At 49.2% G+C, this 142132-nt stretch overlaps 3 protein-coding genes and 1 pseudogene across 6 annotated transcripts; 3 read left to right on the plus strand and 1 right to left on the minus strand.

Annotated features, from left to right (window-relative positions):
• Positions 1 to 21563: 21563 nt before the first annotated feature.
• Positions 21564 to 64845, minus strand: ALDH7A1 (aldehyde dehydrogenase 7 family member A1). 4 transcript variants are annotated; one of them, XM_070076068.2, is made up of 20 exons: positions 64771 to 64797; positions 64282 to 64449; positions 62108 to 62214; positions 58696 to 58749; positions 58182 to 58247; positions 48855 to 48935; positions 48399 to 48522; positions 43081 to 43213; positions 42903 to 42947; positions 38942 to 39019; positions 36160 to 36257; positions 33149 to 33190; positions 30678 to 30772; positions 28345 to 28429; positions 27159 to 27265; positions 25831 to 25947; positions 23972 to 24069; positions 23741 to 23814; positions 23455 to 23530; positions 21564 to 21795 (listed from the first exon to the last, which is right to left on the minus strand). In XM_070076068.2, exons 3-20 carry the CDS (start codon positions 62204 to 62206, stop codon positions 21741 to 21743), a joined length of 1527 nt encoding a protein of 508 aa, XP_069932169.1. In that variant the 5' UTR covers positions 62207 to 62214; positions 64282 to 64449; positions 64771 to 64797; the 3' UTR covers positions 21564 to 21740. The 4 variants fall into 4 exon arrangements, with proteins under 4 accessions (XP_069932169.1, XP_069932168.1, XP_051700120.1 ...); XM_070076067.1 differs by lacking the exon at positions 64282 to 64449 and having other exon boundaries at positions 64729 to 64845; XM_051844160.2 differs by lacking the exon at positions 64282 to 64449 and having other exon boundaries at positions 64771 to 64819.
• Positions 54416 to 55652, plus strand: LOC108176457 (dnaJ homolog subfamily A member 1 pseudogene; annotated as a pseudogene).
• A 223-nt stretch (positions 64846 to 65068) lies between the features above and the next one.
• On the plus strand, positions 65069 to 78062 carry PHAX (phosphorylated adaptor for RNA export). Its single transcript, XM_008254963.5, has 5 exons — positions 65069 to 65179; positions 67064 to 67677; positions 71206 to 71326; positions 74763 to 74846; positions 76801 to 78062. The coding sequence occupies exons 1-5, from the start codon at positions 65084 to 65086 to the stop codon at positions 77068 to 77070; spliced, it is 1185 nt and encodes a 394-aa protein (XP_008253185.1). The 5' UTR covers positions 65069 to 65083; the 3' UTR covers positions 77071 to 78062.
• A 3502-nt stretch (positions 78063 to 81564) lies between these two features.
• SPMIP10 (sperm microtubule inner protein 10) lies at positions 81565 to 87308 on the plus strand. The gene is made up of 3 exons (XM_002710173.6): positions 81565 to 81779; positions 82251 to 82359; positions 87066 to 87308. The coding sequence occupies exons 1-3, from the start codon at positions 81694 to 81696 to the stop codon at positions 87273 to 87275; spliced, it is 405 nt and encodes a 134-aa protein (XP_002710219.1). The 5' UTR covers positions 81565 to 81693; the 3' UTR covers positions 87276 to 87308.
• The last annotated feature ends 54824 nt before the right edge of the window (positions 87309 to 142132 follow it).

Genomic DNA, 142132 nt, shown 5'->3' on the forward strand with positions numbered 1-142132 from the left:
GGTGCATGTTGTCTCTCTCCTCCTTTATAGTCCTCTTCCACCAATCCCAACTCTGCTACCCACACGCTGAGTATGCTGCTCTCCTCCAATCAGGAGCAGGTCCTGCTGTTTATTGGTTGAACCGGAGGCAGCTGTGTAGAAGCTGTTTCCTCCTCTCCCAGCGCCATATTGTGGGAGAGCAGATGCATAGAATAAGTCTTAATTCCAGTAACAGTATAGTCCGAGTTGCTCCCCACAAGGGCCCAAGCACTTGAACTGTCTCCCACTGCTTTTCTGCAGTGCATTAGTGGGGAGCTGGACCTGAACTGCAGCATCCGGGACTGGCACTGGCATGTGTATTGCTTGCTGGGGCTGCTGGTGCAGCTTAACCCACCATACCACAGTGCCAGCCCCATATATAAATCTTTCCTAAGAAATAAAAACGGTGTCCACTGTGCTATTTTACTTCACCAAGCTGAAAACGGAGCTGTCTTTGACTTTCTAAGAAACCATAGTTTGGCAGATAATGACCAAATTTAATCGGCATCATAATGGAGCCTCCTGCGTCTCTGACCCCAGCGTATTTTACTCTAATCCTTACAAAGCCAACTTGAAGTAATCTGATGTTAACCCACCTGTTATTTTTCAATTGTTCTTTGAAATGACTGATCTGCCTTTCTTTTTATCACTGTTAGCTTCTTCGGCCTTTCTCTGTCTATAAAACCACCTCCCCTCTGGCATAGCAGGGCCAAGCTGCCTGCTACAATGCTGCCATCCAAGATTCAAGAGTTGGCTCAAGTCCCAACTGCTCTGTTTCTGATCCAACTTCCTGCAACTGTGCCTGGGAAAGCAGCGCATGCCCCAAGTACTTGGCTTCTGGTCTCAGTCAAAATAATGAATTAGCAGACAGCAGATCCATTTCTCTTTGTCACTCTACCTTTCAAACAAGCAAACAAAATAAATAAATTTAAAAATATTAAAAAAAAAAAAAAAGACTCCCAGGGTAGACATTTGGCCTAGTGGTTATCCCACTTCACAGTACCAAAGTGTAATTCCCACTCAAACTCCCAATCTGAGCTTCCTACAAATGAACGTCCTGGGAGGTGACCAGCAAGTCCCTGCTATCCACACGGGACACCTGCACTGCATTTCTAGCTCCTGGCTTTGGCTTCGCCCAACGCTGGCTGCTCCAACAGTTAAGTAGTGAACCAGTGGATTTGAACTTTGATTCTGTCTCTGAACTAAACAAACCAAGAAACCAAGCCCACCTCATCAGAGCACTCATTCTAAGTGTGGTATAAAGTGTTTCTTGATTCCAGGATAAAAAATAAAGCTAATTAAGATTGTTAAACTAAATTGCTGGGCCGGTATGGTGGCATAGCAAGTTAAGCCACTGCCTGTAATGCCAGCATCCCTTATGGGCGCCAGTTCAAGTCCCAGCTGCTCTACTTCAGATCCAGAACCCTGCTGATATGCCTGGAAAAGCAGCAGAGAATGACCCAAGTGCCTGGGCCCCTGCACCCACGTGAGAGAACCAGAAGCTGCTCCTGGCTTTGGCCTGGCCCAGCCTTGGTCATTGTGGCCATCTGGGAAATGAACCAGCAGATCGAAGACCTCTAACTGTGCCTTTCAAACAAACATAAATCTTTTTTAAAAATGAACTGAAATATTGTTTTGATATTGGTAATATTCATGATTATTTGAAGAACTCTTTTTTAAAAAAATATTTATTTGAAAACCTGAAATAGAGTGAGCAGAGAGGGATCTTCCATTCTCTGGTTCACTCCCTGAATGGCCTCAACAGTAGGGTCTGCGCCAGACTGAAGCCAGGAGCCAGGAGCTTCCTCCAAGTCCCCCATGTAGGTTCAGAGCCCAAGTACTTGGGCCATCTTGCACTGCCTCCCCAGGCTTACTAGCAGGGAGCAGGATCCAAAGTGGAGCAGCCAGGGCTCGAACTGGTGTCCATAGGAGATGCTAGCACTGCAGAGGCTTAACCTTCTGTGCCACAGTGTCAGCCCCTACAGAACTCTTCATCAAGGAAGCACAAACACCGAAACCTCTCCTGCCAGCCACCCGTATCTGATCATGTTCCTTCAATTTGGATTTACTGAGAGGCAGACACACATCTCCCATCCACTGGTTCACTGTTCCAGTACTCCAACACCCAGGGTTGGGCCAGGCTAAAGCCAGGAGCCTGAAACTTAACCCAGATCCCCTGCATGGGTGCCAGAAGCCTAGTATTTCACTTGCTCCTTCCCAGGACGCTCAGTATCCAGAAGTTGCAATTAGGAGCCAAAGTCAGGAGCTGAACCAGCTACTCCAAAGTGGAATGTGAGCATCCTATTGAGTTACTTTTAAAAAAAAAAATTTATTATGTATTCGAGAGGTAGAGTTGCAGATAGAGAGGGAGAGACAGAGAGAAAGGTCTTCCATCTGCTGGTTCACTCCCCAGATGCCCACAACTGCTAGGGCTGAGCTGATCGGAAGCCATAGCTCCTTCCAGGTATCCAACGCAGGTGCAGGGGCCCAAGGATTTGGCCATCTTTCACTGCTTTCCCAGGCCATAGCAGAGAGCTGGATATGAAGAGGGGCAGCCAGGACATGAACCAGCACCCATATGGGGTGGCAGTTTTACCCTCTACGCCACAGCACTGGCCCCTAATGAGTTACCTCCATCACTAGGCTGAAATGCTGTCCCTGGGAAGGTGATTTTACAGGAAAAGAAAAGCTGAAGAATGAACCAACGGGGGTGGGGGGTGGGGGGGACTGCTCATTTAAAAGTTACTGAAGGGAACCAAGTTTCGTAGGTGGCAGGAGGCAATTATTTAAGCTATCACCAGCGCCTCCCAGTGTCTGGAGTGAGGAGGAGACCAGGAATCAAACCCAAGTAATTCCGTGTAGGACGCAGGCATCTTCACCACCAGGCTAAACACCCACTGCCCTGATCATTCCTAACAACAGAAAGACAACTGGATACAGCTGAACAGCATCCAGGCATCTGACCAAAGGGGTCAGAGGGAGCGCCCTCTGCAGACAGCCCAGCCAATGTCCAAACCCACGTGGGTTCCCCAAACGGGAGCCTCTGCTCTTTGTCTGCAGCAGCTCCGGGTCCAAGAGCATCAGGAGAAAATGCTTGTCATTCAACATCCCCCGACTCCAGTCGGGTCGACTAAGCTCCCAATCCCATCGCTGCGTGCACTCAGCGGGAACTTCTAACGGAAAGAAGCCTCATTGACCTAACGATGAAGCACATGCTTCCCCCAGAGCCGCGGCTCGCCGACCTGCTCATCTCCAAGGCTATCTCACGGCCCGCCCGTGCACTGGCCACACGTCACTTGCAGCCGACACCCCTTGGACCAAGGCAGCATCTCCTTGTTCCTTCCCGATTCAGACAGTAAGGGACGCAGAGGAAAGCACCCGTGTAAGAAACAGGAACATTCTTCTCTCCAGGAAGCTGTCATTTATGTGACCTCGGTGAAGCAATAATGAAACTTAAATCCTTTACAGGAAATCAGGAAAAAGAAACTGACCTCTGGAACATAAAAATAGTCCGATAGAATCTTTCATGAAGGAGGGTGTGCAGTTGGGCGGCCTTTTACGGCCAGGAATGACGCTGTCTGGACAGGCATTGGGAGCTTCCTGCTTGAATGCCAACTGCTCTTGCAGATATTTTGGGTCCAGAGCGATGCATCTGATCTATCAACAGTTTAACATGCGATAGAAGAAGTTAAAGGAGAAAAGCCCTACAAGTAGTATAGTTTAGCAGTAAGTTAGCCAAGAAAATAACTTCAGCTGAGGCTCTCCTAAGATTCGGAACACCTCCAGCTGGCGTGGTTTTCCACAGCCATCTAGCTCTATCTAGATTTTGTTGTCTGACTGCTCCTTGAATAAGAAACACAAGACACTTGCATCCACTATAAATGCCCTTGATGCCCAGGGCTGGACTGGGGCCGCAGCCAGGAGCCCAGAATGCAATTGAGGTCTCCCCTGTAGGTAGTGGGAACCCAGCTAGGTGAGCCATCTACCTCTGCCTCCTAGGGCTCACACTGCCTGGAAACTGGAGTTAGGAGCCAGATTCAGGCAATGAACACAGGAACACGAGTGTGGGCCCAAGGCTGTCTCAACAGCAACTTTAACTGCTGGACCAAATTAAATTCAGATTTTTGTTGTTGTTGTTTGGCTCTATCTTTTTAAAAATATTTATTTATTTGAAAGACAGAGTTACAGAGAGGCAGAGGCAGAGGCAGAGAGAGATATAGAGAGAGGTCTTCTATCTGCTTCTTCATTCACAAAATGGCCACAATGGCCAGAGCTGAGCAAATTCAAAGTCAGGAACCAGGAGCCTCCTTTGGGTCTCCCACACAGGTGCAGGGGCCCAAGGACTTGGGCCATCTTCTACTGCCTTCCCAGGCCATAGCAGGGAGCTGGATAAGAAGCAGAGCAGCTGGGACTCAAACCAGCACCCACATGGGATGCCGGCACTGCAAGTGGTGGCCTTACCCCCATGCCACAGTATCTGCCCAAGATCTAAATTTTTAATCCCAATCTCTCCCTGCTCTTCATGAACATAAACATTAAATATAGCACATCTGTTCTCATTAGGTGAGGTGGTTAGCAGTAAGAAACACAACACCACAATTACAACAGTGTCAACAAGATACAAGATTCTCCGTGCATCTCTCAAAGAACTGAGGGTAGGCAGTCCAGGGCTGGTCTATCATGCCTGGAAGCCCAGCCCTCTGGTCTGTCCACAAGGAGCGACTCTCCTGCGGGCAGTGAGGCGCCCACTGTAACATGGAGATGGATGCGGGGGTGGAAAATGGGCCCTCTCGACCACAACCCAAGGCTACTCATTGCATGAACAGAAGCCCCAACTCTACAAATCATCCACTTATTTGTTGATTCAACAAATGTAAACAGATACCTTACCATATCAAGCAACAACAATACGGGAGACTCAGACTGAGTTCCAGGTATCTGCGTTTGGCCTGGTCCACACCTGCCTAGTTCAGGCACTAGGGGAGTTAGCCAAGGCATAGATAAATCTTTGTCTTCTTTCAAATAACATGAAAAAAGTTTTAAAGTATTTTTCAAGATTTATTTATTTGAATGGTAGAGCAACAGAGGGGACAGAGGGGACAGTGGCAGGGGGAGCCAGAGACATAAGCATCTTCCATGCGTAAGTTAATTCCCCAAATGTCCTGAACAGCCAGGCCTGGGCCAGGTTGAAGGCAAGAGCCAAGAACTCAATCCAGGTCTCCCACATGGGTGGCAGGTGCCGGAGCACTTGAACCATCACCTGCTGCTTTCCCAGGTGCAATAGCAAGGAGCTGGATCAGAGGTGGAGCAGCCAGGATCAGACCAGCATTCCGATATGACATGTGACAGCACAAACAGTAGTTTAACCCACTGCACCGCAACACTGGATGTCAAACAAGAAATTCTTAAAAGTAGTAACTGGAGGTAGACCTTCTAACTGCACGAACAACCTGGAATGCATGTTCTTCAGTTATTACGCACCCATGAGCCACCGCACGACTTGTACTATACTGACTGACATGGGAAGAGAGGTCAGCCAAGGGTGCTGCACAGCAAGGGAGTCCGTCCAGTTGCCAGTCTCCTTCAGTTCTAGAAACCTGCTCAAAACCCAAGCCCTCCAAGTCACTCAAACAACTGAGGGAACAATTATCCCTGCACAGACCTCGAAGAGAGCATGTCACAGAGAGATCCCGTTGGGGACGGAGCACACGGCACACCACCCAGCTTACTTGCCAAGATGCAAGCCTAGGCTGATGGCACTGCAGTCATTCGTGCCAGGAGGCATGGAGGCTGTGCGATCACAGGAAGGCAGCTCCCTGTGGTGAGCAGAGCTTCGGGAGCGCACAGCTGTCTCAGCTGCAGCAGCCAGCACAGCCCTGTGCTTCCAGTGAGCAAGGTACAGTGAAGTCCATCCAACAGGAAAGGCGGCCATGCCCTTGTGAGAGGTCAACGTACAGGTCAGAAGTACAAGCAGGACCAAGCCCAAAGCGGTCACAGGACCCACGGCAGTGAGGCACACTTGACCTGCAGCTCAGATGGCTGCGGAGGGAGGGAGGGAGGGGCGGGTGAGGGGCCTGGCCAACCTCCTTGCATAGCACAACGTGTCTGCAACAACTCACTGCATTAGTGCCTCCAGTTCTGCAGCCTGGAAGCCAGAGCTTCCCTCATACTTATTCAGAAGCTTCTTCCACTTCAAGAGGCCACAATCATGTGAGCACTCTGCTTTGGACATCTGGAGCGTGGGTTTAGAGCACTAGGGAAACATTCCAGGCATCATGTATTTTTTTCCCCCAGAGTTGGAACGTATCATTGCTTGAAGGAAGCAAACAAAAATCTTCAGTGCATCTGGGGCAGGTGTTGTGGTATGGCGGGTTAACCCCTGCTTGGGATGCCTACATACTGGGGTTCCCAGGATCAAGCCCCACCTGTGCTTCTAGTCCTGTTTCCTGCGCATGTGCTTAGGAGGGAGTGGTTGATGTTTCCAATACATGCATTCCTGCTACACATGTGGGACACTGGAATTGAGTTCCTAGTCCCAGCTTCAGCCTGGCCCAACCCTGGCTGTCGTGGGTATTTGGTGAGTGAACCAACAAACAGAAGAGCTCTGTGTGTGTGTGTGCTCACACGTCCATGTATGTGTGTGTACACCAAAAGAGCTATGTGTGTCCCTGTCACTTTCAAATAAATCAATGTTAAAAAGAAAACTGCAGAGTAAAACTCACAACTGGTTCTCCAAGTGTGCAGCACACAGTAAGAGCGAGAAGCAGCCCTAAAATGCTGTTAATCCATAGAGAGGCGAGGCAATGAGTCATTAAGGTCCCCAAAAAGGTCCACAGGTGCATTCTGAGACAGAGCAGAGCTCACAGCCGAGCACCCTCCTGGTGCTAGAAGCCCAAATAACCCACAAAACAGAGCACATCCCTCATTCTGTTCAGGGCATTGTCCCTGATCAAAGCCCTACAGTCTGGATACTCAGAGAACCTTTTGAAGACACCCACTCAAACCACACTGAGATTCCTAGTCCATTATAGGAATCTCCACTGATTACTTAGGAACTTGGAGGAGGGGCTGGCATTGTGGTACAGCAGGTTAAGCAACAGCCTGCAATGCTAACATCCCATATGGGTGTCCAAGTCGCTCCATTTCCGACCCACCTCCCTTCCTATGTGCCTGGGAAAGCAGCAGCAGGTGGCCCAGGTACTTCAGCCCCTGCATCCACCTGGGAGACCTTGCTCAATCTCTTGACTTTAGCCTGGCCGTAGAGGCCATGTGAGGAGTGAACCAAAGGATAGAAGATCTTTCCTGCTCATTCACTCTGCCTTTCAAAGAAATAAATCCTGAAGACCTAGATGGAAAACAGCATGAAAAGTTCAGTTCATTTTGGCACAGTTTTGCACCAGTATCTTAGAGCAGTCATTGCGATCGAAGATCAAACCAGTTCTAATCAAAGTTCCCTATCTACCTCCCTAAGCACACCACTCTTAAAACTTTTCCCAAAGACAGTCTTTTATTTAACGAATACCAACTTCCTTCATTTCGTAAGTGCAACTTTAGATATGCAGTCATTCTTCCCACCATCCCCACCCTCCCACCCGTAGTCTCACCCTTCCTCCTCCCCCCTCCCATTCCCAGTCCTATTCTCTACTAAGACCTATCTTCAACTAACTTTATACACAGAAGACCAACTCTATACTAAGTAAAAAAGTTCAACAATTTGCATAAAAAACTGTTCAACAGTTGAGACAAGGGCTGTTCAAAGTCACTACATGTTCAATTTCACTTTAAAAAAAAACTTAATTAACTTTAAAGAAGCACCCAAGAACAATACATCATTTGTGAGCACTTAGGCATAACTAAAACTTATGATACATAAGGATATCCTGGACTTAATACACTAAAACAAAACAAACCATTGAGAGTAAGTTTTACTGTTAACTCTCATAATACAGTTCTTTGAAGACAGAAGTCCTGCACAGGAAGTAAGTGCACGGTGATTCCTGTTGTTAATTTAACAATGCCCTTATGTATGATCACCTGAGGCTCTTGATATGAGCTCCCCAGGCTATGGAAGCCTTCTGAGTCTACAGTCTCTGTCAGTATTTACACGGCCATAAGCAGAGTGGAAGTTCTCTCCTCCCTTCAGAGGAAGGTACCTCCTTCTTTGATGACTGCTGCTTCCCACTGGGGTCACACCCACCAAGGTCCTTCATGTAGGATATTTTTTTTGCCACAGTGTCTTGGCGTTCCCTGCCTGAAATGCCCTTGCGGGCCTTGCATTCAGACCAGGATGCTGTAAAGGCCAATTCTTTTTTTTTTTTTTTTTGACAGGCAGAGTGGACAGTGAGAGAGAGAGACAGAGAGAAAAGTCTTCCTTTGCTGTTGGTTCACCCTCCAATGGCCGCCGTGGCCAGTGCACTGCGGCCGGTGCATCATGCTGATCCGAAGCCAGGAGCCAGGTACTTCTCCTGGTCTCCCATGGGGTGCAGGGCCCAAGCACTTGGGCCATCCTCCACTGCACTCCCTGGCCATAGCAGAGAGCTGGACTGGAAGAGGGGCAACCAGGACAGAATCTGGTGCCCCGACTGGGACTAGAACCTGGTGTGCTGGCGCCACAAGGTGGAGGATTAGCCTAGTGAGCCGCGGCGCCGGCCAAGGCCAATTCTGAGGTCAGATAAACACATCACTTAGATGTAAGAACCATCTTGAGCTTAGGGCATCTGAGAACAAGAAAATACAACAAAAGCTCTTGACCACCCCTGTCTTTGCCTAACAGCAGGGCACCAACTAACAACAACAAACAAAAAAACCCTCTTCCCACACCATCAAAAAGGACCAAACTTTGTACATGACCAGCCCGGAGACAGCACCCAAGGAGTGTGTATAACAAACTTTACTCTTCCCCTTCATCCACCCTTAGCTTCCCCTCTCTGATGGTTCTTCCAAACGCCTCCGGAAAGCATGTACTGTAAGTCACTATACATACACTTTAGGTTTTATTTTTTGCATCAGAATAAACTTCGTTTTTCCACAAACTCTTATTCACATGTTGCTGCCCCTAGAAATTTGAGGTCCTTTCTCCCGCATCACTTTTTTTTTAAATTTATTTATTTGAAAAGGAGAGTTAGAAAGGCAGAGAGAGAGGTCTTCTGTCTGCTGGTTCACTCCCCAGGTGGCCACAACAGCCAGAGCTGCGCAGATCCAAAGCCAGGAGCTTCTTCCAGGTCTCCCACTTGGGTGCAGGGGCCCAAGGACCTTGGCCATCCCTACTGCTGTCCCAGGCCATAACAGAGAGCTGGATCGGAAGTGGAGCAGCCAGGTCTCGAACTGGCACCCACATGGGATGCCAGCACTGTAGGCAGCAGCTTTACCCACTATACCACAATGCTGGCCCCAAGCATCACTTTTTTAAAACTTTTTTTTCAGTGACTTTTAAGATTTATTTTATTGGAAAGGCAAAGCTATAGAGGGTGAGACAGGCAGATCTTCCATCTGCTGGTTCACTCCCAAATGCCAGCAACAACCAGCTAGTGCCAGGCCAGATGGAAGCCAGGAGCCTCATCTGGGTCTGCCCACGTCGGGGATACAGGATCCAAGCACTTCGGCCTCTTCCGCTGCTTTCCCAGGCCATGAGCAGGGAGTGGGATCAGCAGTGGAGCCGAGGGGACTTCAACTGGTGGCCACGTGTAAGCAGGCTTTGCCTGCCATGCCACCACACCGGCTCCCCTTTTGGTCACTTCTTTGAAAACTCCTTGCTCCTTTGCTAAGTTCTATAAGCTCCTGTTCTAACTGTTAGTTAGAAGATAATAGCAGATGTGTGTGAGAGGGGCCAGAGGAGGAGAGGAAAAAAAACCAGGAAGTTGAAGTCATTGATGAGGTAAGAGTCATAGGAACGTGCCTTGGAAGCCGCTGGTATTTATACATCAGAATTCCTGCCACGTACCCTAACCCTGTAGGTGGTCCCCAGCCCTCGCCTAAGGACACCACGGGGGGGAAGCTTCCCAAACCTGCTCTGGGTGGGCCGCTGGGTCCATCAACATCACACTGATGAAGCCCAGCACAGAAGTATCTCGGAACAGAGACTGGGGAGGAGAAACACTGGGCCGTACCCATAGAAACTCGAAGCTGAGTGCACACAAGGCCTCCGTTCTTTGCTGAGACGCCCGCCAGGCCTGCCAGGTGCGTTCCCTGCAGTACACCTCGCCACCTCGCTTCCCGCCCATCTCTGCCGCATGTCTGAAGTCCCTTTCCAATGGATAAGCACCTGTGACAGAGCCGCTGCAAGCACAGCCAGGCCTGCGCGTTCCCCGCCTCCTCGGAGGTCTCCTCCTGCAGTCACGCGGCACCTGCTGACAGACTCTCGTGCTACTGCAGCCAGAGGTCCAAAAAGGCTCAGGCACGATGCTCATTAATTCCAAAGAAACCACTGCGAAGTTGGGTTGGGAGAGGCACACACGCTAGTTACCAGGAGGAGGGAGGGCGCCTGGGAGATCGGCCGCAGTGTCCGGCATTAAATAGGAAAAAAGCACCATTGGCTTGTGGGCGTGTCTCCTGGAGCTTCAACAAGCCCCAGCTGTATTAGGCTTGCTCTGGCGCTCACACCTGATTCTTCTTATTTATTTATCTATTTTTAAAGTCAGAGTTGCAGAGCGGGAGGGAAAGACAGAGAGAGGGAAAGAGAAAGAGAGGTCTTCCATCCACTGGATCACTCCTCAAACGGCCACCAAAGCTAGGAGTCAGGAGCTTCATCCGGGTCTCCCACATGGGCCCAGGAGCCCAAGCACTTGGGCCATCTGCTGCTGCTTTCCCAGGCACATTAGCAGAGAGCTGGATCCAAAGTAGAGCAGCCGGGACTCAAACGGGTGCCCCTATGGGCCACTGGCGTCCCAGGTGGCAGCTTAACCTTGTGGTGCAGCACAATGCCGGCCCCCATCTGGTTCTTCTTAAGCTTTAGGAACCTTCCTTGTGGACCCCCACCAGCACACACAGGGAGGTCATCAGAAAGAGCTTTCCTCCCCTCCAAGTCCCTCTCAAGTCCTGGGATCCTGCTGTCAGTCAGAGGCGGCTGCTCCAGAGCTCCCACTGCACCTGCACTTGGCCCGTTCCTTCCTCTCCGCTGATCCAGGCAAATGTCTGCTCCGAGGGCCCACGCCCTGCCTGCCCCACAGCATCCTAACCCCTGGGCTTTATGGTGTCCTCCAGACCCTGTCTGCCACAGAGATGAACGTGGACCCGGGGGTGACCCTAATCAGGCCAGACCACTGAGCCTCTTCCAATTACCAGGGTGCCTCCCGGGTGGGCCAGGCCTGCACCAGCTGCACACAGGAGGCAGGGAGCCCTTGGCACAGCCCTCAGCAATGCCACCTGCCCAGGGCCCAGAGTTGGGAATGGAACCCAGGGGTCCTGACAGCCCTGACTCCATACACTAACTACGCACTTTGGGAAGAGGCGTGTGGCCCAGCAGGTGACATGCCTGCAGCCCACAGCAGAATGCCTGAATGTCATACCCTGTTCTGCTCCTGATCCAGAGTTCTGCTAAAGCAGACCCTGGGAGGCAGCAGTGACAGCTCAAGTAACTGGGTTCCTGCAACAGGTAGGAGACCTGGATTGACTCCCTAGCCCCTGGCTCACTACAGCATTTGGGAAACAGATCAGCACATGGGCAGGTTCTTCCCACCCCCACTTAGTGTCTCTCTACTTTCAGGTAAATTAATTTTTGAAAGCAAGAAAACCGGGCCGGTGCCGCGGCTCACTAGGCTAATCCTCCGCCTTGCGGCACCAGCACACCGGGTTCTAGTCCCGGTTGGGGAGCCGGATTCTGTCCCGGTTGCCCCTCTTCCAGGCCAGCTCTCTGCTGTGGCCCAGGAGTGCAGTGGAGGATGGCCCAAGTCCTTGGGCCCTGTACCCGCATGGGAGACCAGGAGAAGCACCTGGCTCCTGGCTCCTGCCATCGGATCAGTGCGGTGCGCCGGCCGCAGCGGCCATTGGAGGGTGAACCAACGGCAAAGGAAGACCTTTCTCTCTGTCTCTCTCTCTCACTGTCCACTCTGCCTGTCAAAAAAAAAAAAAGAAAAAGAAAAAGAAAAAAAAAAAGAAAAGTGCCTGGGACGTAAGCATGGAAAGTATGGAAGACACCTGAATCCCAGCTCTCAATGTCTCTCAATGTCTCAATGTCAAAGATGCCACGTGCAGTCCCAGGCAAGCACTGCGTCTCCGAGATCGGGGGGCTTCTGGTCTACCCAAGAGAGCTCTGTGCAGGTAACCACGGTGCAGCAGGAAACGCGGGACCCTGTGAAACATTCCCCTTAGCCCCCTCAGTGCCGCGGGGCCGCCACCACACTGCGATGATGGCAGAACACCATGCAGCCACTACAGAAGTTACACCTGATGGGGCTGAGGTTATAGAGAAAGGAACAAAACCACTGGCATTAGCTACCAGGGACTAGCAAGGAGGCAGTGACCAAACAGGTGCCCTGACCTCACCCTCCCGAGCCGCTTGCCCTGGGCCAACAGTGACACCTACAGGTCAACACCTCAAAGACAGCGCAGAACACCTCGGTCTTGGCCAGTTCCAGGCTACCCACCCACAACAGAGCAAACAGCCAAGGCTGGGCTTGTGGAACCCGTGCGGCTCTTTCACGCATTTATCTACTTTGGAAAGCAAATGGCCTCTGCCACGACCCACACTAAGCGGGGGAATCCCATGTACAACAACGAGAGCACGAAACGCAAGCGCTCCTCAAACTGGCCCTGGAAAATGTGCGTTGTGGAAAAAACCACACCTGGATTTCACAACTGTGTGCAACAAAATAAACTGTTAATTCAATTTTTATTTTTTTTAAAAAAATATTTATTTACACATTTCAAAAACAGAGCCAGAAAGAAAGAGATCCTCCTTGCACTGGTTAACTCCCCAAATGGCCACAACAGCCAGGGCTGGGCCAGGCCAGAGCCAGGAGCCAGGAGTGTCTTCCTGGTCTCCCAGGTGGGTCCAGGGGCCCTCTGTGGCTTTCCCAGGTGCACTAGCAGGGAGCTGGATCGGAAGTGTAGCAGCCAGAATTCGAATCAGTGCCCATACAGGATGCTGGGCTACACAGGATACACAGCTTCAAGTGCCGTGCCACAGTGCCAGCCCTTAATTCTATTTTTCTACAAGTTGGTTTTTTTTGTTTTTGTTTGTGAAAGAGAAACAGCGACAGCTCCTATCTGTTGGTTTTCTCCAAAGCCAGAAGCCACTCAATCCTGATCTCGCATGTGCGTGGCAGGGACCCAGTACTTGAGCCATCACCACGGGCTCCCAGGGTCTGCAGTTGGCAGGAGGCTGGGATCAGGAGCTGAAGCCATGGAACCGAGGTGCTAGTGTGGGTGTCTGAACCAGTTGGCCAAACGTCCAGCCCTCTACAGACTTTTTGAAGTACTCTTGTGTATAGGGTAGTTTTAAAAATTGTTAAGAAAATGAGTGAAATAAATTACAGAACTGTGCTAAGAACCATAAAAAATTTTCAAAAATCAGGATGAATACCAAATGTAACTTTTGTAAAGTTTGAATATTATAAATTACTTCTCCATTTGTAAATTTAGTGTGATTCCAATTAAAAAAGGAAAATCTGAAGAACTTCCTTATCAAAAACCAGAAAGCTATTTCTGAAGTTTGTCCAGGAAAATAAGTAGCTATTTAAAACTCCAAAATTAATATGGAAAACATTCTAATCCCAATAGCCAATATTTATTGAGTCCCAAGAATTATGTTGCTTTTATTAACTTTTAAAATTCTTTATTATTATTATTATTATTATTTGAAAAGCAGAGAGACAGAAAAAGAGGGAGGCAGGCAGATCTTCCATCTGCTAGTTCACTCCCCAAATGTGGCCAAGGCTGGACCAGGCCAAAGCTAGGAACTTCATCTGGGCCTCCTATGTGAGTCGCATGAACCCAGGCACTTGAACCACCATCTGCTGCCTCCCAGGGGCGTTAACGGGACGCTGGATCGGAAGCAGAGGTGGGACTTGATCCCACGCACTTCCATAGGAGGTGCATCCCAAGCGGTGCCACAGCACCTCCCCCACTCCTACCTCATTTCTCTTCCATCTTTGCAAGTGAGTGGGACAGGTGTTATCACGCCCCCATTTAGTGGAAATGCATTTCGCTGAGCACATCTATGTTTCTTATCTATGCTAACATCATTCCAACTTCCCTTAGGGGAATCATCCCCTAGATTTGAGCAGAACTATTCATCCAGGCGCTCTGCTTTCTCCTGGCCAAGGGCAGGTAAATTACCACGCCAGCTACATGATCCATGCGAGGCCAGCCTGCTCCTTCCCTGGATTTCTGAATAGAGAAACAGAAAGCTTAAAACTGTTTTCATTCATTCTTTGCAGCACTGGTATTCTGACCACAAAGTTGACCGTTACCTGCTAGGTAAGGACATGACCCAGGAAGCAGCAGAAGACCCACTTCCACACTGCAGTTACGGCAGGACGCTACGTGGCCACTACAGAAGGGACACCTGATGGGACCGAGGTCAAAGAAGAAGGAATAAAACCACCGGCAAGAGCTACCAGGGACAGCCAGCGCCGCGGCTCACTAGGCTAATCCTCCACCTAGCGGCGCCGGCACACCGGGTTCTAGTCCCGGTCAGGGCGCCGGATTCTGTCCCAGTTGCCCCTCTTCCAGGCCAGCTCTCTGCTGTGGCCAGGGAGTGCAGTGGAGGATGGCCCAGGTGCTTGGGCCCTGCACCCCATGGGAGACCAGGAGAAGCACCTGGCTCCTGCCATCGGATCAGCGCAGTGTACCGGCCGCAGCGCGCCAGCCGTGGCAGCCATTGGAGGGTGAACCAACGGCAAAGGAAGACCTTTTCTCTGTCTCTCTCTCTCACTGTCCACTCTGCCTGTCAAAAAAAAAAAAAAAAAAAAAAAGAGCTACCAGGGACTAGCAAGGAGGGAGTGGCAAAACAGGTGCCCTGGCCTTTCTCTGCTGCTCCAATCTCCTCCCACTGCCCAAACACAGCTGAAATCCACACAGCTGAAATCCAGAGGACAAGGCCAGCCCACAGGAAGCCACCCGTGGAGGTCAGCCACAGCAGAAAACCTGCAGGAGACAGTGCCTTGCAGAATGGATCTGGAAGGGCCAACTGAGTCCAGCCAGCCGGTTTTCCAAGGCCCATTTTGGCTGCAGACAGAATTGGTTCCTGTGGCAGCAAAGCAGCCAAACCGGTACACCCCACACCTATAGGAAAACGTGCCAAGAATGCGTCACTGCCTCAGAATCACATGGAAAACACAGGTAGGTCTCTGAAGTAACTTCAAGTTAACAAAAGAAATACAAGTGTTTATTTTTAGTTGTTTGCAACATAGAGAGAGTAAGAGAGGGATCTTCCATCCTTTGCCAGTACATACAGCCAGGTCTGGACCAGCCCAGAGCCAGGAGCCAGCAACTCCACCCAGGCCTCTCCCACGTGGGTAGTGGAGGCCCAAGTACTTGAACCACCATCTGCCACCCGCTAGAGACCACATTAGCAAGAATCTCAACTGCAAGGAAGGGCACAACTCGAACGCAACACTCCAACATGGAATGTGAACGTCCCATGGAGCGATGTGGCCTGCTGTGCCACGATGCTCAGCCAATAAAGTAGTTCAGATGGCCACAGGCATTTAATCCATACACACACACACACACACGCCACTTAGTGAATCAATACACAGCCTAAAATAAATCCTCGTGTACGTAAGTACACAGCTTCGTATGAAAGAACCATCAAGGAGGCTGGCGCCGCGGCTCACTAGGCTAATCCTCCACCTAGCGGCGCCGGCACACCGGGTTCTAGTCCCGGTCGGGGCGCCGGATTCTGTCCTGGTTGCCCCTCTTCCAGGCCAGCTCTCTGCTGTGGCCCGGGAGGGCAGTGGAGGATGGCCCAAGTGCTTGGGCCCTGCACCCCATGGGAGACCAGGAGAAGCACCTAGCTCCTGCCATCGGATCAGCGCGGTGCACCGGCCGCAGCGGCCATTGGAGGGTGAACCAATGGCAAAAGGAAGACCTTTCTCTGTCTCTCTCTCTCACTGTCCACTCTGTCAAAAAAAAAAAAAAAAAAGAACCATCAAGGAACAGAGGTGGGGCAGAGGGTGCGGGGAGGAAAATTCATTCAGTAGATTAGGGATGGAGGAATTTTGTAGATATTGGAACTAGAAGTCAATTTGGATAAATAACATGCCCAAAGTCCAAATGGATTAAAGTCTAAAACATCAAAACCACAAAGTATTTGAAGACCTTGCCAATAAAAAAAAAAAAAAAAAACTAAACTAGGGTCAGCGCTGTAGCGTAGCAAGTAAAGCCGCTGTCTACAATGCTGGCATCCCTCATGGGCACTGGTTTGAATCCCAGCTGCTCCAGTTCTATGAAGCTCTCTGTTGTGGCCTGGGAAAGCAGTAGAAGATGGCCCAAGTACTTGGGCCCCTGCACACACATGGGAAACCCGAAAGAAGCTTCAGGCTCTTGGCTACACTGCAGCCCAGCTCTGGCCATTGCAGCCATCTGGGGAGTGAACCAGCAGATGGAAGTCCTCTCTGTCTGCCTCTGCCTCTCTGTAACTCTGCCTTTCAAATAAATAAATAAATAAATAAATATTTTAAAAAAAAGAACCACCTCAACATTTGAGTTCTCTATGCAACCAATGTGAGAATGAGAATAAAGTCTTTGCCTTTAGATAGGAGTTTTTTTTTAATTACCCTAAAACATTCATTGTCAGGACACACTCCAGCAAACGAAGAGTATCAAGCAATGAAGAGGAAAACAGCATGCAGGAACAAGATGCCGTAACACCACAGAGCAAGGGGAAACCTAGGGCAGCTCTCGTGCAGGGACCCTAGAGAGCAGCCAAACCGGAGCACCAGGACCAAGGCATGAGGACAGCTGATGCCAGGAAAAACAAAACCTGAAACTGGCACGAGCAACTGGCAAATATGATTGGTCGACATGTTCCAGGCAATTCGAGCGTTTGGAAAACTGGCAATGCAGACTGTTTATATGAAGTGGCCAGAACAGGCAAAGCCACAGAGCAGAGGGCAGATTGCTGGCTGCCTGGGATTGGAGGTGGCACAAGGTGAACGCTTAAAGGGCACAGGGTTTCCTCCAGGGAGATAACATTCTGGAACTAAACGGTGGCACTGGTGGCACAACTTTCGCGAAAGTACTAAATGCTTGTTGCCGGTGTTGTGGTGTAGCAGGCTAAGCCTCTGCCCATGTGGGAGCCAGTTTGTGTTCTGGCTACTCCCATTCCAGTCCAGCCCTATGCTACGGCCTGGGAAAGCAGTAGAAGATGGACCAAATGCTTGGGCCGCTGCACCTGCATGGGAGACCTGGAAGAGGCTCCTGGCTCCTGGCTTCAGATGGGCCCAGCTACAGCCAATACGGCCATCTGGGGAGTAAACCAGAGGATGGAAGATCTTTCTCTGTCTCTCTCTATCTCTGTAACTCTACCTCTCAAAAAAAAAAAAAAAAAAAAAAAGTACGCAATGCTGTTGAATTGCATCTTTAAAATGGTAAGTTGTTTTCTTTTTTTTTTTTTTTTTTTTGGGGGGGGGGGGGGAGATTTTATTTATTTGGAAGGCAGAGTGACAGAGAGAGTGAGAGATTTTCCATCCATGGGTTCACTCCCCAAACAGCCGAGACAGTCAGGGCTGAAGCCAGCAGCCAGGAACTCATTCGGGTCTCCCATGTGTGTGCAGGGACCCACTGCTTTCCCAAGGACACACATTCCAAGCCAGCCTCCCAGTTTCTCACCTCCGTCAGAGCGAAGGCGACAGGGGAATGGGCTGAGGGTGTCAGGGACATGGAGCAGAGCAAGGATGCAGAGCCCTCTTTGCCCATCCGCGTCCCCAGGAGACAGTGCCAGCGAATGCCGTGTGCTGGCAGAGCAGGGGACCCGCAGTCCTGAGAGACTCCCCGAGAGAGCAGAGGGCAGGGAAGGCATTCCGACCTCTTTGGGGAAACGGCCTCGCCTCCATCACATGAAGGCTGCGTGCTGCGTGGCTCCCCAAGGCAGAAGCCAGAAGCCAGCTCCTCCCACCGCCTTCCTATGGCACCCCAGAGCCTGTGCAGCAGGTTCAGCCAATTGCATGCTCTCTCCAGGGACTGCGGAAGTGACACAATCCTGAGCGAGAAGGGCTGGTTGCACACTAACCTCAATTCCTCGTGTCCTCAGGAGTGGCTGGAACACAGGAGCAAAGTCACACGTGCTCAGTGGAACAGGGAACCCGCACCCAAGACCCCCAGCCTCTGCGATGCATGGCAGGTGACAATGCATACAGATGTTCACTGTCACTTCTGTGCTTTAAAAACAGGCATAGGGGCCGGCGCCGCGGCTCACTAGGCTAATCCTCCGTCTAGCGGCGCCGGCACACCGGGTTCTAGTCACGGTCGGGGCGCCGGATCCTGTCCCGGTTGCCCCTCTTCCAGGCCAGCTCTCTGCTGTGGCCAGGGAGTGCAGTGGAGGATGGCCCAAGTGCTTGGGCCCTGCACCCCATGGGAGACCAGGAAAAGCACCTGGCTCCTGGATCCTGCCATCAGATCGGCGCGGTGCGCCGGCTGCAGCGCGCCGGCCGCAGCGGCCATTGGAGGGTGAACCAATGGCAAAGGAAGATCTTTCTCTCTGTCTCTCTCTCTCACTGTCCACTCTGCCTGTCAAAAAAAAAAAACAAAAAAAAAAACAAAACAAAAAAACAAACAAACAAACAAACAAAAAAAAACAGGCATAGGAACTCTGAGGTCAATGAACAACAAGCAAAACGCTTCAGTGAACACTGTAACAAAGAACCAGAGTTCTTACTGCCATAGGAAATTGCAATAATTACGAATTTGTTTCAAAGAAATCTTTCAGAATCACTTTTATCCAGCTTCGACACTGAAGATTCCAGCTCCCAGTTACTCCCGCTGCCCAGTGCGCTAGAAACGTGACTGCAATCTGTCCACAATGTCACAGCTTCTGCAGACACACACAACCTAATCAGATTACACATGCAAAAATATAGAAAATAAGGTAAATACTGGGAGCCGGTGCATTGGTGTAGCAGGTGAAGCCGCTGCCTGTGGTGCTAGCATCCCACATGGGTGCCAGTTCAAGTCCCAGCTGCTCCTCTTCCAATCCAGCTCTCTGCTGTGGCCTGAGAAAGCAGTAGAAGATGGCCCAAGTCCTTGGGCCCCTGCACTTGCCTGGGAGACCTAGAAGAAGCTCCTGGCTCCTGGCTTCAGATCAGCCCAGCTCCAGCCATTGCAGCCAATTGGGGAGTGAACCAGCAGATGGAAGACCTCTCTCTCTCTCTCTCTGTGTCTCTCCTTCTCTCTCTGTGTAACTCTTCCAAATAAATAAGTAAATGTTCTAAAGAAAAAAAGATAAATACTGATACAGCTGACATTTTGGAGTACTTTATAACACGATGCTGTGAAAACAGGACATAAGAACATATTTCAATATAAAATAATTTTGCACAGCTTCACAAACTGGAAACGGCCTGCCCTAATCACTCAGTACCGTCTTCCGCACAGACTTCTGCCGTGACTCAGGCTGGTGGGAGCTGAGGGCCGGGTGGCTGCCACGTGGAGGGACAGCACAGAGCACCAGGTCGACAGGTGGCCAGGGCCCCTGCACCGGGCAGCTTGCCCAAGAGGAGGCTCAGGCTCGAGGCACAGAGGCGGCCGCCTGCCCCCAGCAAACACTGCCAGGCCCGACGAGGAGTCGGGGTGAGGACCGAGCCCGGGGAACCACAGGAGCGGAGCAGCTGAACAGAATGGTCTCGGGCGGCCGGAGATGCCAGGAGCGCTTTCACCAGGAGTCTGCCGCGTATGTTCTGCCTCCGAGTGCCCGAGGTGGCAGGGCCCAGGCAAGCAGTGAACTCCATGTCTGTCCTGCACATCTGCCACGGAACACAGCCGTCAGGAGCAAGAGCCACAACTGGGGGCTTTGGATTGTTTTGTTGTTTCTGTTGTTGCTGAAAGGCGGAGTTAGAGACAGAGGGGGAGAGACACACGGATTGATCTGTGGCTGGTTCACTCCCCAAACGGCTGCCATGGCTGGAGCTGGGCTGGGTGGAAGCCAGGAGCATGGAACACCCTCTGGGGCTCCCACGGGGGTGGCAGGGACCCAAGCACTTGGGCCACCTTCTGCTGCTTTCCAAGGGGCATCAGCAGGGAGCTGGATCAGAAGTGGAGCAGCTGGGACTTGAACCAGTGCACAAAAGGGATGCAGGCGTCACAGGCGGTGGCTTCACGTGCTACGTCACAATGCTGGCCCCGCCCTACCTCAGCTTGAACACCCCAAGTCCTTCCAAACTATAGTCCTCAGCAAGTAAGGGACACACCCACTTCCCTCTCTCTTACACACCGGCCAGAGGTGGGTAACGCCAGTCAGCTCACCGCGAAGGTTCCTTGGGACATCCTGCGTTTCCTGCTAAGTTTACTTTCTCTCCTCCAATCTGTTCTGCACTCCCTGATTAACGCCGTGGCGTGGCCCATTTTGTCCAGCCCCATGAAATGCTCCACAAAACCTGGATGGAGTTCCACGCTCCTGGTGTTGGCCCGACCAAGCCCCAGCTGCTGTGGGCACCTGAGGAGTGAACCTGCAGATGAAGGTTCTCCTCTCTCCGTCTGCCTTTCAAGTAGATGAAGATAAATAAACAAACATAAAACAACAGGTCGACCAGAAGAAAAACACTAGTGGAGTTTGTGTCCCTGTGCATTGACACAGCCTTTTCACTTTTTCATCTCCCATGACTGTGGGTCTTGGAGACACAGCCCAGCAGGAACCCAGTGAAGCTAAGACCTCCCCAGAGAGAGGGCCTGTGCTCCCGTGAGGAGCCTGCCGTCACCTCCAGCCCTGCTCAGAGACCACCACGTGCCTCTGGCAGCGCTGCCTTCAGCTTCCCCATCTCACACAGGGGAAAATCTACTATGCATTACCCTCGGCCACTCACACTAAGCAGCAAGTCTGAGCAGAGGCCAGGAACTCAGGGCCACGGCCGTGGTGCAGTGGGTTAAGCCGCCGCATGTGACACCGGCATGCCACAGCAGTGCCGGTTCGAGTTCTCCGGCAGTTCTACCTCCAATCCAGCTCCCGGCTAATGTGCTCGGGAAAGCAGAGGAACATGGTCTAAGAACTCGGGGTCCTGCAACCCACATGGGAGACCCAGATGCAGTTCTGGGCTCCTGGGTTCAGCCTGGCCCAGAGGCTAGAACTCTGCCTTTCAGACAACAGCAACAACAAAGAATCTCAGAAAGAAAAAGCAGCTAAGGAAAGCACACCAAGTCTGCTCAGAGGGCCCTCTGGATCCTGCCATCGGAACCCTCCCCTCTGCAGAGACGGCGTACGTGACCAGGGTACGTAACCCCGTGTGACCGAGCCCGCCCTGCCCGAGGGCAGGCAGGACTCTCAGCTGTGGCGGCCCGAGTCAGCCTGCGGCCTTGCGCCCACGGCCTCAGCAAGTGCTTCTGAGAAGACAGCAGACGACTGAGAACTACTAAAAATACTCACTTTCTGAAACACATGTACGTGAGCAGTGACCTAAGCTGTGAAAAATTTATTTGGGCTTTTTTAAAAACAGTGGCGAGTGAGGGCTGTGAGGTCCCGGGGGAGGAGTCCCCCCACATTCTAAGGCACGTTCGGGGCATCTCTTGGTTCCGTGTTCCTCAGACACAGCCACAGGAATGCCGGCCCGCGCTGCCGAGGCTCGGGAACGCCTTTACTGGAACTTGATTCCTTGAGCCAGAGGAAGGTCTTTACTGTAGTTGATGGTACTGCGGGCAGAAACCAAATACAAATCAATGAGTACCAGCACATACACAATAAACGGTATTTTCATGCCATCAAAATTAGGGGCCAGCGCTGTGGCATAGTGGGTAACGCTGTGGCCTGCAGCGTCGGCATCCCATATGGGCATCGGTTGGAGTCCTGGCTGCTTCAGTTCCAACCCAGCGCCCTGCTAATGTGCCTGGGAGAGCAGCAGAAGATGGCCCAAGTCTTTGGGCCCCTGTACCCTCATGGGAGACCCAGAAGAAACTCCTGGCTCCTGCCTTTGGATTGGCGCAGCTCTGCTGTTGTGGCTTTCTAGGGAGTGAACCAGTGGATGGAAGAGCTACCTCGTTCTCTGCCTCTGCCTCTCTGTAACGCTGCCTTTCAAATAAATAAATAAATATTTACAAAAAAAAGAATGTAGCAGTTCCGCTTATATTGAAGGTAACATGTCTAAGTTATTAAGTGACAGGAAAAACTTAGGATATAAAGCAATGCTAGTGTGGATCCTGCCCTAGAGAGACCCACACAACGGTCTGATAGACACAGCACACACATGTTATTTACGGTTTTCTTTTGGGCAGAGCATGAAAACATGGCAGCTACAACTATGACCTCCTTGTTCCATAATGTGCACTGAATTAACAGGGCCAACACTGATACTCTTATTTTGATAGAAATAAAATGAAGGGAAACTATACCCCTTAAATGGTTGCAGAAAAACCACGACCCACAAGGTTGCCCTCTCCACCTGTCTGGGCCCCAGAAAGGAACGGGAAGTTGTCTGGGGTGAAGAAGCCGCACTGGGAAGGCTGTCAGAACTGCCCGACGGGAACACGGAGGCCGGGGCCCAGGGGAGTGAGGCTGAAAAGCCCCCAAGGCTGCCGACCTCGGCAGAAGTCGGGGTGGGACGAGGATGGGTCTCCCGGTTCCCATGCGGTGCTCTTGCCAACAGAACCCAAAACTATGAGATTCCAAAGGCTCTGAAATCTGAAATTTTTTGAGCATCGACAAAAAGTTTCGACCAAAGTTTCAGATTTTGGACTTCTGATTTTCAAATCCAGGACGCTCACTCGACCGATAAAATCTGTACAAATATTTCAAAAAACTGTAAACTCTGAAAGCTCAAACACTAAGGGCAACACAACGTGCCTGCCATGGACCTGACACTCATGCTGCTTTATGCACATGCGTGAAACCTGCTCTACCCAAGGCAAATGGGGAATGAAAGCACAAAAGGAGGTCTCGGTCAGACCCGCCCAGCCTCGGGCTCCCCAGCACCGCGCCTGTGCTAGGTAGGTGACCTAAGCCACTCTCGAGGGTCCTGCTCTCTGGGGCCCCGCCTGCTGGCCAGGCCTCTGGGCCTCTCTGTCTTCTGCTGTTCTTGCCATGTGGGTGTGGTAGCTGCATCCAAGGAGGAAATGCGAAGGGAAGGCCTGCAGGGTCCTGACTGTCTCCTGCCGAGAGACCACCAGCAAGACAGCATCACAGCTGGGTGCTGGGCACCGCTGCGGCTGCACAGGAAGAACAACACACGCAAGACCTCCGAGAGGAGACAGCTGGTGGGCGCTAGGTGTTCCGGAGCCCAAACAGAGAGAAGAGTGTAGAAGCATGGAGCCAGCCCGGTGACCGGCTCCACCCGCCTTCCCACAGCCTGGTCCTACCAGGTGGATCTCCTCATGTACTGCTTCCAGGCATCGCTGCCGGACTCCCGGCCGCCTCCGGTGTGCTTTTCTCCTCCTAGGGAAACACAGGGCAATCACGTATCATCTGAGCAATTCCGATCTGCGCACATGAAATGAGATACCTGAAGGAGACCAGAGGCGCAGGCGCCGTGGCACGGTGGATCAGGCCTCCACTGGGACACGCACATCCCATAATGGAGGGCTGGGACTGAGTCTTGCCTCTGCCCCCCGACCCATGGACGGGGAGAAATGACGCTCCACCTACCGAATGCACCTCCGATCTCGGCCCCGCTCGTTGGAATATTGACGTTTACGATGCCGCAGTCCGAGCCTCGAGGCCTGTGCGTGACGGCGGAGCCACGGTGAGAAACAAAACAAATAAAAACAGAGAAGCACACGGCCCCAGCAATCAAAGACTCTCAATCCCCCCAAAAAATCGATTTTCAGCTATGATTTTTTTATGTACTGTCTACAAATGTTCAGAGCGAAGTTCTACCCAAGCCAGCGGAAGATTCTGCCCAAGTCTTTGGTGAAGATGCTACTGGAAAGGCCCTGTTTGACTTCGTTATTCCAGGCAAAGACCTCGTCTTCATCCTGAAAGGGCAGACGTGAGAAGCCGTCAGATGGTGCGGTGTTCGGGTCACAGGTTACTGACATCAAACTCATTTCATTTCAAGAGGTATGTTAGTATAACTTCAGTGTACTAAAGAAAACCAGCCGCAAGCCCTATCAGAATCCTGCATCCCGCTGTTGGTTCAAGCCCCAGCTGCTGCAGTTCCAATCCAGCTCCCTAACACTCCCGAGAAGCCGCAGACAATGGCTCAAGTAGCCGAGTTCCTGCCACCCAAGTGGGAGAAGAGGACGGAGCTCCTGGTTCCTGATCTCAAGCGGACCAGCCCTGGTTGTTGTGGGTATCTGGGGAATGAACCAGCGGACAGAAGATCTCTCTCCCTCTCTCTCTGTTGCTCTGCCTTGCAAATAAATAAATAAATCTTAAAACAAAAAAAAAAAAGAAATAAGAGGAAAGCAAAGAGTAAGTAAACATTTTACTAATTCTATGTTTCTCCTATAAAGTGGATTATTTTTAATAAATAGAATTTTGGGCGGTTTCCTCCTAATTATACTTTCAGAAACAAAGATTAGTACATTCTTCTATTCAAGCCACTATATGTAACAGCTATAGTTATTAAGCTCTTGTTATGTGAAACACAGTGATCTAACCACTTAACACACATCTAGTTTTTTAACCTTACCCTATGACACAGATTTTACACTGGCCCCAATTTACAGATGAGGCAGCTGAGGCCAAGGGCACGAAATAATCTCACCAGTGCTCACAGTCAAACACACACACATTATGAAACATCAGATTGTACTCTGGTCAACCAATGCTCACAGTCAAACACACACACATTATGAGACATCAGATTGTACTCTCTGGTCAACACATGTGAAACACTGATAGACAATTTAAAGGAAGATTTAAAGAAATGAAATTACATAATTGCAATAAGGTACAATTCTCACCACCCTCTGTTAATAACAGCACATTCAAAAAAAATTTTTTTTAAGATTTATTTATTTAGTGTGAAGGCAGAGTTACAGAGATAGAGAGTGAGACAGTGAGATTTTCCAACTGTTGGTTCACTTTCCAAACAGCTACAACAACCCCAGGGCTGGACCAGGGAAAGGTCAATAGTATGAAGCTTCTTTCGAGTCTCCCACGTGGGTGCAGGGGTCCAAGCACTTGGGTCATCCTCCACTGTCCTCCCAGGTGCATTAGCACTGAGCAGGATGGGAAGTGGAGCAACCAGGACTCAAACTGGCACCCACATGGGACGTCAGCACCGCAAGCAGCTTTACCCGCTATGCCACAGCGCCGGCCCCACATTCAAACCATGATTCAGTCTCTGCCACCCCAACCCTGAATATTTCTGACAAGACTAGGGCCTAGCTCATGAGTACCTTCACCTGTTACAAGTTCCCTCCGCTGCCCTCCAACGCACTACTGAAACTGTGTCTTCACACTGTCTCCGCATCTCCTTCTTGGGCCTACTGACATACACACAGCACTCTGTTTAACTGAACTATCCAGTCCCAAGTTCAGGAGAAACGGCCTCCATGGCCCACACAGGTAAGAACCGTGAGACACAGGAGACAAGGGCCACTTGTTGCATCCACACCAGCACTGGTCCACACATGTTTCATAGCCAATGTGTTCATCCCATTATATTTTACCCTGACTCTGCAGATTTCGTGGCTTTACACACCCTTCTCAAGGCTGATCATTCCCCCTTAGTCTCATCATTTGCTTCAACCTTGGACTAGAAGAAGAGACAGTGAATTCAGGCTTACCTTGAATTTAAAGACATACAGAATTGGAGCGAAAGTCTCTGTGTGGGCGATGGCTGCGTCGTGGGCAAGACCTGTCACGATTGTGGGTTCCACATAGTTTCCAGGGCGATCCATAACCTGCAGCAGAGAAAGGAAATTAGGAGAGAAAGCTCTAGGTCTCCCGGAGGACACAATCTTTGACTACACTTGGGAGAAGAAAACAAACAGCATTTCTGGATGAATGATTTCTCCAAAGCAATCTCTGCTCACAAAGAAAATGATCTCTCCTCCTGTGTTCACTTGGTGGTAACTCAGACGCTCAGAGAAACACATGAACAGTGACATGGGTGAGAACCACGTTACACTGGAAAAACACTGCTGCAACTGGTTATGTTAAAATTCATGTAATCTCAAAACAGGCAACCTATGTCCACTGTGTCGCCTACTGCGACCTCCCAAAATGCATGTGGTGAAGCACCACACTCAATGTGATTACATGTGAAATAGGATTTTAAAGGAGGTAATCAAGAGGTCATAATAAATGAGTCCTTAGGATGGGGCCCTAATCCACCAGGATCAGTGTTCTTTTAAGAACAGGAAGAGAGGCAGGTGATGGTACCATGGCTAAGACTCCACGTGAGACAGCCCCATCTCATCTGAGAGGCCAGGGTCAGTGACCAGCTCTGCTTCTGATTCAGTTTCATGCCACTGTGCACCCGAAGGAGGCAACAGAAGATGACCCCAGTACTTGGGTCCCTGCCACCCAACATGGGAGACCCAGATTGAGTTCCGCGCTCCTGGCTTCGACCTGACCCAGCCCTGGCTGTCGAAGGCGTGTGAGGAGTAAACCAGCGGGTGGAAGATTTCTCTCTCTCCCTCACTCTCTGCCTTTCAAACACATTTTAAAAGCAAAAACAAAATAAAGTAAGTAAACTTTAAAAACTTGTGGGTCAAGCTTTTGCAAAGATGAAGACAACAAAGCCCAACAATCCATACAGAAAATACCCCAGCTGGACATCAACGGCATCACAAACACCCGCAGTCACGTGGCTAAAATAACACGCGTGTGGTCTGCACTTCTGAGCACAAACTCTTCTACTAGATCATGCAAATGAGGTCTCCTTTCTACACAAACTCCCAGCAGCACTAGCACCCGAACTTCTGGAGCGTCCCCCCAGAAAAGTCCCATGCATTTATGGGTCTTTCTGTATAACATGTACTTCTCCCTTAGAAACCAGCTGGGGAGAGGGATGCCAAAGTGGGGACCCGCCCCCAGTTTGCCCAGAGCCCCAGGTGCCTGGGGAGAGAGAGAGAAGCGCCACCACGGCCAAGGTCAGTGCTGGCCTTACCTTGCCCCCGTAGACCACGGTGCCTCCCTCTTTCTTCGCTTCTTCCACTGCTCCAAGAAACATGCTCACTGCTTGCTTGGTGTGGAGTGGCCCGTAGAGAACATTGGCTGGAGACAGAAAAGGAATGCTTCTCATCCCGCCCTAAATAGCATCCTGTTGGTATTGTAACAGCTTTCCCAAAGAACAGGCCAATCTCTTCCTGCATCCTCCAGCTGAGGGCAGGAATCGGCAACCTTTTACCATAGAGGCCCAGACAGCAAACATTTCACGCTTTGCACCCCATTCCTGGTCTCCATCACAGTCATTCACCTCTACCAGCGCAGTGCAACCTACAGACGAGTGGGCGTGGCTGTGTGTGATAAACTTCCTTCACAGAAACAAGCAGCAGGCCCCATCTGTTTGCCAACCCCTGGTTTATGGACAGCTATCACGTAATCAGAGCACTGCATTAAAAATACAGGGTCAGCTTACTCATTACAGTGTGACCATTCTCCAAGACGTCACAGGCGTACTGCCAGGTGTGCAATTCGACATGGGAGACAGATACTACTCCGGGTCAAGGCTACTGGAAACAGGCGCACGGAAGGAGGAAGATTCAGTAAGGCCCTGGGAGGAGGTGGCCCTGTAGCACAGCCAGCCACAGGAAGGGCATGTCCAGCCAAGAGCCAAGAGTGTGACAAGACAGAGCCGAGAAGCCTATGGCACTGAATGAAGGCTGGTGAGGCCAGAGATCACTCAGAGAGCCAGGACAAAGAAACACGGGAGGCCCGGCCGGACGACAGGACAGGAGGCAGAGGTCAGGCCACACAAGAAGGAATCAGAAGGAAATGAGGTTTTCATCTAAGAGCAAAGAGAAATCATGGGGGTATTTTTAAACAGGAAAATGAATTATCTGATTCTATCTTTAAAAAATCACTTTCCGCTATAGCAAGAAACTCAGCTAAGGGATTCCGGCAGCAGGAGAGAAAAGTCCCACAAATCTCATCCATCTAAACAGCACCTCCCAGGCCCCCCCCAGCCCAGGTCCTGCACCCAGGAAGCTAACCAAGCAGCAAAGGGTCCCCCAGATGTCCAAAACCTGCTCTGCAAGCCCCCAGGCCTCTCAGGAAAGTGGGGAAAGCTTGAGGATCAGAAATGCTCGTAACCCCAGCTGACAGAAGAGGAGGACCTTTGGCCAGATACTCACAGTCCCAGGGGTTCCCGACACGGATCTGTGCGTAGGCCTTGGTAAGTCTGTTCACGACTTCATCATGGATGCTTTCATGCAAAAACTAAGTGAAAAGAGAAACACTCCAGGGAACAGTAGCAGACATACACACATTTTCCAATAACAAATAATTTCCTTAGTAGTACTTATTAACAGCAAGGTGAGATATTGTAATCTCTGAAAATTTAATCAAATAAAAGCTGATGTCTATGTTAAAGTGATACAACTTCTAAGATTAACTACATGAAGATATTTTCCTCTAGGCAGATGGCAGAATAAAGTCCTAAGCCAGGTCTTCATCAGGTTCCTACAGATCTGTCTGGTGAAGCTCCACAAACCCATGATCCCTGCTCTTGTTCATCTACCTTGGCGCAGGGCCCCAAGCACAGAAGTCCTTACCTAACCACAGCTTCATTTACAGTCCTTCAACCTACTCGGACCCACAACGGGTTTACCAGAAGATAAGTTCATGAGAGCCGAGGAACGTACACCTGTCCCACATGGCAGCCACGCCTCTGGGTGAGCACAGGGCACCGAGGGCTGGCCAAGCAACCACTGCTGGGTACCTAGGTCACATGAAGACAAACCTCACTCTCACCGAGGGCAGGATGTGAGCTCTCCGCTCTGTTCTCAGTGTTGGAGGTGACCCTGCCAAACCACCCATCCTCTGGGTTGGTCTCCAGGTGGCGAATGGGCTGACACAACAAATGTAGTCAAAGACAGGTCCACTGTACTGGGATTTTTTTTCCTATATGTTGCTACTGTCTCCATGGACTTAATATAACTTTATTATAAAATAATATAACTTTAAATATAAAGCACAGGAAAAATAAAAGTTGGCTCAAAGAAAAATGCTTGGTGTTCACTCATTTCACACTTTATCATCTAATTAAGGGTATAATCACTTGTGTCCTTCTCAGTGTTAATGTAATAAATGTTTAAATGAACACATTTCATAAAAATTTTTAACATTTTACAAATATTGTGTCCTAGATTTTTTTTTTTTGAGAACATCAGCTAAGTAATGCGAAAATAAACAACAACTTTCCTTTGTTGGGGAACACAGGACAAAACAAACAGGAAAAGTGCAAACAGACAAGGCTAACTTTTTCTATACATTGTATATTACAGTAATTGGTTTAGATGAATCAATATTCTAGGAGGCCAGTGCTGTGGCATAGTGGGTAAAGCCACCACCTGGAGTGCCAGCATCCCACATAGGCGCCGGTTCACATCTCGGCTACTCTACTTCCGATCCAGTATGGCCTAGGAAAGTAGTAGAGATGGCCCAACTGCTTGGGCCCCTGTACCCACGTGGGAGACCCCGAAGAAGCTCCTGGCTCCTGGCTTCAGATCAGCACAGCTCTGGCTGTTGTGGCCATGTGGGGAGTGAACCAGTGGATGGAAGATCTCTTTTTTTCTCTCTCTCTGCCTCTGCCTCTCTGTATCTCTGCCTTTCAAATAAATCTTTAAAAGAAAAATATTCTAAAGAATTTTTCTTCTCTCATAAAACCTAAAGCTAATTCCTCTGAAATTCAGCCACTGTTTTACTTACAAAAGCCAAATTCAACAACCATTCAAAAAGGGCAAATGTAGCCAAATTTGTACCTATTAAAACTTGCTGCAGTGACATTTTTAGTGTTATAAAAGCCATGAAAATTAGGGCCAGTGCTGTGGCGTAGTAGGCTAAGCCTTTGCCTATGGCGCCAACTTCCCATGTGGGCAGCAGTTCACGTCCTAGTTGCTCTTCTTCTGGTCCAGCTCCCTGCTGTGGCCTGGGAAAGCAGTGGAAGATGGCCCAAGTGCTTGGGCCCCTGCACCGGCATGGGAGACCAAGAAGCAGCTCCTGGCTCTTAGCTTCAGATCAGCTGCTGCGCCCACTTGGGGAGTGAACCAGTGTATAGACCTTTCTCTCTCTCTCTCTCTCTGTAACTCTACCTCTTAAATAAATAAATAAAATCTCTAAAGAAAAATTTTACATTTAATGTGTTTTACCACTCAAACATTTTTATGAAAGAACAAAGCTCTCTTTTAGTTTGTCCTACTTTGTCCATTTGGTTCTCGGAGTGCAGGTGAAAGCGGGCCTCATGTCCCAGGCTAGCCCAGGGTTGGCAGGGAGACCATGTTAGCTCAGGGTGGGAGAAAGGCAGAGCCCCTGGCTGAGCAACAGCTCGTGGAGAACACAGGGCTGGACATTTGTGAAGCGGCCTAAGGAGCCCATTTCTCAGGCCATGCTTCTGTGACGTGGACCACACAGAAACAGTTAAACGTGAGGGTCACAGCCAGGCTCAGGTGCCTGCGCGGACACTCACCAGTCGCCTCGCAGTGGTACACCTCTGGCCAGCTGTCCCCACGGCGGCAAACAGGGCTGATGGGACAACCAGGCTCAGGTCGGCGTCCTCGAAAGCTGAGAGAAGCAGACATACGGCCGTGAGCGAGACAAGACAGGAGCCGCGGGCCGCGCCACACAGGACACAACGAGGCCCGGGGGAAGCGCAGCAGGAGAGCGTGCACAGCCCGGCTGCAGGGCCACGCACGCTCACGAGGGGCAGGCCGCAGAGAACCCAGCCTCGCGCTCCACCGCCCTGCTCAGACTCCGGCCTCCTGCCCCGCCTCTCTGCTTCTGACCCTGACTCTGCCTCCTCTGTGTTCTCCCGGACATGCCCTCTGGAAGCTTCCAGGTCCCAGTCTCAATTCCCGGCCTATTCTGCCGCCAGCTTCTCCGGGCCTCGGGGCAATGGGAACACCCGGCGCTCAGTCAGCGTGTCCCTGCTGGCACCCCACGCAAGTCTTGCCGAATCTCTGGAACCCATCTGCGCTGTCCTCCTGCCCCAGGGGAGCTCACCCTTGTCTTCATGGGGAACCGCAAAGCGCTCAGGCACAAGGCCGTCGGCCGCTTCCTCCGTCCCTCCAGAGGACCAGCGCACCACACTTCCACCTTCCTCTCCACTCCATGTTCCTTCCTCAGCCGCCCACAGAAACATCAGCACTCTCGCACTCACACTACCTGCAACTCCGTCCTCCCTGCACCCTCCGGCCCAGTTCCCTCCACCAGCTTCAACTGTGCCTTCTCCATCCCAGCAGCGGGCTCAGACCAGGACGAGGATTAAGGAGATGCTCTGTGCAGACAGACCAGAGCTCTTGCCCTCTCCACCACCCTTCAGTCGTGTTACTTTAACCTTTCTAAGCCTCGGTTTCTTCATCTGTGAAATGGGGCGATCGTGTCTGGGGCAATAGCGGAAGGCGGTAAGGCGCTGGCAAAGAGCTGTGCTCTGATTGCCGGGATACACCTGCCAGCATTTGTCACTTACAGCCTGTCACTGCAGGCACACAATCATTTCGGGTCTCAGAGGCTAAGCTTTCAACAAGATTGAAAACGGGGCTGTTGTGGGGATTCAGTGAAATCACGCACATGAATCAGCACTGGCTGGAACTCAGTGCTCAGCAGGTGGTGACTACACCTGCCAGTGAAGTCTCTAACGAGATTAGAACTTCCATCAGGAATCAAAGTCGCCGTGTACTTCTGAGACCTCTGCTGTCTGCCACAGACATGCACGTATTTACACGTGATGATGATGGCAACACAGAGATTAGCAACTCTTCCTTTGCATCACAAAAGCTGTCCTTAAGCCTCAACCTACTGCTTTTCAGTAAGGTAAGCTGCTACACGCTTTCCTTTAGTGCCAGACTCAAACATTTGAAAAAGAGATTAAGGAACCACTAAGCCTCCCAAAATAAAAGCACTAAAGGGGTGGGGGTGGGGGGGGGCATTTTGCCCAATGGTTAAGATGTCAATTGACGGGGCCGGTGCTGTGGCACAGCAGGTTAACACCCTGGCCTGAAGTGCCAGCATCCCATGCGGGCACTGGTTCGAGACCCGGCTGCTCCAATTCTGATCCAGCTCTCTTCTATGGCCTGGGACAGCAGCAGAATGGCCCAAGTCCTTGGGCCCCTGCACCCGCATGGGAGACCCAGAGGAAGCTCCTGGTTCCTGGCTTCGGATCGGCACAGCTCCAGCCATTGCGGCCAGTTGGGGAATGAGCCATCGGATGGAAGACACCTCTCTCTCTCTCTCTCTCTCTCTCTCTCTGTGTGTGTGTGTAACTCTGACTTTTGAATAAATAAATAAATCTTTAAAAAAAAAAAAAGATGTCAACTGAGTGCCCATGTCCCAGATCAGAGCACCTGGCTCCCAACTCCAGCTCCCTGCTAACGCACATCCTGAGAGGCAGTAGATGACGGCTCAAGGCTGGGGTCCCTGACACCCAAGCAGACTTGGACTGGGTTTCTCGGTTCCTGACTCCAACCTGGCCCAGCCTTGGTCAGTGCAGGCATTTGCACAGCAAACCAGCAGATGGGAGCTCTCTCTGTGTTTGTCTTTCTACCTCTCAAATAAGTAAATTAAATGAAAGCACTCGATACTTCATGGAAGAGAACTAATATTCCTGAAACCTAAAGGAATCATCAAGTCACCTAAGAGTTACTTATTCTAGAGAAACGTGTGACTTGCTTTCAGACAGCAAGAAAAACACAAGACATCAAAACACACAACAGAGATCACACACGGGTTCTAGGGCCCAGGTAACATTTTCCCAACAAAAATACGTTGTACCCTTCCTTCTTTAAAGAAAGCCTATGAACTGTGTCTGACAAAAATAAATCCTAAACATGGGAATTGGGGTCTAGAGACACAAAACACAGAACGGATGAGTTCGAAAATAAGTCCCACGTATTCAGGATGGCTCCTGAGGATTTTCTGAAACGACAAGAAGGGCAGTCTTACCAATAATGGCATTGTTTCCTCCAAGTTCTAATAAACTTCTCCCTTTAAAAAAACCACAAACACAAGTTAATTACTATTTTAGTATTTCTTGTACATTGCCATACAGCCTCAAATTGTAACCTATGCCAATTATTTTTTAATTTACTTTCCGCCTGATTTTGATAACTACACCACGGTTATGGGAGAGAATGTTTGTGTTCTTAAGAAATACACTGAAACATTTACTGGTAAAGAACAAATGTCTTCAGCTCACTCCAAACAACTCAACAGTAATGTGCACCCACAACACACGTGTACACATACATGTTGCTAGAGAGACAGAGAGCTGATAAAGCAAACAGGGCAAAATGCAAGCAGTTGGTGAATTTGGCAAAAAGGTATATTTCAATACGTTATGTCTTGTTACTGTTATCTCAGTCTGAAATTACATAAGAAAGGAAAAACCAGTTCAGTGTAACATGGAGCAGCCACTATTGAAACACCATGGTGATGCCTCCCTAATTAAACACAGAATTACCATATGATCTAACAACAGAAATTGGTGGCTCCAAAGACACCTGTACGTTCAATGATTTGCAACAGCCAACATGTGGAAGCAACCCAAGTATCCATCAACAAGCGAACTGGTAAAGGAGATGTGATAAACCCACCCGTGGAAGGCTATGCAGCCTTAACCAGGAAGGAAACCCTGGGCCAGTTAACCCATCATCTTCCATCTCTTATCTGGCCACCAGTTTGAGTCCCAGCTCCTGCACTTCCAATCCAGATTCTTGATAACGTACCTGGGAAGGCCGTGGAAGATGGTCCAAGTACTCGGGCCTCTGCCGCCCATAGCAGAGACTGGCACGAAGCTCCGGGCTTCACCTTGGCCTAGCCCAGTCACAGCCATTTGGGGAGTGAACCAGATCAAAGATCTCTCTCTATGTCTGTCTGTCTCTCTCTCTTGTTCTCTATCACTTTACCTCTCAAATAAATGAATCTTGCATTTAAAAAAAATTTATTTCCATATAAGAAAAATTTTTAAGATCTCTTTTTAATTTATTTATTTGGCAGGTGTAGGATTATAGGCAGTGAGAAGGAAAGACAGAGAGAAAGGTCTTTCATCCACTGGTTCACTCCCCAAATGGCTGCAATGGCTGGAGCTGGGCTGATCCAAAGCCAGGAGCCAGGAGCTTCTTCCAGGTCTCCCACACGGGTGCAGGGGCCCAAGCACTTGGGCCATCTTCCACTGCTTTCCTAGGCCACAGCAGAGAGCTGGATTGGAAGAGGAGCAGCCAGGACTAGAACCAGTGCCCATATGGGATGCCAGTGCCACAGGCAGAGGATTAGCCTACTGTACCACAGTGCCTGCCGGCCCCATATAAAAAAATTTGAAATCTATGCATAGTTTTTTCACAATACACATTTTTCATGAACTTAATTTTTTTTTTATTTGAGAGGAGAAAGATAAAGAGAGAAAGTGATATTCCAATGCCGGGAATATCCAGGGATGGACCTGGGCCAAAGCCCAGAGTCAGTAACTCAAAAAAAAAAAACACCTCCCATGTGGGAAGCAGGAACCCAGTCACTTCAACCGTCACCACTGCCTCCCAGGGTCTGCATGAGCCAGAAGCTGGAATCCAGAGCGGGAGACTGGTCTCAAATCCCGGTACTTCATTTATGGGACATGGGTGTCTTACCCACAAACCCAGACACTTCATTAGGGGACATGGGTGTCTTATCCACAAACCCAGACACTTCATTTAGGGAACATGGGTGTCTTATCCACAAACCCAGACACTTCATTTAGAGGACATGGGTGTCTTATCCACAAACCCAGACACTTCATTAGGGGACATGGGTGTCTTACCCACTAGGCTAAACACCTGCCCCTCTGGGATCTTTCTGGGGACTCTCCATAAACTGATCTTTTTAATATCTATCTTATATCCTGTAAGCTTTCTGGCCCTGCTTACTAACTATAATGGCTGTTTATAAACTCGCTTTTTAAAGGAAATGCCTATCTAACAAAATGACAGGCATATTATCTAGTGAAGATCCATTTTTCACCAAGGTTAGAGCTTAAATTTAATCTAACAGCCAAAAACCAGTCACCGTTTTCCCTGAGAACTGCTTGAACCAGCCGTAAAGTGGAACACAAGAAGCTATGTCTGTAAGCTCTTTTCAACCGTACAAGCATACTTCCGAAGTTCATGGAAAATTAAAAGATATGTTCATTCTGGTGTGAAATAATTTTGAATTTCATACATACTCACATATACATGAAACATACAAGAGAAAAGAGCAAATTCAAACCCTCTATCCCACAATCACTCCAAGTCCTGTGTTCACCCATCCTGTTGAAACTGTTATTTTTTTCTTTTTAATTTGCCAACGAGGTATGCTAGAGGTGCAGTAGAATGTGAAAAATATTTTTTAAATCACTCTACTAGTCATTTAGTGAGAACGTCACATCCTTTCTAAATTATGCCGTTCAAACTGGGAACTTCCCTAATGTTCAGCTGTATCCTTGTCTTTCATTTGGACACTCAGGTAAACATAGCCAACGTCTCCTTGGAAAGCATCTAGAGAAAGGAAAAACACCCAGCTTTGAATTTCACATACATAATCCTAACGAAAGCCAAGTCCTAATTAGAAGGTTGTATTTAGGGGCAGGTGTATGGCACAGCAGTAAAGACCCTGCCGGAGAAGCCCACATCCAACATCAGAGTGCATACGTTCAAGTCACGGCTCCGTCCCTGAATCCAGCTTCCTGCTAATAATGTGCATCCGAGGAGGTATCGGGTGACGCCTCAAGTACCTGGGTCCCTGCCACCCACGTGGGCGACTGAGACTGAGTTCTGGGTTCCTGTGTAGCCTGGCCCAGCCTGGCTGGCTGTTGCAGACATTTAGGGAATGAGCCAGCAAATGGAAGACCTCTGTCTGTCACTGTCTCTCTCTCTTTCTGCCTTTCAAATAAAATGGAATCAAATAAGCAAACTTTAAAAAGAAAAAAGCAAGCCAGCACTCACCAAACCTCTCCTGCACCATCAGGGCCACCTGTTTGCCCACCTGTGTGCTCCCAGTGAAGGAGAGCAGGTTCACCCGCTCGTCTTTGGCCATTGCCGTGCTGCAGAGAAATAGAAACGGTCACCCAGGCTAAGAAACCAGGAACAGCAGCGCCCAAGGGCACCCAGCAAGAGAACATCGCCCTGGGCCTCTACTACAGCATCCCACGCAAGGGAGAGGACACAGATCCCAGGGGAGCAAGGCAAGGTCCCTGGGAAAACCCAATAGACGCTTCAGAGCACAGCCACACACACGCCAGGCGAACCTGCTCTGGGAGCCCCTGCGAACGGAAGCCTCCCAGAGGAAGAGGCGGGTCACGGGGGAAGCCCTTTCTGCACCCTGTGCGACCCCTTTCAGAATGAATAACCTAGGAGATCACGAGGAAACGCGAAGCAGCCCTGTTGGAAGCTGACAATAGCTGTGCTAGGACTTCCAGGGGCTTCCAGGGAACGTAGCTTAGATCCTCTGATGTGAACACCTTCATTCATCCAGGGCGTCAGAGGGTTCGGTGTGAGCCTAGCAGGGCAGCCACGGCGACTACTGGGAGGCTGGAGAGCCCGAGTCCCCCATGCAGCCTTCCCCAAGGTCGACTCGGCCAACATGAGCACAGAGGTACCCAAGGCAGCCACCGCACTTCTGCAGACAGTACTAGAACAGGGTACTTCAAAAAGTTCGTGGAAAATACAATTAAAAGATGTGCTTTGGAGTGGGCACTGTGGCACAGCAACGTAAGCCACCACCTGTTACACACATATCCCACATCAAAGTGCCACTTTGAGTCCCAGCTGCTCTGCTTCTGATCCAACTCCCTGCTAATGTGCCTGCGAAGCAGCAGAGGATGCCACACCCACATGGAGACCCAGATGGAGCCCCTGCCTCCTGCTCCAGCCTGGTCCAGTCTCCGCTGTTAGAGGCATGTGGGAAGTCAAACAGAGGATGGGAGAACTTTCTCTCTGCCACTCTGCCTTTCAAACACGTAAAATAAATTTAAATCTCATTTTTTAAAAAGAGATTTTATTTTATTTACTTGAAAGGCAGAGTGGTGACAGAGAGAAGTAAAGAGAGAGATCTTCCATCCACTGGTTTACTCCCCAAATGGCCACAATGGCTGCAGCTGAGCCAAGGCGAAGCCCGAAGCTCCATCCAGGTGTCCCGTGTGGGTGGCAGCGGCCCGAGTCCTCCACTGCTTTCCCAGGCGCACTAGCAGGGAGCTGGATCAGAAGTGGAGCAGCCGGAACGCGAACTGGTGGTACCCATATGGGGTGCTTGTGATGCAGGAGGTAGCCTAACTTGCTGTACCCCAACACTAGTCCCAATAAATAAATTTTTTAAAAAGTCATTTATTTTGGTGCAAAAAGATTTTGAAATTCATGCTGTTTTTTCATGCATTCATTTTTCATGAACTGTCTAAAAACCCCTCATGTGCAGATTTCAAAAAAATTTTTGCACCAAATTTTTTTTAAATTTTATGTGTTTTATTTTTATTTACTTGAGAGACAGAGAGGGAAAGAGAGGCCAAGACAGTTGGGCAGAAACCTTCCATACACTGGTTCACTCCCCAAAAGCCTGCAAGAGGCAGGGGTGAACCAGGCCAAAGCCAGCAGCTGGGGACTCAACCTAGGACTCCCCTGTGAGGAGCAGCGCCCCAAGTCCTGTGTCACCGCCTACTGCCTCCCAGGGTACACACTAGCAGGAGCTGGAATCAGAGTACAGCCTGGAGCCGAACCCCGGCACTCCAACACGGAATGCAGGCATCCTTAGCAGTGTCTTCACCACTGTGCCACATGCCAGCCCCATAAATGCACTGTTTAACTCTGTCTGCATGAACATTCTGAAGTACCCTCATCATCATCTGCACTAGTCCAAGAACACAAGAACAGAGGTCAAAGGATACCATATCTGTGTTACAAGTAACATTTAAACTTCACTGGGCACTATGGATGGGAGAGCTGCATTTTCTAACATTTTCTCATCCTGATGAACACAGGAGTAGCCTCCTGCCTCTGACTTCACTGCGGCAGCTCAGGAAAGACAGGAATACACTGACAGCACTGGAGTAAGATAATGTTTTCATCACAGCAGTATTAGAAGGCCACGTACTCTCTGATCCACTTGTAAGCAGTGCCCTGAACAGGCAGGTGTGCAGAGACACCACACATTAGTGTTTGCCAGGAGCGAGGGGCCAGGGGAATGGGAAGAGACTTGGAAGAGTTATAGGGTTTTCTCCTGTGGTGACCAAAATATTCAGAAATAAGACACCGAACTGCACATTTTAAAATGGAGGACTTGGTGGCATGTGAACCATACAGGAATTTAACAAAAAAGCAATTTGAAAAAAAAACCATGTTCCCGGGTTCCTTTATTTGATCAGCTGCAGAACTCACACAATCAGCTCGGTCCTTCACGGGCAGCGAGGCCATGGGCTGCAACTCCATAGCTTAGCTGTGTAAGTCAAGAGCTTTGGACCTGAAGCTGCAGGAAGCCACGGACTGCCAGCCACCACAGCATCTGCTGTTTCAGGATGCAAACGCCTTTCAGGGTGGCTCTCGGCCCCTAAAGGGGACTTCATATTCATCCTCCCAATAGGTCACTCATTAATAAAGAGAGAGCCCTGAAAGGTCCCAACGATAACACTAATTTCTAAGCACCACGGCTGTACTGGCTTTGTTATTCTATTCTAGAACGGAGGATCCCCAGAGAGCGACCTGGGTCCTCCCGCCAGGGTGCTCCCGGCCGGGCACCTACCCGATATCCGCCCCGCCACAGGTCAGGGAGCAAATCGCACCAGGCAGCCTGTTGTCCTCCAGAACCTTGGCGATTATCCTGCAAGGAGAAGCGACCACTAAGTAGGGCAGTAATTTCACTTCTGGAGACTTTTTTTTTTAAAATGAGTAAAATCCAACCAGTTGACTCTCCTTTCCCCACTCTCTCTCCCACCACTCAGTCAGGCATGGACTTCTCTCATGTTACAAACAACATTTGCTTTGCTTTGCTTTTTTTTTTAATATTTATTCATCTGAAAGGCACAGTATCATGGAAAGAGACACACACAGAGAGAAGGAAATCTGCCGTCCACTGCTTCTCTCCTCAGGTGGCCTTAACGGCCAGGGCCGGGCCAGGAGCCAGGACCTCCATCCTAGCCTCCCACGCATGTGGCAGGGGCCCACGTACTGGGACCCATCATCCACTGCTTGCCAGGTGCATTTGCAAGGAGCTGGACTGGAAGGAAGCAGAGAAGCCAGGACTGGAATATGCACGCAGTGTCTTAAGCTGCTGCTCCACGAAGCCAGGCCAGAGGAGAGCTATGCAAACATTTAGCAGTAGAGCTTTTTTCTCCCTAAGAGAATCTCAAGAAGGAAAAAGAAAACCAACACAGAGTATAAGTGGGAAACATGAAGCATTGGTCAGGCTGTTCGCACGATCGTTGTTTTCAGGAATTTTCTGCCACACTAGGAGGGTACCCCTGGTTCAGCTTGGCTGGGAGGGAGGGGCTCCCCCATCACAAATCCACCAATCAGTAGAAAGCAGCAAGATCTTAGAAAGATGAAGGGAATCAGAGGCAGTCGAATGAGACTGGAGCACGCCTCTGCAAACAGCTCAGTGAGAGCAGTGGTCAAGAATGAGAGATGAAGAGCATGTGGTCCCGGCAACCCAGCGGAGATGCCGCAGGAGCACGGGAGAGGGAGCCGGGCCCGCCCTGCAGAGCCCTGCCGCAGCTGTGCCCACGGCTTCACACCCAACGCTCTCCTCAGGATCCCCAAGCTCCTCCAGCCAAAGCACTGTGGACAACGCTTTTCTCTGACCGCCGACACTACTCCTGTTACACTCAGAAACACAGATCAAGCCTACTCAAGTCTGAGTGTGAGCTGTGGGACTGGCGCAAGGAGCTGCTTTTGCTGAAACAGGACCTTCTCATTCTGCGTTTCCAGAGGGGCAATAAAGCAGCGAACAGTTGTTTTCACAAACCGTCCAAACGTGGTATCCCCAACTGTTTACATTTCAAAAAGATCCAAATCCCGCTCCCACCCCAGGGAAAAGACACCCTCCTGGCTATTTTTTCTCCCTCCAAAGGACAGTACAGTCGAGGGTCATGTACTGCCCCTGTCACGGCTGGGACGGGGCTGCGGGCTGAACACTTCCTTCCAGGGACATAGGGCGTGTGTTCCATCTGCACTCGATGCACTGTTTTTAAGGAAAGGGACTCTGCTTTGTGCCTGGGGTAAAGGTTAACAAAGCCCTCTCCTCTCAAGCATGCGAATCCAGCTTCAGCTTCACCTCTGTCTCTGCTCCCTGGGTTGCGGGTTAAGTGTCAAGACTGCCAACAGTGTTACGTAGACAACAGGCTTATAATGACCACTGATTGGCCCACTGTGTCTGGGCTGGGATAAGCGGTCTATGAACAATCAATGGGGCCGCTATGCTTTTTCCTCCCCTGAGAGCAGTGATCCTTGTAACCGCACATCCTCTGTGGGCACCTGAAAGCTGTACCTACAGAACTGTTACAAGAGAGTCTGGTTCCTGCGGGGACCCAGGCTTTGAAGCCGAGGTAACACTGACGCCTGTGCAATGTGGATCTCACCACCTGCTCACACCTCCATGATGGACACAAAGACAAGGCCAGAGAGGAAGCCCTGATGCTGTCCTCGGGGCAACCACACTGCTGTCCTGTGTCCTCCCAGGCACACTGGCCCACAGGGGCCTGAGGCCATCTGACCACCTCAGCAGTCAGCTGAGTGTAAGAAGGCTGCCCAGAGGCATTGCCAAGCTTGGCTAATTCCAGAAGAAAAAAAAAATTAAGATTTATTTATTTATTTGAAAGTCAGAGTTACCAGCGGTCAGGGAGAGATAGAGAGAGCTTCCATTCTCTGGTTCACTCCCCAGATGACCACAGTAGTCAGGGCTGTGCCAGGCCAAAGCCAGGAGCCAGGAACTTTCTATGGGCCTCCCACAAGGGTGGCAGGGGCCCAAGCACTTGAGCCATCTTCTGTTGCTTTTCCCAAGCCATCAGCAGGGAACTGGATTGGAAGTAGAGCAGCCAGGACAAGAATCAATGACCATACAGGATGCTGGCGAGGCAGGCAGTCTCGTTACCCACTACACCACAATGCCTGCCCCATTGCAGCCAAACTCGTAATTCTATTTATTGCACTCTGTTAAAAATAGGGAATATTTTCAATTCTCCTGCAAAAATTAACCAGCACACGGACGGGCCCAAGGACTTGGGCCACTCTCTGCTGTTTTCCAAGGTACATTAGCAGCGAGCTGGATAGGAAGTGGAGCAGGCAGGACTCCAACCGATACCAACACAGAATGCTTATGCTGCTGGCTGGGGCTTTAATCCACTGTGCCACAGCATCAGTCCCCCAGCTTCCTGTTAATGTGCATCTTTGGAGGCAGTAGGTAATGGCTCCAGTCCTTGAGTCTCTGTCACTCATATGGAAGACCCAGAATGAGTTCTGGGCTCCTGGCTTCTGCCTGACCCAGCTCTAATAGTTTTGGTCATTTGGGAAGTGAACCAGAGGATGGACGATCTCTATTACCTCTGTTCCTGCCTTTTAGAAAGAGAGAGAGAGGAGGAAGGAGGAGAAGTAGTACAGAGGGAAGAAGTAAATTAAAAGCATCAGTTTTTTAAATAAAAAAAAATACAATACCAGTGCCAGCAGTATAACATAACAAATACATCTACCACCTGCGATGCCAGCATCACATCTGGGTGCCAGTTCGTGTCCCAGCTGCTCTACTGATCCAGCTCCCTAACAGCCTGGGAAAATGATGAAAGATGACCCAAGTGCTTAGGTCCCTGTACCCACATGGGAGACCCAGAAGAAGCTCTTGGCTCCTGGCTTCAGAATGGTGCTGTGCCAGTCACCACAGGCATCTGGAGAGTGAACTAGCAGGTAGAAGATTTCTGTCTCTCTCTCTTTCAAATAAATAAATATTTTTTGTTCTGTTTTGTTTTATATTTGAGATTTTCCAACTGCTTGTTCACTCCCCTAATGGCTGCCACAGCTGGAGCTGGGCCAATCCAAAGCAAGGAGCCAGGAGCTTCTTCCAGGTCTCCCATGTGGTTACAGAGACCCAAGCACTTATGCCATCTTCCACTGCTTTCCCAGGCACATTAGTAGGGAGCTGGATTGGAAGTGGAGCAGCCAGGACTTGAACCGGAGCCCACATGAGATGCCAGCACCACAGTTGGCAGCTTTACCCACCATGCCCCAGAGCTGGCCCCATAAATCTTTAAAAAAACAATGCAATGCCTTTAAAAAGTATTAGACCAACCAGTGGATTATACTAACACCTAATTTTTTTCTGTTTCTTGTCTTTTTAAAAACAGCCTATTAAAGAAAAGCAATAAAAATATTAGCCGGGTTAAAGTCTCTTCTCAAAACCATTAACTTGTTGGCAAGTTCTAAAATACAGCCCCCACACTGCAAGCATATTTCTTCTCCACTGGAGATGTTTTTATTTTCCGGGTGACCAAGAATGTCTATGAAGAGTTCAACAGTATGTCAGTAACTGACAAGTCACCAAAGGCGTGAATTCAATGATATAACTCACAAAGTGCACAATGTAACTGCAATCAAAGAAGCCAGAGGTTATCCAAAGTCATGCTTTAACGAATACGACACCATCAGATTTATGGTCCAGGGTCTGTCAGGCACCCTTTCAGAAGCTTCCCATATTCAGGATAGACACGTATACTTACTTTGTGACAGCTACGCTAATGAGGGAAGTTGTTGGAGCTCCCTTCCTGAAGAAAAGAGAAAGGAAACATTCAGTTTGATACAAAGCATGAATACTTTCACTAATCAAGCAGAAGCAAAGGTGTATCCCTGGGTGCTCTCACTGCCGTCTGCAAGGACGGGCAAACAAGTAGGGCTCACCAAAGGCAGACGTTCCCACAGATCATGGCAATGGCGTTGTTCCAGCCGTACACCGCCACGGGGAAGTTGAACGCGGTGATGATGCCAACCAGGCCCACGGGATTCCACTGCTCAATGAGCGCATGGCCGGGTCCTGAGGACGAGGGGAGGCATGCGTTAGGCTGCACCTGAAGTCAATGGGAACACAGGCTAAAATCGCTCCATTCAGAACAAAGGCACGTCAGGCCAGAATTCCGGAGGGAATTCCAGTTGCCTGGTAGTGGATCATCTTCCTGGTAGCGTGTCCACGGGGCAGCAGCACACCGATTCGTGTGCAACAAGGGCGGTTACGACCACACCGCCTTGTGAGCCGTGATGACATCCGCGGTTCCTCTACTCAGAACTCTGCAGAGACTGTCGGTCCCATCTGGGGGACAAGGACACTTGAGAGAGGTGTTAAGGGGATCACACAGCGTAGAACACGACCTGAACACAGGAGTCTTGATTTTCAGGCTACTTTCTTTTGGTGCCTGATGAAGCCCGGGGTCAACCTCTCCAATTCAAGACAAGGAGGAATATGCTGAATGAACTATCTATACATTCACCGTAAGAAAACTGCAAACACAAATACTTCTATTATAAATGCAAAGTTTGAAGTCATTTATAATGCCACAGGGGTTTATTCTAATCAAAGGCAGCTGGAACAGTGAAGAACAAAAATAAGGGAATCTGAGGGGCTGGCGCTGTGGCACAGTAGGTAAATCCTCCATCTGCAGTGCCGGCATCCCATATGGGTGCTGGTTCTAGGCCCAGCTGCTCCTCTTCCGATCCAGCTCTCTGCTGTGGCCTGGGAAAGCAGCAGAAGACGGCCCAAGTGCTTGGGCCCCTGCACCCACATGGGAGACCCAGAAGAAGCTCCTGGCTCCTGGCTTCAGATAAGTGCAGCTCTGGCCGTTGCGGCCATCTAGGGAGTGAACCAGTGGATGGAAGACCTTTCTCTCTGTCTCTCCCTCTGTCTATAACTCTACCTCTCAAATAAGTAAATAAAATCTTTTAAAAAATAAATAAGGGATAAATAAAATAAGGGAGTGTGATGATTCAGACTCTTTGCAAGTTCTAAAATACAGCCCCCACACTGCAAGTGTATTTCTTCTCCACTGGAGATGTTTTTATTTTCCAGGTGACCAAGCAAAGGCAGGGTGCTTCCAGCTTCCATCTGGCCACACCCACACCGCAGGCAGGACTGGGCAACCCCAGACTCGGCATGGCATGCTCAGGCCCTCCTAGCAGTGGCTTCCTCCTCCTCTCCTGCCCTCCGCTCCCCTCTCCCACCCTGATGTCATCCTTTGTTGATGACCCTCGGTGTCAGGATGGCCATGCAGCTACGCTGGGAATGAAGTCCAAACCCGCTCACAGGACAGCTCCCCTCCCAGTGTCCTCTCCATCCCACCTGTCCCCTCTCCTCTCACGCCACCCCCTCCAGCTATGCAGAAGCAAGGCAGCTGGCCAGCCAAGCCCCCCCCCCCCCCCCCCGCCGTTTCTCCCCTGTATTAAACAGGTCTCAGACCAACACTCCACCTCCGCTTCCTCGAGGCTTCAACTTGCATGACCTTGTCTGGGAAGCCTATCCTGACTGCACCCACAAAGCCGGGTGGGGAACCCCCTCTTACATCCTCAGCACCCTACCCCTCACTGCCTACAGCACTCACCGTGCTCTACTGCAACTGTTTACTTATCTCCCACTCTAACACGAGCACAGGGACCATGCCGTCCTGGGCAAGCACCGCCAACGACACTGCTTGGCTCCTGGCAGACACTTAACAAGCTCTTCTTGAATTAATGAAGCCAAAGTCAACTCAGAGCCTCTGCAAGGGTGAGTAATGAATGACCTTCTTCAAAAATGTGTAGGGGTGCACATTTGGCCTAGTGATCAGGACACCTGCACCTCACAGTGTCTGGGTTCGAGTCCTGGCTCCACTCTTGTTAATGTGCACCTAGGAGCACAGGTGATGGCTCAAGTGGTTAGATAACTGCTAACCAAGTGGGACACTTATACTGAGTTCCTGGCTTCTGGCTTCAACCTCACCCACTGGCTACTTGAGCATCTAGGGAGACAGTCAGCAGGTTGGATAGCCCTGTCTCCTTCCTCTCTTTCTCTCCCCCCACCACCACCTGTCAAGTAAATAAATAAATAAATTGTAAATATGTAGCCCGCGCTGTGGCACAGTAGGCTAAGCTTCTGCTTGAGGCATCAGCATCCCATATGGGCACTGGTTTGTGTCCTGGCTACTTATCTTCCAATCCAGCTCCCTGCTATGGCTTGGGAAAGCAGTGGAAGATGGCCCAAGTGCTTGCTTGGGTCCCTGCACCCATGTGGGTGACCCAGAAGCAGCTCCTGGCTCCTGGCTTTGGATTGGCTCAGCTCCAGCTGTTGCAGCCATTTGGGGAGTGAACCACTGTATTGAAGACCTTTCCCTCTGTCTGTCCCTCCATCTATAACTCTACTTCTCAAATAAATCTTTTTAAATTTTGTATGTGTAAACAACACAAAATATTTAAATTGGCAAGGCAAACAAAGTTACAGAGAGAGGTAGAAACATAGAGACAGAGAGAGAGAGATGGGTCTTTCATCCACTGGTTCACTCCCCAAATGGTCGCAATGGTTGGAGCTGAGCCAATCTGAAGCCAGCAGCCAGGAGTTTCTTCTGGGTCTCCCACATGAATGCAGGGGCCCAAGGATTTGAGCCATCCTCTGTTGCTTTCCCAGGGCCATTAGCAGGGAACTGGATTGGAAGTGGAGCAGCCAGGACTCAACCTGGCACCCATATGGGATCCCATATGGGATGCCAGCACTGCAGGCTGGGGATTTAACCTGCTGCACCACAGCACCAACCCTGACATGTCACTTTTTTAACTGAAAAAAACCTCTTGAAAGTATTCAGCAACATAAAATTAATTTTGAATAATGAGGATCACTGTTATAACCTAATTAAGGACATTAACTGTACATTTAAGGCTGGCGCCGCAGCTCACTAGACTAATCCTCTGCCTTGCGGCGCCGGCATACCGGGTTCTAGTCCCGGTCGGGGCACCGGATTCTGTCCCGGTTGCCCCTCTTCCAGGCCAGCTCTCTGCTGTGGCCAGGGAGTGCAGTGGAGGATGGCCCAAGTGCTTGGGCCCTGCACCCCATGGGAGACCAGGAGAAGTACCTGGCTCCTGCCATCGGATCAGCGCGGTGCGCCGGCCGTGGCGGCCATTGGAGGGTGAACCAATGGCAAAGGAAGACCTTTCTCTCTGTCTCTCTCACTGTCCACTCTGCCTGTCAAAAAAAAAAAAAAAACTGTACATTTAAGACTCCCTCTAGTTCCTCTGCAGGTAAGGAATTTGCTCAACATTACAAGAAGAACAGAAAAGAAAAAAATTTTTTAATGATAAAAAATAAAATATTATCAATTCTTGGTGGTAAATGTGTCATAATTCCCCTCATGGAAATTTTAGAAAATACAGAAAAATAGAAGAGAGCAACCACTACCAATAATTCTACCACACAATAATCACTGTTGTCACTCGGCACACCTCCTTCCCTCCCCTATGCAAGGGTGCTCCCCAAAGTTCACGGAAAAATCGAATTTTAAGATCACTTTATTTTGGGGCAGAACATTCTGAAATCCATGCATATCCGTATGGTCAGTGCACAAAGTCTCCTGTTTCACTCCATCAACAATGCAAACATTACCTGTCACTTACCTCATCAAAGAAATCTACTCAGAACATAGGACTTGTCGTTTGTAATAGCAAAAAGGTTAAAAAACCTTAAAAGCCCACTGTTTAGAGCTGGTTAAACACATTATGACATCCTTAGAACAAAATAGCCAGCTCTAAACAAAGATGAAGGAATACTGTTTGAACTAATATGAAATAATTGCAAGATGTATTAAGCAGGAAAAAAGTGGCAGCCAGTGTTGTGGCACAGTGGGTAAACTACTACTTTCAACACTGGCAGCCTGTGCCAGTTTGAGTCCCGGCTACTTCACTGCAATCCAGTTCCCTACTAACGTGCCTGGGAAGATAGCAGAAGATGGCCCAAACACCTGGACTCCTGCCACCCATGTGGGAGACTCACATGGATTTCTATGCTCCTAGCCTAGCACTGGCTGTCGCACTTATTTGTGGAGTAAACCAGTAGACCTCTGTCATCTGCATTTCAAAGAAACAACAAATTTTAAAAATAACAAAAGCTAAAACAAAAGTAGGTAATAAAGGGACAGGCGCTGTGGTGCAGTGGGTAAAGCCACCGTCTACAATGCCAGCATCCCATATGGGCGCCAGTTTGAGACTCAGCTGCTCCACTTCCGATCCAGCTCTCTGCTCTGACCTGGGAAAGCAGTAGAGGATGGCTCAGGCCCTTGGGCCCCTGTACCCGGGTGGCAGACCCAGAAGAAGCTCCTGGCTTCTGGCTTCAGACTGACCCAGCTCTGGCCGTTGCAGCCATTTGGGGAGTGAACAAGCAGATAGAAGACTTCCTTTTCTCTCTCTCTCTCTCTCTCTCTCTCTCTCTCTCTCTCTGCCTCTCTCTATAATTCTGACTTTCAAATAAATAAATAAATCTTTTTTAAAAAGTAGGAAATTAAGTACAGAATAGAATGTGTAGTTTTCTACTATTTGTGTTCCAAAAAGATACATATTTGCCTGTTTGTGAACAAAAGCTCTGAAAGACACACAGGAAATCAGAAACATCCAGGACACCTGTGGAATATTATGGAATAGCTGGGAGGTACCCTTTTATTCCTTTCTAATTTGTTGATATGAATATATATCATCTTCAAAAAATCCATGATAATATAATTTTAAAGTAACTACAAGCTTCCCACAGAAGTGTCCCTAGGGAAAGACAATCTTTATAAACATTATCCTCAGTGCATCCTGCTAGCACACCAAAACTAGCTTAACTTTTCCCTTATGACTTCACATTTAAGTCATTCCTGGTGTTTTTTAATGGTTACCACAATAAATATCTTTACACATACACTTTTGCCATATTTCAGATGATTTATAAATTAGATTCTTAAAACTAGTCTTAAATGTTAGGGTATATTTAAAATAGTTTTCCAGAGGGGTTAAGCCAGTGTTCTCACCTGTGGACTCGCCAGCACTGTTTTACCTTTAAAACAAAAGGTTCTCAGTTTAAATATTCACACCTGTTTTAACTTGCATTCCTTAGCAAAGTTAAAGATGCGTTCACACACTCGCAACCCCTCTTCCGCACACGGTTCCCAGCCAGAGCGGTTTTGGAGCTGCCCCATCAGCGAACAACTTTCGGCTTCTCTGACCACGCTTACTTTCAGAAGGCAGGACGGGTCCCCCGATCATGCGTGACAAGCCCACGGCGTAGTCACAAATGTCCACGTACTCCTGAACTTCGCCCACGCCTTCCACCAAGATTTTCCCCATCTCCAATGACACCTAAAAATAAATAAATAGCCAAGCAGAATTTTTCCACCAGAATTCAGGTTGAGAGACAAGACTCAGGAATGGGAAGGCGGGACATACTGTGTGCCTAGTTTTCGGAGGTAACGAGCTGAAGGAGGTGTATTCTTATTTTTCCGAAGAATTTTAAAACCTGATAATTACTTTGCTTTTTTCCGTCCAACGTGTTCACCTTTCTTCTACAGAAAGGATCATTTTTTAACTTATGAATTGCTTTTCTCAACAGACACAGCCTTACGTGTAAAATGTGTGACCGCTTTTCTCTACTCACAGGGGAGTGTGCGTGCAACACCACAAAAACACTTTACCAAGCTGCCCAGGACTTGAATCTTCTCCCGCAAGGCATCGCCGATCTGTCTCACTATTTCTCCTCGCTTTGGAGCAGGAATCTAAGAAAAGAAGGGAATTTCAGTGTCTGATTCCAAGTGTGAATTTGTGTCTGTTACACAGTATTAGGTGTGTGCTATAAAAGAACAAGTACAGTTACACCAAAGATCCACTGGGGGCCGGCATACCACAGGAGCGCCGGTGTGAATCCCGGCTGCTCCGCTTCCTATGCAGCCCCCTGCTAGTGCACCTGGGAAGGCGGTGAAAGATGACCCAAATGCCTGGGTACCTGCAACCCACACGGGAGCCCCGATGGAGCTCCGGGTTCCTGGCTTTGGCCTGGCCCAGCCCGTCTATTGTAGTCATTTGGGGAATGAATCAGTGGACACAAGTTCTCTTCCTCTGTTTCTCACTCTCTTTATCAGTTTGCCTTTCAAATAAATCACGCGCAGCTTTAAAAAAAAAAAAAGACCCTGATACAGCTGGACAAGGAGGCCACCACAGGAGCTGAGGCATTTATGAGCTACTATCTCCTGAGACAAGATAACAAATAATCACACACTGTCATCAGTGCCGTGAGGATGGGAAATAGAGGGGTAACTGGGGCAGAGAAAACAGCAAGGTTAGAGGGCAAATGGATAAATTAATTTACCAAAAAAAATCTCTATGGAGGACAGATTGAAGTCGAAACCTAAAAAGCAGGAAAAGTCAGCCACGAGAATATTCTTCTCGGGGAAAATAACAACCCTGTAGGTGGGATCCCTGTAACAATCAAAGGGGCCAACTGGGAAGGCCGGTCCACCCAGCTGGAATCTACCCCACGTAAGGGGAGAGGTCTTCCATCTGCTGGTTCACTCCCCAGGTACTCAGGGACAGGTTGAAGGGGGAACTCCATCCAGGTCTACCGCATGGACAGCAGGATCCCTCTCACTTGAGCTGACACCACTGGCCCCCAGGATGGCACTGATGGCAAGCTGGAATCTGGAGCCAGAGCAGGGAGCGGAACTCAAGTACCCCGATGCACAACCTCGGTGTCCTAACCATAGGCCAAATTCCCACTCCCGCTTCAGGGGATTTAAGGCACAGCATTAGCTGGTTTGCTGTATCTTTAACAACACTGATGGGTACAGAATTAAAGGGGAAAGAGAAGAAGCAGAAAGGTCAACTAAAAACACATTATGGTAGCCTAGCAAAAGATTACAGGGACTTCTAATTGCAGTTATAACAAGGAAGACAAAAAATGGATTCCAGATCTGCTCTGACGTAGAGTTCACTGGGGGAACCACTGACAGAACAGATGAGGGACACGGAAGAACTGAGGACAGCTCCAGGGTCCCGGGCCTGGGCAGCTGGGAATACAAGTACTGGATAAAAATGCCCTGGGGAGGGGCACAGAAGCACTGGGGCTTGGGGGACGAAGAGTACAGGCTGCGCTGTATTAAGTAAGAGATGCAGGTGCCGGCACTGCGGCACAGATAGGTAAGCCGCCACCTGCAATGCTGACGTCCCACAGGAGGGCTGGTTCAAGTCCCAGCTGGTCCACTTCCTATCCAGCTCCCTGCTAATGCACCCGGGCAAGCAGCAGTTGGTGGGCCTAGTGCCTGGGCCCCTGACATCCACATGGGAAACCGGGTTGGAGTTCCAGGTTCCAGGCTTCAGGCTGGACCAGCCCCAGCCATTGTGATCAGTTGGGGATGAACCAGTGGATGAAGTTCTCTTTCTCTGTGTTTCTCCTTTGCTCTCTATCACTCTGCTTTTCAAATTAGTAAATTCTTAAAAATAAAGACAGTATAAGTACAGCAATGCCCTTACAGTACAGTTGTTGGTAGAAAAAAACAAAAACTATCTAGAGCCCCATCAGCATAAGATTGCATAATTATGGAAAAGCCATAAAACACAATCTTCCCTAAAAAGAATGAACTAGATTAAGGAAAAACATTTAAAAGTTGGAAAAGGATAAAGAAAGTTTGAAAAATCATGCATATGGTAAGTAAACTTTCAGTTAAATTTTGAACAATATATACCAAGTTGTTAACAGCAATAATATCCAGGGAGTAGAAATTCAACAGAATTCAATTCTTCACATTTTGTGTCTGCAGAGTCTGACATTTTTATGATACATATGCTCTCTTGGAAAGAAAAAACAAAAACTGCTTATGATAACTGAATCAGCACAAATCCTGTATCCTCCTAGCACACAACAAGACACATTCCCTTCCCCCCCACCAGGACACACACACACACACTCCACCCACCACCTCCCAACCCCCAGAGAGGCCAACAGGAGTCCTTAACCCAGCACACTTCATCTAGGAAGTCACACTCAGAGCAGACATTAAAGGCAGCCACTGCAGAGCGAGCTACAAGCACCAAGGGCAGTAGACACAGTCTGAAAAATTCATGGAAAGGGGCCAGCGTGGTGACACAGCAGGTAAAACCGTCACCTACAACGCCAGTATCCTGTATAGGCGCTGGTTCAAGTCCTAGCTGTTCCACTTCCAAGCCAGCTTCCTGCTAATGTGCCTGAGAAAGCAGCAAAAGACGGCCCAACCGTTTGGGCCCCTGCACCCATGTGGGAGACCTGGCCGACATTCTTGGCTCCTGGCTTTGGATTGGCTCAGCCATTTGGTCATTTGGAGAATGAATCAGCAGATGGAAAATCAATTTCTGTCTCTTCCTCTTTCTCTCTCGCTCTTCTCTCTCTGCAACTTTGCCTTTCAAATAACTAAATCTTTAAAAAAAAAAAAGTTCATGAAAAATAGATATTGTTATAAACAAACTATGCATGGATTTCTAAAAAATTTCAAACCCAAATGAACTTACCTTTCAATCCTATTTTTCCACAAACTTGGTGAAGTGTCCTCATATTAGCCAAGTTTTGGAAAAAAAATACTGAGACACAGGGGTTAGAGCTACCAGTTAGCTGCTGTTTGTTTCTGCACTTGGTGATGGCCCCCCTCTGACCTCGAGAGAGGGAGCAGTGAGCGCAGCCGTCTCTCACCAAAGAGGACACACAGCACCAGCCTAGGCTGAAGCAGGCCCGTGCAGGAAAGCTGCAAGTCCCAGTGTTCCCGCCAAGGTTCTCCAGGGTCAATAAAGAACTCGGGTTTATAAATGACTTTTCCATATGCTTATATCTTCATTCCACTTTTCTTAAAATAAATGTTGCCTTTGAGGAGTTGGTAATGTTGTGGTATAATGGGTAAAGCCACCACCTACAACCCCAGAATTCCACGAGGGTGCTGGTTCGTGTTCCAGCTGCTCCTCTGCCAACCCAGCTCCCTGCTAACGCACCTGGGAAAGCAGCAGAAGACGGCCCCAGTGTTTGGGCTCCTGCACCCACGTGGGAGACCCAGATCAACTGCTGGTTCTCAGCTTCAGCGTGGCCTAGCCCCAGCCATTGTGGCTATTTGGGGAGTGAACCAGCAGATGGAAGAGCCCCCTGTCTATCCCTCTCTCTCTTTCTTTGTAACTCCACCTTTCAAATAAATAAATAAATAAATACTTTCAAAAAGTAAAAGCACAAAAGTAAATGCTCTTGAAAAAATCTAGACTTAACTCAGATGAACTACACAGAAGAGTGGTTTGTCCTAACACAGGCAAGTACACAAGCAGAAGCAGCCCCACCTCAGGTAGGGGGATCCAACAGGGATCCTAGCCCAGGACGGGAGCTGGCACCACTGTGCAGTAGAGCCCACTGCCAAGTGAGATCCTGAATGCGAAAATCCTGGCAACCAAAACAGCAGAGCACACTGCCAGCTACAGCCTCCAGGGCAAGACAAAGACAGGCTAATGAGCCAGTTCAGCAAAAGACCAAATTCTGAACTCCAACAGGCTTCTGATTCTTGTTGTTTGTATCTGCCCTACAAAGGTGTTTCTGGTCAACAATCACTACGAAACTGCATTACCGCTCAGAGAGTATGGAAAGAGCAGACCTACACAAATTATGTGCCTTAGTTCAGAATAATGAATCTGTGCTGACTCATCAACTGGAACAAAGGTACCTGTTAATGATAACAGGGGGGCCGGTGCTGTGGGGTAGCGGGTAAAGCTATCCCATATGGGTGCCGGTTCGAGTCCCGGCTGCTCCACTTCTGATTCGGCTCTCTGCTGTGGCCTGGGAAAGCAGTAGAAAATGGCCCAAGTCCTTGGGCCAATGCACCCACATGGGAGACCAGGAAGAGGCTCCTGGCTTCGGATCGGCACAGCTCTGGCCATTGCAACCAACTGGAGAGTGAACCAGCGGATGGAGGACCTCTCTCTCTCTACCTCTCCTTCTCTCTCTGTGTAACTCTTTCAAATAAATAAAAAAAAAATCTTGAAAAAAAAATGATGACGGGGAAAAGTTGTAGAGGAGGTGGGGGACTGGAGATTTGGAAACTCTACTTTCTGCTCACTTTTCAGAAACTCTAAAATTGCTCTAAAAATAAGTTCTCTAATTCAAAAAACCAGTATATGGACAAGAAAACTGATTATAAAAATTATGGAGTAGCTTTGTAGTATGGTATAGAATGCAATCACTGATTACAAAATTTTACACACACCATATAGATGTTTGTGTAATAATCACAGCTATGGGGACAGGTTTCGTGGTACAGTGGGATAAGCTGCTGCTTGGGACTCCCTCTTTCCATATCACAGTGCTGGTTTAAGTCCCAACACCTCCACTCCTGATCAGCTCTCCACTAATGCACAACCCAGTGGGTGGCAGGTGGTGGTTAAAGTGCTTGTAACCAGGGGCCGGCAGTGTGGCCTGAAGCGCTGGCATCCCATATGGACGGCGGTTCTAGTCCCGGCTGCTCCTCTTCCTATCCAGCTCTCTGCTATGGCCTGGGAAAGCAGTAGAAGATGGCCCAAGTCCTTGGGCCCCTGCACCCACGTGGGAGACCCAGAAGAAGCTCCTGGCTCCTGGCTTGGGATCGGTGCAACTCCAGCTGTTGCGGCCATCTAGGGAGTGAACCATCGGATGAAAGACCTCTCTCTCTCTCTGCCTATCCTCTGTCTGTGTAACTCTGACTTTCAAATAAATAAATAAATCTTTAAAAAAAAAAAAAAGTGCTTGTAACCACTGCCACCCAGGTGGGAAATCCAGATGTAGTTCCAGGTTCCTGGCTTCAACCTGGCCCTGATCTGGCTGCTGTGGCATCTAGGGAGTGAACCACAGATGGAAGCGTTCTCCTTCCCTGTCTCTGTTGCTCCTTCAAGTAGATGAAAATAAGTAGAGATCTGTAAAATAATAATAGGGGCCAGTGCTATGGCATAGCAGGTGAAGCCACCCCCTGTACTGCCAGGATCCCATATGGGTGCCGGTTCGAGTCCTGGCTGCTCCACTTGCAATCCAGCTCTCTGCTGTGGCCTGGGGAAACAAGATGGCCTAAGTCCTTGGGCCCCTGCACCTGTGTAGGAGACCCGGAAGAAGCTCCTGGCTCCTGGCTTTGGATCAGTGCAGTTCTGGCCAGCTGGGGAGTGACCCCTCTCTCTCTTTCTCTCTCTCTCTTTGCTTCTCGTTCTCTCTGTGTAACTCTGACTTTCAAATAAATAAATTTTTAAAAAAATAACGGAACTTTCCAGAACACTCGGTGAGAAGCGGAGGAGCAGCAACTGCCCAAGCTGCGCACAGTCCGCGCTCCTTCCCGCTCCCCCACACCGGCCTCAGCCCGCTCGCGCCGGCTGCAGTAGAAAATGGTGAAAGAAACCACTTACTATGATGTTTTGGGGTCAAACCCAATGCCACCCAGGAAGAACTGAAAATGGCTTACAGGAAATTGGCCTTAAAGTACCACCCTGATAAGAATCCAAATGAAGGAGAGAAGGTCAAATAGATTTCTCAAGTTCTTTCTGATGCAAAGAAAGGGGAATTATATGACAAAGGAGGAGAACAACCAATTAAGGAGGGTGGAGCAGGTGGTGGTTTGGCGCCCCTGTGGGATAAGTTTTTTGGAGGAGGAGGAAGGATGCAGAGAGAACAGAGAGGTAAAAATGTGGTTCATCAACCATCGACTTATATAGTGGTGCAACAAGGAAACTAGCTCTACAGAAGACTGTGATTTGTGACAAAAGTGAAGGCCGAGGTGGGAAGAAAGGAGCAGTAGAGTGCTGTCCCAATTGCCGAGGTACTGGAATGCAAATAAGGATTCATCAGATAGGACCTGGAATGGTGCAGCAGATTCAGTCTGTATGCACGGAGTGCCAGGGCCATGGGGAACGCATCTGACCTAAAGATAGATGTAAAAGCTGCAATGGGAAGGAAAACAGTTCGAGAGAAGAAAATTCTAGAAGTTCATATTGACAAAGGCATGAAAGATGGCCAGAAGATAACATTCCATGGTGAAGGAGACCAAGAACCACGACTGCAGCCAGGAGATATTATCATTGTGTTAGATCAGAAGGACCATGCTGTTTTTACTAGGCAATCAGAAGACCTTTTTATGTGTATGGACATACAACTGGTCGAAGCATTACGTGGTTTCCAAAAGCCAATATCCACTCTTGTCAGCCGAACCACAGTCATCACCTTTCATCCAGGTCAGATTGCCAAGCACGGAGATATCAAGTGTGTGCTAAATGAAGGCATGCCAATTTATCGTAGACCTTATGAAAAGGGTCGCCTAATCATTGAATTCAAGGTAAACTTCCCTGAAAATGGCTTTCTCTCTCCTGATAAACTCTCTTTGCTGGAAAAACTTCTCCCTGAGAAGAAGGAAGTAGAAGACTGATGAAATGGATCCAAATCCATTATAATGGAGCAGCACAGGAGGAGGATGAACATCATCCCAGAGGGCGTGCGGCCAGTGAAGAAGGCACTGCTGGCATTTTGTATGCAGCACTGGATGGATGAGTGAAGGACTATAACCGTAATAGCTCACTACTTGCTATTGTTTTTAATATTCAACTATAGTAGTGTTTTAAAAGTTAAGTGAAGAATAAACGCAAATATAAAAGCTCTGACTTTGCCCTGTATGTATGACGACTTCAGTGTGCAAGATGAAATACTTGTAAAAACCTAATTTTAAAAAAGTTCCCCTAGCATTTGTTAGCCATACATTGTAATTAATTTCAGCTGTCTACATGGACAAGCTTAGACTGAAATGCTAGGTGTATGTGTTGGCTTCAGTGTCTGACCCTTCACTGTTAAGCTTATGGAATTAAAACTATTTAACTGGCAATCAGAAATTAATTTGCAGAGAAGTGTTGGTCTGTCTAGTTATTTGTATTAAATGGGATTCATTGTGATGCCAATTCTGCATTTATACTATTGCCTCAACTGTTAAAGATGGCATAATACATAATTTAGCCTGTGATATCAGGGACAGAAATCACTTTCTAAGAAGGGGTTTGTAATATGCTGCTTCTTAAGGGCTTGTACTTCTAGAATTGCATTCCCTTCTATGCCATCTTTTTAAGTATACATATATATATAAATATATATAAAAACATATATATAAAGTATGTTGACCAGTCCCCTTTTTGGACCATGATAAGCCCCTGAGTAGTGACTTCTAGAGCTGGATAATTTAGAAATTAAAGAGACCTTTATGTGGAGAAAATAATTTGCATGTATAATATAGGAAGGTATTCCTTAGGTGTTACAGGCTTACTTTAAACCATTTGACTTATGCTCCAAAGTAACTGTCATTTAATGCTGGTAGTATAGCAAATTATGAATAGCTTTAATTGTATGTTTAAAAGTCATGTTCACCTGCTTAAAATCTGGGTATCAGAATTTAAGCAATTCTTGAAATGTATGAATGTCTCCTTAATATACTGATTAACAAAGAAAAAAAAACAATATTCATGAGGCCAGCACTGTAACACAGAGGATTAAGCCATCGCCTGCAATGCCAGCATTCCATATGAGCATCAGTCCAAGTCCCAGCTGCTCCACTTCCTACCCAGCTCCGTGCTAATGCGCTTGGGAAAGCAGCAGAAGATAACCAAACTATGGGGACTCCTGTCACCCAAGTGGGAGGCCTGGATGGAATTCCTGGTTCCTGGCTTTGGCCACTTGGGAAGTGAACTAGCAGATGGAAGATCTGTCTGTCTCTCCCTAACTCTGCCTTTCAAAAAAAATAAAAATAATTTTAACAAATAATCACACTTATGTAACATACCCCTGAGACTGGAAGGAAAGGCACCCAATCTTAATTCTAATAACCAACTGGTGTTGAGGAGGCTGCGGTAAGGAGACTAAACCTGATTTACTAATTTACTGAACCTGCTTTATTGCAATCAGCTTTTTTTTCCCTTAACAAGGAATACGGACTGCTTTCACCACCAGAAAGGGAATTTAAAACAGCAAATGACACTGCTTTGGACACTCCTGTCCACCCAGGCAGGGTGACGTGTACTTAGCACACTGCTTGGAAATGTTATTTTTCTACTCAAGGATACAGTTTATGTTTCCTGTGTAACAGAACCCTGAAGCTAGCACATTCAGAATTAAAGCAGAGGAAAGATGTTCTCCCCACAAAGATGGCCTCTTGGGTAAAGACAAAACTACAGCCCCCCAGGGCTCTCCCGGAGATTTTTCAGCCCCTCTCCAACCACCCCAGCCAGTCCCTCCAATCACTGACTCAGCAGAGCCAAACCCAGCAGCAAGCGGGTTTGTAACCCCTTGGATGCACTCAGACTTGCCATGTGCTGGGCTCACCTCCAAGCACTTTAAATGATTAACTCATGTAACCACAGAAGGAAGGCACTCCGAGGATGGAGGGAGCAAAGGGGATTGGGAAATCGAGGCCATCCCTGTTGGTGGCCACTACCTCACAACTGGCCAGTGTGGCCCAGCCCAGCACCTGCCCACTGTCACACTTGCTCAGTTAACGGCCTGGTGCAGACTCTGTCTCAACAAAGCCTGAACAGGCAATCAAGGAATGTGGACGCCCAGCCCCGAGCAAGAAAGCGCCCCCGCTGCTGCTCTCAGCACCAGGAATGCTGATCCACTGTGAGACACTCCTCCCAGGTCTAGCTGGCAGAAGGAACAGACAGGTATGTTTAGCACAGCTCTTCCAATCTTTTTCTAGTTGTTCAGATACAGATTCAAGAAACTTCTGTGCAGAAAAAAAAAAGTTTCCATATCCTGAGTTTGTACTACAACAGTTCAGAGCTCTAATCCACTTAAAATCACCTGTTCACTGAACGCCACGTAAGGGAAAGACAAAGACAGGAATCCAGCAGAGGAGTGGACCACAGCCCCCAAGGGCCCACACTGCAGCAGCAGCACAGACCTGGGCTCCCTGGACATGTGTCTTATCACAACCATGACAGCTGACCTCTGCTAGGCTTCAGTTAACCAAGTCCATACTTACATCCGCCCAGACTCTCCAGGCTTCTCTCGCTTTCTTTACGGTTTCTTCGTAGTCTGCCACACTGGCCTGAATCAAGAAGCAGGGAGAGAGAATGGAAATAGGAAAAGGCAGTGATATTTTTTAGAACACACAGGATTTTTTTTAAGAGACCCAGATAAATTTCTGGGTGTCCCTAAGATTTATAGCTGAAAATGATTTCCATAGTCTATGTTTCCCAAAACCTGCCTGGAATCCAGTGATAAATGCAGAGCTAGACTTGAGGGATCAGAACCTCCACTCCAGCAAAACCCTCAGCGATGCTGAACAGTGCCCTCCCTGGACCCTGCCATCGTCCCCTGGGAGGTCCCCTTTTCCTAGGGCCCACCACCCCAGCCGGAAGAGTGGAGTCTCTCCCAGACATCCATGGATGCCCAATGAAAGACAAACATATTGTTCTCCGCATTCCTACTGCGGTACTGCCCCTAAGGAAATCCAGCCAAGGGTCCTGGCAGCGGCTTGAACCCTAAAAGCTTACCTGTCGGACTCGTGCAATTGGCTCGTTGTTAGCAGGACAGTAGGTGGTAATAACCTTGAAATGAGAAGACGGCCATCACATATGGGAAAACGTAACTGGTAAGGGCTGCCCACCCTCCGGTCAGAAGGTAAGTTAACACGCAGACAGCCACGGGAAAGGCGGGTTTGCACACAAACAGGGCAGTCTCGGGTCAGGGAAGACTCAAGCGCAAGCAAAAAGGACTCCAGAAGCCGGCATTGTATCCAAGAAGACAAAACCCCAGCCACACGGGCGTTTGGGAGAGCAAACTCCATCTCCCACAGCCTAGGACCAGCACCAGCAAGACTCGTCCGTCCATGGACAACAAGGTTTGGTGAATGTCACAGCACACTTTCTTAGGGGATGTGCGGCTGTCCTTTAGAACTCCGGGCTGTGATAACCGGGCCTTCACATTGCCTCGGGCTCCGGGACGTTTTACTGAGCAGGAACCGGGCGCCAGGCACGACGCTCCGCTCCGGGCTACACCGCACGGCGGAGCACGCCGCCCCCAAGGGCTTGCTGCAAGGTGCAGCGAGTCTGAGCTCGCCAAGCCGTAGCCTGAGCGAGGAGGCCAACATCACCCTGGCTGCGGCGGGGCTGCAGGCGGGCTCACCGGAGACCGATGCGCCCCGCAGAGCCCGAGCCTCTGCCATACGGCGCGGGGCGGAGCCCGCCGCCAGCTCCCAGGCACCCAGGGTTTGCCGCGGGGCGTCAAACCTCCCGAGTCGGTCCCAGCGGCAGCAGCGCGGCGAGGGTCCGCGAGGGCCCCGGCTGAGATGGCCCCGGCGGCCGCCTACCTCTCCCCGGCCGCCCCAGCTTCCATTATACACGCCCTCGTTGTCCTCGCGGAGCCCCAGCTCTTTGAGCCAAGCGTACTGCGGCTGCTGGATCAACAGGGTGGACATGAAGGCGGCGGGCCTCTTGCAGGGTCCGGGGAGCTGGCCGGTCTTGGCAGCGCGCACGCACAGCGCTCGGGACAGACGCCACATACTGAGCGCTCGCGGTGCGGCCGCGCCTGCGCCGCGGGGAGCGGCTGAAGTAGGAACCCGCCCCCCCGGCCGGGAGCGCCGATTGGACGGGACCGGCCACGCCCCCCGCCGGCGCCCCGCCCACCCTCCCGGGTCTTCGGGCGGAGTTTGGGGCTGGATTCCGGCCTGGAACAATGGCCGCGCGGCGGGCGGGCGGGAAGCGCGGGGAATGCCGCGCTCTGGGGAGGGACGCCAGGAGCGGGTGGGCGCCGGCGTGGCTGCCGGGCCTGTGTGGCCGGGGTCCGCTCTGATAGGGCGGGCCGGCATGAGGGAAACCCGAACGTGCCGAAGGATGGGCTTGTGCGTAGAAAATACGCATGCGCTCTCAAATAAATCAGTGGGCGCCTCAAGCCGCTAATCTGATTAACTCCCAAAGCACTTTTCCAAAATCTTACTTCGCGGCCCGGCCAAGGGGTCTGGGCCTGCTGTTGGCTCCTCCCGCACAGCCCTTCCTGGCCTGGGCCTTCAAGCAGGAGCTTCATGGGTTCCCTCAGAGAGCCGGGGTCTCCTCTGCACTCGGCGTCGTCCCCGCGAACGCTACAGAGACTGATGCTTCCTCTCCTTCTTTAATTTTTATTTTAAAATAGAGGCAACCATAGGGAACTCAATACATAAAAGGATTTTTCTTCTCAGTACTGGCACACAGTTGAAAATACTGCTAAATTACCTCAAATATTTAAAAAATTTTAGATCATTTTCCATAAAAATAGAAAGCCTCGTAGTGTAGAAAAGTATTCATTTACACTAAGTATCACAGTGTTAAAATACAACAGAAGGTATAAACCAGGCAAAAATGATCTGATTCACTTTGACTTAGCCTCGCTGCAGGCTAACTAGATAACCTTGTAGACGTTAAAAATAGCTGTATTCCAAAGGAAAACCAAAGTTGTCTGCAGTGCCTCTCTGCCTAATCAAAGAGCACCTAGTGAACGATGCCTCCTTTGCAGGGCATTTCTTCTCCCTGTTTTGGCAAGTGTCGTCTCGGACTCACCGCTGTCCCGCAGTGCCTAGCGCTGTGCCAGGCTCAGGTCCATTCACAGGAATAACCCACCCCGCGCACCCACGCTGTCTGACCTCACTGATCTCCGTGGATGACCACCTACGACCCAAGGACTGGCACACTAGGTTTCCTCATTTTCACTCTCAGATGGCTTAACCAACTGTTCGTGATATTCGGCCAGCCAGCAAGACTCCTTGTAAACATATCAGACACCACACCCTTCCTGCTCTCTTCCACTCGACTCCACAAAACAAAGAGACATTTTCAGAGGCACTAAATTTTAGGAGCAACGTGTGATACCTTCCAGGGATGGCCACTTCCTTTTCCTCACGAAGTCAGAAGAGACTCTCGTGGCCACCTTCCCAAAGCAGTTCTGGGAAGACCAGCACCAGCAGCTGTCCACACTGAAAACAGGGACTGCAGCTCTCCACTACCTCCGTTGTTGAACACTCACTTAGCCCTGCCCAAAGGGAGTCCAGGAAAAATCGGAAATGATGGATTCTGATGGGGCAGAGCAGGAGGGGATGGAATTTAAAAAATCATATATGAAAGCACTTTGAAAACTGCAAGGCCCTCTATGAATGTAAACTTTCTGAACTCAGGGCACTTAGTGTCAGCCCTGTATGAAAAGTGGCAGAGTGGGGGCCAGCGCTATGACCTAGTGGGTAAAGCTACCATCTGCAGTGCTGACATCCCATATGGGTGCCGGTTCGAGTCCCAGCTGCTCCACTTCCGATTCACCTCCCTGTTAATATGCCTGGGAAAGCAGCGGAAAATGGCCCAAGTCCTTGGACCTTCGCACTCGCGTGGGAGACCTGAAAAAAGTTCATGTCGCCTGGCTTCGTATAGGCCCAGCTCTGGCAGTTGGGGCCATTTGGGGAGTGAACCAGCAGATGGAAGAGCTTTCTCTCTCTCTGCCTCTGCCTCTTTCTCTCTGTAACTCTGCCTTTCAAATAAATAAATCTTAAAAAAAAAAAAAAAGACTTAATAAAAACAGTGGCAGAGTTTGCAAATAGCCAGTCGTGCTTTTCTAATGATTTGTGCATCATGGGTGGTGGCTGAAGGACTCTGAAGTCACAGCACAGGCACAAAGGCCTGAGCTCAGGCCATCCTCCCTGAAGGCTAGCAGCCTTCATGTTCCAAGAGAGTTGGCCAGGAGGCAGAGGAATATGACCGACCCGGTCTGTTTGCCCCAAAGAAACATGAAATTAGTGAAACAGCCAGCACCCAGGACTGCATTTCAACTGCAAAATTCAGAATCTGGTTTGTCAGAGCAGGGGTGAGTGTATTAGCTGGTTTTGTATTGCTGTATGGAAATACCTACGACAGACTAACTTTATAAAGAACAGAGATCTCTTTAACTTACAGTTCTGTGTGTCCAGACTTCAAGGTCAGAGTCCCATTGATATGGCCTCCAGGGGAAGATTAAAGGCGTCACAACGGCATGAGTGTAACTGGGAAGCATGGATCACACTGCAAAACACAAAGCCACAGATTCAAGCGTCAGGCTCAGGCTTTTTTTTTTTTTTTCCTCTCTAGCTTATTTTTTATTTCATTTTCATTTTAATTAACTTAATTTTATTTTATATGAAAGGCAGAGATGAGAAAGGCAGAAGCAGAGAGAGAGAGAGAAAGAGCACCAAGAACAAGAGAGGGAAGAGGAGAGGAGAGGTGTCTTCTAACCACTGGTTCACTCCCCAGTTGGTGTTAACGGTCATAGCTGGGCCGATCCAAAGCCAGGAGCCAGGATCTTCTTCCCGGTCTCCCCATGTGGGTGCAGAGGCCCAAGGACTTGGGCCATCTTCTACTGCTGTCCCAGCCACACCAGAGAGCTGGATTGGAAGTGGAGCACCAAGTGTGGCAGAGGCCTCTGTGCTTTAATGAGACTTGTTTCTAACATGATCAAAGTCGCGGTAGAGGCCTTCCCAAGGCTAGAAGAAAAAGGGAGCCATCTGTCCTGGGGATGAAATGTAGTTGTTATCTGCTTGCCTGTGACTTTGAACTGTGGTCCCTCTCTGCTCATATGTAACCATTTTAGGTTCTGCTTGTTAGTACAGAGCAATGATGGTTAACCCTTGCCAGACAGCTTACAGCTCAGTGTGGGTGTGGGAAAAACAAATCTTCAGTAACTACATTCCCATGGGCAATACTGTATCAATCTCGTGGCTGCCACGTAATATTAAACTATCCAATCAAATGTATGTAGGTGACCTTATAAGGGAGACAACAAGGCTAAAACCATTTATAAGAGAAAACTTTGTTCAAGGCTTTTGGATAAGAAATTCCACTCGGGCCTTATGCCAGCATAATAAAAGACTACTTTCCCATTAAGAGCCCTTGGTGTCTTGTCTTGGTACACGAATCCTACTACATCAGGACGGAACCAGCGCCCATACGGGATGCCAGTAATTCAGACAGCAGCTTTATCTGCTACGCCACAGCACTGGGCTCAATTTTAATTGATTTTCAACTGATTCCATATGATTTATATATACAAGTCTAAGAACATACCGATATTCCCTCCTGAGAGCCACACCCCCATGACCCAAGGATCTCCCCAGTAAGCCACTGCCTCCCATATTGCCACACTAGGACCATGCCTCCAACCCACAAACATCTGGAGGGAAAATTCACACCACATCAGTCAATGACACTATTGTCCTGGGAAAACTTGTACTACCAGGCTCACAAAAAATGATTCTACAGCAGAAGGCTGGGCTCCTGTTTCACAGGGAAATTACCTGCAGAGACGGCCTCCCAAGTCATCCTGCAAACTGCTGGACTCTGGCCAAGACACCAACTGCCCATCTGGTTGTCAAGGAGCCCAGCATCATGAGAACTGCTCCTTGACAATGTGTGATGCCTGGGGCCGGCACTGTCACACAGTGGGTTAAATCGCTGCCCAATGCCAGACCCCTCACGGGCACCACTTCCAATCGAGCTCCCTGCTAATCCGCTGGGGAAGGCAGCAGAAGATGGCCCAAGTGCTTGGGCTCTTGCCACTCATCTGGTAGACCCGTAAGAAGCTCCTGGCTCCTGGCTTCCTGGCCTGGACCCGCCCCAGCCACTGCAGCCATTTGGAGAGTGAGCCAGTGGATGGAAGACCTCTTTGTCTCTCCCTTCTTCCATCCCTCTGCCTCCGTAAAATGAACACACACATAAATATTTTTTAAAAAAAAGAAGAAAGAAAGAAAAGAAAAAAAAAGGGCCAGCATTGTGGTGCACCAGGTTAGAAATTTAAAAAGGAATTGCAAAGAATCTGGAATAGCTAAGATATTTTTTCCAAAAAAACCCGTATAACTTTAACATTATTTTAAATCTACAGTAATCAAGCATCACATTGGTTGGTGTAAAACAGGCATAAAGATCAGCGGAGCAGAATAGAGAGCACAGGAAATTCAAAGAGGAAAAAGTAGTCTTTTCAACAAACAGTGGTCTACTAATTGGACAGTTACACATACACACACACGCACACAAATCCAGATTCTTGACTCTTATTGCAAGCCGTATATAGTAATTAACTCAAAACAGACCACAGACCCAAAAACGTGAAAACTTCGAGAGAAAACACAGGAGAGCATCTTCGTTGCGGGGCGCTGTTGTGTGCATTATAGGATGCTGAGGTGCAACCCTGGCCTGGCCCCCCGTGTCAGCATCACCCCCAACGCACAGCAACTGAAAAGATCTCCAGACGACGCCAGACGTCCCCTGCAGAAGGAAACAGCCCCAGGTTGAAAAGCACTGGGCTATTCTGTGCCCCTGGGACACAAAACGCACACAAGGAAACCACCCATAAAGGAGACTTTGCATCATGGCTCCTCAAAGGACACTGATCAGATGTGAGAGCGAGCCACAGACACGGAGGGAGCAGGGTACAACTCCAATCAGATCAGATGTTCAACAAGGGGTCTCCAGAGCAGGGATGCCATGCTTATAATTCAGTGAAAAGGGAAAAATTCCGACGTTCAACACGAAGGACACACGCACATGCCAAACAGCGGGTAGAAGATACTCAGCAGCACCGCTCACCAGGGAGGTGCGGCGGTGCGCGGGCACCCGGGCCTCGAGGGGCGACGCCTCCTTCCGGGTGCACCTGCCCGGGGCAGCCGCACCCGGGCCTCGAGGGGCGACGCCTCCTTCCGGGTGCACCTGCCCGGGGCAGCCAGGCCACGCCGGGACCCCCGGGCCGCCGCCCCCGCACACACGGCGAGGACGGGCTCGCAGGCGGGAGCCCCGCGCCCCGGCCTTCACGCCAGCTGCCGCGCCGCCGGCTCCCGCGCGGGGGCGCCCGAGCGGCCGCCGCGCCGCCGGAAGTGCTCTCCCGAGCGCGCGCCGCGGGAAGATGGCGCTGGACGCGGGCGACATGGAAGATGGGCAGCTCTCCGACTCGGACTCCGACATGATGGTCGCGCCCAGCGACAGGCCGCTGCCAGTGCCGGTGAGTGCGGAGGGCGGCCGGGGGGCGCGCGGAGCCCGGGCCGCCAGCCTGGAGGCGGGCGTGCAGCGGCGGCGACTCCGCCTGCCAGGCCGCTGGTCGTGGTGTAAAAACCCAGCGGCGTCCCCGGCCTGGCGTCGCTCCGTTGTCCCGGAAGGGCCGAGACCCGGGGCCGTCGGCCTGGAGCAGCCCGCGCTGCTCATCCGGGCCCCGCGGGGTGAGGGGACCGTGGCCCGCAGAGCCCGCCCGCCCGCCCGGCTTTGTCTTGCGGGGCCGCCGGGGTCCCCCGCCGTCCGGCCCGCCTGCGTCCCCCGGGCGTCGCGCCGCGGACGCGGTGGTCGTGCGGGGCGGGGGCGCGGCCCGCACGCAGCGACTCGGCCGACGTCGCCCTAGACGCGGGGACGGACTCCTGCGGGACTCGGCCGCCGCCGGCCCGGCTGCTGGCGCTCGCGGGAGCCCGGCGCACGCGGAGTTCGTGTCGAGTCCCGGGTGCCGAGGGAGCGTGAGTTCTGGAGCTCCGTGCATTGTGTGCTTCCAAGCAGCTGGAGACGGGGTGTGCGGTGTTTCACCGCGCACAGAAGTTTGAGGTGCTGGATCTGCTCAGAGCTCTGATTCGCAGCTCACTCGGTGTAGACTACACTGCAGAACCCCACCTTGGACGCCAGGGGGTTGTGAAGTTGTTATGTGGCGGTAGTTATTTTTTTTTTTTTTAAAGCACAGGTGACTCCTTTTGCATATAAATGCCCTGGGAGTTAATTCCGACACAATTTGTTCTCAGTGGTTTTACCTAAATTGCTCCGTGACTTGGTAAACTGGCGTCATGAACTCTGCAGTTTTAGGATTGTTAGGGGGACAAGGTACTGGGTAAACTCCCTGCCTGCCACGCGGGCATCCTGTATTGGCGTCAGTTTGAGTCCTGCCTGCTCCACTTCGGATCCAGCTCCCTGCTAAGGCACCTGGGAAAACAGCAGAAGACGGCCCAGGTGCTTGAGCCCTGCACGTATGTGGGAGACCCGGATGAAGCTCCTGCTTGGAAGATCTCTCTCAATACGTCTGGCTTTCAATAAATAAATCTTAAAAAAAAAAAAAAAAGTGATATCACGGGTTCCTCCCGGTAGGAGTTTGCCTTCTAATCCAAAGGGAAACAATCATTGAACCTTATGGAGGAAGTTGGTGTGTGTACAGCAAGGCGGGTATCTGTGGAAAGAAAGAAAACAGTTCTAACTGCCAGTAGCAAATTGCGTGTGACATTCCCAGGCATTCTGACAATAATGGAAAAGACGAAATCTTCTGAAAGTGAGAACTGAGAGCTCTGCTAATTTCTTAAGAGACCTTAGAATTAAATGCTGCATTAGCTGTAGAAATAAGAATGCGTAGCCTTTTTTCTTCCAAGATTCATTTATTTATTTAAAAAGCAGAGAGACACATCTTTGATCTACTGGTTCACTCCTCAAATGCCCCCAATAACCAGGGTGGGGCCAGGCTGATGGCAGGAGCCCAGAATCCCACCCAGGTCACCCACATGGGTAGGAGGGGCCCGAGGACTTCGGCCATCTTCTGCTGTCCTTCCAGTATATTAGCGGGGACCTGGATCAGAAGTGGAGCAGCCAAGACTCAAAGTAGGCACTCAGATACGGGATGTGAGGTGTCCAAGATAACAGCTTAATCATTGCACTTCACAACGCCCATGCCAGGTTTTTTAGCTTTATATTTGGCAAATTCCATAAGCATTGGTTTCAGAGATGTTTTTGAAGACAATTTTGTTCTAGAATAGTCCAGTTGAGTCTCTCTCTCCCTCGCTCTTTATTTTTTTAAGCAGCACATGGCGGGTGGAATACATGGCGGAATGTGTTTTGTGGAACTGACCGTGTCTCCTCTTGCTTGCAGAAAGTTCTAGTAGGGGGCAGTGCCGCGAGGGGCTTGCAGAGTCCCACAGCAGCGGGTGCACCCGCGTCACATTACCGGACTGTTAAAAGTGTGGATTCAAGTGAAGAGAGCTTTTCTGATTCAGATGATGAGAGCTCTCTTTGGAAGCGCAAGCGACAGAAGTGTTTGAGCCTGCCTCCCAAGCCAGAGCCCTTCCAGTTTGACCAGAGTAGTCAGAAGCCCCCCGCCGCCGGAGGAAAGAAGGTTAACAACATCTGGGGCGCCGTGCTGCAGGAGCAGAACCAGGACGCCGTGGCCACTGAACTGGGCATCTTGGGAATGGAGGGCACGATTGACAGAAGCAGGCAGTCAGAGACCTACAATTACCTGCTGGCTAAGAAACTCAGGAGGGAATCTCAGGAGCACGCAAAAGATGTAGACAAGGAGCTAGACGACTACATGCATGGTGGCACAAAGGGGGGGTCGAAGGACGAGGAAAACGGGCAAGGGCATCTCAAGCGGAAGCGGCCCGTCAGAGACAGAGTGGGAGCCAGGCTGGAGATGAACTACAAAGGCCGGTACGAGATCACGGAGGAGGATTCTCAGGAGAAGGTGGCCGATGAAATCGCTTACAGGTGAGCAGCTAACTCGGGCCTACCAATGCACGCTCGACCCAGCTCTGTTCTGTTGTTGGAAACTCAGTGTGCATTCATGATGGCAAACGCATTAGCAATGTTGCCTTGAATTTTAATTACTTGGTTATTTTGCTTAAAGAACTCTGTGATTATTTGGTTATGTCAGTACATTTGTGTTTTAAATTTGAACAAGACTGAGAGGATAATCTTGCAGACTTCTAAAACTTTAAGTAACTCTTTGCATTTTGTGCCATAAAGCTCTTATATGGCACTTTTTTTGAATTCTGTGTATTGACTTGTTGTTATTTTCTGGAGCAGGCCAAAGCCAGGAGCCTAGCACTCCGTCCAGGTTTGCGACATGGTGCCTTCTGTCTGCCATGGTGCACGGTCACAAGAAGCTGGATCAGATGCAGAGCCAAGGCCTGAATGCGCGCGCTGATACGGGATGCACACATCCCAAGCAGCATGTGCACGCGCACACGAAGTGCCTGCCCCCAGGGCATCTTTTTAAATTATGTCTCTCTCTAGAGTTTTCAAGCACTTGTGACTTTGTAAACTAGCTCTTGAGGATTATTTTACGTATACTATTCACTCATCTCAAGTGTTGGGCTTTTTCAGCAAATTTATCAAGCTGTACAACCATCACCAACACTTTTTTTTTTCTTTTTGGGTTTATTTGTTTATTTGAAAGAGAGAGACAGATATTGCTGGGTCACTCCATAATGATCTTTAACAGCCAGGACAGGGTCAGGCCAAAGCCAGAACCCAGGGACTCCATGCTGGTCTCCTATATGGACAGCATGGATCCAAGCACTTGAAACATCGTCTGCTTCCTTCCCAGGGTGCACATAAGTGGGAAACTGGATCGGAAGCTGAGGCAGGACACAATCCCAGGCACTCCAGTGCAGGTGTACTGAGCGTGGCTTAACCTCCTGGGCCACTACACCAGCCACTCGTTGTGTCCATGTGCCCGTGCACAGTTGTGAACCCCTGTCCTTATTCCTACGTGACTCCTCATCTATACCTCATATAAACGTGCCTTTTCTGGGCATTTCATAGTATGTGAAATTTCACAGACTATGGTCACATGCCTGGCTTATTTCACTGAGTGTAATGTTTCTGAGATTGAGTCATGTAGCAGACATCAGTCCCTAATTGCTTGTGTATGTGCGTGTGTGTTCCTCCCTTCTGTATGGATATTCTACTTCTGTTTCGAATCTTCACATGCAGATATTAGAACATATATTTTCGGCCGGCGCCGCGGCTCACTAGGCTAATCCTCTGCCTTGCGGCGCCGGCACACCGGGTTCTAGTCCTGGTCGGGGCGCCGGATTCTGTCCCGGTTGCCCCTCTTCCAGGCCAGCTCTCTGCTGTGGCCAGGAAGTGCAGTGGAGGATGGCCCAGGTGCTTGGGCCCTGCACCCCATGGGAGACCAGGAGAAGTACCTGGCTCCTGCCATCGGATCAGCGCGGTGCGCCGGCCACAGCACACCAGCCACGGTGGCCATTGGAGGGTGAACCAACGGCAAAGGAAGACCTTTCTCTCTGTCTCTCTCTCTCACTGTCCACTCTGCCTGTCAAAAAAAAATTTTTTTTTGTTTTCATTTCTTTTGGGTAAATACTTGGGAGTAGAATAGCTTTGTGAATGATAAATTTATAATTCATGTATTTTTAAGAAGCTCACATTTTGATTCATTTTCCATTATCTCCAGCTTACTAATATACAGTGTCACACATTTGAAAATAGATACGGCTCAGGAGTAGTATGTGGGCAGGCATTTGTACAGCACTTAAGATGTCACTTGGAACACCCACACCCATGTTGGAGTGGCAGGTTCAAGTCCTGGCTCCACTTTGAGCTTCCTGCTGATTTGCTCTCTAGGAGGCTTCAGATGGCGTCTCGAGTCAATGGGTTCCTGCCACCCGTGTGGGAACCTGACTTGAGTTCATAGCTCCCAGCCTCGGCCTGACCCAGCCCTGGTTTTTGCAGCCCTTGTGGGGAAAGAATCAGTGGATGAAATCTTTCTCCCCAGCTCCCCTCCCCTGTGTGTGTGTGTGTGTGTGTGTATGTGTGTACCTCTGCCTTTCAAATAAATAAAAGTAAAAATGTAAAGAGGAGGGGTAGACGTTGAGGCACAGTGAGTTAACCACCGCAGTGGACACCTGCATGCCATGTTACAGTACCCGGTTTGCATCTCAGCTACTCCATGCTTGTGGTCCAGTGTCCTGCTAATGTGCCAGGTAGGCGGCAGATGATGACCCAAGTGACTGGGTTCCTGTCACCCACACGGGAGGCCCAGGTGGGCTTCCTGGCTTTGGCCTGGCCTCACCCCGGCTGGTGAAGGAGTGAACTAGCAGTTGGAAAACATCCTTCTCTTCCCCTCTTCCCCCATGTTTCCCTCTGTCTCTGTCACTCTTTCATACAGCTATGAAACAAGTATTGGCTTTCCAGGCAAATCTACCTCAACACTAGTATGGGTTTTAATGTACTGAGAAGTTTGGGATTTGAGTGCTGGAGTGAGATTTTGCAAACTTGATAGATAAGAGGAGTCAGACCCCGTCAGTGGGAACGTGGCATGCCCAAGGTTACAGATGTATTTTCGGACCAGGGGCTAGGCCCTGGTCCCTTTGCTCCTAGCCCGGTGCCCTTTGTACAGATGCGCGCCACCTTCTGCTGAGAGCCAAAGGGTGCCAGGTCTGACGAGCAGGTCAGCCTTCTGTGCTGTTATTCTCCCTCCCCTTCGTGAAGTGGTGGCTCTGACAGTAGAATTTCTTGGGCTCCCTGTGTTTTAAGTGGACACTGTAGTGTTGACATCATAACGTTGCAGAGAGAACTATCTGAGTGGTGCATAAAAGTTTTTGGTAGGTTTCAGCTGCTTCTTTGTTGTTCCGGGGCAGCCTGTGAGGGAAAGGGTGCATGCATTTTAGAGCTCCCAGGTGTCTTTGGGGTTGGGAAAGCCAGCGTTAGGCGTACTTGAAAGCATAGTACAGTACGTGTTTGTTGTGACAGGAGTGGAGTGGGTTTATCTTCTTTTGCATTTGGGTTTCTGTTCATACCTTGCTATCGGTGCCTATCTGTTTTGAAATCTGCCATAATCCACCTGCAAGTGACAAGGCCAAATAACCTTGAGGTTATAATGTCCCTGTGTGGCCTAAGATTACGATGGTTGGTGCCAGTGATTCCAAGGTTAAATATTGAATATTTAGAAAAGCAGAAGTTAGGGGCCAGGACTGTGGCGCTGTGGCATAGGGTAAAGCCTCTGCCTGAGGCACCAGCATCCCATGTGGGCACTGGTTCGAGTCCCGGCTGTTCCTCGTCCGATCAGGCTCTCTGCTATGGCCTGGGAAAGCAGCAGAAGATGGCCCAAGTGCTACGTCTCTCAAGTAAATAAATAAAATCTTTAAAAAAAAAAAAAAGGCAGATGTTATTACAATGGGATTTTCATTATAGTTAAGGAGTAAACTATCAATTTCTTCAACTCTTTACACAAAGAAAGAGGTTAATTTTGCTTTATTTGTTCTTTATCAGGTTACAGGAACCAAAGAAAGATCTGATAGCCCGAGTAGTGAGGATAATTGGAAACAAAAAGGCGATTGAACTGCTGATGGAAACTGCTGAAGTTGAACAAAATGGTGGCCTTTTTATAGTGGTAAGACTGCTCTACTGTTTAGTATTTTTTAACATGATTTTTTCTTTAAGAAAGCAATATTGCCTCTTTTGCATCTCTTATTTATCATCCTTTATGATGTTTTTCATATTTTTAAAAACTATATCAGCAATGAATAGTGAATTTAGAAATTCTGAACTTTTGGCAATTAATACTTACATTTATCTACCCAAAAAGCTAGATAAATTTTAGTATCTTAGTGTGTTGCAGTTAAGAGTGTATCTCTCTTGATTCATTAAAGGTCGGGAGTGCAGTTTTAACAGCTTCGTGGGGAAGCTTGAGAGCCCACATTGGGTGGGTTCGGGGGTCTGGGGTCTGTGCTGTCCCGAGGCTGTGCTTTCTGAGCTTCGGAGGGCTTGTTCGGCTCCTGGGCACCTCCGTCTGCTCAGCCCTGATGAGCATTAGTCGGCTTGATGCAGGTGAAGTCCTTCCCACAGTGCCCACGACTAGAAATGTTACTTTGGGTTCATTTAATTTCATGCTCTTTTCTTGAAAAGAGGAGCAGAAAGTGTTTCTTCGTGTATGAAGCACAGGTAGGTGCACACCATACCCATTGTCTTAAAATTTCATAGGTGGTAGGGATGAAAGAGAAAAAAACCTCTCTGAAAAATGCCGGTGTGGGGGATGATGATGGAACAAGGGTCGCGAGCCTCTGCTGGCTGTTTGAGAATGACAGAGCACTTCTCAGCTGGGCCACACTGGGCTCCGGCAGCCACCTCACCCTGCACAACGGCTGCACAGATCTCGGGCTGGGCCAGACTGGGCTCCGGCAGCCACCTCACCCTGCACAACGGCTGCACAGATCTCCTTTAACGTAGCCCTCAGCCCAGGGTGTGGATGGATGGATCAGTACGCTGTGCAAACAGAGAAAAGGAGCCACTTAGCATCCACTGTGGAAACAGCTTGTGAGCATAAATTGCAGACATTAAAATGGAATTTAGCAGCAAAGCAAGTAATAATCAGGACTGCACTGTGTCCCTGTTACTCTACTTAGAGTCTCATTCAGTTTTATGCAGATTTAGATTCATCGGTATTTTACTACTGTGGTAATAAAATTTTAGATTCCAGTGAGCTAATGCAGGCTAGAAGTTGGGAAGATGGAAGTCCAGGTTCATTTTCTTCAGCTATATTCTTTTCCTTAAACAATTATTTCCTGAGTAACTCCCGTGTGCCAAGTACTCTTCTAGAACAAAGAGTTTACCTTAGGGTTGGAGGTGAGAGGGAGACAGTCCATAAGTGGTCAAGTTCAATAACTGTAGGTGCATCAGGAAGTGATACATCCTGTGGGGAGAGACGATCAAATGGAGGTGGAGGGAGCGGAGGAGAGAAGGAGGTGGCAGTAAATGAGCGATCAGGGCAGAGCTGTATTACAGGAAGGTGCCTGTTGAACTGACATGAAGGGGCAGTGCCTGCAGGACTAGAACTAGGCTGAGTGGGACTCGACTTGCCTTAGGTGCAGAATTGAGGGACTGCTGAAAAAGCTCAGTAATCAAGATAGATAATTCTTTAATGCAGCATTTTCAAAAATCAAAATTAATGCAAAAAATCGGTAATGGGCAAACATTTTTTTTTCCATTTTCGTCTTATTTGAAAGAGGCAGAGAATGATAGAGAAGGGTCTTCCATCTACTAGTTCACTCCCTAAAGGCCTGCAACAGGCCGGCGCCGCAGCTCACTAGGCTAATCCTCCGCCTTGCGGCGCCGGCACACCGGGTTCTAGTCCCGGTCGGGGAGCCGGATTCTGTCCCGGTTGCCCCTCTTCCAGGCCAGCTCTCTGCTGTGGCCAGGGAGTGCAGTGGAGGATGGCCCAAGTGCTTGGGCCCTGCACCCCATGGGAGACCAGGAGAAGTACCTGGCTTCTGCCATCGGATCAGCGCGGTGTGCTGGCCGCAGTGGGCCAGCCATGGCGGCCATTGGAGGGTGAACCAATGGTAAAGGAAGACCTTTCTATCTGTCTTTCTCTCTCACTGTCCACTCTGCCTGTCCAAAAAAAAAGGCCTGCAACAACTAGGACTGGGCTAAGCCAAAGCCAGGAACTCAGAACTCAGTCCACGTCCCAACCTGGGTGGCAGGGATTCAAGTACTGGGGCCATTACCTGCTGCCTCCAGTGTACACATAAGGTGGAAGCTGGAATCAAAGGCAGAGCCCAGACACAGACTTAGGCACTGTCATAAGAGATGCCAGCATCTGTAACACCATCTTTACTGCGACAAAGCTAGTATTTAGTTTTTAATTATTTATTTGAAAGGCAGAGCAACTGAAGGATCTTCCATCCATTGGTGTACTCCCTACATGACCACAACACCTAGGTCTATGCCTAGCCAAAGCCAGGAACCAGGAACTCCATCTTGGTCTCCCTCATGGGTGGCAGGGGTCCAAGTACAGGAGCCAGCTGCTGCTGCTTTCCCAAGTTCATCAGCAGGAAGCTGGATCAGAAGCAGAGTAGGTGTGACTTGAGGTGGTACTCAGATCCACACTTCATTATGGGCTGCTGGCCTCGCACACAGCAGTGGGACAAGTGGTCAGACTTTGGGAGTATGTGGAAGGTGGAACCAACAGAATTTTCTGATGGTTTCTATAGAAGAAATAAGAACAGTTAGGGTGGGCGATGTGGTGCCCTGGGTTAAGCGGCTGCCTGGAAACACCCACATCCCCTATCAATGCCTGGGTTGAGTTCTGTGTTGCACGTGTTTTGGGAGAGAACAGCTGATAGAACCTCTTGCACTTGTTCTCTCACTCTGCTGTTCAAATAAATAAATAAGCATTTTTTTAAAAAAAAAAGAAAAGAAAAAGGGGCGTGGGTGTTGTGCAACACGTTAGCTACCGCCTGGGACTCATCCCATATCCAAGTATCCGCTCTGCTTCCTATCCAGCTCCCTGCTAATGTGTCCGGGAAACAATGGATGATGGCTAAGTGTTTAAAAAAAAGAGAGAGAAAGGAATGTCCATTATACTCCATTCTAGTTTTATTTTAGTACTACACTGTTTTAAAGTTGACTTTTATATTGATTTTTGTTGTATTCATTCTTTTTTATTAGAAAGACAGAGTTAGATAGAAAGAAAGAGATCTTCCATCCAGTCTTCACTCCTCAAGTGCCCACAGTGGCCAGGGCTGCAGCCAGACCGAAGGCAGGAGCACAGAACTCAATCCCAGTCTTGTACACACCACACTGTTTCAGTTAATGAGTGTGATCTTTTGGCCAGATGGCACAGAGAAGCATAAAGTTTAGTCATTTGAGCTGATGGCCATTGTCACCACGTAGATTTTATGATTCGGAGAATTTTGGGGTTGAGTCAGAATCAGGGCTGGACTTCAGAGCTGGTCGTCCTTTCATTTCTTTAGGTGTGCCTGTTAATAGATGCTGCAGCCACTCATGGGAAGAGTCCACACACTTTAATTGTTTGGTTCCTTTTGCAGAATGGGAGTCGAAGGAGGACACCAGGTGGAGTTTTTCTGAACCTCCTGAAAAATACTCCGAGTATCAGCGAGGAGCAAATCAAGGTAGTGATGTTGCCCTTGGCCTTTAGGCTGTCATGGTGCATCTTCCCTGCAGCCTGTAGTCTCATCTCCTGCTCATCTCCCCGGCCTGCTTGCCTTTCATTAACCAGCTTTGTCGCGGTCTCATTTCGGGTAAAACTCGTGCCTTTTGTAAGCTCTTGCCTCATTTTTTTCTTCCCTTTCAGGGCCAAGATCAGTTTTTTTTTAATACAGTACTTTTTCCTGGTGTCTTACACATAATTAGTTTTTCTATTCCCCTAAAACTTTTCATTTTATTTTGAGATACAGTGAGAGAGACGGAGTCCTGTGATCCTCTGATTCACTCTCTACATGTCCTTGATAGTCAGGGCAGAACCAGAGACTCAGTCTGGATCTCCCAAGCTGGTAGCAAGGACCCACCTGCTGCCTCCCAGGGTCTGTATTTGCAGGAAGCTGGAATAGGAAACAGAACCTGGACTCTAACCCAGGCAATCCAGTGTGGGGTGCAGGTATCCCAGTTGGTAGCTTAACTGCTAAGCCAAACACCTGCTCCTGTAACTTTTTATTAGTGAAATTTTCAAACTTAAATAATAGAAGGAAGAAAGATGTGGATACCCATACTCCTCCTGGACTCAGAGGTTGTTTGTATTTTAGCATTCTTACTTTACCTACACAATTTTTTTTAAAGATTGATTTTATTTGAAAGGCAGATTTACAGAGAGAGACAGACAGAGATCTTCCATTCCACTGGTTCACTCTCAAAATGGCCAAAGCTGGGCCAGACCAAAGCTGGGAGCTTCTTCCAGGTCTCCCACGTGAGTGCAGGGGTCCTAGCACTTAGGCTATTTTCTGCTGCTTTCCCAGGCACATAGCGGGGAGCTGGATTGGAAGTGGAGCAGCTGGGACTTGAACCAGTGCCCATATGGGGTGCCGCCGTTGGGCAGCGGCTTAACCTGCTACACTACAGCGCTGGCCCCTACCTACACAATTTTAATTCTCCTTTAAGATTTTGAGATGGTTATTTTATAGCGTCAAGTTATCTTAATTATGGTTCTGGTGACCACCTCCTCATTACTTTTTTTCATGAATTCCTCCACTTGCAAATTTTTTTTTTTAAAGAAGTATTTAGTTGAGAGACATAATGACAGGGAGAGGGTAATAGAGAGAGAGGAGGGGTGAATTCACTCCTGCAATCAGGGATCCATTCCTGAAGTGGAGCTTTCGTGATCAAAATACTTTGTTTTTTTTATGATTTATTTGAAAGGCATAGTGAGAGGGAGAGACAGAGAAGAGAGAGATCATCTGTCTGCTGGTTCATTCCCCAGATCGACACAGGCCAGGAGTCGGGAACTCTCTCTGCGTCTCCCAAGTGGAGGCAGAGACCCAAGTACTTGGGCCATCATGTGCTGCCTCCCACACAGTAGCAGGGAGCTGTATCGGAAGCTGAGACATCAGATCTGGAACTGGCATCTGATGTGGGGAGCCTCTGTCACCAGCAGTGGCTTAACTGCTCCTCAATGCCCGTCCCCTCCAAGATTTCTTACAAACTAGAAAGGAGGTACTAGAAACTAGAAAGAATTATTTGTCATCATTTTTCTGTTATTCAGAATGTCCTCTATGGGGATTCTTCTACAGTGTGGTTTTTAACAACTCCAAGTTTGATACTGCGCCAGCTTTGTGATGCAGTGGGTTATGCTGCTGTTGGGACACCCACATCCCGTATCAGAGTGCCAGCCCTAGTCCTAGCTACTTGGGGTTTCAGATCCAGCTTCCTGCTGACACCCACCAGGAGGCAGCAGATGACAGCTCCAGTCCTTGTGTCCTGCCGCCCTTGTGGGAGACGCCCTAGCCTGGCCATGGACTCTGTGATTCACAATGAGCCTGTGTTTGTTTATTTTGTGTGGGAAAAGGAGATGACTACAGAATCTGTGGCAATAAATGATAGTTCTTACTAACTAAAGTTGTTCTTTTGTTACAGGACATTTTCTACATTGAAAATCAAAAGGAATATGAAAATAAAAAAGCTGCTAGGAAAAGGAGAACACAGATACTGGGGAAGAAGATGAAACAGGCCATCAAAAGTCTGAATTTCCAGGAGGAAGATGATACATCACGAGAAACTTTTGCAAGTGACACAAATGAGGCCCTGGCCTCCCTTGACGAGTCCCAGGAAGGACACGGAGAAGCCAAGCTGGACCCCGAGGAAGCCATCGAGGTTGACCACTCTCACGACCTGGACATCTTTTAAGTACATTTTGGACATTTGGGGGATTAAGCCTTTCTAAAGTATCATTGTAATAATTTCTACTGAGATTGCTTTGTTGTACTTTGCACTGATTAACATGAGAAGACAAAACTGTTTCTTGTTTTAAATAAAAAATAAATGAGGGGAGACAGAAGCGATTGACAGAAACATTTACAAATGGCTCGTGCCTGACAAAACTTTATATAGCACAAGATCTAATTTCTCAGTCTGTTGCATGTGCTAACTACTACGAGTAGTACTCATTGATAATCGGTCTGGGCGGAGGTCATTATAACATGCCATTCAAATGTTTGTTTTCTTTTTCTGATTTCTCTTTCTGGTGAATTATGTTTTGATTTTAACATTCCATTAAAAATGCAGATGGGATACACACATTGGTAAGCTGTTCCTAATGCATTCAAAAAAATTTTTTTTTGTTTTCTCAGAACTCTTAGGCAGTTTGAAGAATAGAGACTAAAAATAGGTTTAGACTGATGGATCCACTCACATATTTGTTTATCCAGAAGTAAATAAATGTCAGAAACTTTTCAAAGAAGCATTGACTCTTTGTTTTTGACTTCTTACTAATTACCAATGTGATTCATACCTTTGTATTACTATGGATATTTTTAAATTTCCCACTGGTGGCCTGCCTAAGTCTTAGCTTGTGTTCAGGAACGTAGGTATTTAAAATGTCACATCTGCATGAAGTTTCAAATTTTCAATTTTATTTTAAAAAGACAGTAAAGATAGTTTACATAGTATGTTCCAAGAGGTAGCTAGTTTATAAAGTATCTCAAACAAAAATATGTATAATATATGCAGCAAAAATGTATATAATTCAGCAGTTATAGACTGTTCTTTATAGAGTGTGTACTTGAAATTTTTCAGTAGTTCCTGAAAATTTGGTCATGGAAGTTGAATGTAAGGGAAATATGCTTATTGGTTGCTTTTTATTTATACAGAATGGAAAATAAAGTGGGTTTTTGACAGTCCTTAATGAGCTTCAGGTGACTTCATTTTTAATTTTCAAACTCAACTCTTCTTTCATAAAACTGCTATTACCAGGGCAGGCCTTGTGGCATGCGGTGCTAAGCCACTGCCTGGAGCACCTGCCTCCCATATGAGTGCCAGTTCAAGCCCCAGCTGGTTTTTTTGTTTCCCATCCAGCTCCCCGCTAATGTGCCGGGAAGACAGCAGAAGATGACCCAGTGCCTGGGCCCCTGCCACTCACATGGAAGACCAGGATGGAGTTCTGGCTCTAGGCTTTGGCCTAGCCCAGTTCCCAGTTGTGCTGTTTGGGGAGTGAACCAGTGAACAGAAATTTCTGTCTCCTTTCTGTAGCTCTGCCCTTAGAGTAAAATTACATGAATATTGCTACTACTGAAATAATGTTGTAAGTAGGTAACTGTGTATTGTATCTGAGATTGCTTATGAGAGGGATTTTAAAGACAGTACATACAGCTGGTTAAGCTGCAGCTCGGGCTGCCTGCATCCCCTGTCAGGGTGCTGGTTTGAGTCCTGGCGACTTGGCTTCCAATCCAGCTTCCTGCTGATGCGGGTAGGAGGCAGAAGAGGACCCAGGTGCTTGGGTTCCCGTCAGCCACAGGGCAGTTGCAGGTGGAGTTCCTGGCTCCTGGCTTCAGCCTGGCCCAACCTGAGCTGCTGTGGGCTTTTGGGGAGTGAACTAGCAGATGGAAGATCATTTCTCCTCTGTCCTGCCTTTCAAATAAATAAATCTTTCTAAATAAATAGCTAACACATTATAAAAGATATAATCATCATTCAGAATATTTAAATGCTACATATTGATACAAATATTACTAATTTTACTACTGAAAGTTATGGGGTTTTTAATTTTTTTCAATGTATTTGAGAGACCTCCCATCTGCTGCTTCATTCCCCCAAATGGCCTCCAAAGCCAGGACTGGAGTGGGCCAGGGCCAGGGCCAAGGCCAGGGGCCAAGAGCAAAATCCAGGTCTTCCACGTGGGTGACAGAGATCCAACGACCTGAGGCATCATCTCTGCCCGCCCAGAGCGCATTCTCAGGAAGCTGGAATCAGGAGCTGGATGGAGGTGTCACACCCAGGCGCCTGTGATAACCAGCGTCTTAGCCACCAGGCCAAATACTTGCCCCAGAAGTTACAATTTCTGAAAGGTACCAATGCTTGAGGCTGCTTTATCCTTTTTTTTTTTTTTAAACATTTATTTGTTTGAAAGAGTTAGAGAGAGAGGGAGAGAGAGAGGTCTTTCATCTGCTGGTTCACTCCTCAATTGGCCACAATGACTGGAGCTGAGCTGATCCAAAGCCAGGAGCTTCTTCCATGTCTCCCATGTGGGTGTAAGAGCCCAAGGACTTGAGCCATCTTGTACTGCTTTCCCAGGCCATAGCAGAGCTGGACTGGAAGTGGAGCAGCCGGGACGCGAACTGGCGCCCATATGGGATCCCGGCACTGCAGAAGGCAGCTTTACCCACTATACCACGGTGCCGGCCCTGAGGCTTCTTTGTCTTAAGACTCCTTTTGCCCACCTTCGTGGTTCATTTTCATCAACAGCTGTTTCTTTACTGTTAGGAAACCACACGGATTCTGTCTTGGATCACGTCCAACTGTCATACAGAAACAACACTTTGGTGTTTATTTCTTTAAAAAGGTCGCCCATTAATGTCACACTATATTCTGGTTATCCAAGTCTAGGAAGTGTCCAGCTCTCTCCTGAGAGGTGTTGCTGGTAGTACTCTGCACACCAGTGTATTTTACAGTAGTTCTTTCTGCCCACCTAGCAGGATTCCTCCTGACGACCAGATTTACAGCTGTCATCCTCCGTCTTCCCTCAGAAGTGCTCATCGTCACCAGTGATCTTTCTTTGCTAAAAGGAGTTTGAGGGGCCAGTGCTGTGGCTCCTGGCTTCGGATTGACCCAGCTCCGGCCACTGTAGCCATCTGGAGAGAGAAACAGTGGATGGAAGCCCTCTTTTTCGGCTTCTGTTGCAGTGGATTCGTTTCTGAGAGGAGCAGCGTGGTGGGGGCAAGAGGCGCGGAGTCACCACACAGACCCCAGGAGTCGGGTGAAAGCAGGCCTGAGGCCAGCAGCCCGCAGACTCATTTATTTCAGTTGACCACATCTTATATAGCCAAGACCAGCCAATCTGGTCAAGGGGCGGTCTATGCCCCAACCAATCACATCCTGTTGCCAGGCAGTTTCCAAAGCCATCCAATCACAGCCTGTTGCCAGGCAGTTTCAAAGCCATCCCTGAGTAACTGACGCTCGCTTGCCAGTGGCCACCTTGGCATGGCCTTCTCATTCTACCACATGCTTCTCCTTCTCTCTCTCTCGAACTCTTTCCGATAAATAAATAATTCTTTAAAAAAATAAAAAAAAAGTTTGAGGGCTGGCGTTGTGGCACAGTGGGTGAAGCGGCTGCTTGAGATGCTACATTCCATCCTGGAATCCCAGCCCCTTCACTTCTGATCCAGCTTCCCCCCAACAACACCCTGGGAGACGGCAGGTGATGGCTCACGTGCTTGAGCCCTGCCCCCCCCCCGGGGGGGGGAGAACAGATGGAATTCCTGGCTCCTGCGTGGCCTGGCCTACCCCTGGCTATTGTGGGCTTTGGGAGAATGAACTAGCAAATGGAAGTGCCCTGTGTGGGTGTGTGTATCACTCTGCCTTTCAAATAAGTAGAAATAAAAACATTTTTGAGTTGTAATCTAAAAAAGTGTAATAAGCCTAAGGTAATAAAATAGCTTATGTTTTAGCAAATTTGGTTTATACTTTCTTTTTAAAAGAATATTTGAAACACAGTTACCGAGAGGGAGAGACGGAAAGAGCCACAACATCCCAGGCTGGGCCAGGCCAAAGCCAGGAGCCTGGAGCTCCATCCAGGTCTCCCACATGGGTGGCAGCAGCCCAAATATGTATGGTTTCACCCATGGCCTCTCAGGATAGGTTGGCAGGAAGCTGGGTTAGAAGCAGAGTAGCCAGGACTGGAACCATGATTCGTGGGATTAAAGATGCCAGTCTCAGAAGTGCTGACACGCTACTGCACCACTATTCCCACCCATAACTCAATTTTTAAATGGCTTATGATAATGCTTTTCTCAAGAAAGGAAATTTTTGAGCCGGCGCCGCGGCTCACTAGGCTAATCCTCCGCCTTGCGGCACCAGCACACCAGGTTCTAGTCCCGGTCGGGGCGCCGGATTCTGTCCCGGTTGCCCCTCTTCCAGGCCAGCTCTCTGCTGTGGCCAGGGAGTGCAGTGGAGGATGGCCCAAGTGCTTGGGCCCTGCACCCCATGGGAGACCAGGAAAAGCACCTGGCTCCTGCCATCGGATCAGCACGGTGCGCCGGCTGCAGCGCGCCGGCCGCAGCGGGCATTGGAGAGTGAACCAACGGCAAAGGAAGACCTTTCTCTCTGTCTCTCTCTCTCACTGTCCACTCTGCCTGTCCAAAAAAAAAAAAAAGGAAATTTTTTAAAAAGTAACTCTCAGCTGGAAACTTCATTGCTAATACATCTGTCAGAGGTTGCTAAGGAGTCCGCGAAGCATTGTTTGGTCACAAGCAGTGCATCGTGGTCACAGAGTGAGTGAGTGTCGTCCTAGGTGAGAATTCTGCCATTGCCAGCAGGATGGCTTCAGGAAAAGACACTTGTCCTCTGTTTCCAAAACTCACCAACAACTGCTCTGATGAGAGTTTGAACAGGCCTCTTAACAGGTGAGGGCTTACGGGATCTGGAGACTTGTTGCATTCTCTCGGAGCTACATAGATGCAGGGTTCTCAGCATCTCTGTAGACGTCTTTCTGTTCCAGAGGGAGGCGCCGGACATGTGCAGGGAGAACGCGACACTGCACGTGCGTGAGTTCAGAAACCGAGTTAGTGACTGGGTTTTGTAACTGGCCGGAGACTGCCTTTGCCAAGTGTGCTGCCTTCTTCCTTCCAGTCGAGTTAAGATGGACATGAGGGGCAAAGAGGGAAGGAGCATGTGTCTGGAGGTACCCAGCATGGACTCCTGGTCCTTGGGGTACTTGGTCATCTCGTTGATGAGCCTGAGGGGCACAGCTGTGCTGCCTGCCCTTGGGGTGGTCAAGTGTCCTGGACCCACAACCGCCTCTGTTCCCGAGAATGGCGCTGAAGGGGCTGACTTTAACTCACCGCATCCCTTCTTGTTGCTTTCCTGATCTTCAGGTACGAGGAGATTCATTTGCCACGGTTTTCGGTGAAGCAAGGGCTGATCCCAAGACGTTACGTTATGCCTTGGAAACAAAATATGAAATTCAGGAACCTGAATCTGAAGGTATATTTCCACGAGTATTCCTAATTTTTAAGCCTATACTGTTTAGTATATCTGAACAGACACACAGAATTATACAGAAACTGGAGGCAAATGCAAGCCGTCTCTGTTCAAATATCCCTGTAGAACCTCTAGGCATCACGGAGACCTGATTGTACAGCCTATGAGTAGACGCCGTTAGCATGAAAGCGACGGGTGGGCTAGGGACCCTTGGTTCCCGTATGAGATGCCTGGATCAAGTCCTGGCTACCGCACAGGCTGCTCGCACGTTCATGCTAATATGCTTGGGAGACAGCGGATGATGGCCTAAGAGCTCGAGTCCCTGCCACCCACGTGGCAGACCCAGACAGAGAGCCTGGCTCCTGGCTATCACCTGGCCCGTGTTGAGGCACTGGGGAAGTGAAGCACTCTGTCTCGCTTTCTTCCTGTCTTTGTCTCTCTCTGTCAGTCTACTTTTCAAAGAAGTCTTTTAAAAATATGTATTAAAGCTACAGTACAGAGGAGGTGCTTCCATGGTGTGTATTCAGCTAGAGAACCATGGGAACAGCTTGGCCACATTTATAGGTAAGACTCACCTACGCAATGCTCCTTTTCACCCAACAGTTTCAAAACATTTTCTAGATTTAGACTGACTTGTGAAAAGTAAGCTGTTTCTTTAGAGGAGAATAGAATATAACGTAATCATCGGGGGCCGGAGTTGTGGCATAGCAGGTAAAGCTGCCGCCTGCATCTCATGATGGCAGCATCTCACGGGCACCGGTTTGTGTCCCTGCTGCTCCACTTCCAGTCCAGTCCCTTAATGACCTGGGAAAGCCCTGGAAGATGGCCCAAGACCTTGGGCCCCTGCACCCACATGGGAGACCTGAAGAAGCTCCTGGCTCCAGGCTTCAAGCTGGCTCAGCCTTGGCCTTTGTGGCCAACTGGAGAGTGAACCAGCAGATGGAAGATCTCTCTCTCCTCCTTTTTCTAACTCTGACTTTCAAGTACATAAATAAATCTTTTTTAAAAAAGGATATGTTGTAATAGACTATGAAAGGAAATTTCAGGTTAAAATTCTGAGAAACATGAATTTTTATAACTGATTAGGAGATATCAAGTGGATAAGCAGTTAATATAGAATAAAAATACTTTATTTCAAAATGTGTCATATATGTAGAAAATAAATTATTAAAATATGGCTCAATTGTTTTCTTGTAAAATGTACATATACTAAAAATAAACTGCATTTGACTGGCTAGGAGCCCAGAACCCCATCTGGGTCTCCTATGCCATGCATGGCAGACCCTTACACATCTGAGCCATCATTCACTGCTTCCCAGGGTACAGTAGCAGGATGCTGGGTTGCAAGTGAAGTAGCCAAGGGGTTGAATCAGCACTTTTCTATGGGGTACCAGGATCCCAAGTGGCAGCTTAATCCGCTGTGCCACAAGATCCACCCTCATCTGATATTCTGAAAACAAAGCCAAAACAGGAAATCAAGACTCCAGTGTTAAGCATCAGATTTATATACGCTTATTAGTAAGACTTACTGGAATCTTAGCATTGAACAATATATTGTGCAGTTCAGTGGCTCATTTTCAGTGTCCTAAATAGCTTTAACATGGTGACAGTATCAGCACTTTTTCATTTACTAAAACTGAACATGTAAACTATGATTTGAAATCAGTAAAGGAAAACTTTGCTTTGAATGCAGTAAAACATACAATTGTTTAACCTTACTCTTTCAATGCTACAATGCAGCATAACCGTTCAGAGCTGTTTTGCTGTTGCAGTGCAGTTGGTAGGGTCCCTAACACTTTTTTTGGAAGTCAGAGTCACACAGAGAGAGGAGAGGCAGATAGGTCTTCCATCTGATGGTTCGCTCCCCGGTTGGTCACAACAGCTGGAGATCCGGAAACCAGGAGCCTCTTCTGAGTCTCCCACATGGGTGCAGCGGCCCAAGGACTTGGGCCATCCTCCGCTGCTTTCCCAGGCCATGGCAGAGAGCTGGATCGGAAGTGGCGCAGCCGGGACTCTAACCGGCACCCATATGGGATGCCAGCGCTTCAGGCCAGATTAACCTGCTGCACCACAGCACCGGCCCCCTAACAAGTTTTAAAATGCAATTAGTGACTAGTGTGTAGACCACCATGAGAATCAAATAAGAGAATTGCATGAAGAGACCATGCCCATGCTGGGGAAATGCTGCCAGGGCTTCTTCTTTCTTCTGTTTATCCTCCTCCGTTTTCCAGCAAGAGGTGAAAAAATACTGCATTTAACAGCATCAGAATGACAACACGGTATTCTAGCAATGAGGCTGTGCCCTGGGCCAGGCCAGAACGCGGCTTGAAAGGACTGAAGAGTCAGCAGTAGCACCCCAGTGTGTGGTGCAGTGGCTAACCCTCCACCTGAGACGCTGGCATCCCATGAGTGCTGGTTCAAGTCCCGGCTACTCCATTTCTGATCCAGCTCCCTGCTACTGCTCCTGGGAGGGCAGTGGAAGATGGAACAAGTGCTTGCCCCTGCAACCCATGCGGGAGACCAGGATGATCCAGGCTCTTGGCTTCTTCCTAGCCCAGCCCTGGACATTGTAGACATCTGGGGAATGAACCAAAGGATAGAGGATCTCTCTCTGTCTCTCTCTCTCTCTCTGTAACTCTGCGCTTCAGATAAGTAAAGCTTTAAGAAACAGAAAGAATTAGAAGTAGGCATATGCTTAAGAACCCCAAATAGCTGTTTAGCAGTCATTGTAGTAGCATCATATTTCCTACCAGTTTAGGACCTAGGATTTGGCAACAGTTTTTTCATTCACATGTGTTATTCAATATTCCAACATTGTTTACTATCCCCATTTTATGTATCAGCAAACCGAGTCTCATGGACCCAACGCCCATAGTCACCTTTATTTGTGGACACACAGCTGTTATTAGGAGTCAGGCAGCACTGAGCATCACAGAACTGGTTTTGTTTTTTTTTTAAGATTTTTTATTTATTTGAAAGACAGACATAAAGGGACATCTTCTATCTGCTGGTTCATTCCCCAAATGGCCACAATGACCAAGACTGGGCCAAGCTGAAGCCAGCAGGCTGGAACGCCATCCCATGTGTGGCACAGACCCAAGCACTTGGGCCATCCTTCGCTGCTTTCCAAGGCCATCAGCAGGAGCTGGATCAGAAGTGGAGCAGCTGGGACTCGATCCAGCGCCCATATGCGATGCCAGCACTGCAGGCGGCAGCTTTTCCCGCTATGCCACAGCGCCATCCTCCCAGCAGTTTTTAGAAAAGGAATGCTACTGTGCCCCCAGGCCTTCCCCCTCATCAGGGAGAGCTGGAAGAAGTACTGAGTGCAGTTCAGTTCACAACAGCTAAGATACAGACTCAATCCAGAGTCTGTCAGCTGAGGACCGGATAAAGAAATTAGGGGATATGTGCACCGTGGAATACTACACAGCGTTGAAAAAATCAATCAATGCTGTCATGAGCAACCAAGTGAAGGGAACTGGAGAAGGTCATCTTTAGTGAAAGAAGCAGTCCCCAAAGGACACACACCACGCGTTCCCTCGGATCTGTGAGAGCCCAGAGCACCTGCAGGGTGGTCTACAGAAGTGACGCTGACACCTTGAGATGCGTGACTTGAGCGGCCCTGGGCTCCACAGCTGGGGAACAGTCTGTTTTCTTTACATATTATCTGTTGCGCTCTACTTAGAATGGAGTTAATTGTACGTGCGTGAAGTTAATTGAAAATAGATCTTAGTAAGCCGGCGCCGTGGCTCAATAGGCTAATCCTCCACCTTGCGGCGCCGGCACACCGGGTTCTAGTCCCGGTTGGGGCGCCGGATTCTGTCCCGGTTGCCCCTCTTCCAGGCCAGCTCTCTGCTATGGCCAGGGAGTGCAGTGGAGGATGGCCCAGGTGCTTGGGCCCTGCACCCCATGGGAGACCAGGAAAAAGCACCTGGATCCTGGTTTCTGCCATCGGATCAGCGCGGTGCGCCGGCTGCAGCGGCGGCCATTGGAGGGTGAACCAACGGCAAAAGGAAGACCTTTCTCTCTCTGTCTCTCTCTCTCACTGTCCACTCTGCCTGTCAAAAAAAAAAAATAAATAAAAAAAAAAAATAAAAAAATAAAAAAATAAATAAAAAAAAAAAAAGAAAATAGATCTTAGTAAAAACAGGAATGGGTGGGGAGAATCACTGTTCCCGGAGTTGCGTCTATGAAATGCGTGAAGTCGGTACTCCCTGAACAAAAGGTTTCTGTGGGAAAAGTGCTGGGAACCTTCAGGCCCCTCCAAGAACACCGTGACGGTGGGCGTGGTGTGACGGCAGACAGGAGCGTGGCAGTGGGCATAGTGTGTGACGTCAGACAACAGCAGGATAAGTGGGCATGGTGTGACAACAGACAAGACTGTGACAGTGGGCGGGTGTGTGACGGCAGACAGGAGTGAGATGTGGGCGGGCGTGTGATGGCAGACAAGACCGTGACGTGGGCGTGGCTGTGACGTCAGAGAAGAGCGTGACGGTGGGCGGGCATGTGACGTCAGATGAGACCGTGACCCACGTGGGCGTGACGTGGGCGGGCATGTGACGGCAGACCAGACCATGACGTGAGCGTTTGCATGACAGACCAGACCATGACGTGGGCGGGCGGGTGCATGACGGCGGACGAGACCGTGACGTGGCCATGGCGTGTGACCGTGGGTGGGTGTGTGACGGCGGCCTTGTTCCCTCCCGCAGCAGGCGGACGCGTGCGGCATCTACGCGGGGCCGCTGGAGGACTCGCTGTTCCTGACCCACAGTGAGCGGCTCTGCCACGGCGAGGAGCGCCGGGTGGTCCTGAAGAAGGGCCCCCCGGAAATCAGGATTGCGGACCTGCCTCTGCACTCGCCTCTCTCCAGGTACCAGAGCACCGTGATTTCCCACGGCTTCCGGAGGCGACTGGTCTGAGCGGAATAAACCGGCCTCGGCCTCTCTCCCCAGCGTCCGAGCCCTCTGCGCCGCGAGCTTCGCCGCCAGGGTCAGGCTGAAGCCGTCAGGCTCTGGATCGGCTGGCATGGAGGGGGCGGACAGGCGTGTGGCCCCGCCGACCCCAGCCCCGCACCACCTCACGGACGGGAGGGTGGCCCCGCCGACCCCAGCCCCGCACCACCTCCCGGACGGGAGGGTGGCCCCGACGACCCCAGCCCCGCACCACCTCACAGACCCGCTGACCCCAGCCCCGCACCACCTCCCGGACGGGAGGGTGGCCCCGCTGACCGCAGTCCCGCACCACCTCACGGACGGGAGGGTGGCCCCGCCGACCCCAGCCCCGCACCACGTCACGGACGGGAGGGTGGCCCCGCCGACCCCAGCCCCGCACCACCTCGCTAAGAAGCACCAGACCGTGCCAGGCCCACTGCAGGACCTCAGGGCACCCCTCTGCCTTCCTCTCCTCCTCTTCCTCCCCGTGACACCCGGTGTCACCCGAGGCAAACGCAAACACAGGTGCAGTTTGGGGAATTGCTTTCAGGGCTCTTCTGATTGTCCTCAGCATCTTTCTGACCTCTACCTGCGTAACCCCTGGTGATTCATCTCCATGGTAACTAAGTGCATGACGGACAGCTCCGGGATACATCGTGCAGCCTCAGCTGAGGGTGTGTCCTTCCTGTACTGGCTCAGTGTGGCCAAGTACCAGTTTCCTACAGCAAACAGCTGGTTAACTTTTTTTTTTTTTAAATGTTTATTCATTTGGAAGGAAGAGAGACAGAGACAGATAGATTCTCTGTTCACTGGCTCATTCCCCAAATACCTGCAACACCCATTCCCCAATACCTGCAACACCCAGGACTGGGCCAGGCTGAAGCCAAGAGCCAGGAACTTCATCAGGGTTTCCCACGTGGGTGGCAGGAACCCAAGTGTTTGGGTCATTTTCTGTTGCTTTTCCAGGCACGTTAGCAGGAATCTGGCATCTGAGATAAGAGTGTCTCAGTTCTACTCTACTGTCCACTCCCAAGTTCAATTTTCTGCTAAGTGCACCCTGGGTAGCAGTAGTGATGGCCCTAGTAGTTGGGTCCCTGCCAGCCATGCTAGAGATCCGGACCCCAGATTGAGTTTCTGGCTGCCAATTTGGAACTGGCTTAGCCCTGGACTGCTGCAGGCATTTGGAGAATGAACCAGTGGTTAGAAAAGTGGGGTCTCTCTCTCTCTCTCTCTCTGCCTCCCCAATAAGTAGAATTAAATAAATAAATACTCAGAACCAAAGAATGTATGATAAAACACTGAATGACAAGTGCAGACATATGGATAGCAGGTTAATCTGCCTGAGACACTCACATCCCATATTGGAGTTCATGGATCAAGTTCCAGCTACTCTGCTTCCGATGCAGCTTCCCACGAATGCAACCTGGGAGGCAGCAGATGATGGCTCAAGTGCTTGAGCCCCTGCCACCCATATGTGGGGAGACCCAGATGGAGTTCTTAGTTCCTGGATTTGGCCTGGCCCAGCCCTGTTGCTGTGGGTGCTTAGGAAGAGAACCAGTGAATGGATGACAGCTCTCCACTGCCTTTCAAGTAGATGAAAATTTTTAAGGATTTTATTTATTTATTTGAGAGGTAGTTACAGCAAGAGAGAGGGTAAGTCAGAGAGAGAGGTCCTCCATCCACGCTGGTTCACTCCCCACATGGCTGTAACAGCTAGAGCTGAGCCAGTCCTAAGCAAGGAGCTTCTTCTGGCTCTCTCATGTGGTTGCAGGGCCTAAGCACTTGGCCATCTTTCATTGCTTTCCCTGGCCAATGGCAGAGAGCTGGATTGGAAACAGCCGGGACACAAACCAGTGCCCATATGGGATGCCAACACCACTATGCCTACTATGCCACAGCGCAGGCCCCGAAAATAACATCTTTTAAAAAAGAACTCAATGACAAAGTAAAGAGTTACCAGTCTTGTGAATAACAATAATATAATAACCAGAAAACAGCCCTGGAAGCCAGGGCATCAACATGTCTCCAGGGGACCAAGCAGCGTGACATAACAAATAAAGCCACTGCCTGACGCCAGCATTCAACATGGGTACTGCTTCATGTCCCACCTGCTCCACTTCTGATCCAGCTCCCTGCTAATGGCCTGGGAAAGCAGTGGAAGATGGCCCAAGCACTTGGCCCCCTGAACCTGCATGGGAGACCTGGAAGAAGCTCCTGGCTCCTGGCTTCAGCCTGGCCCAGCCCTTGCCGTTGCAGCCATTTGGGGAGTGAACCAGTGGATGGACAATCTCTCTCTCGGTCTCCTGCTCTCTCTGTAACAGAATTCCAACTAAATCTTTTTTTTTAAGATTTATTTATTTATTTGAAAGGCAGAGTTAAGAGAGAGAGAAACAGAAAAAGAGAGAAAGAGATCTTCCTTCCTCTGGTTCACTACCCAAATGGCTGCAATGGCAAGGGCTGGGCCAGGCTGAAGCCAGGAGCCAGGAGCTTCTTCCAGGTCTCCCACATGGGTGCAGGGGGTCAAGCGCTTGGGCCATCTTCCACTGCTTTCCCAAGTGCATTAGCAGGGAGCAGGATCAGAAATACAGCAACTGGGACTCAAACTGACACCATATGGGATACTGGTGCTGCAGGCTGTGTCCTTAACCCCCTAATAAATAAAGCATATATATATATATATACACACACACACACACACATATAAATATATAAATATAAATATATAAATATATATATATATATATATATATATATATATATAAAGAGAGAGAGAGAGAGAGAACTCCAAACACACACATACACACAAAGTTTCTACAGGCCAGTGATGTGGCAGTGACCTAAGCTGCTGCCTGCAATGCCAGCATCCATATGAGCCCTGGTTTTGAATCCCAGCTGCTCTCCTTCCCAGCACTGGAAAATGGCCCAAGTACTTGGGCTGCTGCCAACCAGACGGGAGACCTGGATGGAATTTCAGGCTCCTGGCTTTGGCCTGGCCCAGCTCTGGTGTATGCGGTCATTTGGGGAGTGAACCAGCAGATGAAACATCTCTCTCTCTCCCTCCCTCCCTCTCCTCTATCACTCTGCCTTTCAAATAATAAATCTTTTAAAAACCGTTTCTACTATTATTTCTGGATGGTGGAGTTAGGCATGACTCTTATTTGCATGGTGTACTTTGTAAATTATCTACAGCCGGCATATTTCACCATGGGAAGCGAAGAAACACGACCATGTTCTGCTCTCGTGCGTGCTACTCCTCCCCATTCTGCTGAGTCAGCACCAACACTCTCTTCTGCGAGGTTTCTGTTTCTTCCGACTCTGCTGCCCTGTTTGGAAGTTGGTTCTCTGCCCAGTACTTCTGCTTTTGACCGGAAGGGGTCTCTGTGGCTCCACTTAAGAAAAAGTCTTTTTTTTTTCTTTTAAACTTTTGATTTTTCCTTTTTTTCTAATACGGCCTTTTTTTTTTTCATTATAGATATTGTGATATAAAAGAAGGTAGACATCAAAGTTTGTGCTTCTGTAACTGACAAATTTTCAAATAGAGTGTTTTTTTTTTTTTTTTTTGTTTAAGATTTTTGTTTGAAAGACAGTTACATAAAGGGAGAATGAGAGACAGAGAGAGCGCTTCCATCTGCTGGTTCACTCCCCAAATGGCTGCAACAGCCAGGTTTGGGCCGAGCTGAAGCCAGGAGCCTGGGGCTCCTTCCTGGTCTCCCACGTGGGTGGCAGCAGCTCCGATTTGGGATGCTGATGTCCCAAGCGGTGGTCTGACCTGCTGGACCACAGCCCCAGCTCCATTCAAACAGAGCACCCCACTAGCAAAGGTGAGCTTACACTCTTTGGGTGCCCTCACAAGTACCTAGCACCTCACCCAGCCACAGAGGGATTTCGTCTGATATATAAAAATGTGACAGTGGAGGCCGGCGCCGTGGCTCACTAGGCTAATCCTCCGCCTAGCGGCGCCGGCACACCGGGTTCTAGTCCCGGTTGGGGCGCCGGATTCTGTCCCGGTTGCCCCTCTTCCAGGCCAGCTCTCTGCTGTGGCCAGGGAGTGCAGTGGAGGATGGCCCAGGTGCTTGGGCCCTGCACCCCATGGGAGACCAGGAGAAGCACCTGGCTCCTGGCTCCTGCCATCGGATCAGCGCGGCGGCCATTGGAGGGTGAACCAACGGCAAAGGAAGATTCTCTCTGTCTCTCTCTCTCACTGTCCACTCTGCCTGTCAAAAAAAAAAAAAAAAAAAGTGACAGTGGAGAGAGAAAGCAACAGAAAGGAGAATACATTTAAATAGGAAAATATAAGTTTCCCAGGAACAAACAAAAACAGGAGTACAGGGCTGGGCATCCTGGCACAGCTGGCTGAGCCACTGTTTAGGACACTCACAGCCCACATCAGAACACAGTTACTCTGCTTCTGACCCGGGTTCCTGCTAATGCACCCGGGGAGGCAGCAGATGACCGCACAAGTATCTGGGCCCGTGCCACCCACAGAGAAGACCAGATACGGCTGCGGGCTCCTGGTTTTGGCCTGGACCAGCCCTGGCTGTTGCAGGCATTTGGGGAGTAATCCAGGTGACAGAAGATCTCCCTGTCTTTGTCTCCATGTTTGTGTTTGTGTGTCACTCTGCCTTTCAAGCAGATTAAAAAGAAACAAACATGAAAGAAAAACATCAGAACAAAGTTTTAGAGAGCATAGAATTCGCAGTTAGATGGACCCAGATTCACATTCTGACTTCAAGCAAGCTCTATACCCACACCCTGTGCCTCAGTGTCTCACCAGGAAAATGGAGATACTGGTAGTACCTCATGGACTTACTGCAAGTCTCTTATTAGATGATACATTCACAGTCCCTAGCCTGAAACGTGGCAATCTGAAACACCTGATATCTACTATGGTTATTAGGCCCATGGAAAAGCAAACCGATTAGGCTGAAAGTTAAGTTGGGGCTGGTGTTGTGCAGCAGGTTAAGCCATCACCTGCCATACCGGCACTGCACAGGAGCACTGGTTTGGAGTCCCAGCTGCTCTTCTTGGGATCCAGTTCCTTGCTAACACCCCTAGGAAAGCAGCAGAAGATGGTTCAATTTTTTTTTAAAGATTTATTTATTTATTTATTTGAAAGAGTTACACAGAGAGAGAAGGAGAGGCAGAGAGAGAGAGGGGTCTTAATCCTCTGGTTCACTCCCCAGTTGGTCCCAATGGCTGGAGCTGCACCGATCTGAAGCCAGGAGGCAGGAGCTTCTTCTGGGTCTCCCATGCAGGTTCAGGGGCCCAAGGACTTGGGCCATCTTCCACTGCTTTCCCAGGCCATAGCAGAGAGCTGGACAAAGTGAAGCAGCCGGGACTCCAACTGGCGCCCATATGGGATGCTGGCACTGCAGGCGGCAGCTTTACCCACTACACCACAGCGCCGGCCCTGAAGATGGTTCAGTTACTTGGGTCCTCACCACCCACGTGGGAGACACAAATGGAGTTCCAGGCTCCTGGCTTCCGAGCAGCCAAGTCCCACCCACTGTGGCCATTTGGGAAGTGAACCTATAGATGAAAGATATCTCTCTCTCTCTCTCTGGCTCTCCCTCTCTCTATGCAACTCTGCGTTTCACATAAATTAATAAATCTTTAAAAAAAAAAAAAAAAAAGGACAGAAAGAAAGTTAAGTTCTAGCCATACCAGGACTTAGTTGTAAAATAGCATTTTCTGAAAGGAAAGATACAATGAGTGCAAGAAACAAGAAACAGAAAAGTCTCAAAAGATGGAAAAACGAATGTCTTTATCCCCTAACTTGGCTTCAATCAGTCACCACTAGTACGAGGAAACGAAACTCACACCTCTCCCCAGCTGGGCTAGCAAGTCTCACTCAAAGCCACGTGCTGCCACCAAGTGTGTCCCCAGAGCCGCACGTTCATCCGAGGGGCCCCTCGCCTCCCCCAGCCTTTCTTCCTTCCGACCGTCTCCTGCCCCTGCACCCCGCTCACTTGTTATCGGACCTTGGCTATCTGACCTTGCTCATGACCATCCCTAACAGCTTCCCTTCATTCTCAGTTCTTTGGGTGTCAGAAATCACCCACCCCACTCAAAACCATCCCATCATCTCTGGTCCTTGCAGCTGGCTGGTGCTACCCCCTCTCTCAGTCCTACTGGGGAACGACTCTCATAGCCCCAAGGTATTCAAGTGGGCACTTTGTCCCCTGCCTCCCATGTCTCCTTGCACGTGAATCAGCTGGGGGCGGCCCAGCAGCACGGCACAGTTCCTCACGGGTGACCTTGCTCAAGTCCCCTGAGCTGCTTTCATCCTCCTGCTCAAAGACCATTCTTGGGGTGGGCGTTTGGCACAGCAGCAAGAAGATACCCGCCTCCCGTATCTGGGTATTTGGGTACAGGTCCTCGCTCTACTTCTGATTTTACCTTCTTGTTGGTGCACACTCCAGGACGCAGCAGGACGTAGCCTGAGTTCCTGGCTCCCTACCACGTACATGAGAGACCAGATTGGGTTCCAGGCTCCTGGCCTATTCCTGGCTGTTGCAGGCATTTGGGGAGTGAAGTAGTGGATGGAGGATCTCTGTATCTCTCTCTGTCTCTCTCTCTTGCTCTCTGCATTAAAAAAAAAAAAAAAAAGTCTGAGAATGGATGGTGTTGATAGTTACACAATGTGAATGCTGAGTGTGCAAAATGCCACTGCATTTCACATTTTAAAGTGGCAAATTGTATGCCATGTATCTTACAATTAGAAAAAAAAAACATTAACAATTCAAACACCCACAGCATGTTACATGAGGACCATCACCACTCCATTCCAGTGAGTCTCCATTCATACAGTGTGTGCTGTCCTGGATGGTGAAACAATGTTGAATGGCCATCCTCCTGTGCCCGATGCTCCGGCCACCCGCCCACACCTCGTTCCCTCACCCTTACGCTGCTCTCCTGCAGTGCTTTGTCTCGGTCCGCAGACACGGCCCCCCAGAGATGAACTGTCCTGGAGTTCACCCTTGTTTCCCAACCTGCCTAGTCACACACCTCGCTGACCTTGCAGCCATCCAGAGCCCAGTTCAGCAGCACTTGGCCCACGACCCACCCCTTGGACACCTCTCAGACGGGAAACAACCCCCGCGTCTCTGGGCTCCCGTGCACTTCACACCACCGTGCTGCCTGCACACACTTTCCCAAGGACTAAGGCCATGCCCCCACGCTTTGCTTGCCACAGACGTGCAGGGATGCTTACTGATGGCTGAAGTAAAAGGAATGGGGAAGGGACAGAAGCCAACACTTGGGTCCCAGGCAGCTTTGTGCTACTTGGCTCTGTCCACCCAGCCCCCACTGCCCCACAGCGCTTCCTGTGCTTGGGGTCAACCCACTGTATCTACTGGTTTGGGGCAATGTGAGTTTTCCTCCCTTTCTTTATCTCCTTAACCACTAAATTCCAGATTAACAAATTCTATGTTAATTTTGGGCCCAAAATATAACATTCCCATCAATCTTGAGGCCGTCCAGTCTGTGGGCCCCTCAGACATAGGTAGAATGTCCTGCACAAGCAGGCTGCCAGCCGTGGCTAGAATGCCAGTCTACAGACCGGCCGGCATTTCCCCACCAACAGCTGCTTGTGCGGCACGTGTGACCTTTCGGACTTAGGTCACACCTTCAGGGTGGGTGCCATCTTCCACCCAGAGCTGGCAGAGGGGGCTGAGCCCCTAAGGAGACAGACTCTCTCCAGGAGACCCCCAGAATCTTCACGAGCCCCAAGCCAATCAACATACATACGCGAAATCCCATCCAATGGGCACCCCCACAGAATGACTCCATGAGAAGAAAAAAACAGTAATGCCTTAAAAACCCGGATACTTCCTCAAAGCCAGTGTCTCCTCTCGAACCAGATGATTTTTTGTCAATTGCCAATTAAATAAAAGTTTCTTTTCTGTCAAATAAAAGTTTCTGCCTCTTTGCATTGTTTGCCGGCTTTTTACCTCTACACTAAGCTGAAAGAACTCACGAAACTGGCTTCTGCAATCGCCTTCCCTCCACGACTGGGAACAAATCTCCCTCACATCCCCATTACAGACAAGCTGTAGGAGAGGAATACTCCACGTCTCTATTTCCACTTAGTTACTCGGTGCACTAGCGGCATTTTGCTATCTGGTGGTGTCAGGACATAATTTCAGAGATAATGAACTAACGTTGATAATTGTATACGTCCGGGTTCGGTATTGTCCTGTAGCAGGTAAAGCCGCCCGCTGCGATGCAGCAACCCTTATGGGCGTCAGTTCGTGATCCAGTTACCCCACTGCTGATCCAGCTCCCTGCTAATGGCTTCGGAAAGCAGCAAAAGATGTCCCAAGTACTTGTGTCCTTGCCACCCATCTGGGAAACCCAGGAGAAGCTCCTGGCTTTGGCCTTGCTCAGCCTGGGTCGTTGCAGCCATCTAGGGAGTGAACCACTAGATGGAAGATCTCTGTCTCTCGCCCTCTCTAACTCTTTCGAACACATACATTTGTTCAAAAAAAAGTACATGTTTGTACACCATCCAGGAATATAACAGGGGAAGAATGCCTGGTTGTTTTAACAGCCTACAGCATGGCCAGAAGTTAGTACTGGGACAACTCCACAATAAAGATGAGACTTCATGATTGCTCTGCCTTAACATGGACTTGTTTGCCAGAGGGGGAAAGGAGGACATTTGTACGACAGAAGCTTTAAATAAGAAGAAAACAAGGGGCCTGCACTGAGCTGTAGCAAGTTAAGCCACCACATCCCAAGTCACAACACCCACATCCCAAATGGGCGTCAGTTCTTGTCCCAGCTGCTCCACTTCCGATCCAGCTCTCTGCTAATGGCCCAGGGAAGACCCTGGCTCCTGGCTTTGGCCTGGCTCAGCCCTGGCTGTTGCAGTCGTTTGGGGAGTGAAGCAGTGAATCGAAGATCAATTTCTCTGTCTCTACTTCTGTCTGTAACTCCACCTTTCAAATAAATAAATTTACTTTAATATGAATTCTCTAGTTCAGAAAATAAAACTCTTCCCAAAGACATTGAAGTACCCCACTCATTCACCACCCTGCCTGGAAGGCTGCAGCTCTTTCTCAAAGTGGATCGCCGTCAAATGGACTTGTTTTTTTTCTTAGACATTCCTTTTAAGCCTCAATGACCAGAAAATATTCGGCACGTTGCTCACTCAATGTATGTGGGTAGCGGCAGAACTCTGCTCCACATTCATTCACACACTCATGTTCTTGTTCATTGCACATCTACTCAGCATATTTTTTTCTAAGATTTATTTATTTATTTATTTCAAAGGTAGAGTTACAGAGGCAGAGAGGAGAGAGAGGTCTTCTATCTGCTGGTTCACTCTTCAAATGGCCACAATGGATGGAGCTGGGCCAATCTGAAGCCAGGAGTCAAGAGCTTCTTCCAGCTCTCCCACGCCGGTGCAGGGACTTAAGGACTTGGGCCATTTTCTACTGCTTTCCCAGGCCACAGCAGAGAGCTGGATTGGAAAATGAGCAGCCAGGACTGGAACCAGCCTTCAGATGGGATGGCAGCACTACAGGCGGTTGCTTTACCCGCTATGGCACAATGCTGGCCCCTCAGCATATGTTAGGTGCCTGGTATTTAAGCTGGAGACTAATCTTCAGGTTTCCTGTTTGTTTTTATTAGAAATTCTGTTCTGTGGTGGTTCTCTAAATTCATGACGCATCAGAATCACCTAGAAAATCTATTAAAGCATAGGTCGCTGGGTCTCACCTCCAGAGACTTTAATTCAGTAGTTCTGGGATTGAACCAAATAATTCATTGTAAACAAACTCCCAAGCGATGCCCCTGTGCGGACCACACTCTAAGCAGCTGTGCGTGTGTCACAGGACTGCTGCGTGGGAAACCTACAGTACTTCCTGAAAGTTCACGCTGGTGCAGTGTAATGAGGTTCACAGCCCCCACTCTGATACAGGTCCGGAGAAACAGGATCGCAGGTCAAGTGGTCCTCCTTGCCCAGGAGCAGAGGTGATGACGTTGCTGTCCCACTAGTCCCCACCACTTACCACCAGTGTCCTTCCTGACTGACAGACAGTAACGCCACACACTGCATCAGCAGCTTTGACGACCACCCTCTCCTGAAAGTCTCAGGGCCGAGCTTGTGGCACAGCAAGGTAAGCCGGCGCCTACAATCGCTGGCTCCAATCCCAGCTGCTCCCGGCCGCTCTGCTTCTCACTCAGCTTCCAGTTCATGAGCCTGGGAAAGCAGGGGAAGACAGCCCAAGTGCATGGGCCCCTGCCACCCCTGTGGGACACCAGGATGGAGCTCCAGGCTCCTGGCTTCGGCCCACCCCAGCCTCAGCCACTGCAGTCATTTGGAGGGTGAACCAGTAGATAAAAGATCTCTCTCTCTCTCTCTCTCTCTCTCTCTCTCTCTCTCTCTCCATTTCAAATAAATAAATCTGGAAAGAAACGGAAAGAAAATAGGATGGTCCAGTAGCAAGAGAAGAACTCTCCTAGACCACAGTTTGCCCAAAGGCCAGTCGCTCATTTCGTATTCTGGGACAAGCAACTTTTACAAAAGGACCTTACATTAGAAAACATTACTTAAGCCGGCGCCGTGGCTCCAAAGGCTAATCCTCCGCCTTGCGGCGCCAGCACACCAGGTTCTAGTCCCGGTCAGGGCGCCGGATTCTGTCCCGGTTGCCCCTTTTCCAGGCCAGCTCTCTGCTGTGGCCAGGGAGTGCAGTGGAGGATGGCCCAAGTGCTTGGGCCCTGCACCCCATGGGAGACCAGGAGAAGCACCTGGCTCCTGCCATCGGATCAGCGCGGTGCGCCGGCCGCGGCGCGCCAGCCACAGCGGCCATTGGAGGGTGAACCAACGGCAAAGGAAGACCTTTCTCTCTGTCTCTCTCTCTCTCACTGTCCACTCTGCCTGTCAAAAAATAAAAAAAGAAAACATTACTTAAACAGGACCCAAAGGCACCAATCATTTAAAAAATTTGAAATTTTGGTCTTCATCCTCAGACTACATGGACAGAGTGAAAGGAACACCACAGACTGGTAGAAGACAGATGAAACAGATAAACCCCAAGACTCCACTCAGCATGCATAAAACACCCTTTTAAGCCTGTAAGAAAAACAAAAGTAATCCAATTTGTAAAAAGATCAACCTTTGGAACAGGCGCTGTGGAGTGGGTAAAGCCACCACCTGCAGTGTTGGCATTCCATCTGGGTGCCAGTTCGAGTCCCGGATGCTCAATCCAGCTCTGTGCTATGGCCTGGGAAAGCAGCAGATGATGGCCCAAGTGCTTGGGTCCCTGTACCCCCATAGGAGACCCAGAGGAAGCTCCTGGTTCCTGGCTTTGGATCGGCCCAGCTCTACCCATTGTGGCCATTTGGGGAGTGAACCAGCGGATGGATGATCTCTCTCTCTCTCTAACTCTGCCTCTCTGTGATTTCACCTTTGATATAAATAAATAAACAAATAAATAAATCTTAAAAAAAAAAAAAAACAGCAGCAGCAGCAGCAGCTCCTGGCTCCTCCCTTTGGATGGGCGCAGCTCTAGTTGTTGCAGCCAAAAGGGGAGTGAAGCAGTGGGTGGAAGACCTCTCTCTGCCTCTAACTCTTTCAAAAAAAACCTTTTTTTTTTTTTTTAAAAGAAGCTAGACTTCGGGGGCCAACACTGTGGGGTAGTGTGTAAAGCCACTGCCTGTGGCACCAGCAGCCCATATGGGCACTAGTTGGAGTCCCAGCTGCTCCACTTTCGAGCCAGCTCTCTGCTATGGCCTGGGAAGGCAGTAGAAGATGGTCCAAGTCCTAGGGCCCCTGCACCCAAATGGGAGACCTGGCTTCTGGCTTCAGATCAGCACAGCTCCAGCCGCTGCAGCCAACTGGGGAGTGACCCAGCGGACGGAAGACCTCTCTCTCTCTCTCTCTCTCTGTCTGGCTCTTTCTCTTTCTCTGTAACTCTGCCTTTCAAATAAACAAATACATAAATCTTAAAAACAAAACAAAAACCAAAAATAAATCCACAGCCACATAAGTAACAAGAATAGACTTTCTTAAAGAGAAATTTTTAATAAATTTGTCTTTTAAAAAATTTTTATTTATTTTCATTTTATTGAAAAGTCACAGAGTCAGAGACAGAGAAATCATTCATTCATTCCCCACAGGACTACAACAGCACAGGCTGGGCTTTGGTCCAGCCAGGGGCTAGGAGCTCACTCCCAGCCTCCCACATGGGTGGGAGGACCCAGGCACTGAGCCAGCACCTACTGCCTCACAGGGTACACATCAGCAGGAAGCTGGAGCCGGAAGAGGAGCTGGGACTGGAACCCAGGCAGCCCAAAACGGGATGCACGTGTCTGACATTGCACTCAATTCCTGCCCCAAAGACAGCATCCCCCACGCCTCTCTACCCTGCAAACTCGGGCAGGTCACACACACACACACACACACACACACATCTGTGCATACCAAGCACAGGTGAGCAATAATTCCCAAAAATGTGGGTCAATGTGGGAAGACAAACATGGCCTAAGGACAAAATAATTTTCAAAGGCGACTCCTGTCCACAATGAAATAAATTAGAACTTTCAGATCTTCACATCACCCCAGAAATTTCAGACATGCTTTCTTTAGCAAAAGGAAAATTTAAAAGTCGTTTCTATCCATCTCTCTCATCAGCAGGATTAACAGTTGGCAGAAGTTTGAAATCAAGGTTTATTCTCCTAAAAAATCATTATCAGAAGAAAAACATCTTGTCCTCTCCCTGGAGTCCTTGGAATTTTCTAATCCTCCATCTCTCTCCATCTGTGTGGTTTTTTTTTTTTTTTTTTTTTTTACTTATTTGAAAGACAGAGTTACAGAGAGAGGTAGACGTCCATACGCTGGTTCACTCCCCATATGGCAATAACAGCCAGAGCTGAGTTGATCTGAAGGCAGGAGCCAGAATCTTCATCTAGGTCTCTCATGCAGGTGCAAGGCCCAAGCACTTGGGCCATCCTCTGCTGCTTTCCCAAGCACGTTAGGTGGGAGCTGGATGGGAAGTGGAGCAGCCAGGACTTGAACTGGAGCCTACATGGGATGCTGGTGCTGAAGGCTGGGGCGTTAATCCACTGTGCCACAGCGCTGGCTATGCACTTTTCTTTTAATATCTTTAAATTTTGAATTAATTTAAGAGCCAGAAGAAATTATAAAAGAATACAGACATTTCTCAAGTACACTTTTACCCAATTTTCCCCAATGATAATATCTTAAATAATCATAATCATAGTAAATTGTTAAACCCAGCAAATTGATTTTAGTTAAACATGATTAATTCAAGTACAGAAATACAGAGCGGAGCTGGCCTCGTTTTGCAGAAGGTTAAGCTACCATCTACAGTGCTGGCATCCCACGTGAGTGGCAGTTCAAGTCCTGGCTGCTCCACTTCCAATCCAGTTCCCTGCGAATGTGCAGGAGAAAGCCGCAGAATACGACTAAAGTCTTTGCAGCCCTACCACCCACATGGGAGACCTGGATGGAGTCCCAGGCTCCTGGCTTCAGCCTAGCTGTTGCAGCCATGTGGTGAGCAAACCAGCAGATGGTTCTTTCTGTCTCGGTCTGTTCCTCTCTCTGTGCCACCCTGCAATGGAGTATGGCTGTGTGCTGAGAATCCGAGGTCCCTGTAGTGGATGATAGAGCCTGGCAGTGGTCTTGGGACATACAACCAAATGTCCTTCTGTGGATGAATGAGGTGACAAATTGTGTTAGGCCCATGCAACAGGCCGCTGCTCAGTGAGGAACCAACTGTCAATACAGGCAACACATTGAATAGAGCTCAAGGGCGTTATGCTGGGTGAGTGGAGCCATTCTCAGAGCCTGCCATGTTGTGTGATTTTGTTTACATGACGTTTGCAAAGTGAGAAAAACACAGCAATGGACAGCGGTCAGCAGTGGCCAGACAACAGCTGTGGCTGCTGAGGGGGTCGCGAGGGAGCGTCTCTGTGGCAATGGAGCAGGACTACATGACGGCGGAGGTGACAGCTGCTGCTTCCCGTACTTGTGATAGAACATCACAGAACTGCAGACTGAACAGCCCAACCAATGCAAGAAAAGTGCATGCAAAAAAGGGTGAAATAAAAATAATCTCTGTGTTTTCAGCTCCAGGCTGAAGTCAGGAGCCAGAAACTCCATCCAGGTCTCCCACAGGGGCGCCAGGGACACAAGCACTTGGGCCATCTTCCACTGCCTCCCCAGGCCCATTAGCAGGAACCTGGATCAGAAGTGAGGCAGCAAGGACTTGAATGGGGGCTCAGACATGGGATGCCAGTGTGACCAGCAGCAGTGACTTAACCCGCGGCTTCACAAAGCCAGCTCCAGCTTGTGGACATTAGCAAGAGTGACTCCATTTTAATGTTCAGCCTGGTCTGCAGGGGCCCAGTGCAGGATCTTGGCCCAAAAGCGTGACCTCCAGTAATTTTTATTTAACACACTGGACAGTTTCTCTTTTCTTTATTCATTAACCATTTCCTAAAGTTTCTCCAAAATAACTCTCCTTTATTTGGTTAGTATCGAGGCAGCCCTGGACTAGACGCAGGCCAGACTAACTCCATCCCACAGCTCCTTGCCAGCATGTACACACTGAATAGAACAGGATGCAAGTTCACATGTAACAGTATTTGCTGGAGCCAGCACTGTGCTGTAGCAGTAAAGCCGCTGCCTGCAGTGCCAGCATCCCCTATGGGCGCCAGTTTGAGTCCCAGCTGCTCCACTTCCATCCAGCTCTCTGCTATGGCCTGGGAAAGCAGCAGCAAATGGCCCAGCTTGGGCCCCTGCACCCACATGGGAGACCTGGAAGAGGCTCCTGGCTTCTAAGTGGCCCAGCTCCAGCCAATGGGGCCAACTGGGGAATGAACCAGTGGAATGGAAGACTCTCTCTCTCTCTCTCTCTCTGCCTCTCCTTTTCTGTGTAACTCTGACTTTCAAATAAATCAATCAACCTTTTAAAAAATTAGTATTTGCCAGTGAACAAAAAGATTTGTGTTTTGACAAAGACAAATTAGAAGAGGTTCCATTAAAACATCTCCTGCCTTCACAATAGCTTATAACCACTACTTCTGCTCTTTGGAGATGACGTGTTAAAGACACACAAATAGCCCTAGACTGCGAGACTGCAGCAGCTTGGTCTCTCTCTTTCTACAGCCCCTCCTTTTGCTGGGAGCTTCTGTGTCTCCTACCCAAATAGAACTTCACTTCTTCTGTCCTCACGGCTGTATCCAGTCTCTCAATTGTCATCGACACCAGTGTTCCCAAAACAAAAATGATACAGCTGCCCATGCCTTGGTCTTGCTGGAGAGTTGAGAGAATTTTTTGCAAGCGCAAGAAGGTCCTTGTCGTTCTGGGCCTCGAAGGCAAGGCTGGTGGTGGTGCCTTGGTATTCTCAAGCTGTCACAGGTGCATTTCCTGCTATGTGTTTACTGGGCTGGCTGACCTTGACAGGTGCTGCCTCTCGGGAGAGAAGCCTTTCTGAGTCCAGGCAGCAGCAGGTCAGAGTGGATTCCAGGAGGACATGAGATGGGCAAGAATCAAGAAGATGTGGATGGGTGCAGACTTTCTGTCTTGGGAAAAACAAAAAGAGAGGCAAAAGGTCTCTAGGTTTACAACATCCCCGGCAGAGCAGAGGACTTCTGTTGGAGAGTAATGGAAGATACTGGTAGCTAGGATGTGGGATCTGGCCTGTAAAGAACTGTAAATCCCAAAACAGATGACTGAGGCAGATTACTGTGGATTACAGGGTGATGTTCATGAGAGAGCAGGGCTCGACAAAAATTAATCTGGCAATAGTTCAAAGGATGAACCAGAGATTAAGAGACAGGGACACTTGTTTGGAAACAAATCCAAGTAAGAAGTGGTGGATGAGGACCATAGCTACATGAATGCAGAATTTATATTGGTGTAAATGGCAGCACCAGTGAGGCCACGCCCACAGGGAACATTCTGGAATAGGGAGATGGCGCTTGTTCCCTTCCTAGGTGAGGACAGTAGGGCAATTCGAACCTTCAAGAAAAGCCATAAAACACTTCTACTATAAAGACAGATGGTGATAGAGAAGGAGAAAAAAATTCACCGTGTGGTGTCAGAGGTATTAAGAGGTGTGATGATTTATTTTATGGCGAAGTATTGTAAGAGAGCCATTTCGTGCACTAAACTGTGTTCTGCTTCAGAGATGCTTGCTTAAGGCAGCCCAATTAGGAGGGCAGAGATAAGGCGCCCAAGGTTAAGGCCGGACTGGCCTTGCATCTGTATACAGATGCATGAACACAGAAAGATCTCAGCTCTGGTGCACTGGGAATGAGCTGGGAGCGCTGTGCGGTGCCCTGGACAGCTGTCCTCAGAGCTGACGTCGACGCTGCGTCTCCTCACTACAACTCAGAGCGACGCGCACAGCCGCTCACACTGGCTCCTGAGCCTGACCCACCTCAGAACCTCCTGGGACACTCTGCTGTAGTCTTTCACATGGTTCCTCTCTGTTATCATTCATTCCGCTTTTGTAGCTAACATTTATTTATTTATTTATTTGAGAGGCTACCTGTTCGCTCCCCAAACGTCTGCAACAGCCAGGGCTGGGCCAGGAAGAAGCAAGGAGCCAGAAACTCACTCTAGGTCTCCATGTAGGTGGCAGGGACCCAACTCCTCGAGCCATCACCTGCTGCTTCCCAGGATCCTATTAGCAGAAAGCTGGGATCAGAACCTACGCACTTCCATGTGGGTCACAGGCATCCCAGGCAGCACCTTAACCGCTCCACCCAGCGCCCACCCTCATCTTTCCATTTTTAAACTGAGGAAGGCAGAGCAGACGGCAGCAGGTGCCCGTCTCGCCTTCCGCAGGCTCTGTGTTCACCCTCCGGCTGCTGCGGCCGGGGTGGCAGCGGCCCACAGCTCAGGACAAAGGCCTTTCATGGAGGAGTCTCAGGGGCCTCGGGGCGGCAGGAGCCTCCTTATCTGGAAGCGGCCCTGGAGGTAGTGGCTGACAGCGGCCTCCTCCCTCCAGGAGAGGGCCCTGGCCCACGGCTAACTGATGAGCACCTCTGGCAGCCTGCTCGCCTCCGGGTGGGGCCTCGTCTGTGCTGCAAGGCACACTTCAGGGCTTGTGTGGCGACAGGCTGAGGCCAGGCCTCTGCTGACGTCATCATGTGGCCTAACTTCTTCCCCTGCTGGCTCCGACCCTCTCACCCCTAGATTTCACCGTGAGAACACTGCACCAGGAGTTCCCAAGTCGGGTTCCGCTCACGGGAACTCAACCCAGGCGGCTGAGGACGGAAGTCCTAGGAAGCGGGCGAGAACTAGCTTTTGGATCACTCGTCCACTAGATGGCGATGAGAGCTGCAGCATCAGGAGTGGCGGGTGAACTAGTTCAAGGGCTCGACCTACTGTACTGATGTGACTGCTGAGATGTTACCTGTAGTGTACCCGGACAAGACAGAGTTCAGAGAAGCTGTGCTAACTGTGGAATGGGGTTGGGTGTTGTGTTTAGTGGTTCAGGTGCCCACATCCCACACTGGAGTGCTTGGGTTCAATTCCCAGGTTCAGCTCCTGACTCCTGTTGATACAATGCTGAGAAGTAGCAGTAATGGTCAGGAAACTGGGTTCCTGCTACCCACACAGGAGACCAGCATTGCGTTTCCAGCTTCCAGCTTCAACCTGGCCCAGCCCTTACTGTTGTAGGCATTTGGGGAGTACACAGTGGATAGCTGCTAGCTTGCGCACTCTCTCTCCCCCCCAAAATTAAAAAACAACTTTAATGAAATAAATAAATCGTGGAATGGCTGTGGCAGCTGAGAGGTAAAGCAAGGGGAAGCTGGGCACACGGGATCATTTGTGAATCTTCTGCAAGTTCTTGAGGGTCTAAGTACTCAAAATGAAAGGCTAAAAATGAAAGCAGCTGATTACAGGAGACAACAGGCCCCCGGGGAAAGGCAGTGTCGTTACCATCCTCCAGGCGCTGGCAGGAGTGGGCACACTGGCATAAGGCCTGCAGAATCATGTAGTCTGACCCTGTCAAGGCAACTGCAGGGTTCAAGCTACCAGCAGGCTAGTTTTTAAGTTGATAACTTTCTGTGGCTCACGAATGATGTCATAAATCTCCAAATGGCCCTTGGCAGAAACCAAGTTTCCCACCCCTGAGAAGCAGTGACTCCCAAGCATTTGATCCAATAATTCGATCTCCACAGCAACCAAATGGATGATGGCAGATGACACAGACGCCCAGGCACTCAAAGAGTGGGCTCCGCTGACGCTGTTGGGTGAGATGTGGTCTTCCCGAGAGCAGACGAACACTCTCGCAGACCTTCGTGCTGGCCTGCAGCTGCTGGGCTGCAAACTACTCACACATTCTTGTCGACGCTCATCAGAAAGGTGAACCAGGAGTACTCTGATGTAGGCGGCATGGAGAACCGTGCACATTCACTGTGTACAAGACCAGTTTCACTCTCCTGCTCTCAGTCACAGAACGGCCCAAAGGAGCCACATCTTGTGGGCCTTCTGCATGGGTCAACTCTGTTGATGACATGGTGCAAAGTGAACCAGATTGAGAAGAAAAGGGCAGGGACTGTTGCAGAGTAATGGGTGAGGCCACCACCAGCCAGGCTGGCATTCCACATGGGTGCCAATCCCAGTCCCGGCTGCTCCACTTCCCACCCAGCTCCCTGCTAATGTGCCTGGGAAGGAAACTGATGATGGCCCAAGTACCTGTGCCCCAGGTACCAAAGTGGGAGACCCAGATGGAGTTCTAGGCTCCTGATTTCAGCCTGCCCCAGCCCCGGCCATTGCAGCCATTCTGGGAGTGAACCAGCAGATGGAAGATCTCTCTAGCTGTCTCTGTAACTTTGCCTTTCAAATAAATACTTAAAAAAAAAAAATAGAAGGAAACGGCAGAGTTCTGGGAACCTGACCAACCACACCAGAAGGTGGAAGATAAACCCTACAACAACGAAGAAGCTGCACGCTGGCCAGGTGTTCAGAAGTCCGATGTTCTAGAGCATTCGGGATGTTTCCTGCCTGATAAAGGACGAGTTATTGCACCTGCCTCTCTACCTCTAGAGAAAAAGCACAGAGCACCGGGGGCCACTGTGCGTTTTGGAGATGGTGCACATCACATTTGGGGGAGAAGGCTCTGGCCCATTTACAGGGTAACAGGAAGGCACCCATTTAAGTGAGACCAGAACAGAAAGGAGCTCTGTAGGGGATCCAGCCTGCAGGACAAGAAATGCTGCTCCTGGGGCCCTAGGACCCAGGAGACTCCAGAGTGTCAAATGTGTCCACAATATAGACCCTGTGCAAATTATCTGAATCATTCTTTTTCAAAGATCTATTTTACTTATTTGGAAGGCAGAGTGACAGAAGGAGAGGCGAAGAAACAGAGTGAGAAAAAAAAATCTTCCATTCACTAGGTTACTCCCCAAATGGTTGCAACAGCTGGGGCTGTGCCAAGCAAAGCCAAAAACCTAGAGCCCCATTGGGTCTACCATGTGGGTAGCAATGACCTAAGCACATCTTCTGCTACTTTTTCAGGTGCATTAGCTGGAACAGAAGTAGAACAGCCAGGACTCAAAGAAGCACTATGATATGAGGTGTCAGCAACACAGGCTATGGCTTAAGCCAAGGCTCTGTAATGCTGGACACCTGAATTATTTTTTAATTTATTTTCACTTTTATTTGAAAGGCAGTGAGATACAGAGTCAGAAAAGTGGAGAGTTATCTCCCATCTGCTGGTTCACTCCCCACATGACTGCAACAGCCAGGACCAGGTCAGGCCCTGACCAGGAGCCAGGAACTCACTTGGGTCTCCCATATGGGTTGGAGGAACCCCAGTACTTGGCCCATCATCTGTTATCTCGCAGGATGTACATCAGCAGGAAGCTGGATCAGAAGAGGAGTAGCCGGGACTCAAAGCAGGCACTCTGACAGGGGATACGAGTAACCCACGCGACATTTCAACCACTGCTACAGATGGCTTCCTCGGTGTGTGAAATATTTGGAAAGCTCAGATATGAGAGTTTCAGGGAAGTCTAGAAGGGTTCTGGGCTGCAGCCATGTCAGCTACAGCAGAACTGCACACCATCCAGGAAACAGCTTCTAACATCCTACGGGGACCTGAGAGAGGCGATCCGATTATGAGACATGAGCGACCATGCCTACCCATGGTGAGCCGGCTCTGTGAAGAGCCCTAGACATGAGACTGGGGACAACAGTAGCATTCCGTCCTACGGAGGCAACAGCACATCTGACACTGGGCCCACGCAGGTCCCAAAAGCAAAAGGAGCTGTACCCACAAGAAGACGAGCCTGACAGAGCAGCCCCGCTTCGCACACAGGCAGTTTTCCTTCGGATCAAATCTCCACCTCGTCTCCTGAAGCTTCCCAAAGAGCAGCTCGTGCAGGAAGAAAGGTCCTGGCGTGGCTCAGGTAACACTGAGGGAAGCAAGATGGAGGCTGCCCACAGCCCACTCCCTCAACCCGGCGCTCATATGGATGCTGGTGCTACAGGTGGCGGCTTTACCTACTATGCCACGGTGCTGCCCCAGACAAGCCCTTGGGAAAAACCGACCTGCTTCCTTGTAGCTGCTTATTTCAGACCGCTTTCATTCTCAGCAACAGTTCATTCGGATCACAACTGTACTCATCATGGTCTCAGAACTAGCTGTAGAGCCCAGGACTGTTAGCTTTGCTCCACTAACCTTCCTGTTAGAACCCTGAAACTGCAGAGAAACTGCAAAGAATGGAGGACTTGCCATCAGACTGAATGACACCAACATGACAAACAACCGGAGCAGAACAATACAAAGGGTGTATATGACAGGTGCTCTTGGTGCCCTCCCAAATCCCTTTGACAGGTGGCTGAGCCCACGTTGCTGCTAATGGTTTTCACCTGTGCTTCTCCCTGAAGGTTTGCATTTGGCTTCAAAGAGCTGCCTGAACCAGAGATGACCCACCCCCAGAGAGCCTGGGGTCAGTGACTGATGATACAACGGTATAGATCCGGCCCCTTCGCCTCTGGGAGAGTTCATCAAACATCTGTGCTCCTCCAGGCAGGGTGCCCTCCCAGCCTGCACATCCCAGGGGCCTGTGAACAGGGCTCACCAACAGCATGCCCCAGGACACGTGCAGTCTCCCGAGACCAAGAGGATTGCAAAGCTCCTCCAAGGTTCTTTCCCAAGCTCCCCCTGCGTTCAGGGTAAGGAAACCGGAGAGGAGGGCACGCTGGGCTCCTGCATCGCCACGTGGAAAGCAGCCTCCACTCAGGAGCACCTGTGCCGTGACCCGAGTGAGGCGCGGACTCCCGCTGTTTAGCCGTGACGCCGGGGAGCTGTGTTGTTACAGCAGCTGCTGCTGCTCTAAAAGCGCATGGTGTGCTGTGAACTCAGACAGGATTCCTGAGGTGCCGCAGAGGTGAACCAGGCACTTCCAAAGCTCCCTCCTGACACAGAAGGGAAAATGACTGAACTGGCAAAGAGTTATTCTACTTGAAGGTTGTATTGCTAAATAATGTCACTGGGCCGGTGCCGCGGCTCACTGGGCTAATCCTCTGCCTGCAGCGCCGGCACCCTGGGTTCCAGTCCCAGTTGCTCCTCTTCCAGGCCAGCTCTCTGCTGTGGCCCGGGAGTGCAGTGGAGGATGGCCCAAGTGCTTGGGTCCCTGCACCCACATGGGAGACCAGGAGGAAGCACCTGGCTCCTGGCTTCAAATCGGCGCAGTGCTGGCCATAGCGGCCATTTGGGGGGTGAACCAACGGAAAAGGAAGACCTTTCTCTTTGTCTCTCTCTCTCTCTTTCACTGTCTAACTCTGCCTGTCCAAAAAAATAAAAAAATAAATAAATAATGTCACTGGATTATCCTGTGATAAACACTGTAGAGTTCAAACGCCACTGGTCAGAGCAGCTGAATTCCAATTCTGCCTCCTCTATCAGCCCATTCCAGGGTCTGATTAGAAAACAAACCCTGGGGACCAGCAGGTGGCACATCGGGCTAAGCCACTGATTGAGACGCCAGCATCCCCTATCAGAGTGTCAGTTTGAGTCCCAGATGCTCTGCTTCCAATCCTGCTTCCTGCTAATGTACCTGGGAGGGCTACCGAAAATAGCCCAAGTATCTGGGTCTCTGCCACCCAAGTGGGAGACCTGGTTGGCTCCTGGCTTCAGCCTGGCCCAGTCATGGCTTTGGCAGCTATCTGGGGAATGAACCAGCAGATAAAAAAATCTATGTGGGGGAGCCAGCACTGTGGTGTAGTAAGTAAAGCAGCTGCCTGCAGTGCCAGCATCCCATATGGGCACCGGTTCGAGTCCTGTCTGCTCCACCTCCGATCTACTATGGCCTGGGAAAGCAGTAGAAGGCAGCTCAAGTCCTTGGGCCCCTGCACCCACGTGGGAGACCCAGAGGAAGCTCCTGGCTCCCGGCTTCGGATCGGCACAGCTCCGGCCGTTGCAGCTATCTGGAGAGTGAATCAGCGGATGGAAGACCTCTCTCTGTCTGTCTCTACCTCAGCCTCTCTGTAACTATGCCTTTCAAATAAATAAATCTTTTAACACACACACATACACACACACATACACACACACATACACACACATATATCAGCGTTTGGCTCTTTCTCTTTCCTGGCTCTTTACTCCTCTGAGCCTCATTCTCATCCGCTGTAAAATAAAATGTTTGAAAGGACAACACACCCTCAGAGGGCTTTGCTAGCCCTTCGGGTAATGATGCTCAGTACTGCCTTAAAACATAATTTCTCCAAGAAGCCTACAGCTACAGCTCTTCTCAGGCGGGGAGGTATGGCAGCACGCAACTTCAGTGCATTAAACATTTACTAAACGTAACCTGTAATAAACCCTTTAATCACCGCGTATCTTTTATTATTGGACTTTGGCATTCTAGGATGAGTCAAAGACACTAAGTTCTTGGCTTTCGCTGTTGAATATACTCAAGTGGGACTCCAGAGCTCAGACACGCCCTTCCACTTGGGCAGCAGTCAGCAGTTGCGAATGATTTGTGTTGCAGAGTAGTGGGAGGTGGGCCAAGCAAATCCAGAGGGAAGTGGCTGGGTCTGGCAATGCCAAGAAACACTGCAGGGTGCCTGGCTGTGACCTTGTCCGTGACACATGGACCAGGCTGGGAACAAGATGCTACCAGCTGATTGAAGCTTTGTTCCTCTGTAAACAAATATGCACAGCAGTGTTCCAATAAAATTGTACTTACTGGTTTCAGTAATCTGCTTTAAAATTTTTTTACGTAGTTATTTATTTATTTGAAAGGCAGAGTGACAGAGGGAGAGGGAGGGGGAGAGAGAGGGAGAGGGGGGAGGGAGAGAGAGAGAACTTTCATCCACTGGTTCACCCCACAAATGGCTGCAATGGCCAGGGCTGTGCCATGCTGAGGCCAGGAACCTTCATCTCGGTCTCCCACATGGGTGCAGGGGTCCAGGCACTGGGCCATCGTCTACTGCTTCCCCAGGTGCATTAGCAGGGAGCCGGAATGGCAGCAGAGCAGCTGGGACTCAATCTGGCACTTCAATATGGAGTGCTGGCATCGGAAGTGAAGACCTAGTCCACTGCACAATACCTGCCAGTTTTTAAAATTTGACAAACTTAAAGCATTTAGAAGGCACAGAATAACAAAAGAATAACCTTCACAAGTGTCCACAGGTAAGCCTGTTTTCAAGTCTTCTAACATTCTACTTCTCTGAATCACACAGATTTTCTTCTTCATACGGGGTGGGACCTTGGCCCAGATTGATATTTGTGTAATAAAACATGGGCCAAATGTAGATAAGGAAGGGATTAGGAAGTGTTGAGGGCTCTCTCTGGGCCGCCTTGTCTCTCCAGTTACATAATGTATGTGTGCTGCCTGGCACGACTTTCCCACAGGTGAGGAGGAAGCGTGGTCCTCACAGTCGGAGGAGCTACTGCATTCCATGCACGCTGTTGGATTCTGCTTTGTTGAACAGCTGTGCACATTTTTGTCAAATTCTAGGGGCCAGCTGCAGCTTGAACAATGACATCCTATAATGCATTTTTTTTTCAAAGACTTATTTATTTGAAAAGCAGAGTGACACAGAGAGAAGAACAGACAGACAGACAGATATTTTCCATTTGCGGATTCCCTCCCCACATGGCCAGGACTGGGGCCAGGCTGAAGATAGGAGCCCAGAGCTCCAACCAGGTCTCTTATGTGGGTAGCAGGTGCCCAGGCACTCTGGGGTCCCCTCCTGCTGCTTTCCCAGTCACATTAACAGGGAGCTGGACTGGAAGCCAGACCTACTGTCCAGCATCCTTATCAAGCATTTTACTGCACACAGCGAAGTCCACTGAGCAAGCCTGGCTCTCCAGAGCTGATGCCCTCTTGTTACTGAAGGAAAGGGCGTGGCTGTTTCCTTAGGAACAGAGAGTAAAGGCATTGCTGGCTTTCCCTGCTGAGGATCTGTGGAGCCATCCCAAAACCTCCTTGCAGATAAATACGTCAAAGCACCAGGGGAGACATGGAAGGTGGTCAGAGACCTGGTTCCCTGAAGAACCAACAGGATCTGGGATAAGCGCTGGAGGTCTCAGTGTCACATCTCTTGTCATCTGGCTTTCAACAGTCAAACACTTGGGGCCAGCGCTGTGGCACTGTGGGTTAAAGCCCCAGCCTGCAGTGCCAGCCTCCCATACAGGTGCCAGTTTGAGTCCTGGCAGCTCCTCTTCTGATCTAGCTCTCTGTTATAGCCTGGGAAAGCAGTAGAAGATGGCCCCATGTCCTTGGGCCCCTGTATCCATTTGGGAGACCCGGAAGAAACTCCTGGCTCCTGGCTCCGGATTGGCATAGCTCCAGCCATTGCGGCCAACTAGGGAGTGAACCAGCGGATGGAAGACCTCTCTCTCTACCTCTCCTTCTCTCTCTGTGTAACTCTAAATTTCAAGTAAATAAATAAATTTTTTAAAAAGAATTATTTTATTTATTTGAAAGATAGAGTTACAGAGGGAGGTAGAGCCAGAGAGAGAGAGAGAGAGAGAGAGCGCGCGCGAGAGCGAGCAATGGCCGGAGCTGTGCTGATCTGAAGCCAGGAGCCAGGAGCTTCTTCCAGGTCTCCCACATGAGTGCAGGGGCCAAAGGACATGGGGTCATCTTCTACTGCTTTTCCAGGCCATAGCAGAGAGCTGGAGCAGCCGGGACTAGAACTAAGAACTAGCCCCTACATAGGATGTCAGTACTGCAGGTGGTGGCTTCACCCACTATGCACATAGCGCCTACCCCTAAAATAATTCTATAAAAAAGTCAATGACTCCCCAGTTTCTATATCCACAGAGGTTTTCTCTTAGCTCCTTTCTGAACCACCACCACTTATTTCAGGCTTTTTCACCAACCCCACAATGTCAGCCTCTAAATGGTCTGTCTAGCCTCACTATATCTTAATGTACTCCCAGACAGCATTTTAAATTCATTTCCTGGCCAGCACTGTGGCTCACTAGGCTAATCCTCTGCCTGTGGCACCAGCACCCCGGGTTCCAGTCCTGGTTGCTCCTCTTCCAGGCCAGCTCTCTGCTGTGGCCCGGGAAGTGCAGTGGAGGATGGCCCAAGTGCTTGGGTCCCTGCACCCACATGGGAGACCAGGAGGAAGCACCTGGCTCCTGGCTTCAAATCGGCGCAGCGCACCAGCCATGGCAGCCATTTGGGGGGTAAACCAACGGAAGGAAGACCTTTCTCTCTCTGTCTCTCTCTCACTGTCTAACTCTGCCTGTAAAAAAAAAAAAAAAAATCATTTTCTATCACATTAATCTCTGCTCATTTCTTCCCAGTGGTTCCCTATTGTGTAATTAAGTGTAACCATACACTGGCATTTCTTGAATTGAACCTCAAACATGCACTTTCCAGTATTAATCTCCCTAGTTCTGGGGGCTGGTGCTGGGCACAGTAAGTTAAGCCACCTGCCATATCAGAGCACTGGTTCAAGTCCCGGCTGCTATGCTTCTGACCCAGATCCCTGCTAATGTGTTTGGAAAAGCAACAGAAAATGACCCAAATACTTGGGTTCCTGCCACCCACAAGGGAGACTCCAATGGAGTTTCAAGCTCCTGGTTTCAGACAGACTTGGTCCCAGCCATTGCAGATTTTTGGAAAGTGAACCAGCAAATGGAAGACACCTCCCTCCCTCCCTCCCTCCCTCCCTCCCTCCCTCTCTCTCTCTCTCTCTCTCTCTTTCCCCTCTCTCTGTAATTCTGACTTTTAAATATATAAAATAAATCTTTTTAAAAAATCAATAGGGACCGGTGCTGTGGAATAGCGGGTTAACGCCCTGGCCTGAAGCACCAGCATCCCAAATAGGCACCAGTTCTAGTGAACCATCAGATGGAAGACCTCTCTCTCTCTATGCCTCCCCTCTCTCTGTGTAACTCTGATTTTCAAATAAATAAATAAATCTTAAAAAAAAACAATAAACAAAAATTAGCATGGTAAAACCACTATCAGTGAAGTCTAAATAAAAATTAGTAACTCTGAAAAATATTTGTAGTCCATTTTATCAAATGAGATTTCCTAATGTATTAGTCCTACAAATAGGGAAGAAACAACAGCAACAACCCAAGGGAAAAATGAACACTAGATTTGAGCCAAACACGAGCACACAACCATAGATGCCTTTTACAAGTGAGACACTCCATGTCACTCAAAATAATAGCAAGGAAAAGTACGACTGACAGCAGGCATGTGGCAGAGCAGCTTGGGATGTCTGCGTCGCATATCTGAGTGCCTGGGCCCGAGTGCGGGCTCCTCTGTGCTCCCGATCCAGCTTCCTGTTAATGCATCCTGCGAGGTAGTGCTGATGACGCCTCCAAGTGCTTGGGCCCCTGCCACCCACACAGGACACCTGGATGGAATTCTGGGCTCTGGGTTTCGAACTGGTTCAGCCCTGGCTGTTGCAGGCATTTGAGAAGTGAACAAGCAGATGGAAGATCTTTCTCTCTCTCTCTCTCTCTCTCTCTCTCTCACTAGCTTTCTTTTTTTTTATTTATTTATTTATTTTTTTTTTTGACAGACAGAGTGGACAGTGAGAGAGAGAGACAGAGAGAAAGGTCTTCCTTTGCCGTTGGTTCACCCTCCAATGGCCGCTGCGGAGGGCGCGCCGCGGCCGGCGCACCGCGCTGATCCGATGGCAGGAGCCAGGAGCCAGGTGCTTTTCCTGGTCTCCCATGGGGTGCAGGGCCCAAGCACCTGGGCCATCCTCCACTGCACTCCCTGGCCACAGCAGAGATCTGGCCTGGAAGAGGGGCAACCGGGACAGAATCCGGCGCCCCGACCGGGACTAGAACCCGGTGTGCCGGCGCCGCTAGGCGGAGGATTAGCCTAGTGAGCCGCGGCGCCAGCCCTCACTAGCTTTCAAGTACAGTAAATAAACTTTTTTTTTAAAAGCTATGATTAGAAAAGTTCTTCCTTATCAGACTGATAAAGATCAAAACACTTAATAACTCAGGGCGTTGGCTAGCACATAAGGAAGCAGCATTCTGCTAAATCACCTTCCATGGACAGCAGTTTGGCAATGTCTACCATTATTTTAAACATGCATTCTCTTTAATCAGCCACACCATTCTCCTTCTAGCTAAGTATGCTAGAAATATAATCGCATTCTTCTGAAAAGACGCATATATAAGGTTATGTGCTAATCAAAAAAGATTGGGAACAACTTAAACATACAATAACCATGGAGTAATGGTTAAATTGTGGTACATTCATTGTAAACATCCATTAAAAATAATAAGGCAGCTTTGTAAGATGTGATATTAAGATACAGAGATATGATTAAAGGAAAAATCAAAGTGTGGAATGGTTTGTGTACTGAGCTATCATTTGTGTAAAAAATTGAGACAGAGTATATGCATGCACATGGTTTATAACCGCAGAAGAAATGATCTCTGCCCGTGTGTGTGGCAAATGGATCAGTGGTTGACTGGGGAAAGAAGCTAGGTGACTGGAGAACAGAGTGGAAGTGGACATTTCATTTTTATGATTTATTTATGTGAAAGGCAGAGTAACATAGAGAGATGGACAGACAAGCAGACAGAGAGCTCCCATCTGCCGCTTCACTCCCCAAATGCCCAGAACAGCAGGGGCCGGCAGGAAGCTGGCTGGAAGCACAGGGCAGCCGAGACTTGAGGCAGGCCCTCGGAGGGGAGACGCTGCTGTCCGGTGTGCCGCCACGCCTGCCTCTCTCCCTCTTATAAAGCCTCCGGCACAGCCATGGGCCCTCACCCACACCAGCTCATCTAATCCCCATTACCTCCCAAAGGCCCACCCACAAATACCACCAACGTGGGGATCACGTTTCCAGCACAGGAACATTTGGGGGACACAGGGAAACCATGGCAGGATTCTGATACTCGAATGAGTGCAGACGGCGAACTGGGGACTGCTACACGCCTGCAAGGAAGGGAGAAAGGCAGCTGCAGGCAGCCGGAGAAGCTGACCCGCAGTGCGGCTGTGGCTAGGGCCTCCACCTGACAGTCCTGGGGTGAGCGCTGCAGGTGGGATGTCCTTCAGCGCTGTCCCAGACCCAGGCAAGCAAAACAGGACTTTTCACCCCAAACCCTGCTGTCGGTCACTGGGCCGGGCTGCCCCCTTTCTGGCCAGGCTTTAGGGCAGCTCCCTGTGACTGAGGGCAATTGCTGTTGGCATTTCCCACAGTGAGGGCGCTGCTGTGTAGACCCTGAAGCTCCGGCAAGAGTACCTCTAGATGTGTTAAACTAAACAGAATAACGTGGGTGCGGTGAGCAGGAAGCCAGTACTCCACTCTGAGTGTATAGGAGGCAGCTGCTGAGAGCTCACCCTTTGGTGCTGCTGGGCCTCTCTATGGACTCCCCCACACTGCCCGTCCTTCCACTCCCCAGGCCATTCCAAAAGACTCCGTGTGTCCCTGTATGCCTCCAAGCTCCCTCAGGTGACAGGGGGCAGAGAAGGAAGTAAAGTAGCTGCATCCTGAGAAAGGAATTCACCGTTCTCTTTTAAATGCTATCATTTATCTTCCAGCCTAATTACAGCGACAAACTCCTAACTACATCTAATTTGAATGTATTATGTTTTAAATTAAGTTTGGTATTTTCATCTTCTCCTTGTGCCTCTTAACTGTCTTCATTATGAAATTTAATAATTTACATATTACCTAGAATCCTCAAACAGGATTAAAAGAGATTTGAGAGACAGAGGAAATGGATGGATGGAAGTCATTTGAATACTGAGACAAAAAATCCAAACTGCAAGTGAATATTTTTGAGATAATCAGGGAAATCTGGACATGCACTGGTTTATTTGATCATTTTACTAGATATAATCTTTTGTTTCATTTTTCTTCCTCAGATATAATTTTAAATCATTATGTATCAGCCAGCGCCGCGGCTCACTAGGCTAATCCTCCGCCTTGCGGCGCCAGCACACGGGGTTCTAGTCCCGGTTGGGGCACCGGATTCTGTCCCGGTTGCCCCTTTTCCAGGCCAGATCTCTGCTGTGGCCAGGGAGTGCAGTGGAGGATGGCCCAAGTGCTTGGGCCCTGCACCCCATGGGAGACCAGAAGTACCTGGCTCCTGCCATCGGATCAGCGCGGTGCGCCGGCCGCAGCGCACCGGCCGCGGCGGCCATTGGAGGGTGAACCAACGGCAAAAGGAAGACCTTCCTCTCTGTCTCTCTCTCACACTGTCCACTCTGCCTGTCAAAAAAAAAAAAAAAAAAAAAAAAAGAAAGAAAGAAAATCATTATGTATCAGCAATTCATGCTAAAATAATTGTAAGTGAAATAATGTCTGAAATTTTGTTCTAAAGCTAAAAAAGTAAGCATGGATGGAATAGACAAAATAATATTGATAAAACATTAGTGGGAGGGCTGGCGCTGTAGGGCAGCGGGTTAACACCCTGGCCTGAAGCAGCGTCATCCCATATGGGCACTGGTTGGAGAGTCAGCTGCTCCACTTCCCATCCAGCTCTCTGCTGTGGTCTGGGAAAGCAGTAGAAGACGGCCCAAGTCCTTGGGCCCCTGCACTCGGATGGGAGACCAGGAAGAAGCTCCTGGCTCCTGACTCCTGCTCGGTGCAGCTCTGGCTGTTGCAGCCAATTGGGGAATGAACCATCGGATGGAAGACCTCTCTCTCTCTCTCTCTCTCTCTCTCTCTCTGCCTCTCCTCTCTCTGTGTAACTCTTTCAAATAAATAAGTAAATCTTTAAAAGAAATAACAACAACAACAAACATTAGTGGGGCAAGCTTTTGGCACAGTGGCTTAGCAGCCACTTGGGATGCATTTATCTCCTATCGCAGTGCCTGCTTGGAGCCCTGGGTCCTCAGCTTCCCATGTTCCTTCCTGATAATGTGTACCCTGAGACACAGAGGTACAGCTCTACTTTGGTCCCTGTCACCCAGATTGGGTTCCCAGCTCTTGGCTTCGGCACAGCCCAGCCCTGGCTGTTGTGGGCATTTGGGGAGTGAACCAATGCATGTACGCCATCTGTCTCTGTCGTTCTGCCTTTCAAATAAAGAGTAAAAATAAATGCATGCATTTTAAATATTAGTAATTGTTGAAGCTGGTCATTTACTCTACACTCTAGTTTTGCAGATATTTGAAAATGTCTGTAAGGAAAATGTTAAAAATTTTAATTGCACATATTTGCCATGTCATTGCCCTAAAAACAATGAAGAGGCTAACATATGTCCAAATTGTGATTCTCCTCCATACTGATACAACGGGTGGAAATATCAGGCCTCCACTGCTTCCTACTCTAGTGGCTCTGCTGGTCCACCATTTGATATCCCCACCACTGCAATTTTTTGAGTATACAAATCTAGGTTTATAATTACAGCAATGGAACCACAGCAAGGCAAGCTTAATGCTTCTCAGTACTTCTCAGAGTGAAGACACATCATATACTTGTGTTTTCAGTGGCAGAGTCCCATGTATTGGCAGGAGAGCTTGTCCCCTATATTAATTAATCTGAGTACCTGAGGCAGCCCTGGGATGCAGGGATGAGTGCCCATTCTACACTAGTCTCTTTCTTCCAAAAAAAAAAAAACAACAAAAACCAAAAAACAAAAAACAAAAAAAAACCAAAAAAACAAAAAAACAAAAAAAAAACTCACTTCTAACTACAATTATGTGAACGAATTAAGTCCTTTGTGATTTTCTTGAGTTCAGATACAGCATACACAGTGCTTCTCAAAGTCTTTGGAACCATTTGCATTCTTCCTTTTTTTTGTTTGTTTGTTTTTGTTTTGTTTATTTATATGAGACACACAGACAGAGATCTTTCATTTGCTAATTTACTTTACAAATACTAGCAATAGCCACGACCAATCAGACTCTCCTACCTGGGTGGCAGGAACACTACTTGAGACATTACCTGCTGCCTCCCAGGGTTTGCATTAGTGAGGAGCTGGACTGAAGTGGGCGCTGTGGTGCCGCGGATTAAGATGCCATAAGGAGACAGCATCCCGGCTGCAGTACAGGTTCTGGCCGTGGCTACTCTGCTTGTAATGCAGCTTCCTGCTAATGCATCCTGGAGGTTACAGATGTTGGCCTCAGTTCTTGGGCTCTTATGGCCATGTAGGGACACAGACCTAGTTCCAGGCTCCTGGCTTCTACCTGGCCAAGCTCCTTCAGTTGTGGGCATTGGAGGAGCAAATCGGCAAATCGAAGAGTCTCTCTCTCTTTTTCTCAAATTAGGAAGTTGAAAAGTCCTTCTCTCTCTCTCTCTCTCACTGTCTTTCTCTGCCTCACTGTCTTTCAAGAAAATGAAAATAAACAAACAAACAAACAACAAAGTGGAGCCAAGGCTCAGTCCAGGCACTCTTATATGGTATGTGGGCATCCCAAGCAGAGTGTCAGCCACCACACCACAACATCTGCCCCACTGTGATGATACCACATGGTGTTTTATTTGCCCAGTATCTGAAACTTGCATTTCCTAGGCAATACCAGTCTGGTTTTATCTCTTGAACGCATTTCTTCTCTGCAACTCTTACTACAAGACGGTATTTATTCACATTCTGTAAAATGTGTTTAAACAGCAAGCTTTGATTGACATTCTGCTAGTGCTGCACTATACTTCCCCCCAAAAAAAAGTGTTTATATATTTTAATTTTATTTGAAAGGCAGAGACACACACACACACACACACAATCTTCCACTCAGTGGCTCACTCCTCAAATACCTGAAACATCCAGGGCTGGGTTAGCTTGAAGCCAGGCGCCAGGAACTTTATCTGGGTCTCCTGCGGGTAGCAAGGACCCAAGCACTGGGCCCAGCACCTGCTGCATCCAGAGTGCACATTAGCAGGAAGCTGGATGGGAAGTGGAGCTGAACTTGATCCAGCACTTCTATGGGATGCAGATGTCCCAAGTGGCATCTTAAACGCTAGGCCAAATGCTTACCCCAAATCGTAACTTATTCAAAATTAACTTTTACTTATTTTTTCTTTTTAACTATAAAAGTGAGACATTTATTGAAAAGGTTTTAGAAAACAGCATAAAAACATGAACAAAATAAAGATCATATATAATCTTAGTTGCCAGATACAACCACTGTTACTATTTTATGATCCAGTTTTCTGGATTTTATTCTACATATCACAGTGCACAGATGTAAAATCAAATGTATCAAACAATTAAAATGTGACCTATTGGGGCCGGCGATGTGGCGCAGTAGGTTAAAGCCCCGGTCTGCAGTGCCGGCATCCCCTACGGGTGCCAGATCAAGTCCCGGCTGCTCCACTTCTGATCCAGCTCTTTGCTATGGCCTGGGAAAGTAGTAGAAGATGGCTCAAGTCCTTGGGGCCCTGTACCCACGTGGGAGACTCAGAAGAAGCTCCTGGCTTTGGATTTGTTCAGGTTGGCCATTGTGGCCATGTGGGGAGTGAACCAGTGGATGGAAGACCTCTCTCTCTCTGCCTTTCCTTCTCTGTGTAACTCTGACTTTCAAATAAATAAATAAATCTTTTTTAAAAAAATGTGACCTGTTTTATGCTTGCAATAAACTCAAGCTATTTCTGCTTCTCAAATAGAATAAAGAAATTAATTAATTAATAACAGAGCATCTTGTGAATCAAAAAGGTACTGTTGGAATTTTTTTCATAACTTACTAAGGCTATAAAACAATTTATTTTAAAATGTTTCAATTCTTAAATAGTTTATTTGAAAGGCAAAAATACACATAGAGAGAAACAGAGAGATAGAAAGATATCTTTCATTTGTTGGTTTACTCCTCAAACGCTTACAAGAGTTGCGGTTGGGCCGGGCCAAAGATTAGGAGCCCAGAATCCAATGTAGGTCTCACATGAACGGCAGGGACCCAAGCACTTGAGCCATTACCTGCAACCTCCCAAAGGAGCTGGAATCTAAAGTGGAGGCAGAACTCCACCAAGCATTCCTATATGAGATATGGATGTCCCAAGCAAAAGTCTTTTTTTAAAAGATTTATTTACTGGGGACGGCGCTGTGGCGTAGCAGGTGAAGCTGCCGCCCGCAGTGCCAGCATCCCAATGGAAGCTCCTGGCTCCTGGCTTCGGGGAGGCGCAGCTCCAGCCGTTGCAGCCACTTGGTAGTAAACCAGCGATGGAAGATCTCTGTGTGTGTGTGTCTCTACCTTTCTCTGTAACTCTTTCAAATAAATAAAAATAAATCTTAAAAAAATATTTATTTATTTACTTGAAAAGCAGAGATATTGAGAGAGAGAGGAAGAGACATCTTCCGTCTGCTGGTTCACCCCCCAAATGGCTGAGCCAGGTGGAACCAGGAGCTTCTTTGCTTGGGACAGAGTTACAGAGCAGCAGAGACAGAAAGAGAGGTCTTCCATCCATCACTTGCCAAATGGCCGCATCAGCCAGAGGTGGGCCAATCCAAAGCCAGAGCCAGGAGCTTATTCTGGGTCTCCCAGGCAGGTGTAAGGGCCCAAACACTTGGGTCCTCTTCTACTGCTTTTCCAGGCCATAGCAGAAAGCTGGATGGGAAGTGGAGCAGCTGGGACTCTAACTGGCACCCATATGGGATGCCAGCACTGCAGGTGTTGACTTTACCCACTATGCCACAGTGCCAGCTCCCCCCTTCTCTTTTCAAAGTTGTCCGGCTGGCTTGCAAATGGGGGAAGAGCGTATTTGGGACAGCAGAGTCCACCTCCCTCTGGGTGGCAACACCCTGCATCAGCTCCGGCCTGTCTCCGGGGTACTGACTATTCAGCGTCCAGCAGCCTGGGCCTAATCACAGCTTCATCTTCCATGGAAGATGCTGGAAATCCTGCAGATGATGTGGGTTTTAACCTTGAGTCTTCGGGTAAGTTGTGTGTAGAAGCCAGCCTTGGATAAACACAGGTCACAAGAATAAGCAGTTGTTCCTGTTTTTCCAGTTAGTAGGAGCAGAATTTCCAGAGCTTGCTGACCATCCAGCCACCTGAGCTATGCGGTGATAAATCCCGAGTGAAAACCAAAACTTTTCCCAGGGCGTGAGCTTTGTGTGTGTGAGCCTTCCAGGATCCAAGAGAGCAGGAAGAATTTACAACTTAGGTCAGGCATGTGGACAGTGCATGCAACTTCAGATCTACAGCTCAGTCTACAGTTTAGATGATTTGTCCCGAGATGGCTGAGGGGGATGTACCTCATCGGAAGTGTGTTTGGGAAATTTGTAGGGATCTTTTTAGTTCTCGCAGTGATTGGAAGACGTGACAAGAGGAGAATTTAATGGGTGGGGCCCAGGGATGCTAGACCATGGACACTGTGTGGAAACACATCACACAACAGAGTGCCCGATTTTGCTCAGGTATTCTGTGTTCCACCGGAAGAACCCCAAGTCGCATATAAACCAGTGGACATGGAGAAGGGTGAGCGGAGGTCATTGTCACTGTGCAGCAAAGAACTCAGAGGGAAGACAGGTAGGAGTGGTAAGTGAGGGGGCAAAGCTGAACGAGCAGAAACACACCTGAAGGGCCAGGCTCGTGACTCAGGAAAGGAAAAGCCAGACTGCTCTGAGACTGGAGTCTTCACGGCCTTGACTGTGGACCCGCCTCTCTTCCCTCCCTCCCTCTTCTGGGAAATTGTAGGTGAGGGGCTCTCTGGATGTGGAGTTCCCAAACACCCCCCAGAGCCTTATCAGTACAGCGCTAACAGACATAATAGTGCCCTTGGAGCAGGGCAGGGGGAGTCCCCTCAGCTGCCGCTCTAACAGGGCTACTGAACACGAGCGATTACTTCCAGGGTTATTGCTGCTCTCTCTCAAGGACTGGTTCCTCCTGCCATTGCACATAAATTCATTTTCTTTAAAAATTCCAACTTTCCCTAAAAATTCCCACTTTCTTTGGTCTCTCTTATACATACAGGCTAACATTTGTCTAGCTACATTAGAATTTGAAAGATTGCAATAATTAAAAGTTTTTTGTTGTTTTCAAGAAATATTGAAATAAACAAACAAGCAAGGATCCTATAATCTAGGACGTGGTTACAGAAAAGGAGACACAAATGGATTAAAGTAAAGACACTGTGTATAAATCATTGAATGATTTGCTAACACTGAACTTCCCCAGGTCTGACATGTGACGCAATTCTGAAAACTTGGAGGCACAGAAACTAGAAAAACAGCTACTAGTGCTGACTCATCTTTTTCTGTAAAATTGTAAAATTCATTTATTTATGGGTTGTGCTGTGGCATAGTGGGTAAAGTCGGTACCTGTGACACTAGCATCTCATAAGGGTGCCAGCTCATTTTCGGCTGTTCCACCTCTGATCCAGCTCCCTACTGAACAGAAAAACAACAAAAGATGGCCCAAGTGTTTGGACTCTGCACCCATGTGAGAGACCCAGATGAAATTTCTGGCTTCAGTCTGGCCCAGCTCTGGCTGTTGAGGCCTCTTAGAGAGTGAACCAGGGGATAGAAGATCTATGTCTCTCTCTGTAACTCAGACTTTCAAATAAATAAATCTTGGCCGGCGCCGCGGCTCACTAGGCTAATCCTCCGCCTTGCAGCACCGGCACACCGGGTTCTAGTCCCGGTCGGGGCGCCGGATTCTGTCCCGGTTGCCCCTCTTCCAGGCCAGCTCTCTGCTGTGGCCAGGGAGTGCAGTGGAGGATGGCCCAAGTGCTTGGGCCCTGCACCCCATGGGAGACCAGGAGAAGCACCTGGCTCCTGGCTTCGGATCAGCGCAGTGCGCCGGCCGCAGCACGCTGGCCACGGCGGCCATTGGAGGGTGAACCAACGGCAAAGGAAGACCTTTCTCTCTGTCTCTCTCTCTCACTGTCCACTCTGCCTGTCAAAAAATAAAAATAAATATACTTATAAAAAATAAATAAATCTTAAACAAAATTAAAAAATATATACCTACCAAAAGTTTTTCTTTATTATTAGTTTTATTTGAAAGGCAAAGTTACACAGAGAGAGGGAGAGAGAGAGAGAGAGGGAATCTTTCATCCACTGGTTCACTCCCCAAATGGTCAAAACAGCTAAGGCTGGGCCACACTGAAGTCAGGAACCAGGAACTTATTCTAGGTCTCCCACGTGGGTACCAGGGGCCCAAGTACCTGGACCATCCTCTGCTGCTTTCTCAGGCTATCAGCAGGGAGCTGGATCAGAAGTGGAGAAGCCAGGACACAAAGAGGTGTCTATATAGGATGTTGGCATTGAAGGAGGTAGCTTAACACACTTTGCCACGGCACTGGACCTCCAAAAAATTCTTATTCAAGTCACCAAGAGACACGCATTGGAAGAATTTTCATGACAGCACTATTTCCAATAGTCCCACACTGGAAACAATAGAGTCCATCAAAAGTAAAATGAAACAACACCACAGTGTGATATAGTTATGCAATGGGGTGACAAGCAGTCATAAAAACGGGGACCCGGTCAAGACCTCTTCCTGAGGAGGCTGCAGGAGGCTGTGGCTTTGCTAAACCGAGGGAGCCAAAGAAGCTTTAGAAGATGTTAGGGGGAGGTGGGGGGGTGGTGCTGGTGCTGTGGCGTAGCAAGTACAGCTGCAGCCTGCAGTGCCAGCATCCCATATGGGTGCCCATTCGAGACCAAGCTGCTTCACTTCCAATCCAGCTCTCTGCTATGGCATGGGAGAGCAGTGGAGGATGGCCCAGGTCCTTGGGCCCCTGCACCCGCATGGGAGACCTCGAGGAGGCTCCCGGCTCCTGGCTTCAGATCAGCACATCTCCGGCAGTTGCGACCAATTGGGGAGTGAACCAGTGGATGGAAGACCTCTCTCTCTCCCTCCCTCCCTCCCTCTGTCTCTCCTCTCTCTCTATGCTAACTCTAACTTTCAAATAAATAAATAAACCTTTTTAAAAAAAAAAAAAAAGACAACAACGTGGGATCCAACAAGAGAAAGCCAAAAGGTCCTCCAGAAAAGTGACTTGGAGATGCCAGGGCATTGGCGGGACTGGTAGGCCCCACTCTGAGCCCACAGGAAGCTCCAAGAGACTTTTTCACTAAGGATGACAGAGCGCTCACTGAGAGAAGATTGCCAAACCGGGGAAAGTGCAGGGTTGAACCTGCAAGAAGCACTATGCAAAGAAACTTAAGCACATTTTTTAAAAACACACTTTTTAGGATCTGGCATTGTGGTGCAGCCAGTCACACCACAGCCTGTGACACCAGCATCCCACATGGGCGATGGTTCTAGTCCCGGCTGCCCCACTTCTGATAGAACACCCGGGGAAAGGCACCACCAGATCGCCCAAGTCCTTGGGCTCCCGCCACCTATGTGGTTTTTGCATGTCCCAGCCCCAGCCCCAGCTGTAGTGACCATTTGGGGAGTTGACGGAAGATCTCTCTCTTTCTCTTTCTCTTTCTCTCTGTCACTTTCTCTCTTTCTCTGCAACCTTGCTATTCAAATAAATTAATAAATCTTTACCAAAATAGAATTTAAATTTTTTAAAGATTTACTTATTTATTTGAAAGGTAGAGGCAGAGAGAAAGATAGAGAGGTCTTGCATCTGCTGATTCACTCCCCAGATGGCCACACAGCTGGAGCTGAGCTGATCAGAAGCTGGGAGCCTGGAACTTCTGGGTCTTCCATGGGGGTGCAGGGGCCCAAGCACCTGGGCCACCTTCTACTGCTTTCCCAGGCCATACCAGAGAGCTGGATTAGAAGTGGAGCAGCCGGGATTTGAACTGGTGTCCATATGGGATGACGGCTCTGCAGGAGGCGACTTTATGCCACAGCACTGGCTCAGAATAAACATTTTTTAAATGTAGTTTGTAATCACTGGGTGGGGATTGGAGGTGGGAAGAGGAGGAATGTCCTAGAGGAACTGGAAGATATTCACAGCTCAGCAGCCAGCAGTGGTGTGTAGTGGTATCAATGACATCTAAGTCTCTACCCAAGCACTGCTACAATGTAACTCTATTTGGGGACAGAGAGGATGAGACAAATGCTTGTGTGCCAAGAGCAGTGTCTGTGTGTGTGTATGTGAGTGTGTGTGCTCTCCTCTGAGTGTTACGTCCATAGATGACACCTACAGCCAGAAATTGAGGAAGTGTTATCATAAGCATATTAAAGCACATGCAGGTAAGAACCCAGAGAAGGAACACAAACAGTTAAAGCAGCGCTCTGGGAAGTGAAGTGGGATGCGAGTAGGTGACTGGTTGGGGAAAGGCTGAGTGTTTTTTCTTCACGACAAACCTTATAGGATTTTTGACTCTTTACAATGTAAGCGTATGATTTTTGATTAAAAAGATAAAATAAGAATTATGGTCAAGTGCATGAATGCTGCCAAGATAAAAAGAATACGAGTCACCATGACACTGGACAATGTGCACTGAAAAGGGCAATTTCCTTCCGCTAACAGCCCCGAACAAAGGAGCGGCAGACAGGGCTGGGTCTTGTGGCCCAGTGGGTTCAGCAGCTGCTCAAGTCTCCTGCATCCCTACCGACGCTCAGGTTCAAGTCCTGGCTCCTGTACTTCTGATCCAGATTCCTGCTAATGCATGGAAGCCAGTGGATGATGGCCCAAGTACTTGGGTCCCTGCCACCCACATGGAGGTTCCGGATGGAATTTCTCGCTCCTGGCTTCAGTCTGGCCCAGTCCCAGCTGCTGTGGACATTTGGCAGTGAACCAGTATGTGGAAGATTTCTCTCTCTTTCTCTGTGCACCACTCTTTCAGATACATACTCAAATAAATCTTTAAAAAATCCTCCCACACGCTTCAAAAATAAATAAATAAAATTGTGACAAAAGTTAGCAACACTTGGCCAACATTATTTTCCCCAAGAAATACACATATTTCAATTAAATGTGTGATCCTCATTTTTATGGGTTTTTCCTCATCTTGTTTAGGTATAAAACAGAGGAATTGTGCACATAAGTATTTTTAGTTTGTTGTTAATTACAGGTTGTCCACTGCCGTTCTCTCTAAAGCAGTTTGCTTGCAGAAAACTTCCCACTCACCCTGTGCTCTGCACATACATTGAGGGCCTCTCCCAGAGAGCTAGGCATAAGGTACACTTGGTTGTACAGGAAGGGTTCCAGGATTCACAGGTTGAAGTGATAAAGCCACGTAAGAATTTAGATGCCAAATGAATGTACTACTGGAAGCACAGGTGTTTAGAGCAGCCCTTTAGATGCTGCTTGGGATGCCTGCATCTCATATCAGAGACCCTGGGTTTGCATCTCGGCCCTGCTTCTGATCCAGCTTCCTGGTAATGCACGCTCTGGAAGCAGCAGATAATAACTCAAGTACCTGGGTCCCTGCCACCAGTATGGGAGACCTGGATGGAGCTCGTGGCCCCTGGCTTTGGCACTTAGGGACCAAATCAGCAGGAAGAAGACTCCCCCCACCAACTGCCTTTCCAATAAATACGTCAATAGCAATTTAAAAATATTCTACAGGAGGAAATGGGAGGAGGAGAGGACCACACAGGAAGAAGAGCGCTTGGAGGGGGAGCATCTGTGTTGGGCAGCAGCAAGCCCAGTGTCAGCGGCAGGCCAGCTCCCAGAGGCCTTCTGAAGTGTCCCTGTGTGCTGGCTCTCTCCCCTCTCCACCACCTGACACCAGAGTGGTCAGCGCACCACACAGGGCTCCTCTGTCAGGACTGACAACCCCAACCCCAGCAAGGGTTTTCCACCGCTCAGACCCCCAGACTCATGCTTAGCTGGCCCTTCCCAGGCCGGACAGTGCTCACCGCAGCAAGACTGGGCCAACCAGGTGCCAGGGCGCCCGCTGGGCCTGGGCTGGGAGTAAGGGCGGGCACCTGCAGCTGCATTCACAACAGGGATGGGTCCAGAAGTGCAGCAGGACCAAGCACAGCAAAGGCTGGTGGGGATCGTATTTCCTTCCCAGCTCCCCGTGTCACCCAGGGCTGCCTCTCTGCAAACTCCACCTCCAGACTCTCACCCAGGAGTGGCCTCTGGGTAAGGTGGACAGGAAGGCCAGCCTCAGATGTAGCCATGGCCGTCTGCTCCGTGGTGACTGACACAAGGGTCCTTTCGCTTTTCTCTTCCACCAGAATAACTTCTTTAATATTAATAGTTTTCATACTCCGATTCTGTATTTTTTGAAACTCTTTCATTTCTTGGCTTTTAAAAAATGAACTATTTCAAGTATGTAAATACCAAGTTGGCTGAAAAGTATTCCTCACTCTTCTCTTTTTAGCATTACATGTTGAATAAGGTTACAATCCATGCGATTCCAAATGTGATTTAAAATACTTGCAGTTCCAAAGAATGATGAAGTATGAAGTAATTTGTTTTGAGCTAATAAGCTAGTTTCTGCTGAATTATTTATAAGATTTTAAGAAACCTTTCTTTTAATGTTTTTTAATTTTTTTTCATCCACTTGCAAGTTTGAGTGGCAAAAAGAGAAACAGAACTATCTTCCATCTGCTGTTCACTCCCCAAATGCCCATATTAGCTGGGGCTGAGCCAGGCCAAAGCCATGAGCCAGGAATTCCATCTGGGTCTCCCACATGGTAAACAGGGGCTCGAGGACTTCAGCCATCACTTGCTGCCCCTCAGGCATAGAAGCAGGATGCTGGACGGGAAGCAGGGATGCTGGGACTGGAACCAGGCACTCCAATGTGGGGTGTGGGAACTCCACGGCATAGCTTAGCTGGCTGTGCCACAGCACCCACCCCTGTCAACTTTCTTAAATGACCGAATACATATTTCTTTAAAAGCGTAGAATCTCATATGTTTGTAAAACTTGGACAACCTCTTCATCCTGTGCCAGATATGCACGCACAGCCTGTTCCAAGTCCTGTTATCTTAGACTTGGCCCTTTTCTTGTGTGATATTCATTTCTCAGTTGTAAGTAATTACACAAGCTAAACCTCAATGAAAGGGTGACAATTTAGTCCTCCGAAAAATCCCATAAGGTTTTCTAAACATCATAGCAAAGCATATTTGCTATGACAGATCATCTGGCACCTTCTCTGACATTCGGAGATACCTAGTCATCCCTTCGTGAGAAGATACAGCTTGCAACTGGAAGTGGTGGCCTGCCTCGGCTCTGGAAACACAGTATAACAGTACTGGATGAACTGTTTCTCTGTTCCTAGAGTATGCTCCTAAGGGCATGTGATACTCTCATAAGAGTCCAGCAGCTGCCTGGAGCAAAGCCAAAGCTGGGTGTAGCTACACCTCATGTGCAAATGATTTAGGGGATGCAACCAGCACACCAGCAGCTCAATCAGTACACGCCCATTTTGAGCTTTCTACTCAAAAAATGAAAGCGAGATTTTAAAAGCCAGTGTGAACCGCATTCCAGAAAAGTCAAATGTGGGAGTGCGCTCACTCCCCTCAGAAGCCTGGAGAAGACACAACTGCAAAGTACTCGTGGGGAGAAATCGGGCGGGGGAAGGGGCTTGGCGCGCACAGGTTATTCAAGGAACAGTAGAACAAAGTCATCTGAACACAGGCAGCTTTGAAAAGAGCCATCTCAGTTAGTCTGGCCGCCCTTAAATTTCTGAAGCACGTTTTGTGGAAGATGCTTAGGGTGAAGAACCTAGATCAAGGGTCGAACACTATAGAGAAACAAAGGGAGGTTCCATTCTCAAAACACCACTTGGCTCCTGTTTTCCAAATGCAGAATGGCATTTCAGAAATCAGTGAAACCTGGTCTCTAGATCTGGTCCAACAGGCTGGGCGGCTTCTGAGGAGGCATAAATGCTGGGTGTGTCTTTAACGAGACCATCCTCCGAAGCATCTGCACTGTCCAGCGTCAAGACGCCACGGTTTCAGAGCAATGCAATGAACTCTCTGTTTTCTTCAAAATGGACCCCAAGGATCCTGTATGATCATCAGGGATGCAGGCAGCGTCTCCCACCTGTGCGTCCTCAGGTTATCTGCAAGTCCAGCGTCCATCCCCAGGGCCCTCCTCTCTAATTGTGTTAGGAATTCCTCAAGGTGCCTTTTTTTTTTTTTTTTTTTTGGTGGCGGTGGAGGGGGCAGGGTGTGGAATCTTCCATTTGCTGATTCACTCCCCAAATGCCCTCAACAGCCAGAGGTGCCAGGAGCTCTGAACTCAGTCCAGGTCTCCCACATAGAAGGCAGAGAACCAAGTAGTTGGGCCGTGATCTGCTGCCTCCCGGGCACATGAGCAGGGAGCTGGATCCCAAGTGGAACAGCCAGGACTCATTTACACATCGGGTGCTGGCATCACAGGCAGCAGCTGAACTCACTGTGTCACAATGCCAGCCCCAAGGTGCTTTTCCGTTTCAAGGGGCACCCTGGGCCTTCCATGTTTGTTCTCCCCATTCCTTTGCTTCCAGCAGGAACACAAGCCCAAAAAGCCCACATGTGTAAACATTCATGCATTATGGATTTTCACTGAAGGGCTTGGGAAGCTAGAATTTAATCACTGGCAGAGAAGCAGCACACGCGAGCGCATGGGGCACTGTGGCGCTCCAGCTCACCGACCTCCCTGGCCACCGCAGACCTCCAACTTTTCATGTCTTGCCCGAAGCTGCTGCCTGTTGCTCTCAGGACACTGGGGTCCAGCTCCTCATGCTGAACGGTCTTCCTCCACGTGTCCTCTTAATTCTGAGTACGAGGCCTCCACCACGAGCTGCTTCAGAGCTGTGCCCGAAAACCCCCATCTGTTCCTGCAAAGCACCTGCCCGACTTCTTCCCGGCTAGTCCAGGGCCTCCCCACAATTAGAAAGCGTAGATGCTATGGTCCAACACAAGGAGAGAGAGAAAGTAAGAGAGAGCAGAGAGCAGAGGATGGGAACCAGGAGGAAGGGAGGAGCAAGAAGGGAAGAGAAAAAGAGGCAGCTTGGTCTCCAGAGGCCAGGGGCGAATTTTCTTCCCTTTACACACAAACATTTGTTCCCGGCCCTGACTGAGACAAGGCCAGGAGCAGTGTGCAGCCTCTGTGGAGGAGGCCTCAGGACCCGCTGGTGCAGCCCTTTTGGTTGGGTGAGTGGCACCTTCCCTCACCCCGCCCAGCTTGACTCTGGGATTTCGCTGGCCACTCAGCCTGGCTCTGGAGAAATACAAGCTGGACCCTGCAACCGTCTCCTGATAAAGCCCCAGAGACTCCTGTGGGAGGGAAAGCAGAAGATGGCCCAAGTCCTTGCAGCCCTGCGCCTGTGCAGGAGACCAGGAGGAAGCTCCTGGCTTCTGACTGGCACAGCTTCAGCTGTTGTGGCCATCTGGGGCGTGAACCAGTGGATGGAAGACCTCTCTCTCTCCCTGCCTCGGTCTCTCTGTAACTTTGCCTTTCAAACAAATAAACAAACCTTTTAAAAAATCAGTTCAACAAGATATTTGTCTTGCACTGTAGATTTCTTGGTTTCAAGCATGAGAAACAATCCTGAAGGACTTAAGGAAGAACATTTTGGAAGGCTATGTCAGGGCTCACGGAATCTTGGAAGAGCTGAGGACACAAACTCAGCCAGACGTGAAGAAGAAAGTCAGGGCATGGTCAAAGTGGATGTTCCCTTGAGGCCTAGCAGCTTTGCATGTTCCAGTAACCGGGAAGCATCCAGAGATCTTAGGTTTACAAATACATGAGCTCACCTGGCCCACGTACCCACAGGATACTGTTACTTTTCATTGTTTTAAAATATCTGAGAGGAGGCAGGAAATTGGGGAAGAGATTACCATGCCACTGGGGATACCAACTGAGGAGTGCCTGGCTCTGCATCTGATTCCCGCTTCCTGCAAACCTGCATCCTGGCAAACAGCAAATGACGACTCATATCACTGGGTCCCTGCGATCCATGGGTGAGACCCAGACTGAGTTCTGGGTTCCTGGCTTTAGCATGGCCCAGCCTGGGCTCTTGTGGGCATTTGGAGAGAGAACCAGGAGATGGGTGATTTTACCTTCTCTCTCCTTTCAAATAAAAGGAAACCAATGTAGCTTTTGGAAACCTGAGAGCGATTACTTAGGAAGGAAGCAAAGTAACTTCAGCTTACCTTTTGAATGTTCACAGTCCAAGGTGGGGCAGCCTCTTTGATCTAGGAAACCCGTGAGGCTGGAGGACGGCAGAGAGACGATCGCATGTGAGCCTGGAAGCAGACAGAGAGTGGAAGCATGTTCTGCTTACATATCCAACCCTTGGAGAGAACCACGGTCCAAGAGCAAGCTCCCAGGGACCCAAACACCTCCCTCTAGGCCCACCACCCAGAGGGCATACGTAGATAGGGTCTCTACTCTTCATCCATCAACCTTGAATGTGAATCCATCAATCACTAGTAAAAGACGTTGGGATTTAACCATTTGCATGAGTTTAGTGAGCAAATCCTGCTGAAGTCGTAAAGTTTTCTCCAGAGCAGTATATACCTGCAAACGCTTACATGTTATATACTATGTCCCAGGAACTCTTCTCGGTGCGTTCCACGTATTAATTCACATTCACTTAATCTCTAATAAAAGGCCCATTAAAAACTGACAGCATGGTTCAGTGACTTGCTATAAATCACCAAGTTAATTAGCACTGGATGAATTGACATCATTTACTTGTGAAATACATCCAGGACTGGGTGTCATTGGGATAAGGAATCTATGGAGAATGTTAAGAAACAAAATCCCAGAACAGCGGCTCTGGACATGTAGTGCTCAGACCAAGAGCACACGCGTGAGGTGGAAGCGTTCCTCCCAAGTCAAACTCTGGGTGTGGCCCAGAAACCCGAGTTTCAGCAGCACAGGTGGCCGTGATGTGTGCTCTGAGCTAGAAACACAACCACGAAAGTCCCATCACTCACGAGCGCGAGGGAGCAGAGCTGCACTGGGACGAAGGTGCATTTTTTAGAAAGTAAGGGGTTGAGATCTTCAGCCTTGTCTTTGGGGTTTGTTTGCAGAGTTCTCCTTCCTTAGGTGAACTACTTCTCTCCCACAGCAATACAATCAGGAGACTGCTGAGGCCCCTAGCCCAGGACCCTGCTCAGTCTTGGGCACATGACACTGCAGACTTTCCTAATTTCCTATTGACAGGGCTTTAGGAATTGTTCCTGGCATGGGCATGGAACCAAAGTCAGGGCATTTGGAACTCCCTCACCCGACCCCAGGACCCACCTTTAGTGGTGGTAGAGAGAGTGCTTTGCTCTCTGCGTTATGGTCATGGCGACAATGCTGAGTGGGGGACGCTGTCTCCTAATTCCCCCTGCCCTGTGCAAACAGCCCACCTTTGGGGAAAAGAGGAGATCTAGAGCAACCCGAGAAATGGAAAGACAGGGCAGCAGCCTTCGAGACCCTGCTTCTGTCATCCTGAAACCAGCCCCACCCTCAATCTTCCAGCTGCACAAACCCATCCACTCAGACTATTTCCCCTTGCAGCACAAAGCATGCTGGCTACTGACCTCGAGGTAGGAAGACACTGACCCAGTTCATAACTGGAGTTTCATTTTCTGGTCTGTAGTACTTTAGCAGCGCAGAAGCGCTCCATTCAAATTACACTATTCCACTATGTCATACCTTAAACATTGTGTAACTAGTTCAAGATGTTTGGACTTTTTGTGCTGCTGGTCCATAAGCTATTTTTTTTTTTCCTGAGCCCGAGCTGCCACATCCATCTGTCACCAGAGGGCTATGGCACTTTTGTTCCCTGCAGCTGGCAGCTGCCACAGAAAATGTCCACTCCAAACTCCCGGCTCCTTTGGGAATTTGTTCACTTGGAAGGAAACAGTATGTCCAGCACGGGCAGCTCTCTTTCCTGTTTGCTTAACCATAAGAAAGCTCACATACGCAGGAGGCACTGGATAAATACTTATTGGATAAATGGAATGTAAACCAGGAGCAACCTAAAATTGTAATAGGTTTTTAAAACACAAAACGTTTCATTTCAGCTGCAAACTGTCGCCCGCCTGCAGGAATTTAGGAAATGCATTCAGTCTGGCAAACATTCAGTGAAGTTACAGTATCAGAGGTTGGATCCTTGAGTCTTTCAGCCTTAGGCAAGCAGTCACAGTGCCTGTGTCACTCAGCCCCGTGCCTGGGCTTGCCAGGTGGTGGGTGTGCTGTGTACGTCTGACCCCGTCTCACCCGCTCGGCTGTCCAAGTGGATTACTGTGTTGTCTTGGCTCCAGGCTGAGGCTGGCTGACACGTGTGTTTCTGCCATGTTTATGGCCGCCGAGATTCCCGCCCCTGCGGTGCCGAGCACAGCACTCTGAGGTAGCACCCTGATGGGATAGAAATCCAGGGAAGGGTGAGCTCTGGAACTCCCGTTCATTCCCACGGCAGGACCAGATTCTCTTCACGGTTGCAGTTTTCACTGTGTTTCTCTTAACATTTTCAAAAACTGGTTTCGTTAAGCAGAGAGCAATTAGGTTCCCTGGCTAGTTCATCAATTTTTTTCTCCTCAAGGCAAACTGATTTGACCTGCAAATATAAGTGTCTTTTGGATGGGAGTCTGAGAAAGATACAGCTCATAACATACACCCTTGGAAACAATGTGTACAACTGTGATTTTAATGTATTCCAGATGCAGTTCGCTCATCCTTTCTGGAAATTCCAGGCATTCCTGGAACAGAAAAGACTGTGTCTTTGGAGTTTAGAATCAATAACCTATTTCTGAAGGGCTGTGATGAGTTGGTACTACTGCTAGCTCAGCACCTTAACCTGCCTGTTTTGTTGCTGGGTTCGCTTTGGGTGATTCCATTAAACATCCCACCTAAGTGGAGTTGGTCAAATAGCTAAAAGGCTTCCAGATGCTTAGAAGTGTGAAACCCACCTAATATCCTTCCAGAGCGTTCACTGGATGTCAGGACTGTCCAGCGTCCACACGGCACAGCCTGGTATTTGCACTCAGGCCTGATCCTTCCCTGGGGCAGATGACACACTACTGGCTGTATCTGAGGGATCTTGCTGTGAATGCCACACCCGCATGGCTCTCTGAAGACATCCCTCTTCTGTTTCAGAACAAAAGATTATCCTGTAGATCTGTTTCTGCAGATGAGACTTTTTGTTTCAGTTTTGGAAATCTTCTGGCCTCCCTTTAAGCGGTTGAGTCATATTGCTCCTGCTGGAAACACACAAGTTCCAATCTGCCAAAGCAAAGTGTCAAAGCGATCAGCGCGGACATGTCCCTGGGAGGGTTTGTCATGCCCCGAGGATGCTGGAGACCTTCTCTTTGCGCATTTACCAGGTACCCACTGAATGGTGCAGTAGGCACTCCCTTTTGGGTGTGGGGACCTTTGGGAATGCAAACTATAACAACCAAGACATCCTGCCTACATAGTTTTATACAGGTGTGTACTTTCACAAAACAAAAATTAGCTGATTTTTTTTGAAATTTAAGAAAGTTATATACCATCAAGGATGATCACAAGGCAGGATAAAATATTTTTAAGGAGGTGGGTATTGCGGCACAGTATGTTTAGCCACCACGTGGGGTCCCTGCATGGCATAGCAAAATGCCTTGGTTAAGTCCCTGCTGCTCCATGCTTCTGATCCAGTTTTCTGCTAGTTTGCCCGGGAGTCGGCAGAAGATGGCCCAAGTACCTGGGTTCCTGCCCACATGTGGCAAACCCAGATGGAGTTCCTGGCTCCTGGTTTCAGCTTCGCCTATCACCAGCTGTTGTGGGCTTTTGGGAAGAGAACCTCTCTCAGTCTGCCTCTCCCTCTCTGTTTGTCAGTCTACATTTCAAATAAATAAATAAATGTTTAAAAAGTATTTTTAAGGATACAATCAATATATTAGTTATCGCTTAAATGTAGATATGAAGTATATCCACTGTTTTTTTTTAAAAAAAAAGATTTATTTATTTACTTGAAAGTCAAAGTTACACAGAGAGAGAAGGAGAGGTGGGGGGGGAGGGTGTCTTCCATCTGCTGGTTCGTTCCCCAGATGGCCACAACGGCTGGAGCTACGCTGATCTGAAGCCAGGAGCCAGGAGCCAAGAGCTTCTTCCAGGTCTCCCACGTGGGTGCAGGGGCCCAAGGACTTGGGCCATCTTCCAGACCATAGCATCTTTCCCAGACCATAGCAGAGAACTGGATCAGAAGAGGAGCAGCTGGGACTAGAACTGGTGCCCATAGGCGCAGAAGGCCAGGGCTTTAATCCACAGCACTACAGCACTGGCCCCATCTCCACTGCTTTAATCCTGAACAGCAGCTGTCGAGTTGAGCTCAATAGTTTTCAGTTGTGTAAACACCATTAACTGAAACTTTTAGAAGTTACTGATTTGGGGCTGGCGCTATGAGGTAGTAGGCTAAGCCTCTGCCTGCAGTGCTGGTATCCCTAATGGGCAGTGGTTCGTGGCCCAGCTACTCCTTGTCCAATCCAGCTCTCTGCTATGGCCTGGGAAAGCAGCAGCAGATGGCCCGAGTTCTTGGGCCCTTGCACCCACGTGGGAGACCTGGAAGAAACTCCTGGTTCCTGGCTTCAGATTGGCCCAGTTTTGGACATTGTAGCCATTTAGGGAGTGAATCAGTAGATGAAAGACTCCTCTGAGGCCGGCGCCGTGGCTCAATAGGCTAATCCTCCACCTTGCGGCGCCGGCACACCGGGTTCTAGTCCCGGTCGGGGCGCCGGATTCTGTCCCGGTTGCCCCTCTTCCAGGCCAGCTCTCTGCTATGGCCAGGGAGTGCAGTGGAGGATGGCCCAGGTGCTTGGGCCCTGCACCCCATGGGAGACCAGGAAAAGCACCTGGCTCCTGGCTCCTGCCAGGATCAGCGCGGTGCGCCGGCTGCAGCGGCGGCCATTGGAGGGTGAACCAACGGCAAAAGGAAGACCTTTCTCTCTCTGTCTCTCTCTCTCACTGTCCACTCTGCCTGTCAAAAAAAAAAAAAAAAAAAAGAAAGACTCCTCTGTCTCTCCCTCTCTCCATCTGTGACTCCACCTCTCACATAAATAAATAAAATTGGGGGCTGGCACTATGGCCTGAAGCGCTGGCATCCCATATGGGCGCCAGTTCGAGACCCGGCTGCTCCACTTACGATCCAGCTATCTGCCATGGCCTGGTAAAGTGGTAGAGGATAGCCCAAGTCCTTGGGCCCTAGCACCTGCATGGGAGACCCAGAAGAAGCTCCTGGCTTCGGATCAGCACAGCTCCGGCCGTTGCAGCCAATTGGAGAGTAAAACCATCAGATGGAAGACCTCTCTCTTTCTCTGTCTCTCCTCTCTCTGTGTAACTCTGACTTTTAAATAAATAAATAAATAAATATTTTTTTAAAAACAAAGAATAAATATTTTTTTAAAAAGGGGGGAGGGGCGACACCATGGCTCAATAGTCTAATCCTCCACCTGCGGTGCCGGTACCCCGGGTTCTAGTCCCAGTTGGGGCGCCGGATTCTGTCTTGGTTGCCCCTCTTCCAGTCCAGCTCTCTGTTATGGCCAGGGAGTGCAGTGGAGGATGGCCCAAGTGCTTGGGCCCTGTACCTGCATGAAGGACCAGGAAAAGCACCTGGCTCCTGGCTTCGGATCGGCGCAGCATGCCGGCCACAGCAGCCATTGGAGGGTGAACCAACGGTAAAGGAAGACCTTTCTCCCTGTCTCTCTCTCACTGTCCACTCTGTCTGTGAAAAAAAAAAAAAAAGACTGATTCAATTGGCTCTCCTGAATAATTGAATCTAATTCTTTTTTTGGCTTATCTATCTGAGCCATGTGTCTCTGCTCAGGTCTATCCCACGTTTCCTGATATTGACCTGAACTGTCTTGAAAACCTTTTTCCCTCCTGTGTGTCGCATCCTGAAACATTCCACGCTGTCAGAATGTAAGGCTTGGATTTAGGAAATCACAGAAGCCTCTGAAGTAGATCCAGGAGTGACTTTTCCCCTCTGCCCTAATTGCACATTCCTTATTCTTATCTTTGCTGGCTGTCTGACTCCGTTCTAATACCTACCTCCACCAGCCTATGCCAATAACTCTGGACACACCTCCCTGGATGGTGCTCTCTTGGATAGCTTGATCACACATGGGAGCTAACAGGGAGTAATCTCCAGTTCCCCACCTGACCCAGTCCTCACAGCCTCACGGCTTGTCCACAGGGCTTATCCGCTAACAGTAGGTTTCTAAGAGATACTTGAAACTCTCATTTTTAAAAAACTGCTTCACCTACATAGGCAGCAAAGAGAGAGAAGGAGAGAGATTTACTAACTGCCCATTCATGCCTCAGATGTCCACAACAGCCAGGACTCTGCCAGGCAAAAGCCAGGAGCCCTGAATTCCATCTGGGTATTCTGCATGCGAGGCAAAAACCCAAACACTCAAGTCATCATCTGCTGCCTCCCGGGATGCGCTAGCAGCAGTTGGATCGGAAGCAGAGCGGCCAGGGCTCAGACTCACCTTCCCAAACGGGATACATGAGTCCAAGTGGCAGCTGGTGGAGGCAGGTGAAACCAATGAAAGGTCTTCTACGTGGATACAGGTAAAAATTCCTTTCCATGTCACATGCCACATCTTACTCAATGTGCCATCAATGTCAGGCTACTTATTTTGGGACACATAGGAGATCAGACAAATCCCATGACACCACTTGTGTCCTGGATGGAGATTTTCAGGTTCAGCCAGTACCAGTACTGCTGCTTCCAGGGGGAGGGGGGTTGGTTAAGAGGGACAAAACCATACAATTAAGTTTCACGATAGAGATCCTGAAGAAGAAATGAGAGGTGCTCACTGTGACTTCAGTTTAATTGAAACACACCCTGAATATTAAACAAAACCAAAATGATTACTTCGACCTGAACTTGAGAAGAATTAGAGACTATGAACTTAATGATGCCACCCACCCCCACACTACACAATAAGCACCTATTAACTTCTTCCAGAGCTTACTACATCTCTGAAACAATGCAGGCCTGCCCAGCGGATGTGGCAGAACAGGATACTGCACTCTCTGTGGTGCAGCTGTGACTGTGTGCATTGCTAACAGCTCTGCTCTACTTCCTGCTGTTTCCATTTCACTTTTTTTTTTAAATCACTGTCATATATATAATGACTTAGGACTTTTACTTCCAGAGTGGGTCACCAAGAGCATTCACATCTGAAGCTTGACCAAAGAGGAAAACTCTCATTTGACATCAGTGATGTTTTACAGACAGGTTTCTACGTCTTGCTAGAATTCTGAAATGAAGTAATAGTTTTTTATTCAAAAAAAAAAAAAAAAACTAAAAACAAAAGGGGTTAAGATGCCAGTTAAAGAGCAGGCATTGGGCCGGCACCACGGCTCACTAGGCTAATCCTCCGCCTTGCAGCACTGGCACACCGGGTTCTAGTCCCGGTCGGGGTGCCGGATTCTGTCCCGGTTGCCCCTCTTCCAGGCCAGCTCTCTGCTGTGGCCAGGGAGTGCAGTGGAGGATGGCCCAAGTGCTTGGGCCCTGCACCCCATGGGAGACCAGGAGAAGTACCTGGCTCCTGGCTTTGGATTGGCGCAGCGTGCCGGCCGCAGCGGCCATTGGAGGGTGAACCAACAGCAAATGAAGACCTTTCTCTCTCTCTCTCTCTCTCTCTCACTGTCCACTCTGTCAAAAAAAAAAAAAAAAAAAAAAAAAAGGCAGGCATTGTGGTGCAGTGGGTCAAGCCGCTTGGGATACCAATGTCCCATATAGGAATTCCTGCAATCCAGCCCTGGCTCTACTATTTTTTTTTAAAGATGTATTCATTTATGAAAAGTCAAAGTTACAGAGAGAGAAGGAAAGACAGAGAGAGAGAGAGAGAGAGAGAGACAGACGAGAGATCTTCCATCCGCTGCTTCACTCCCCAAATGGTCACTACAGCCAGGGCTAGTCCTCCCAATCTCCTATGTGGGTACAGGGGCCCAAGCACTTGGGACATCCTCCACTGCTCTCCTAGGCACATTAGCAGAAAGCTGGATCACAAGTGAAATAGACGGAACTCCAACCATTGGCCATATGGGATGCTGGTGCTGAAGATCATGGCTTAACCTGCTGTGCCATGCACCAGCACGCTGGCTCCACTTCTGATTCAACTTCCTGCTAACGTACCTGGGAGGCAGTGGATGATGGCCCAAGTGCTTGAATTCCTGCTACCCATCAGGGAGACACAGATGGAGTTCTTGCTCCTGGCTTTAGGCTGGTCCAGCCTTGTCTGCTGGGGAGTAACAAGCATTTGGAAGATCTCTGGCTCTTGTTGTCTCTGTTGCTCTGCCTTTCTAGTAAGTAAGTAAGTAAGTAAGTAAATACCAAAACCTTTCTACAAAGACACCACCTCCCACATCAGACTGCCCGAGTCTGATTCCCAGCCTTGGTTCTGGATTCCACCTTCTGCCAGGACAGCCCCTTGGACGCAGCAGTGATGCCCCCAGCATTTGGTTTCCTGCTACCACATGTGAGACCTGGGCTGAGTTCCTGGCTATTTTGGGCATTTGCGGAGTGAACCAGCCAAGGGGAGCTCTCTCTATCTTTCTATTTGTCTTTGCCTCTCACAAAAACTAAAGAACATTTACATTAATAGACTTCATGTTGTACAAATTAAAATATTTTTTAGTACACTGCACTAACTTATCTTCAAATAATTCTAAACACATTAACTGTGGCCCTTTGGAGTTTTCATACTTCAGAAAGAAAGAAGGTGAGGCACAAGCAGACAGGACCCTCTGGACCAGAGAGCCCTGATGATGGATAGGGCTGAGCCACCCAGCACAAACTGGCCTGGGAAGCACCCATCTCTGTGGGCACCCTGGGAAGTTGTCAGACAGGGGGCAGCACATGGTCTATCACATCTTCAGGATTGGAGATGGCTTAGTCCAGCTTACAGTATGGGAGGTTTACAGCCCAAGATGGGGCGGCCCCATTGGTCTGGCATCTGATGAGGGGGGAATTTGTGTGCAGGGAGGAGAACTTGGTAAGCCAGGAAATGAAGGAAGAAAAGCTGGGCTGAACTCAGCCCATATAAAAACCCTCCCCTAAGAACAGACTTCCAAGGGTGAGCTTCCAACGACCTAATGACCTCCAAGTGGGCCCAGCTCCCAGATGGCATAATCAGAACAAGTCTCCATGTTAAATTATTAATCATTAGCCTTAATCCATTAACCACTAACATGAACCTCTGGGTACCAAGCCTTCCAATACACTAGCTTCTGGGGAACTTCCAAACTTTCCCAACTATTATCCAAATCTTAACAGTGGCTAAAGGTGAGTTTTGGTTATCTTGCACAGCTGAGTGATCAACACATGGCAATGATGTGTTCGTTCCCAACCTTCTAATTTCAAGACTTAAAAAAAAAAATTAAGACCTAGAGCAGTGATATCAGTCAGGTATGTGACCAATGGAAGCTATAGGGTGAGTCATATACATCTCTGTACACAGAGCAGGATATGCACGATGCAAACAACTTGTAGTTACTATGCACATACAATCCAGGACAGGTTTCTTATCTGATTAGCTTTTTAAAAAGAATTTAAATGTTTAAAAAAAATTGATTTATTTAAAAGGCAGAGCAACAGAAAGAGAGGGAGACAGAGAAAAAGAGAGATCTTCCATCCACTGTTTCACTCCCCAAATGCCCACAACAGCCAGGACTGGGCCGACTTGAAGCTAGGAGCCAGGAATTCCATCTGGGTCTCCCATGTGGTGGCAGGGGCCCAAGAACTTGGGGTATCCTATGAGCATTCCTAGGCACAAAGCAGGACCTGGATAGATCAGAATCAGAGCCCTCTGATACAGGATACCAGTGTCACAAAAGACAGCTTAACAGGTGCACTGAATGCCAGTCCTTAGCATTTACTTTTTTTTTTAAAAAGGATCTCAAAATGTATCATATTCTGTACCATGGATAATAATTGTTTTCTAGTCTGGAATGTGTGTATGTGTGTAGGCACATTTGAATATTCTGATATCACTGATCTTCACATCCAAAAATTATGCTATCTACAGTCTTTTAAATATGTAGCTGGAAAACCATAATTAACATATACTATGAACATGTAAACATAGCTGTTGAAGTCACTATTTCAGTAGCTTGTCTGTGTTCCAAGTCCTACTTTTTTCTCTCACAAATGTCTTAAGCCCATTCCCAATAGCTGTAGGATATAGGGGATACGATATAGCTAATGCAACACTTGAGGTAGAGAGACTGTAGAAATGCTTGCATAGAAATCCAGAATAGGGGCCGGCACTATGGCTTAGCAGGTAAAGCCATGGCCTGCAGTTCCAGCATCCCATATGGGTGCAGGTTAGAGTCCCGGCTGCTCCTCTTCAAACCCAGCTCTCCGCTATGGCCTGGGAAAGCAACAGAAGATGGCCCAAGTCCTTGGGCCCCTGCACCCGCGTGGGAGACCTGGAAGAAGCTACTGGCTCCTGGCTTCAGATAGGCAAAGCTCTGGCTGTTGTGGCCAACTGGGGAGTGAACCAGCAGATGGAAGACTGACTTCTCTCTACCCTCATCTTCTCTCTGTAACTCTGACTGTGAAATAAATAAATAAATCTTGAGAAAGAAAGAAACCCAGAATATCTCAGGCTGCATGTGGTGATCTCAGAGTCGGCCTCTTCGCTACCAGGAGGGAGTAGCTTTAATCTCTCCTTCCTCAG

This window comes from Oryctolagus cuniculus, chromosome 6 (assembly GCF_051225735.1).
Source record: "Oryctolagus cuniculus isolate XC-2025 breed Fujian yellow rabbit chromosome 6, ASM5122573v1, whole genome shotgun sequence".
Taxonomy (NCBI): domain Eukaryota; kingdom Metazoa; phylum Chordata; class Mammalia; order Lagomorpha; family Leporidae; genus Oryctolagus; species Oryctolagus cuniculus.

What these genes read in the sequence shown, in the direction of transcription:
- ALDH7A1 (XM_002710171.6), bottom strand. Translation starts at nt 59,702, where the DNA reads ATGTGGCGTCTGTCCCGAGCGCTGTGCGTGCGCGCTGCCAAGACCGGC. An exon ending in TGTATGTCTTTAAATTCAAG is followed by an intron (nt 24,070 to 25,830) that starts GTAAGCCTGAAT and finishes CTGCCCTTTCAG; the next exon opens with GATGAAGACGAGGTCTTTGC. An exon ending in CGAGATCGGAGGTGCATTCG is followed by an intron (nt 23,531 to 23,740) that starts GTAGGTGGAGCG and finishes GTGTTTCCCTAG; the next exon opens with GAGGAGAAAAGCACACCGGA.
- PHAX (XM_008254963.5), top strand. Translation starts at nt 65,084, where the DNA reads ATGGCGCTGGACGCGGGCGACATGGAAGATGGGCAGCTCTCCGACTCG. An exon ending in GCCGATGAAATCGCTTACAG is followed by an intron (nt 67,678 to 71,205) that starts GTGAGCAGCTAA and finishes GTTCTTTATCAG; the next exon opens with GTTACAGGAACCAAAGAAAG. An exon ending in ATGGTGGCCTTTTTATAGTG is followed by an intron (nt 71,327 to 74,762) that starts GTAAGACTGCTC and finishes TTCCTTTTGCAG; the next exon opens with AATGGGAGTCGAAGGAGGAC.
- SPMIP10 (XM_002710173.6), top strand. Translation starts at nt 81,694, where the DNA reads ATGGCTTCAGGAAAAGACACTTGTCCTCTGTTTCCAAAACTCACCAAC. An exon ending in TTGAACAGGCCTCTTAACAG is followed by an intron (nt 81,780 to 82,250) that starts GTGAGGGCTTAC and finishes CCTGATCTTCAG; the next exon opens with GTACGAGGAGATTCATTTGC. An exon ending in TCAGGAACCTGAATCTGAAG is followed by an intron (nt 82,360 to 87,065) that starts GTATATTTCCAC and finishes TCCCTCCCGCAG; the next exon opens with CAGGCGGACGCGTGCGGCAT.